The 141,536-nt window shown below is 53.1% G+C and overlaps 1 long non-coding RNA gene across 1 annotated transcript; it reads left to right on the top strand.

The window, feature by feature from the left end:
- Nucleotides 1-42,086: 42,086 nt before the first annotated feature.
- Nucleotides 42,087-117,736, top strand: LOC122108847. The gene is made up of 3 exons (XR_006147637.1): nt 42,087-42,202; nt 73,251-73,339; nt 116,618-117,736. It is a non-coding gene; the product is annotated as an uncharacterized LOC122108847 (long non-coding RNA).
- The last annotated feature ends 23,800 nt before the right edge of the window (nt 117,737-141,536 follow it).

The raw sequence follows: 141,536 nt of genomic DNA, 5'->3' as shown, positions 1-141,536 counted from the left end.
AAGTGTGCTGGCCCTTTTGGTTGTGGCTGCATTGTGGGGGGAGCGGGGGGGGGGGGGGGGAGACTGGAGATGCGCTCTCCCTAAGATTCTTTTATTTTTGGTCGTGGGGCTTGAACTCTGGGCCTGGGCGCTGTCCCTCAGCTCTTCAGATCAAGGCAAGCATTCTACCACTTGAGCCACAGTGCCACTTCCAGTTTTCTAGTGGTTTATTGGAGATAAGAGTTTCACGGACTTTCCTGCCCAGGCTGGCTTTGAACTGTGATCCTTAGATCTCAGTCTCCTGAGTAGCTAGGATGACAGGTGTGAGCCACCGGCACCCGGCTCCCTAAGATTCTTAATTGTACATGTAAATGTTTTTTAGCCTCAGCCTCCCAAGTAGCTGGGACTACAGGTTTGTACCCATTCCTGGAGTGTGTCCTGTCTGCTGGCCTCTTCTAAGCACTAGATCCAGCGTGAAGAGCAGATCCCAGCACTGTGCCATACACATGCCATACACATGGCGCGGGACCCCAACAAGGTACCGGCCTTTGTGTCCTTGCCAGTTGAGAAGGAGGAAGATCATGGCGGTTCTCTTACTTTAGCCTGTGTGTGTGGCGCAGCTCGTACCGTGTTCCTAGAGAATATAAGTGCTCGGTGTGGATTCCAGACCACAGGCAGGGCATCTGCCTGGATTTTAGCTGTAGATGGACAACAAGGGATTGATTTTTAGCATGAGTTGGTTCTGTGTTTTATCTGCAAAACCTAATGACTTTCTCAGGAAGTGATCTTGTGATTGCGACAATTCCTTATCATACACCTAATGAATACAAACTAACCTTCCTTCCTTCCTTCCTTCCTTCCTTCCTTCCTTCCTTCCTTCCTTCCTTCCTTCCTTCCTTCCTTCCTTCCTTCCTTCCTTCCTTGTTGTTACTAAGCTGTTTGCAGTTTATGAGTGGCAAGGGTGGGTTTGGGTAACTAAGCTGGCAAGACCAAGAGCATAGAACTTGGATTTTGGAGTTCTAGAAAATTAGCCAGAGGTGAATCTCAGGGATCCGCTCAGCTTCAAGAATGTTCTGTAGACAGATGTGAGTTCGGGCCCTCACCTTGCTGACAGGCAGGCCACGGTGAGGCTTGGAGGCTTCGGCTGAGCTCCGGGGAGGCACCGTCCCCTTTGGAGCAGGACACCGAAGGTTCCCCCGGTGACGTCCGCTGACATGTGTGGCTCCACACGGAGAAAGTGTGTGCGATTGAGGAAGCTAAGGGAGCCCTGACCCTGTCATCAGACAGCCCCGAGGCCTGGAATCTTCCCTTCCGTGGCTCCGTCGTCGTCGTCTCTGTGGGCTCCTAACGTGTCCAGCACCACATGCACCACGCCTGAAGGCAGACCAGCGTTGAGGGCCAGAGCGGGGGTTGAGACCTGGGCGGGCGATGTGTCAGCAGCCTGGGGTAGAGGCAGCAGAGGAGGACGTAGCCACTTTTGAGTAATTTGCAAATATGGGAGAAGGACAGGAAGTTTGAGGCCAGACGCAGGTGAGAATGGATGCGGTCAGGAGCCCAGAGTCAGGTAGAAAGCTGGGCGGGAGGAGAAGGGAGAGGAGCTCCCGGTGCTTGGGCGTGTTCCCAGAGAGCAGTCGTCTCTTGGCTTGCCCCATTAGATGAGCGCGCGCCGTCAGCTGGGTGCTCATGTCATCACATCTGGGTGAAAGCAAGAGGAAGCATGTGGGAAGATGTTTGCATAGTCCTTTTATTAACATTTACATGAGTTAATGAGCATGCAAACAGATCTGATGAAGTCTCTTCAGTTGTAAAACAACAAAGTGGGGTGAAAAGGGGAAAGCCGGCGCCCGCGCGAGTCAGCTCTGACGGGGGCTGGAAGCAGGACAGGTGTCCTGAGCTGCCGCGGTCCCTCCTCCCAGGCCGTCACGTCTGCCCTGGCCTGGGATGGATGGCAGCCCTGCTGCTGAGCCCTGGCCGCTCCTCTGGCTGACCGGCAGCTGCGACACGCTGCCCTGCCCTGCCCTGCCCTGCACACGGTGTCCAGACCTTTGGCCTGAATCGGATGGGCCTTCCTCTGCCTCCTTCTCCCCAGAGAACATGCGTGTATCTGCAGTATCTGCTCAGACTCCCTTCAACTTCCCTCTCACCGCCTCATGACCCCCGCTGGCCTTCGGCCCCTAGATGCCACTTCCCTTGACATTTCCCCCTTCCTGAGGGTGGAGTTTATGCCGGGGGGCCTCCCACCGGGCCCCTGCGCTGCGCGGCTTGCTGGACACTTTCTGTAAGCTCTTTCATCAAAGGGATTATGGTAGTCCCAGGAAGGGGATTCTGTCACAGATGTGGTAGGAGGAGAGGTATCTGGGCTGGAAACAATTTGTTTCAGGAATCTGCTAGGTACATGAAGCAAGTGGTTCTCAAGTACAGTGTAGGACAAGTAGCCCCTCGGCCCTCATCTCAGCAGGGTGAGGGGCTCACACTTGAACTCCCAGCTACTCAGGAGGCTAAGATCAGGAAGATAAAAGATCTAGGACAACCTGGACAAAAAGTCTGTGAGACTATCCCAAACAATCGCTGGGTGTTGCAATGTGCACCTGAATACCAGCTATGCAGGAAGCATAAAATAGGAGGATCGCTGTCCAGACCAGTCTGGACAGAAAGCAAAAAAGTAAGACCCTACTTGGAAAGTAACAAAAGTAAGGGGACTAGAGGAGTAGCTCAAGTAGTAGAGTGCCTGTCTAGCAAGTATGAGACCGTAAGTTCAAACTCCAGTTGGGAAAGAAAAAAAGAGAAAGAGAGAAAGAAAGAAAAAGAAAGAGAAAAAGAAAGGAAAATGGAAGGAGGAGGAAAGAAGGAAGGAGGCTGGAAGAAAGCCAGCAAGCCAGCACAGGCCAGTTCTCAGGCCAGCTTGGTCTGCTGAGTCAGCTCCTCTGGGCTGACCCGACAGTCCCCAGGAGCTGTGGGGCCTGGATGGAAAGGGGCTTCTCCTGCTCACTCAGACTGTGTCATGGGCACACCAGAGCCACTGGGGTGACCTTGGGTCCCGAGGGCATGCTGGGAGGAAGAAGAATGTGTCACTCACCGCTTAGAACCACATGCCAGCAAATCCTTGGGGCTCAGCTGGGTCTTGGTGGGGGTGGGAGGCGCAGTGGAAGCCAGGACCTGATTGGTGGAGGCGGCTCAGGGTATGGGACAGTTACCAGGCAGGGACATTTAAGTTGTCTTATCCATGGGCTTATACATACTGTCACTGAAGAAGCGGCTCTGGAAGCCACGTGCTCTGTTTTTAGGATTTGTTGAGAAGCTAGTCTGGAACGGTGAATGACAGGGGTGGTCACACTGTGTGAGGAGGGCAGCCCTCTGCCTGGGGTGGGCACAGGCCAGGGGCACGGTGCTGGTCCTCCCCTTCCTTAGAAGGAAGAGATGCTTAGCCCTGGGGAGGGAGGACCCTGGGCAGCCGCCCCCAGGCCCACCCTGCTTCAAGGGCTGCCAGTGCTGAGGCAGGGCTTGCAGGAAGCCCTGGCGCCACCTACTGGAGGCTTTCTCAGAATTTGGGCGTGTCGCTCTTCCTCCTCCTCCTCCTGCTCCTCCTGTTCCTCCTGCTCCTCCTCTCCTCCTCCTCCCTCCTCCCTCCTCCCTCCTCCTCCTCCTCCTCCTCCTCCTCTTCCTCCTGCTCCTTCTGCTCCTCCTCTCCTCCTCCTCCCTCCTCTCTCCTCCCTCCTCTCTCCTCCCTCCTCCCTCCTCCTCCTCCTCCTCCTCCTGCTCCTTCTGCTCCTCCTCTCCTCCTCCTCCCTCCTCTCTCCTCCCTCCTTTCTCCTCCCTCCTCCTCCTCCTCCTCCTCCTCCTCCTCCTCCTCCTCCTCCTCCATTTGCCTAAGTCTAGAGCAAGGGGGAAAATTATACTTGGGATCTTCTCTTTCTAAGACTGTGAGCTCCTAAGAGCCCAGAGTCAATGCTGTACAGCAGACACACACAGAGCACGTGCACCATCCCTAACAAACTTGCACACACACTGCTCCAACACGTGCACACATGCCACTCCAACACCGACGCACATGCATCATCCCCAAACATGCGCAATGCACCACCCCAAGACACACGCACTGCCCCAAGACACATGCACACATACCCCAACATGTGCACACACACCCAACACATGTGCACATGTACCATCCCTGACACGCATGCACTACCTCATCACACATGCACACGTACCAACACACACACTTCCCTAACACACATGCACCCCGACACACGTGCACATGCACCCCAACACACACACTGCCCCGACACATGCATATGCACCCCAAGACACATGCACACACCCCAACATGTGTGCACATGTACCATCCTGACACATATGCACTGCCCCAACACACATGCACATGTATCCCAACATGTGCACTGACCCAATACACATGTGTATGCACCACCCCCAGCACACGTGCACACGCACCACCCCAACACAGGTGCCGGAGTCCCAGGGCGTGTAGGCCATGTGCCAGGACTAGGAAAAGGACGTCGTTTACTCTCCAAAGTGTGACCTCTGTGATTAATAGACAGTGGAGCCCGGTGTCGGTGCTCACGCCTGTAATCCTGCCTGCTCAGGAGGCTGAGGTCTGAGGCACTTGGGTTGAAGCCAGCACAGTGAGACAAATCCATGGGACTCTTATCTCCAATTAACCAGCCCAAATCTGGAAGTAGAGAGCTGTGGCTCAAGGGGTAGAGCACCAGCTTTGAGCAAAAGAGTGTGTGTATGTGTGAACCTCAATTCTCCCAGGCAAACGTGGAAGATGGTCCTTGGACTAGGAAGGGTTCTGCTTCTGTATTTCCGTGGAGCACTGTGTCATGCAGGGAGGGGAAAGGGCAGACCCAGGCTTGTGCTTTGTTGCCTTAGTCCACCGTGGTCTGTAAACCACAGGAAGTAGCACTTAACTTTTTCCCTTTGGCTTGAGACTTGCCCGTTTCCCCCGGCCGGATGTAAGGGGTAGCTGGGTGGGGTTGGAGCACCGCAGGATTGTGGGAATGAGCTGTGGAATTGCTTCTGCCATAGCATTGCCTTTGGACATCTTTTTTTTGCTGGTCTCAATTTTGAATGTTACTGCTGCCATTGCAAAAGGGAGGGAGGGAGGAACGCTTGCCTTTTCGTTACTTTTCATGTCCTTCCTTGAGAAATCTCCTCCCAGAGAATGCTCCATGATGGCCTGGAAGGTGGGATCATCATGAACACAGATCTGTATTTTCAGAGCTAGGCGGGGATCGGTGGGGAAATGGAGACTCTGCCTTAGGAAGGAAGTCTCGGCGGAGTCCCACTATAGCTCTTCCTCTCCCTTGTGAGCTGCCCTGCCAAGCCTGCTGGCTGCCCCTACCCCCCCACCCCCAGCTTTGGAGGGAGCAGCACCTCCTTCCTCCTCCCTGTGCTTTCGTTTCTTCCCCTGGCTGAGTTAATGACCCCTTTGAAAGAAGATTAAGGAAACAGAGGTTGTTTGAGAGAAGGATCGGGGTGATGGGCGGATGCTGTCTGGTGGTTTGCAGGGTTCGGGGAGGGCCTGGCCTGTGCAGGTCCTTTTCTGCTCAGCCCTCAACCCCTGGAGCAAGTGTTTGTTAGGAGCCATTGTCAAAGCTTTGGTCCCTATTGCCTGAAGAAAACAGCAGGTCTTGAGGGTCCTGGAACCCAGCCTCTTTCTGGAAGGGTATGCTCAAGCCATTATTCTGTTTACTGAAGAGGCATTGGAGGACAGACAGACAGACAGACGACAGACAGCGCATCCCGCATGCACAGAGCATCCGGATGTCTCGCGGTGTGGGGGAGTGGGTGAGGATACCAGGTTCATCTCTCCACTGTGCGCTGACTGAAAGAGTACACAAGAGCCAGAAGAGCAAGAAGAGAAGTGAACAGCGCCTCCAGGCCCGGGCGCAGGCAGAGAGTTAGCGTCACTGCCACACTGAATGGGGGAAGGAGAGTGTTGGTGGTAAGCGAACACCCGAGTGTCCACGATGGGCTAGAGGTGTCCTCGCGTTCATTCAGCTTGAGCACCAGTGTCGTGGCAGCTACTAGAAAAGAGGCGCCTTTGTGGATGGGGTAGACCATGGAAAAGTACTCTGCAACTCAGTGGGTGAGTTCCCAGATGCTCACGCCTGGGTTCTGAGAAGCCCAGAATGGGGACTTAGCCCACTCTGAGGTTCCTGGGCTTCCTGGGCCCGGGCCCCGGCAGGATTATGATTGAGAGTTGGGCTTGAAGGGCCCAGGCAGACGCCCCTGACGGCGCTCCATCCCCCGGGCCGCTGGTGAGGCCGCTTCTGCCTGGCCATCAGAGTGCGGAGCGAAGGGTTCACGTGGAGAGGAAGTGTAGGGCACGGGGCGGGGTGGGGGGGGATCTTCCTGGGGGTGGAGACCTGGCTGCGCCCACAGACATGGAGGAGGGGACCTTGGACCAGGTCCTGCAGGAGTTGAGATTACGGAGTGGACCCTCCGCAGGGCTGTTTAAGGTGCTCTAGGAGAAAAGGAAAATCCTGGCCAGACCATTAGGGCGAAGGCCCCTCCACAGAGGTCCTCGCCCCGCACCGTGGCCCTGTGTGGCTCTGGCCGCCGGTCCCTGGACCTCCCGTCACCACGGCCGTGTGCAGATGTGCCGGCTCAGCTGTCACTCGGGTGTCACACTGTGGCTGGTGACCATTGCTGATTGGGCTCCCGGCGTACACCAGAACAGACAGGCCGAGCGGGACACACGGAGGGCTTCTGCTGGCCGCGTGGCACCTCTGATTGGGTCTGGGGACGGATGTGGCCCGCGGGCGGGCCAGTGGTCTTGAGCATCATGTAGCTCTCTCCCCTGCAGGACGCCCCAGGCAGGGCCCCCTGGGGACCCCTCCGGTCTAGCAGGAGCTCTGCGCCCCGTTGCCTCTCCCTCTGCGCCCCGTTCCTGACTCATTCTTTGAGGCTGTGGAGGAAAAAGGACAGTCCAGCGGCTGCAACTCTCGCACATTGCTGTTGAGCTCTGGGGGGGGGGGGGGGGCAGGGTCTGGGGGGGTGTGCGCACCCACAGGGGCTGGTGTGGGAAGGAAGGCATTTCCAGGGCCTCGGCCTGCTCCAGCGCTGGTCCCAGTGGAGACTGGAGGCTCAGGGCGATGGAGGCGCGTCGTAGGGCGCTGGGGCAGCTTTCCTGATCCAGGGCGCCATAGAAACTGACCTTCTGTCCTGTCCCTTCTGTGATTTCTGTCTAATTCTCTCCATCCAGCCACGCAGGCTGCAGTGGAGTCTCTTTCAGGGTCAGGAAGGGAAGCCAGCCTTTTCTCTGAGCTCTTCCTTTAATTTCCGCTCCAGTGGGCCTCAGTGGCTTTGAACACCCGGGCTCTGGCCGGCTGGCGTTAGCCGGTGCCTCTGAAAGCGTCCACCAGCTGCGGGGCCAGCCACGGCTGCTGGGGTCCCCAGAGAGCGGCGACTAGCAGACGCGCCCTCTGTGTTCTCCGGCGTGTCAGCGCAGCTCTTTCCTGAGGTGGCCTGGGGGTCTCCTGATTGTACCTTCAGACCTGCGGCATCCAGACGATTCACTCCAGAAACGCACACGTGGAATGTTCCGATGTGGAAATAAAGGCAAGAATGCAGGGTCTGCACGAAGGCTTCCCTCTCCTTAATTTCCCCAGAAATGAAGACAAAACATATATTACAAAATGAAAAAAAGAAAAAAATGTTCTTCAGTTATAGAGGGTAAAACCACAGCGTCGGTAGGAAAGCAACAGAAGTGGAGGTCATCGTGCTCAGGGAGACAAGCCAAGCGCAGAGATGAATATCACTTTGGTCATCTGCAGACTCTAGAGTTAAAATATGTGACAGGATTCTCAAAAGGAGACTGGATGGGAGGGACCAACAGGCATGGGAATGGGGGAAGGAAGAGGTGCATGAAAATAGCATCTTGAAGATTACTACAAAGCGTTAAAAGGCTGGGATGAGGTCGGGGAATAGTAATACAGAGGGTGAATTTGATCAAGGGGCATTTGTGCATGCATGCAGATATCATGCTTCCACCCTATGGCCAATTAATTTATGTGAATAAATGTTTTAAAATTTAGCCAGGCATCAGTGGCTCATGCTGGTAATCCTAGCTACTCAGGAGGCTGAGATCTGAAGATCGCAGTTCAAAGCCAGCCTGGTCAGAAAAGTCTGTGAGACTCTTATCTCTAATAAAGCACTCAGAAAACTGGAAGTGGTGCTGTGACTCACATGGTAAAGCATTCGCCTCGACCCGAAGAGCAGAGGGACAGCGCCCAGGCCCAGAGTTCAAGCCCCACGACCAAAAAAAAAAGTTTTAAAACTCAAAAACAGAGTGAACAACAAGCATATTAGTACCCATAGCTAGCTGTGAACACAGAAAGTTGCATTGTAATGGTGACAGTAATTCAGAGGCAAAAGGAGAAACCTATATATGATCATGTTTTTATGCATATATAATTTAATGCATATACTTTACATCTAATCGATATATGCATGTACCATGTATATATATATATATATGCATATACACATACATACACACTATACATAGTGTCACCTGGCAGGTTAATACCGCCCTCTTCTCAATTTTCTTTCTGTAGGAGACCTAATCTAGTTTGTTGGCAGATTTCTGGTACGTACATGGCATTGTAAACCACAGCTCTCATAGTGTGCATTAGGCACCTGGACTAATTTATCCTACAGAACTTCAGCTTTGCGCCTTTGACCTTTATCTCCCCATGACATCCATAGCTGTTGCAGGCTGTTTCTGTGCGTGTGTGTGTTCCCATCTTCATTAGAAATCTGGCCTTTTGCTCATTATGTATTTTTGCATGGGGTTGATTTCTTACATGGTCTATTAGAGCCTGGTTTACCTTGACCAGTGAGTCCTGTGACAGTCCCTCTGTGAGTCCCATTCAGGGCCTTGCTGCTCTCGCTCAGTGCTCACTCAGACCCTGGCCAATGGGTTGCTCTGCTGTGCACTGAGCTACCATCACACTTAGCACACCTGGGCAAAAGGATATGTCTAGTGAGAAACAGATCCACACAGCCACCTCCACCTGGCTTTCCAGGCCTCTCCAGGCCGGGACCCCTTCTCTTCTCTGCTCCGGGAGTCTCTTTCAAGGGACCCCTCAAAGGTGCTCATTGCTGCCAAGCCTTTCTGACCGCTCCCAGGTGGGAACTGACTGCCATCTCCCCTGCTCACCTCCGCCTGCCTGGCCTCCCTGCCTTCCCTGCCCTCCCTGCCCTCCCTGCCCTTCCCAACAGGGGCAGTCCGTGCCGCCTGCTCTATTTACCTGTTTTACCTGCTTTTCTTAGTATGTGGTCAGGGAGCATTCATGGAGTGGAATGGTTGGGCTGGAAATAGCTTGGCTGTAGAGTGCTTACCTAGCATGTGGGAGGCCTTGGATTTGAGCCTAATACTACAAAACAGAAACAGCAAAAAGGGGATTGCTGGTGCTGAGATGGAGATGGATTTCTGGTGCTAATATAACATGCGTTGGGGAGGTCTGTGCGCGGTGTGCGCTTGCCTCCGCTCAGGTGGCCCCGGGGCCGCCCTGGCCTCATCCTGGACCCCGCGTGCCACTTGCAGTTTGGTGGTAGGTCCAGGGAAGAAGGGGAAGGTGGCTGTCACTGGGAGTGCAGGAAGGCTGGAAACGCAGGAAGGCAGAGCAGAAGAATGGAGCGATAATACCGTGGTTAGCACCCAGGCTTCGGGGTGTGCCGCGAGTGTGTGGGGCCAGCTGTGGAGTTTGACTGGACAAAGGAACCAGGAAAGACTTGGATTGTCGAAGACTCGGTGACTGTGGATAGGGAAAGAGCCTGCAAGCAGGGCTGGGAGCGAGCGTGGAGGGGTCGGGGGCTTCTTAAGGCGCTGAAGGCAGAGGATGGTGGTGGTATTGATAGAGAGAAGAAAGTATGGTCAGGTGACACGTTTCCCAAAGGTAGATCTTCAGAGTCAGCTGCACATGGCCTCATCTACACACACACACACACACACACACACACACACACACTGACACTCACTCACACACTCACCTTACCTTTAAAAAATAGGAAGTTAAAATCCATGGAAAGGCTATGAGAGATTCCAGCCAAAGTAACGAGTGCAGTTTTACTGCCTGGGACTATTTAAGGATCAAACAGCGTCTAAGGAGAGGAAAGTGCACAGGTAGAGGAGTATTCATCGGACTCCTGGAACACCAGTGAGCAGTGACTTACAAAGGCCACAAAAGGGAGAAAACAAAAATTCAAATCACGCCTGTAATCCAAGCCACTCAGGAGGCTGTGATCTGAGGGTCTTGGTTTGAAACCAGCCTGGACAGGAAAGTCTGTGAAACTTATCTCCAGTTAACCACCAGAAAATCAGAATTGGTACTGTGGCCCAAAGTGGTAGAGTGCTGACCTTGAGCAGACAAAGCTCAGGGACAGCACCCAGGCCCTGAGGTCAAGCCCCATGACCGACAAAAAACAAACCAAAAAACCCCTAAGAAACTCAAAGCCCAGACACTAGTAAATCAGAATCCAAGTAATGATCCGGGCTTGCATCAAGATTCTGTGTTACAGGACAGCAGAGCACCCAGAGCGTCTCGTAATGGTGAGATACAGCAGCTGCTTCACCGCGCAGTCTGCAGGCCGGGAATTCAGCACAAGCATCTGGGCACCCTGGCTGGGTCATGGTGCTGGCTGAGGATGGGCACCACTCCTTGCCATACCCTCTTGATCCACGGACCCCCATTATCCTGTGCACTCACCCCGAGTTCTTGACTGACATCTGCTTCTAAGAGGGCAAGCAGTGGTTGCCAGACATGGCACAGCTTCACCACGACCCAGCTCTGCTGCCTTAAGGAAGCCTCTTCAGTGAACCGGACGAAGCCGCTCTTCACAGGTGCAGCAAGTGTAGCATTTATTCTTCTCGGCTGTGAGGGGAGTCAGGTGAAGTTACAGCACACAGAATAGAGAAAGATCCCCGTTTCCTTCCCACAAGGGCTCTTAAATGTCAGATCAATGAGATGAAATGATTGTATTGGGGCAGAGCACACACGCTGCTGCTGATGTGCGCTTCCACGAAGCTTCGGCCTCATGGCTGCACTCAGAAGCATCGCGTCCACTGGGGCCAGGTTAAGTAACAGCAACACACTTGTTAGAGAGCAAACTCATTAGCTAGCTGCTCCTCTACCTCACATTCTGTCAGATTTTCTTTCCTCTCCCCTTCCTCCCTCCCTCCCTCTCTCCCTCCCTTCTTTCTTTCCTTCCTTTTTTCTTCCCTCCCTCCCTCTTTCTCTCTTTCTTTCTTTCCTCATTTCTCTCTCTCTTCTTTCTTTCTTTTCTCTCTCTTTTATGTGTGCCAGTACTGGGGCTTGAACTCAGGGCCTCACATTGGATTCTCACTTGGCCTGGCTTTCCTTGCTGGGCTAATGATAAGTTTTGGGCTCTCTCTTTCTCTCTCTCTCCCTCCCTCTCTCCTTCTCTCTCCCTCTCTCTCCTCTCTCTCTTCCTCCCTCTTTCTTTCTCCCTCCCTCCCTTCTTCTATCTCTCTTTCTCTCTCTCTCTGATCACAAGTTCATGTGAGCTAGTTTGGCTCTGCTGTTCGCCTTTAACATTTGAAAATGATCAAATGAAACTTCCTGGTGTGCAGCATCCAGACCTTGGCATTTATGGGGCAACCCTCTGTGGGGACACAAAGGAAGAAGACAGAGGGAGGGAGCCACAGGGCTGGTGGGCTGCGGCCCAGGGCGTGGACTCCTGGCAGGGCCTGGCCTGGCCAAGCTCCCTGGGAGCCGGTGTGGGGGCCATGGCTGGGGGAGAAACAGGCCCAGCTCCTGAGGCAGGACCTTGTGCACAGATGCTGGAATGCTGTGAGATCATTTCCAAGCCTCAATGGGGTGAAAGGGTGGATTTGCCCAAGGGGGGCATACCTATGGGGGTCTTTTCAGGGAGCAGCCCATGACTTCATTACCATGTCAATCTGGGCAGTAAGCACGGATTTAGCACAGCAGTGAGCTGAATGCGGATGGAGTGGATGGATCCCAGAATGAATGGTGAATGGAGAACCGGCTGGAATCTGCCTTCAGCTTTGTCTGGGGGATGAGCAATGTAAAGAGCCCAGCGCTTGTGGGGCAGATGGTGGGAGGTGACCAGGAATCTGCTGGGCTTCTTCACGCTGCCTTTTTTTTTTTTTTAATTCTATCACTTGTAGCATTTCTTTTATATTTGCATACGTACTTCAGCTGCCTATGTGAATTTGCTTTGATTTCCTCACTCCAGAAATGAAAAATTAGCTTTTGGAGGAGTCAGAAGGAAAGACCGTAGTAGCGTGTGTGGTTGTGAGCATTCACATTTTGTGTTGTTAAAAAATTGAAGTTTAAGAGACTCCGTTTTGTGAGCTTTAGAGGTAATTGGGGGAAAAAAAGACATTAAGAAATCGTGGAAAAAGACCATTAAAAGTGTGGCTGGCACACTGAGATGCGCTTTCCGAGTTCTCTGATGTGGGGAATTCACAGCTTCTCGTGAGAGAGTCTGGCGCGTTGAGAAGGGAGCGCGGCCGGCCTGGGCGGGCGGTGGCATCTGAAGAGCAAGCACTGTAAATCAAAGAGCTCTCTGGCATTATCTAGGTTCTTTTCTGCTTTAAAAGTTAGAACAGATGTCACAAGGAAGGACAAAATAGATTTTACCCACGGACAGGGGCTTTTCTTGCCGCGCTTAATAGGAAGCGCCTTGAAATGTTAATGTCCACGGTTTGTGTTGCCTGGGTTTGCATAGAGATGGTGGGAAACAGCTCTGATCCCAACAAAACCTTTTGTTATTAATCAAGAAAATCTGGTCGGCTGAAGCTGCAGAGGGCTAAATGAGCGAGCCCACTGTGGATGGGCAGAAGGGCCGGGAGGATTCCAGTCCTCGGGTGAGCAGAGTAGCTGGGGCCCTGCCAGGGTCCCCTGTCCTCCGCTTTCCCGGCCTCCCTCAGCCTCCATCGGTAAAGGGGCAGGGTTACATCTCTTGCATCGTGTGCTTGGAAAGCCTGTGTTTTCTTTTCCAGCAATTTCAAAGAAGCAGGCTGGGGAACGTCCATTAAAAGCGCGCTAATGAAGTGGTACTAAGAAAGATAAACGCCACAGAATCAAAGCAGAGCGCTTTCTTTTTTCTTTTTTGCCTGGCTAATGGGCTTGATTATGAGATTTTACAGCCCCTTTTATAAACTTGAATTTTATTTTGGGCCGGGGGAACAAGAAATTTCTGTTTGGTTTGAAACATACATGATTGTACCACCAAAATATTCCTCATTTCAAGGCTGGGAGAGCTGGACATTTTATGTCAGGGAGAGGAAGAGGTAAAAATAGCCCCACAAGTGGCAGTGATGAATCAATGCAACCTTAGGGGCTCTTAATTTACAGAAGGGGAAACTGAGGCCCAGAAGTGAAGCACAGCCACCCCTTTGCTGTCCTGGTTGGCATCTAGTTAGGGTCTTGTGTCCTCACCTGGAGCCTCGCTCCTCATAATCCTCAGCCTTGCAGGGCACTTGGTGGCCTCTCTGGCCCCTCCCCCACCAGAGGCCTGTGCACCCCATCCCTTCCCATCACCACAGATATCTCCAGACATTACCAACATCTCTTAAGGGATCAACATTGCCTGTGGTTGATAACCCCGAGCTACCTCAGGGTGAAGGAAAGCACACTTCAAACAAGAGCTCCGGGGATGCAACCTGGCGTGTTGTGTCCACCCACAGCACGTGGGGTACTGTCACCGAGGACCAGGACCAGCTGCATCTTGGATGTTGACACAATATACCAGTACCGGGCCACATCCAGCCAGAGGCAGCATCTACATAGCTCTGTGGCAGCTGACACTCTAATGGTAGAACCAGGCTCGTGCCCATGGCTCACGCCTGAAATCCTAGCTATGCAGGAGGCTGAGATCTGAGAATGGAGATTCAAAGCCAATCCCAGCAGGAACGTCTGTGATACTCTTGTCTCCAATTAAATGCCAAAAAAAACCCCTAGAAGTAGAGCTGTGGTTCCAGTGATAGAACATTAGCCTTGAGTGAAAAAGCAAAGGTGAAAAAGCTAAGCCCAGGTCCTGAGTTCAAGCCCCAGTATCCATGTAAAACTAACCAAAGGAACACCACAATCTCAGGCATTAGGAAAAGAGCCTGCCAGTGTCTGGGAAGCCACAGAATATCCCCGGGGCTGAGATTTCACCTTCAGAGGTGAGCTCCGAGCAGAGAAAAAGGCTCCATTAGAAACTCATTAAAAACAAAGGCAGTGTTGAGGGGAGGGGCTGGCGGGGCTCTCGGGAGGAGGGCCTCTGTGGTCTCTGGAAGGCTAAGGAGATCTTTGTGTTTGCACAAACTGGGGTGCTTATCTTGGATGGGAGTTAACTTACCTGCGGGGCTTCTGCAGAGTACAGACCACTTTTGTATTCCCCCTGGGGCTGAGGACCAGGCCAGGGCTCACTTTCCCAGGTGATGTCTCCTAAGTCTGCATAGAGAAGCTTCCTCCAGGAAAAGGGCAACTTGGAGACAAAACAATCCCGATTATCTTCATAAGAGAGTCTTGTGCAATCTCACTGAGATGCATAGTTCAGGGAGGTTGGAGAAGGTTCCCAATGGAAAAGTGCCTTTTCTGCCTGGGTCTGGTATATATTATGTATCTATCATATGTATATGTATATATATATTGCATACCTTTATTGCATATCTGTAGTTATATACAACATATACTATAGATATACAATATAAAGAGAGTATTGGCTGTATAGAGAAGTAGCGCATACACTATTACATAGTATCATGAATGTGTATTAGTATATATAACTTGTTTTATGTGTACTTCTTTTCCCATAGATGTTTGGAAAAATCAGGAATGACTGGCAAGAATGACAATTGGTCATCTCTGTCGCCATCGTTCTCTAGAACCTTCTTGGCTTCTATAAACTGTTCCACTTCTGAGCTTAGGAGGGCTCCAGGCCCACCCTTCGGTGTGCTCTACATTCTGAGAGGAGGGGCCTTCTGGAACGCTGTGGGTTTGGGAGTGGGGACAGCCGGTCACTGAGGAGCTGGAGGGCTAGGCGTTGGTCCTGGGGTGCAGGGGCTGGCCTTCCTAGTGCATGCCTGGAGGTCCCGGGGCGCCAGGCCTGCACATTCCTAGCAGTGCTCTGGTGATGCAGGGGTGCACTGAACCAAGTGTTCCCAGCACGTGCTATGGAGCCCGCGGCTTGCTGGGAGACCCACTTCCCGGCCCACAGCCAATGGGGTATTTCCACAAATGTCCCCAGTCACACAGTGAAGAGATCTGCTGTTCTTAGTATTGTTATTTGAAGGTGTTTTAATGGTTATCGTGTCGTAGGCCAGGTAATGAGTACATGCCTTTCTTTGGATAATGTCACCCCTTTCTTGGCTTTCCCCAATATCCTCCTCCTGTCCCTGCCTGCATGGTTCACAGGTCATGTTCCACACAGCGGCTACTGAGTAGCACGGCTGCATTTGTTCATCCTTCCTCCCTCCCCTTCTGTGTCCTCCCTGGTGCCCCCCAGACAAAACCCAAACCCAAATCCAATCCAAATGCTCCCACCACCAATAACAACAACCCCACCCCCCCTCTCCGTTCCCGGAATTCATTTAGACCAATAGGAAAGCTGCTATTTTACGCTTCCACCTTTCCACATCTACATAGCAAGGAGAAGCAGCAGCTCCAACAAGGAAAACACTCACAGACAGAATGTGAAGAACTCAACCAGGGTTCCCCCCCCCCCCCCCCCCGCACTCATTCTTGTTGTTGTTGATACTAGGGTTTGAACTCACAGCCTCCTGCTTGCTAAGTGGACCCTCTAATGAGCCATACCCCCGACCCTCCATTGTACTGGTTGTTTTTGAGCTCAGGCCTTGCTTCCTGCATGGCTGGACCACTGGCGCTGGGATCAGAGACTCTCGGCCCAGGTTGACCTGGAGCCAGGATCCTCCCAACTCAGCCTCCCAAGCAGCTAGGATTACAGGTGTGAACCACTGGCACCTCCTAAAGTGAACCAGGAACAACATGAATACTTAGCCAATGAATGATGCCGAACATATGGTAATAAAAACAAAACAGTAAAGAATGATGCGGACATCTCTGGGAGATCTGCCTGGCTCCAGTGCTTTTCACATCTGCCACGTGAAGATGCGGATCCTGTTTCTACTCAGCTTCCTTCCTAACAGTCCGTAGGAGATCTCGAATTTTATGCCACTGGAGACAGAAGGACTGGAGGAGTGGGTTTCGGGAATTGGAGGGAGGAAAACGCAATGGAGATAAAGACCCATCTGTCAGCTTTGTCTCTCCCTGTTGTGCTCAAGAGAGCCTCTGGGCAGAGGGCCCTGGCGGAGGCTGAGAAGATACAGGAGGTGAGAGACCTGAACCACGTTCTCTGTTCAGCTCTGTTTCTCCAGGCATACCTCGGGGCTTCCGAGTGTAATCCGTGAAGAACCTTGTCCCTGATCTCTGCCTTCTTGGGGGTGGAGAGCTGTTCGAGGGCTTTGTGGAAGCTTCCAGGGCTCTGATATGGCTAGCAAATAGCCCCTTGTTGACCGAGCCAAACCCTCCCTCTCAGAAGCGAGGCTGGAGGTCCTTGACCTGTGGGTTCATGCTGAAGACTCGCCTAGCAGAAGAATTCTTAAAAAGTCTCTAATTTGTCTAAGGTAAATAAGGTTGCCTCAGATTGCCTCCTTTATTTCTATTTACCTTGCACAAAATTATGGGAGTTGGAGAGGAATGATAAGAAGGAACACACACAGCTATGGGCTCCCCAGCACAGCTGGGGGGGGCTCTCGGGGTGTCGCCTTGCGACTTGCGATTGATTCCTCTGTTTCCTGCCTCCCCCCATCCCCGCCCCCCCCCCCCACCCCCCGGGCAGCATGCTGGCTGGCTGGCCAGGCTGAGCTGGTGCCTGCAGTCCATGCTGTGCCTTGCTGTGCCTTGAATGAGCTCTCTGGGGCTGCAGCGGCCGGGAAGGGGCAGGGAGCAGGGTTTGCGTACTCCTGTGCTGCACACTGAGGTTCTTCATTGCTTGAAAACAATCACTAGTTTTCCTTTAAAATTGCTGTTTGTTACAAACTAGTTAATGTTGCCAGGCAAAAAACAGAGTCTAGCATAGATTTATAATTTGAGCTGGGATGTTGTCTCTCACTCAGATGTGTTTTCAGGAAAGACAGAGAGACAGACAGAGACGGGGGCGGGGGAGATGTGTGCTGTGAAGTGGGCAGATTCTACCTGTTGTCCTTCATGGCCTCCTGAGAGGGAATGAGAGAGATGCGGCCTTCAGGTCCAGAAAACCTGAGTCTAAGTTCTCTGCTAGTATCGTGGCTGGCGTACTTTGCTAGTGCTGTGGGGAGAGCTGTATCTGCCACGTGCTATGATCAAGTCCTGATGCCAGTCCCTGTAAGTGCGGATTTGGCATGGATGGTTTTGTAGATATTTTCAAGTTAGGATGAGGTCAGCTGGTCCTCATCCAAATGCTGGTCCTCATCAGAAGCAGGGACTTAGAAGGGATGCACCACAAGCCAAGGGATGCTGATGTGTGCCAGCAGGCCTGGATGAGAAGAGGGAGGGTTTCCCCTAGCCAGCAGAGGGGCCCGGCCCTGCCAGCCTTGGTCTTGGATTCCTTGTCACTGGAACTGTGAGGACACAAGTTTCTGGTTTATGTATTTATATATCTACTTATGTGCTGGTATTAGGGCTTGAACTCAGGGCATGGGCACTGTCTCTCAAGGCTAGTGCTTTACCATTTGAGCTATAGCACCACTTGCCTGAGTAAGTTATTGGAGATAAGAGTCTCGTGGACATTTCTTCCTGGGCTGGCTTTGAACCATGATCCTCAGTTCTCAGCCTCCTGAGTAGCTAGGATTATAGGCGTGAGCCCCCAGCATCTGGCTGGTTTCTGTTGTTTTAAGCTACTCAGGTTGTAGTAGTTTGTTACAGCAGTTGCAGGAAACAAATCCACCGAGTATTTCAGGGCTTTGGGGGTGCATGCTTGACCACTTCTGAATGTGGAGGTGTTGGGCTTACATCTGGCTGGGGAGCAGGGCTTGCTCTCTACTACTAGGCAGGAAGTCAAGGATGAGACCTAGGGCTTTCTGGGAAGAGGGCCGGGGTGGGGCAGGGCAGCTGGAGGGAAGGGCAAAGCAGAGGATGGGGATCTGGGAGCCCCTGGAAGTACGCAGATGCTGGAGCCTGAGGCTGAAGGTCTTGCAACCAGAAATCAGAACTGACCTCCGTTCCCACCTACATAGCGGGCACTTTGGCTGGATGAGGATTCACAGGGAAAAGGGCTGGAGGGAGAGGAGCCTGCTCATCAAGTGTAGGTTCAGGTGAAGGAGACACCCCAAAGTGTGTCCAGCCCAGGGAAGAGGCTGGGGAATTTGCTTAGGAAACAGGGTGTTGGGAGGGGAGCGACTGCAGACGTCTGGGCTTGTGTTTCCTGACGCTGCTGTCCAGGAGTCCAGGAGGACTTCCGGCGCTGAGAAGAGCTGGGAACAGAGGTGCTGGAGGGGTACCCAGGAATGCGCACACACCTAAAGCTGTGTGCTAAGTAACCCTGGGAGGGGCTGGGACGTGGCCTAGTGGTAGAGTGCTTGCCTCTGGGTTTGATTCCTCAGTTCCACATATACGGAAAAAGCAAGAAGTGGGCTGTGGCTCACGTAGTAGAGTGCTAGCCTACCTAGCAAAAGAGGCTCAGGGACAGCGTCTAGGCCCTGAGTTCAAGTCCCAGGACTGACAACAACAACATAATAATCCTGGGCAGGGATGCAGTGCCAGCCGGGTGAGTCAGGCCCCGACAGAGGGCCCCGGGCTCTGTGGGCAGCAGTTCCCCTGAATGAAGGGGTTGGTCCCCTCGCAGTGGGAGGGAGAAGTTAATTATTAAACCCTTTGCACACTTGGGGCGGGTTGGGAGCTGGCTGGGGGTCGGGGGTGACCTTGCTCCTCACCCTCCCGCTGGTATGTGACCCCCACAGGAAGAGAGTGGAAAGCTCAGGCCCAGGGCCCTGAACAACAGACGCCAGGGCCGGAAATGAATGAGGCTGATTAGGAAAATCAATTTGGCGTCGGGGGAAGCAAGCCCTCTGGAGAGAATGGTTTGGTCTTCTCTAGGGGGGAAACTGAGGCTCAGTTTACAGTTGGCCCTGTGGCTGGCAAGAGCAGCGGAATCAGGAGTGAGGGGCAGGCACGGGGACCCCACAGCTGCCCGGATCCCGTTCTGCGTGAACCTCTCATTTCTGGAATGTTGCTGTGACACTTGGGGGGCGGTGTGCGAGGGCTGAGCGCTGGGCAGGGATTCCCCCCCCCCCCCGCACCCCCCAGGCTTCTTCTTCGTCCTGAGAGGGCTGAGCTGCTGCCCTGGCCTTGGGTTTTCCTTCTAGGTCTTTCCATGTCTGTCCCTGCAGAGCCTGTTGGTCACCACACTCCGTCAGTCTCCTGCGCTCAGTCCCTCCCTGCCAGGGGGCTTAATCCTGCTTCCCTTCCTGGGAACTGCAGCACCCCGTGCGCAAGGCTTCTCGGCCAAGCCAGGCCTTCCAGCTGCTTCCTGTCTGTGACTTGCGATGCAGGGAAAACGCCACTTCCCAGAAGCAGGGCACACCCGCGTGCTGCCCACCTGCACAAAACAGGATCTTCAGAGACGGCCCGTCCCCGAGGCTGCTGGCAGATCCCCCATGCCAGGGTCCCCGCACCCAGGAACCCCGCAGCACTCGGTGACAAAGACTGGGCTGGTGCCCGGCCACGCCTGTGCAGTGGGGGAGCACCGCTTCCTGTAGAAACGCCAGAGCAGAGAACAAACTCCTGCCACCATCCTGAAGGCGGCCCAGTGAGACTCATTTCCGCCTCTGGCCTCCAGAAATGGAAGACAGATAATAAATGTGTCATTTAGCCCCGGAGTTTATTCTCGTGTGCCGATACTTGGGCTTGACCTCAAGCTCAGTGCTGCACTACTTGAGCCACAGCTCTCCTTCCAGCTTTTTACTGGTTAGCTTGAGATACGAATCTCAAGGACTTTCCTGCCGAGGCTGACTTTGAACCACCATCCTTAGATCTCAGCCAGCACCCAGCCTCCAATTTTGCAATCATTTTCCGGAGCAACAGAAAACAAATACGCAGAAACACTAAAGTGACATCTTTTCTTGGGATGTAGTTTGGGGAATAATTGTTCATATGCTCAGGCCATAGGCACCCGTCCCTAAGGAGTAGCTTGGAAGGTTCTGGAACTTCCCATTGGGCCTGCGGCACAGGTGGCCAGGCCATGCTTGGAGTCACAGGCATCCTTCAGCCCCTCCCAGCTAGCCTGAACCCTCACACAGGTTTCCTCACAGGCCCTGGACAGGGGTTGCAGCTGGGTTCCAGAAGCTTCTCTTGAGCAACGTTGGGGCTGGAGCCTGACTGAATATGAGGCAGACTGAATATGAGGCTAGAGGAGGGAGGCTGTGGCCACTTCTAGAACTTTCCATCAGTTGGCTCAGGCGGTCAGGGACAGGCTGAGTGCAGGTGTCTGAAGCCAGCGGTGCTGGGGGCCTGGTCATGAGGCCCAGTGGGAGTCTCGGAAGGAGAAGGCTTGGGGCTGAGCAGCTGGGGAAGGCTGGGGGTGTGTGGGGAGGGCCTAGGCCTGCGAGCCATGCTGCTTGCCCCCCACTTTCTTCTCTGACCAGCCATGCAGCAGCGTGAGCACCAGGGTCACCATGGTGACTTCTTGGGGGCCTCCGTCCCTCAGCCCAAGGAGCGTGTGGGGTATGCAGGGGGGCTGGGGCTGGTCTGGCCTTGGAAACACGGCGGGTGGCGGGCTCTGTCTCTGCACTGTTCATTCCAGGATTAGCTGGGCAGAGCCATGGCCCTGGGGCCTAGGGAAAGGCGTGAGAACAGCGCAGAGTTCCTGTGTGGGAGGAAACAATGGTGGGGGCTTGACAGGAGACCTTGACGTTCATCGGATGAACGTGGTCCTGTTTAGGCTCAGTCAAAATAGAAGCCGTGTGTGTGTGTGTGTGTGTGTGTGTGTGTGTGTGTGTGTGATAGAGATAGAGACAAACTGTGTATGTGTGTGGGAGAGAGACAGAGATACACACACACACACACAGTTTCTCCATGTGTGTCTGGTTCTGGGGCTTGAACTCAGGGCCTTGTGTTCCGGCTTATCTTTTTCATTCAAGGCTGGTGCTCTGCCACCGAGCCACACTTCCATTTCTGGCTCTTTGCTGGTTAATTGAAGATTAAAAATCTCTTTGAGTTGTCTGTCTGGGCAATTCTCAGATCTCAGCTTCCTGAGTAGCTAGAACTACAGACATGAACCGCCAGTGCTCAGCCAGAATAGAAGCTTTTTAAATTATGTCTTCTTCTTTTCTTTTTTGTTTCATTACTGGGATTTGAACTCAAAGTGGATGATTTGAAAAATGGAGTCAATATCCCATGATAAAGGCTATATTAATAAAAACCCCATTCCTTGAATCCTTCACGATGCAAGAATGTTAATACATAACGAAGGTCTGACGGTAGCTCAGGGTCCTTTCACGTAAAAACTCAATGAACATGTTGAGCCTACACAGAGAGAGTGACCAATTCTGTGTGCACGGCCCGGGTACTGTCACATCCACTGCCTTTGGCTCCTCTAAAATGACTTTTAGGCCACAATAAATGAAACCATAAAATTCACCTAGATTCCAAGACTGTCTCCCAATACATTTTCTGTTGACGAAGTGTTGGTTATGGCCGTCCACGGATGGTTTATTGAACTCTCTGCACGTAGCTGATAATAGCGAGCCGCTGCATGGAGGGCTTGCCGCGCCCTGTCACCCGCTGCGGTATTTGGTCGGCTCTCTCCATCACCGCGTCACTAGGTCGACTCTAACGACCCTTCCTTAGTTAGAGGTGTGGAAACCAGGACAGAAAGGACTGCATCGCTTGCTCACAGCCTCATGAGCCGGTGTGACGGGACCACACGAGCCCCGCCTGAGCCAGACTGGGTTCTCTTACTGTCGTGGCAGGGTCAGGATGTACGTGGCAGGTGCCGGGCGCCCCGAGCAACAGGGAAGAGGTGACACACTTAGATCAGCACAAGCATTCCGTCTGTGGACATTTTCCCAATGAACCCCCTCGACCCAGGTATGAGCTTGGCGCCCAAGGCCCCCCTGGGTAACGCAGGGACCAAGGACAGACTCCTGTGTCCAGGACAGGCCTCCAGAGAGGGTGTCAAACACCGGGATTTAGAGAGCGGAGCAGGAAGGAAGTCAGGAGTTGACAGTTTTCATGAGAACCATGCCGGCTTCTGGATGTTCACACACCTAAAAAGCCAGGACGTGTCGGGCTGGTGCCCATGCATTAACTGGTGCCCTAAAGGCACAGGAGGCGCAGAGGGGGTCCTGGGCCGGACCACGATGAACACCTCTCCCTCCCAAGCAGAAGGCAAGCACGAGCCCGAGGATTGTAAAAAGAAGTGCTAACACCCCAGGCCCTCAATGCACTGGGGCTACAGTTGTGTGGCGGGTGACTGGTCTGGACTGTGTCCAGGCCCGCGTCCTCTCGGCTTCTCTTTCCGGCGTGTTCTCAGAGCACTGAGCGGATTTGGCTTCCAAGAGCAGGCCTGGCCTGATGCTACTTCTAGAAACCTGCTCCCCGGTGCTTTGTCTTGGGTTACCTCCTTCAGCTCGCTCTGAGGCACCCCTCCCGCTTTGTGGGTGCCCCATGCATCTGCAGGCCCCTCCTCGGTTCTGGTCATTTCCACGGCCCCCAGGCCAGGACTCTCCTGAGGTAAAGAGGAAGAGCGTGTGGAGGTGGCCCAAGGACACGAACAGCCTCCAAGGTCACGGAACTTCCCAATCCTGGCATCCCTGGTCTGGCGGTGGCTTTGGAGGGTCCCCAGAGAGCCAGCACAAGACCCGGAGCCCTGTACACCAGAGGCAATGTGTGTGTGTGTGTGTGTGTGTGTGTGTGTGTGTGTGTGTGTGCAAAAATGTAAAGACAGAAATGCCTTTGTGCAGTATATGTGTGTGTGTGTGTGTGTGTGTGTGTGAGCTGTCTTGGGGCTTGAACTCAGGACCTGGGCGCTGTCCCTGAACTTTTGTGCTCAAGGCTGGTGCTCTACCACTTGAGCCACGACTCCACTTCCACCTGTTTTATTTCTTTTGTGATTAGTTGGAGATAAAAACCTCAAGGACTTTCCTGCCCTGGCTGTCTTTGAACCTCAGATCTCGGCCTCCTGAGTAGACTGGATTACAGGCGTGCACCACAGCACCCGGCAGAAATGCCTTTTTAATGGCTGTTGGCAGTCACCAGTCCCAAGGTGGAGCCCGAGGCTCCCATTGTCCCGCACGGGGGCTCTGGGGTCGGGAGTATGGGGTCTGGTGGGCCCGGCCCACAGGGCACGGCTAAGTCTGTGGAGGGAGTCCTCTGAAGGGCAGGATCGGGGTGGCTGCTTCTTCCCTACCAGGCTGGCTGAAGAGCTGCCTCTTCACGGCCTGTCCTTGGCTTGTAGTGTGGCGACAGCCGTGAGGGAGAAGGAAGTGTGCGTGAGCCAGCTCAGGGAAAGCCGCGGGGCTCACCTGCCGCCAGCACCCCCTGTGGCTGGGCTTTGGGGGGAGCATCAGAGGCCTAGGTTCAACTCTCCTGAGCCCTGGCACGCGGAAGGGCCAAGGGTCACAAGTGTTCCTCTTCTGTGGCGGGGTTCAGGGCTCCCCATGGTGAGCGCAGGGAACCCGGCCCTGACCAGGCTTTGGCCTTGAAGCGGGACGGTGTCCTTCGTCAACCCCTCCTGCGTGGCCACAAGCGGACGCAGCTCACCTCGCACCTGCGTCTGCTCAGAACCCGACGAGCCCAGACTTCCCTTTTCTCTTCAAGGTTTATGACCGTTTGGTGAGATGGCTCTGACCATGGCCTGTGTGTTCAGCTGTAGAGTTCAACCACGATTGCCAGACCTTTCTCACACACGCTCACACACGGGCATTCATGGACACACAGACACAAACACACACGTCACGGATACCCATACATGCACAGACACATAGACATGCACACATCCTGACACATACACACAATACAGAAACTCAGACACACACACACACACACACACACACACACACACACACACACACACACACACAGCTCTCATCTGCCCCATCCTTAGGCCACAGCCACACTGCATCTGAGAAGCTTTGCTCCTCCTGCTCGGTGCCAAGGCCCAGCCCAGAGGCCTGGCTGAGGGCTGGGCTGGGCTGGGGAGGTTGGCATTGAGGTGGTCTTCCTCATTTTCTCTTCTGTTTGGTGTGCTGGAGCCCTTGGTGAGCTTTGCTCGGCGTGACACTGCCCCTGACAAGTGCTGGGCTCTCAGCAAGCACCTACGTGTTCCCACAGCACACCGGTGTTCAGGGAGCGTGCGTGGAAGGCAGGGCAGTTGGCCGGGGTGGGTGAGGACACATTACACCACAGACAAGGCTGCTTCCTCGCTTCGCATCTGCTCGGGGCTCCATCATCGCACCCACCGAGCCTCCGGCCATGTGTCCCTCCCCCCGCCTCCCCTCCCCCCTGCCTCCCCTCCCCCTGCCTCCCCTCCCCCCTGCCTCCCCTCCCCCCGCCTCCCCTCCCCCCGCCTCCCCTCCCCCCGCCTCCCCTCCCCCCCGCCTCCCCTCCCCCCTGCCTCCCCTCCCCCCGCCTCCCCTCCCCCCGCCTCCCCTCCCCCCGCCTCCCCTCCCCCCGCCTCCCCTCCCCCCGCCTCCCCTCCCCCTGCCTCCCCTCCCCCTGCCTCCCCTCCTCCTACCTCCCCTCCACCCCTGCCTCTCCCCTCTGCCGCCCATCCAGGCCGCTGTGCTTCCCAGGGCTGGCTCTGGACCTGGAGCACTGCAGCGGGGCTCACTGCTGGGCTCTGAGTGAGGAGAGTGACCCTGTCACTCCGGGTAAGTCCCACCCGGAGTGCGACTGCCCGAAATGCCCGGGGGACAGGACAGGCTGCACATGGGCAGGTGGGCACTGGGGGCAGGTGGGCACGAAGGCCTGCCACACAAGGCTTCCAGGGCTGGTTGCCAGCGGAAGCCCGTGGGGGAGGGGTGGGGGGGTCAGGCACACCCCCCGTGCCAGCCAGCCAGCCCCTCCAGCGCGGTGCCCTCCCCAGACCCCCCTTGCTGCCATCTCTCAGGAGGTCCATGTTGACAATCCTTTTAATGTTCAACTTGCTCCCGCCTCCCTACCCCCTTCACCTTCCTGTGGCCGCCTCTCCGCGTGACCTCTAACCTACTCCGTAACTTATTTGCGCACTAGCCTATCAGGGCGCCTGGGTCCCCGTCTCGCAGGCAGATCCTCAGCCCTATTTGCTCCTGGATGAAAGGAGATATCTCCAGCCCTAAGTTTGACTCTTGGAAACAGGGCCATCCCCTTCCCTTCAGCTCCTAGAAAGGAAAAAAAAAACCCAGGAAAGATTGGAAATAGAACGCAGCTATCGAGAAGGCACGAACGCAGCCCCACGAGGCAAATTCCACGCCTGGGGGGTGGGCGGGGACAGGTGTGTGGCAGCGTGGCAGGCCCTACCATGCTATGGGGTGCCCACCACCGCGGGACGCCAGGCTGCCGTGTGGCGCCACTGAGGCTGTGTGTGCCAAGCACTGGGACATAACCCCCCCCCACTGCCCCCCCCCCCCCCGCCCGGGTGCTTTGATTGACAGCGCCACCCAGACAGACAAAGCCCCGTTCTCTTATTTGTTTTGGTCTTGGTACTGGGCTTGAACTCAGGGCTGGAGCCGGAGCCTTTTCTGCTCAAGGCTAGCATTCTACCGCCAGCGCCGCAGCTCACTCCCAGCTTTTTGGTAGTTTGTTGGAGCTAAGAATCTCATGGACTTTTCTGCTCGGGCTGGCTTCAGACTGGCTCCTCAGATCTCAGCCTCCCAAGAGCTGGGGTCACCCGTGAGGGCCACCAGCGCCGTGCCAGACTCAAAGCCCCATTTTGTGAAACTGAAAATTCAACTGGTTTGGACCCCGTGGAGCACCCCGGGATTCAGCCAAGCAGGCGCAGGCTGGCATTTTCGTGAAATAAGATACACCACAGCAGCTCTAATAGGGGCATCCAGTAAAGATCCAGGGACGTGGGGAGGGGCCCCCAACCCTGACTTGGGAGTCTGAAGAGAGCATGTAGGCTGAGACCTGTGTGTTAGGACTTAGTCCCTTAGAGGTTGAGGGAGGGGGCGGGAAGGGGCTGTGGGAGGCTGTGGGGAGGCGTTTCAGCCTCAGCCTGTGGCAGGGCAGGAGGGCAGCTCCAGTGGGCCTCGTAGGGAGGCAGAATGGAGCTGAGGCCTGGTGGAGAGCGGCGGCATCCTGGAGGTGCGTGGACAGGAAGCGGTGTTTGGGGCGGGGAGCCCGGCGGTGGGGTTTGCACAGGAGGATGGGGAATGTAGGGCCCCGGAGGGGGACGCAGGGCCGCTGGCCGCAGGGTGCGCCGGTGTGCAGTTAGGGACGGCCCAGTGCCAGGGGACAAACTCCGGCGCCGCGTGTGTGTTTAGAACTCGCCGCACGGGGCGGGGGTGGCCTGGGCGGTGTGGGGAGTTGGCCACCTTGGGGGGGCCGAGGAGGGGGCTGGGCAGGCGGGAAGAAGGGCAGGTCCAGGGAGCCCTGGGGTGGCGAGGGTCAGCATTCTAGAAGTCTCTAAGCCTCTGTGGAGCTCTGGTTTCTGCGTGGCACGCCGGCATTCCTTTCACGGCCCCTGGCACCTTGGGCACTGGACACATTCTTTTCTCCCCCTCCAGGGAACGAGCTCGGCCTGCTGGGGTAGGGAAGGGACGGGGGACCGATCCCCCTTGCGGTTAAGTAACCCAGTCACAGCCACTGGCACAGTCAACGCCCGGGCCTCAGTGGTACCTCTGGTGGCTTCCTGGCAGGCAGGTCCTTAGGCCTGGGCCGTGGGCTTTAGTGAGTCCTGGGTTCCCTCTGTTACTTGTGCCCCTGCCCAAGTGATGCACCTCCTTACCTCCTTCTAGAACATACTTCCCGTTAGGGGCCCTGAAATTCCCCGCCCCAGTGATCCCAAGGCCTCAGTGGGTCCCTACCAGAGGCCTCTGTTAGAGTGGACTGTGCTCTGACGGGGTGTCCCCAGGCTGAGGGTAGCCAAGGGGGCGGCTGTGTTTTGGGAGTTGAGGAGGGTCTGGAGCGGGCGGTGAGGAGACCTCTTCCGCACAGGATGGAAGGGGAGGGGGCGGGAGCTCATCTACTGCAGAACTCGGAATCTGAGGGAGGTGACTACAAACCAGGGTCTGGCTGTGAGGGGTTAAGTTGTGTTCGCTGCCCCCCTAAAAGATACAGGGAGGAGATGGCCCTGCATCTCAGCACCTTGGAATGTGACCTAATTTGTAGACAGAGTCTCTGCAGCTGCAATTGGTTAGGAGAAGCTTCCAGGACGGGCAGGAGGGGCTTTGAGCCGCACTTCGTTACTAGCACACAGATGCATCTTTTAAAAACGCACTTTTTAAATAAAGTTCATTATTTTGGTTTAATTTTTTTAATTTTAATTTGTGTGTGTGTGTGTGTGTGTGTGTGTGTGTGTGTGTGCTGGTTCTGGGGCTTGAATTCAGGGCTTGGCGGGCTGTCTGAGAATTTGATTTTTGCTCATGGGTAGCACACTACACTTGAGCCACAGCTCAAAAACATCTTGTGTGTGTGTGTGTGTGTGTGTGTTAATTGGAGATAAGAATCTCACAGATGGCCTGAGAGTGTGGCTTAGTGGTAGAGGGCTTGCATAGCATGCATGAAGCCCTGGGTTCGATTCCTCAGTACCACATACACAGCTGTAAGTGGTGCTGTGGCTCAAGTGGTAGAGTGCTAACCTTGAGCAATAGAAGCTCAGGGACAGTGTCCAGGCTGCAAGTTCAAGCCCTAGGACTGGCAAAAAAACCCAAAAAACAAAACCCACAAACTTTCCTGCTCGGGCTGGTTTTGAACTGTGATACTTAGATTTCATCCTCCTGAGCAGCCAGGATTGCAAGTGTGAGCACTGGTGCCTGGCTTTCCAGTTTCACTTATTTATTTAGAATCAGGGCACATGGGCTTCTTTTGTTGTTCTATTCAGGTCTTACAATGTGGGGTGCCCTACTTACCAGCCCCTCTCCACCCCACCCCTCCCCCCAGCTCCCAGCATTTATCACAGGATCTTCTTGTGCGGGCTCCCTGTGGCCCCTTAGCTGTCCTGTCCAGTAGGATGCTCGGGTACTGGGATTTGAACTCAGAGTCGCCAGCTTGCGACCCTGCAAGGCACTCTACTGCCTGAGCCATACCTCCAGTCCCTTTTATCCACTGGCTGGTTTTTTTTTTTTTTTTTTTTGTTGGTTGTGGGGCCTGAACTCTGGACCTGGGCGCTACTGTCCCTCAGCTCTTCAGTTCAAGGCTAGTGCTCTACCACTTGAGCCACAGCGCCACTTCCAGCTTTTTTTTTCCTGCTTATGTGGTGCTGAGGAATTGAACCCGGGGCTTCATGCATGCAAGGCAAGCACTCTACCACTAGCCACCTTCCCAGCCCCTACACTGGCTGTTTTGAGATAGACTTTTGCATTTTGTCTCACCGTGTGTTTGGACCAAGATCCTCATAGTTGACACTTCCTCCTGGGATCACAGGTGTGTACCACTGCACCAGACTATTAAATTTTTTTTATCAGTACACAAATTTCTTTAATTTGCAAGATATGTTTATACTTTGACATCTAGGAACATACATATATAAATATGTTTCTAGAACATGATTGTGATAATGTGATGGGAGGGAGGGAAAGAGGAAGATGGAGAACAAATAATACTGACACATGTGTCTCTGTATGGAGATGGTATAAAAAAAAACTAACCCCAAACTGTTTACCGATAGAAGGTTGGGGAGACAAAGAGAGCCGCGGTGGTTTAATCTGAATAACACATAATGTGTGTGCGGTGACACTTCTCTGGGCAATGAATGATAGCAAAGCCAGACAAGCTGTCTTGGGAGTTTTGTGCCAGCGGGAGGAGGGCGAATGAGGGGGATTAGAATCCAAGTACTTTACATGTGTGTATGAAAGCAGAACCATGACACCTGCTACAATTGTTTTAAAGGGGAGCACGGATGGGTGAGGGAAAGTGATGGGGTGAGTTTGATGGGAGTATATTGTTTGTGAGCATGCAGATATCATAACGAAAGCCCCTTGCTGGGATTACAGGCACGAGCCAGACACTCAGCTATCACAGAGATGTTCTTTACTCACACCGTTCAATATGGCTGCTACTGGCTACGTAGAACTGCCGAGTTCTGGCGGTCAAGAACTTGTGGTCTAGAAACTGGAGTTTAAAACTTAATAATAATAAGAAAAAAGTGACTGGGGTTGATCTCTTGTACAAAATAAGGCGAGGCTTTTTCTCTGGCTGGAGTAGAGGATGAGTGGAGACGCTCTCGCCCGCCATCTTCCCCTGCGTCAGTCCCATCTCCGCTGTAGTTCCAGCAGGATCTCAGAACTAAGCCAGCGGTAGTGAGCGTAGGAGAGCGCGAGGAGGAGCAGGTCACACACAGAGGGTGCGGGGGCATCAGGAGAGCAGGTGTGTGTGTGTGTGTGCGTGTGTGCGCGTGTGCGTGCGTAGTATCTGGTGTGTGTGTGCATGCGTGTGTGTGTACGTGTGTGTGCGTGTGTGTGAGCGCGTGCGTGTGCGTGTGTGTGCGCGCATGCGTATGCGTGCATGTGTGCGTGTGTGTGTGCGTGTGCGTGTGTGTAAGTGTGTGTGTGTTCTCACAGAACCTGAGAAAATCACACCTTCGCCTGGACCAAAAAATCTGTCTGTGCCATTCCAGTCACCACTCCCTAACTGGTGGGCTGGCAGGCCGTATGCCGGCCAAGTGGCTAGCGGGAGAGCGTCTCCTCCGTCTCCTCCACCTCAGCACACACCCCTGGCTAGTGGATGCGCAATAATGCCTAGCCTGAAGAAGCGAAGGCACCGGTTTCCAAGCAAGGAGCACAGGGTGACGTCGGAGCCCCGAGGGGCAGGGTGAGCATCCTCGGGACCAGAGCAGCACACCTGTGCCATTTGATTTGCCTTTTCTTTTTTTGTTCTAGTACTAGGGTTTCAACTAAGGGCCTGGGCGCTGTTTCTTCACTTCTTTGCCACTTGAACCACAGCTCCACTTCCAGCCTTTTGATGCTTAATTGGAGATTAGAGTCTCATGGACTTTCCTACCAAGGCTGGTCTTGAACTGCAATCCTCAGATCTCAGCCTCCTAAGTAGCTAGGATTACAGGTGTGAGCCACGGACCCCTGCTACCTGTTCATTTTTTAAGAGTCAGGATGATAGTATATAGCCCAGGCTTCCCTAAAACCCTAGGGCTCGAGTGATCCTTCTGCTACTCTGCCATCAGAGCAGCTGGGATGGCAGGCATATGCTACCATGCCCAGCTCCAATGGGTATTTTTTTGTTTTGTTTTGTTTTTTGGCAGTTGTGGGGCTTGAACTCTGGGCCTGGGCGCTTGTCCCTCAGCTCTTCAGCTCAAGGCGAGCGCTCTACCACTTGAGCTACAGCACCACTTCTGGTTTTCTAGTGGTTTATTGGCGATAGGAGTCTCACGGTCTCTCCTGCCCGGGCTGGCTTTGAACCGCGATCTCAGATCTCAGCCTCCTGAGTAGCTAGGATTACAGGCGTGAGCCACCAGCGCCTGGCTCCAATGGGTATTTTAATGTGACTACTTTTCAGAGTCTGACCTTTCTCAAGAGACAGAAGTTTGCCAACTTCACTGTGCTGAAAACTTCCTGCGTCCTGTCCCTTGTGATAGAGGTACTGCTGCCATCTCTATCTAAAACAACAGTTGGGAAACTGAGTCATGGGCGGTGGAGGGACTTGTGCAGCCAGCAGGCAGGCAGGATCCACATCTGTCCATGGGAGCTTCATACCCTGTGCCTTGTCCTACACTGTGTCCTGGTGACACGGTGCCCTCACGTCCTCCTCTGCACCTGGGGAGCGCGGGTCCGAGGAGCACCCCGCAGTGGGTGGAGCACACACAGCAGTGGGGTCTGTCTTCCATCTCTGGGTCGCCCTTACGGCTCCCCCTTACCTTTTCCTTCCTGGTGCATGTCTGCCACCGAAGAAGGAAGCAAATACTGGCATCCTAATGTATGCAAACAAATGAACTTGATCTTATGTCAGCACATGAGTGCCACTCTTCTTAAAGAGCCACGCCGCTGGAACTACTTTGGGTGGCTTCTTTGGGAGCTGCTAGCACACGCAGCTTCGCTGTCCCGTGGAAACCTATCTTTTCTTTCTTCCTCAATATCAGTGTTGGCACAATACCAAAAGCATTGAAGGATGGATTCCCCTAGATACATATGTGCTCATTAAGAGTGTGCTGCCCACTACCTTCCAATTCAGCAAGTGTGTGAAAACACTATTTACTGCACCCGCCCTGCGGGCGCCCCCTCCCCCGCCGCTGTGCACTGAGACAGTGAGAACTACTGCGTTCATGTCCTGGAGCTTTGTCACTCAGCGCCACACACAGGGGGCCGAGACGGTACATGTTTATCTGCTGGCAGACCTGGAGTCTAGGATCAGTGTTGATGGGGTTGCTTTCTTCTGTGGCCTTGGCTTACAGATGGCACCTGCTCTGTGCATCCTAATTTCTTCCTCTCACAAGAACACCGCCAGACGGGATCAGGGCAGCGTTAACAACCTCATTTTAACTCGGATGCCTCTTCACAAGTCCTCTCTCTGAATGCGAGGCACCTGGGGCTAGGACACCAGTGTGATTTAGGGGTGGAGATCAGCCAGTCCCCAGATCCTCCACACACTGAAGCTGCTGCTGCCGTCAGCTCTGCCCAGCGCATCTCGACATTGCCCGGGTCCCTGCTCCTCTAGATGTTAGTTTTCTTTTTATACTTTACCATTTAAAACCCCGAAAGATGGGCAATAGAGGGCTTTTGCGGATCAAGGCTGCTCCTCCATGGTGATCTCCGGCGTGTAGCGTATTAGACCGTAACTCTGTGCAGGTGGAGGTTTCTCTAGTCCCAGTGACATGGACGCTGCTGGAAACAGCTTGAGATCTGGTGTCCTCCAGTCTCCAGTCCCGAGGCTGCAGCTCTACTCTCTTGGAAGGAAGGAAGGAAGGTGTCTGGTGTTTTCTGATGGGAACAAAGGCATTTTCTGTTCAGGGTAATTCTATCTACACACATTCTTAGAGATCAAGGCCAAAACAAACCGTACAGGGAATGAGCGAGCCAGCGGTACTGAGAAAACCCTTCCTGTGCTGCACAGGGAGGCTGGCCTATGACAGGACCCCTCTGGTCACATGGGATGGCCAGCTCCTCACAGGCCCGGGGAGAGGCCGGCAGCCCTGGCTAGACTGAGCAAGGGTGAAGGAGCCTTGTAGGACGCCCTCGGGCTGTTCAGAACCTTCTTGGCATAGTTTCCTTCAGCAGGGCGTCCAGGGTGACACACAGTGCGTGTGTGTCCGTGCGGTCCTTTGGCAGGGGGCGAAGGGGACAGAAAGCAGGTTCGGGTTTCGCAGCAGGACCCAGGCTGCTCCTCAGCAGGCGCCACCTTGAGTGGCTTGTTCACTTTCTTCCCATTTCTTTTCTTTTCTTTTTTGATAAGTCACAAAGCAGGTATCTTGCTTTGTCCATAGTCTTTTTAAAAAAAAATTAATACTTTTTTATTGTGAAAATACCATACAGAGGGGTTACAATTACATGAGCAAGGTAATGAGTACATTTCTCCATTTCTCTTTTCTTTTCTTTTCCTTCCTTCCTTCCTCTCTCCCTCTCTCTCTCTTTCTTTCTTTCTTTGTCTTTCTTTCTTTGTCCTGGGGTTTGAACTCAGGGCCTGGGCACTGTCCCTAAGCCTCTGTACTCAAGGCTAATGCTCTTCCACTTGAGCCACAGCACCGCTTCTGGCTTTTTCTGTTTTGGTGGTACTGAGGAATTGAACCCAGGGCTTCATGCATGCAAGGCAAGCACTCTACCACTGAGCCACCTTCACAGCCCTCTTCCCATGTCTTGAGGCTGAACAGCAGGCTCAGTCCATATATGTGTCTGTAGATCTGAACCCTGAAGATTCTGGTCGTGAGGTACAGTAAGATGGGTGGGTTAGAGTCCCAGGGGCCACAGAGTTCTGTTCTCGGTGGAACTAACCAACCTGTTGCTCTACGTCTGGAATTCTCTTAATCATAGAGAAAGGACCTAAGATCTTTCAGGCTCCAGCGTGGGCCTGAATGGGGGAGGAGGACCTCTTCTGGCAGAGACCTTTCTCCCTTCTCCAGTTGTCTGCCAGAGCATGCAGGCGATTCTGCGTGGCTTCTGCCCAGGGAGACGCAATCGGGGATTTGTTTTTTAACCTTGACCCTCTGCCACACCAGTGGCCATCTTTGCAGGACAAAGGGCAGGTAAACAAGCTCCAAAATGTACACAACCTTTTAATGCTTGACTCGAGCTTCTGCGTGAGTGCAGCAACAAGAGATGGACGGAGCACAATGAGTGCGCTACACTGAGTCCTGGAATGCTGCTTCTTTCCGGAGAGCCGCTGCCTGCGGGTGTTCGGCCATGCTGGGGTCAGGGACCTCCCCGGAACCACCTCGCAGACATGGATGACTCATTGGTCAGGGTGGAGAAGGTGGCCAGCAGAGGAAAGCAGAGCAGAAGAGGCGTCGGCTTGTCTGATTTTGCATCATGTTTGTGATCATTGGTTATTGAACGGTGCCCCCTTCCTATGTTGAAGTCCTCCCCCTGTTTGATGGGGGCAGTATTTGAAGTGTAATGAGGCCACAGGAAGGAGCCCTGGTCTGCTGTGATTAGTGGCATTATGAGAAAGGAAGGGAGACAGAGAGAAGGAAAGGGGGGTGGGGGGGGGGAAGGGGAGAGAGAGACAAAAGGGAAGGAGGGCGGGGACAGCTGAGAGAGGCCGAAGGTGCTGCTAACGCCTAGCAAGTGCAAGGCCTGGGATGCAGACCTTAGCACCACCGACCTGTTTCTTGTTACTGCAGTAATCGTAATTACAAGTTAAACAGGTGTGTCCTATTATATTGCTTTGATATTTTACTTATGATGTTCAGATGCTGAATATATACACTGGTGGATTTTTCCCTGATGCTTTTTTTTTTTTTTTTTTTTGTCAGTCATAGGGCTTGAACTCAGGGTCTAGGCGCTGTCCCTGAGCTTTTTTGCTCAAGGTTAGCTTTCCATCATAAGCCACAGCTCCACTGCCAGTTTTCTGGTGGTTGATTGGAAATAAGAGTCTCATTGGACTTTTCCTGCTCTGGCTGGCTTCAAACTGTGATCCTCAGGTCTCAGCCTCCGGAGTAGCTAGGGTTATAGATGTGAACACCAGCACCTAGCTCCCAATGTTCTGTAAGAAAGCAACTGTGTGTGTGTGGCTGTGTTGGAGTGATGCAGGTCCAGGGACCTCTAAACTATGATGTGCGTTTGCATGGCAAGAGCACTACACGTGTGAGCTGGGGTCGCTCTATCCAGGCCCCATTTTAGCGTTGTTACCACAGAGTGGCAGCGAGCTCATGCTTGTGCCTGTGTCCAGGTGTCACAGTAGAACCTTCTAGCTTCTTACGCCGTGTCTGGAGGTGGACAGCTGACCCGCAGGCTTTTGTAGACCCGCCTTCCACTCTGGGGATTCAGGTCCAAGATGGATAAAGACAAGCCCTGCTGTGGGAAGAGCTCTCGATGGCCGACACTGTTCTGTGAGTCATTTCTCATTGTGCAGGCCTCAGGCAGGCCTGCGCCCAGAGAAGGGAGGGCCTGCCTGGTACTGTGACTGCCTTGGTACCGGAGTCCAGGGCGGGGAAGCCGGGCCCACAGTGCCTGACTGGCAGTGTAGAAGAACGGGGGCTGGGGTTCAAACCCAGCCCTCCCATGTATTGTATGTTCATTGCCTGCCTGCTATATTTACACAGTCTTTGAGTGTTTTATGTTCATCGTACATTGATCATATATTGTGTGTTGTGCACTTGTCGTATATTTGTGTTGTATCTTGCCTCACATGGAAGCAACAGAACTGCTCAGTGGTGGCCCTGTGTCAGAGTTCACTAACGCCAGGCCCACCACTGTGTGTGCAGCTTTGCAATAACAATACTTAGGGACCCCTACACCAACCCTTCCTTTCTACCTATCACACACACACACACATGCCTATTCAGCCTTCCACACAGTGCTGGTACACATTCACACACAAGAAACCATGTAGGCTGGGTGCTGGTGACTCCTGCCCACAATCCTGGATACTCAGGAGGCTGAGATCTGAGAATTGTGATTTGAAGCCAGTCTGGGCAGAAAAGTCTAAGATTAGACTCTTATTTTGAATTAACTACCCCCAAAGCCAGAAGATTTGTAATTGCCCTGAGCTAAAAGCTCAGGAAATAACATTCGGGCATGTCTACATATGGAATCGTATGCTGCCATTTAAGGAAAACATCAGCTCATGGTGAGGAGACACAGCTGGTCTTTGCAGCAAGGCCTGCCTGTCTGTGCAGAAGTGATGTGAGATTTCTGGTCAGAGGACAGGGTGCTGGCTGTGGTGACAGCGGTCCTCTGAGGAGTGGATGGAGTTCCATCCATGGATGGAATCTGATGTTGCACGATCATTTGTGGGGACGGGATGTGGCCACCAAGGGCATGCGTGAGTTTCACTAATCAGAGACCTAACCCCTCAAAGGCCATCGTGAATATCAGATTGGATAACTTAATCAAATCAATCAGCTTTTATTCAGCTCTGATTATGTGCCAGCATTCAGTGAATGGATAAAAACTCGGCTTCACAAATGACTAACCACCATAAATAGTGAGCATAGTGCAACAAATAAACCAAATGAACCAAATAGCTATAAGAACTAGCTTCTGTTCATTGGACAGAGATTCATTGCAAACAAACAACCATTGTTATTAAGGTCATTATTATCACTATCAGTCTGTACTGCCTTACTGCGTACAACTTCCTTCAGATTCTTCTAGAAAGTGGTATGGAGGTAGTCCGAGAGCTGTAATAGATGATATTTAGAATGTTAACGCAAACCTATGATAGTACATGTGTGCACATATACACAGCACACTACAGGGCCATGAAATCTGAGGCTCCCCTTCTCCAGGCCTCTATGATACAACTTCAATTCTTTGTCTCGTCTTTGAGGCGATGCTTAGGTTTGCAGATGCCTATAGATGCTGCAAATAGTTAGATATTCTATTAAACTGCATCTGTTCTGTGCCTCTGGGGTGACAGCACATTATTAGGTGAGACTGGCTTAGTTGCAATTTCTTCATTACCCGTTGGACCTTCCATCTTTCTCTGAGCTGCTTTGGAGGGTAAAACATGGGTCCTAAGGATCCTAGGCGGCTGTGGCTGGTGCCTGTTTCAAAATCATCAGCTGGCAGAGCAACGTGAGTTGGCAGCCATGAGCCCTGCCTCCTGGCTCCCTGGTGGCTTTTCTTTTTGCCACTGCTGGGCCTTGACCTCGGGGGCCTTGTGTTCTCACGTGGGCTTTTCCTGCTCCAGGCTGGCACTCTACGAATTGGCCACATCTCGACCTCTGTCTTTTTGCAAGTCAATTGAAGAAAAGAGTCTCATGGCCTTTTCTTCCCCTGTTAGCTTTGAGCCATGATCCTCAGATCTCAGTTTCCTGAGTGGCTAGGTGTGAGTCACCAGAGCTGGGCCTGACGATTGTTCCTATAAGGGGAGAAGAGAAGAGACCCGACTTAGGCGGAAGTTACACTTCCCCAGCCCTTTGTTGCGCCCCTTTCAGCGCAGCTGGCCCAGGCTCTGTGGCTTGGGTGGGGGTGGGGGCTGGAGGGGCTGCACGGGAGCATTCGGGGGACTGAGATCTGTCTCACTCTTTCCCGTGGCCAGCTGAGGTCATGGCTTCAAGGTAGGGTGCCCGCGGCTGGAGACGGGGCCTGACATGATTGATGGCAGCTGTCTTGTCAGAGTTGAGGTTTTGTGGGCGCCCTCCGCAGGGTGACCTTCACTTCTGTGTCTGAGCAGGGCGACTTCTCAGATGTCAGGCGCTGGAGTTCTCTCGTGGCTGTGTCTCTGTTGCTTTCAGTCAACTTGGGAGTGGAAAGTTCAGACATTTTTAGTGGTTTGAATAACAGCATTAAAAAAGGGATCCTAAAACCGAATGCAAAAGGCCCCAGCTTTCCCAGGCTCTCACAGATCTGTCAGTCAGTCCTGTGTCTCTTTGCTCGGGCCAGTAATGAGTTCAGGTGTCTGCTGCTGAGAAGCTCACCTTTCAGTACTCTGGCCGCCAGGGAGCTCATGCCCCCAGCACGGGCTCTCCCTGGCCCAAGCAGATCCAGAAATTCGCAGTCCTCAAGGATGGCGGGATGTCTTTGTGCCACCTGTAGGCCCTCGTGCCCACCCCTGCCTGCAGGTGTGATTGCTGCTGGACCAGGAGCCACAGCAGGAGCTCAGTCTGCCCTGCAGCACGCCGGCTTCTCATTTCCCAAGCCAGGGTCGGGGCGCCCATCCCATCACCCAGGGCTTGCGCCCTGCTCCAGACACTTTCACTCAAGCCACTTAGCTTTTCTATGACTTCTCTGGCCCATAAAATAAATGAAAAAAATACCCTTTAGTCTCATAGGGTTGTTATTATGAAGAAGAAATGAAATGCTGTCTGAGGTCTATTTATATGGTAGCCCGTCCTGGTCCTGTTCACTCCTGCCGCTCCCTGTGGTCAGCTGTCAGCAGCGTTGCAGACTCGGACCTCACCTAGAAACTCTAGCGCACGGGGCTACTATTACCTCCTTAAAAATCTCCTCTAGAGATGGGCACCAATGGCTCACGCCTGTAATGCTACCTACTCTTGAGGCTGAAATGTGAGGATCATGGTTCAAAGTCATGAAAGTCCATGAGACTCTTAACTACAGTGAATCACTGAACAAGCTGGAAGTGAAGCTATGGCTCAAGTGGTAGAGCACCAGCCTTGAGCAGAAAGAACTCTAAGGACCAGTGCCCAGGCCCTGAGTTTAAGCCTTGGTAACAGAACTCGAGCATGTGTGTGTGTGTGTGTGTGTGTGTGTGTGTGTGTGTGTGTGTGTGTGTGTGTGTGTGTGTGGTGTATGTATGCATGCACATGTGTGTGTGTGTGTGTGCATGCATGCATGCGAGCATGCAAAATACACACACTTCCTTTCCTGTGAGTGTGGGTGTGGGTAGTGGCAGAATGCTTGCCTAGCCAGTGGAAGGCCTTGAGTCCTATAAACTGTTCTATAAAGAGTTTTACTGGATAGATTCACAAACGATACAATTTGTTTATAGTGTGCAGTGCTTGGCTTCTTGGCACATTGCATTATAAATATGCCTGCAGGGATCTGCTTGAAGCCATGTTAGCCTCTTCCAGTGGGATTAGCAGCATGCACAAATTGGGGGTAGCTGGGTGCTGGGCCAGGCCTAGGAGTGGAAGGGGGAAGGATTTTGTCTAGGCCCAGCAGTAACAGGAACAATATAAGCTTAATCCAAAAGAGGTGATTTCAGAGTGCATGGCAGTGGTAGAGCATTTGCTTAGCATCTGAAGACCCTAAGTTCCATCCTTAGCGCTGCAAGGCAAAGTAGAAAGGTCATGTTTGTTGTTGTACTTGGACTTCAAAGTCAGGGCCTCTCGGGGCCTTCCAGTCTTGCTTGGCGTTTTTTACTTAAGGCTGGTGCTTTACCACTTGAGCTGTAGCTCCTCTTCTGGCTTTTTGCTGGTGAACTGAAGAGTCTCTCAGAGTTGTTTGCCTGGGCTGGCTTTGAACGCGATTATCAGATACTTGCCTTGTGGGTGACGAGGATTCCAGGTGTGAGCCCTGGCACCTGGTGAGTGGGGCTTTTTCAATGAGGAGAGGCAGGGCTTTGAGGTGAGGAGAACTTGGGGGTGTGGGGAGTTGCAGTTTGTCCCGGATGGAGCTGGACGGGGAAGCAGCAGGACAGCATACGGTGGTTGGTGGAGGAGGAGGAGGGCTGGGTGGGGTCTTGAGCATGAACTGGGGCTGGGGAGAGGCTATGGGAAGGGAGGGGCAGCAGGTGTGTGTGTGGGGGGGTTGAAGTTTTAGCAGAGATCTGGGGCCTAGAAGAGGAACCTGCTTCGGGCGCCGGCTCTGGGTGTTCAGATGCCCTGTGTTTGTGGTCCGGCTGGAGGTGCTGGTGCAGGTGGCCGGTGAGCCAAGGTTCCTCTTTGCCTCTGGCGTCTGGCAGGGGAATTCAGCAAGGGCTCCAGACTGGAACTCTCAGCTCCACTTCCTCATCTGGGTGGCTGCTCACAGGGGCGTCCTGGGTGAGCCAGGGGTCTGGTTCCTGGGGACCTGGAGTGCAGTGAGACATTCTCACTGAGTCCTCTGTGCCTAGCTGTGTGGGGATCTGCGTCTGATGACACCCCCACCCCAGTCTTCCTTCTTTGCCCCCTGGCCCATACCTGAGCTCACACCAGGCCCCTCTGCCCGGGCTCTGCGTCGTGATGTGGGCTGGTTGCTGCCGTGGAGTGCCCTGTAGTCACAGCGTCTCTGCACTCGTCCCCTGTGAGCTCCTAAGCGCCTGGCTTGCACGGGGAGTCACCAGTGCTCGGGAAGGGGCGCCTTGCCTATGTGGTGCCTGTCTCCTCGTCTGCGCAGAGGCAGAGCCCGAGGCCCGTCCATCAGGCTCGGCTGGGCTACACAGCAGCTTTTCCTTAGCTGGACACAGCCCTTCTCCCACCTGGGGGTCCTAAGCAGATTCTCTCCTCCTAGGGCCAGGATGGTGAGGTCCGCACACCGCAGAGGGGTTCACACACCGCAGGGACCATCTTCAGTCCTCAGGGTGTCCCCACTCCCTCTTACCGCCCGGCTGTGGTGGGTGGCAAGGCCAGGGCCCCAGGCCCTGCTCCTGGGCAGCCCTGGCCTAGGCTCCCTGGTCTTCTGAGCTGCTGGGGCTGTGGCTGTCCTCAGAGCAGGGCCCTGGCGCTGCCCTGGGGCGGGGATGGGCAGCATGTCACCCCTGCCCTCAGCCCTCCATCCCTGGCACGCCTGCAGGAAGAGCCTTGGCACTGCGTGCTCAGCTTTCCCCAGGAAGCCTGTAGGCTGCTATGGATCTTAGTGCCTCAGGACCTTTGGCAGCACCTAGAGCATGCCAGAACTTTCTAGCTCCCCCCTGGGGGTCTGCAGCAGGCCAGGCTGGGGCCCAGAAGGGCACTGTGCCAGGAGACCTCCCCGGCCCGAGCCTCCTCAGCTAGCACCCCTCCGCTCCTCCTTGGTGTGGCCGTCGTTATCTCTGCTGTTCCCCCTCTCACGGGTAATGTTGGGGTGGGGGGTGGCCAAGGGGCTCCTGAAGAGCTCTGGGAATCAGGCCTTTGTCTGACTAAGGCTGCTGTCTCACTGGTGTGCACCCCAAATGCACCCCTGCTGCTGGGCCTTTGTCTACCCATGGAGGCTTTGTGGTCGAGGCTGGGGGAGGCTGGCGGCCAGGAGGCCTGCGCAGCTCCACGGTCTGGGTTCTGGGGCTCACGCATGTCAAGGGGAGGGGTGTTCTTGGATGAACTAGGAGCCAGAAAGAGCTGGCGGCTTCAGGGCCCCTTTGCCGGGGTGGGGTGGGGTACAATGGAGGGGCCCGGCCCAGGCACGTGGATGTTGTTTAAAGAAGTGACATGGAGCGAGAGGTCACGGGGTGTGAGGCCCTCCGACGCCCATCTGCTCGCCCAGTGCCCTCAGTCCCTTCAGCACACCTGGGAAGGAATTCAGAGCTTTACTACAACCCAGCCTGGACCCTCCCGCAGGCTTCCGGTTAGTGCCTAGAGCCTGGCGCTCAGGCACAGCAGTGGAGGGCCTGAGTGAGGGAGCGTGGGGCCCGGGCTCCACGCTGCTCTCGCTGCCCGACCTCTGCCGGTCCCGCTGCCCTCCCAGAGGACCCCAGCCGTGGTGTTATCCGTGCCGGCCTCCAGGGCGGCCTCGCTGTAGAGGCAGTACTGGGGCTTGAACTCACAACCTTAGGCAAGCGTGCTGTCCCTTGACCATTCACCTTTTGTGTTTGTTTTCCAGGTAGGTAAGTTCTTGTGCTTTGGTCTGGGCTGGCCTCCGCTAGCAATCCTTCTATCTCTGCCTCCTGAGTCGCTATGGATTATATGCACGAGCCACCGTTCCTGGCTAGGAGGTAGCTATTTTGATTGCTGTTTGTCCTTGTCTTTCTCTCTGAGGGATGGCCTGGAAAGCTGTGAACTCAGCTGTCCTGAGCTTTGAGTTCCTTGGGAGGAATCGGTGGAGCTGTGGATGGACAGGTGCAGGTGAGCCGAGGCCGGCCAGCGGCTGGCTGTGGCCTGGCCTGTTCTAATTTCTGTCTCTCTGGATAATTTGTAATTGGGCCACTCTTGCAGCCAGCCCGAGGAGCTAAAGACCTTGAGGAACGTCCCCAGCCCTGACTGTAGACGGCTGCTCTTTGAAGTCACCACTTTTCTTTGTGAATCTGCGCTTCCCTCCCGGCGCGCCTCCTCTTCCCGCTTTGATGGCGCCCCTGTAACAAGAGGCTCAGAATTATTAATTCCACTGCACAGCAAGGTGCGGTTTTATTACACAAAAAATATAATTGCTATCTTGAGCAATTATTTTTCTGAAAGCTGAAAGTGTAACCTTTAATTAATATTTCATTGGCAGCCAGGGTGGGTAACTTGAATAGGGCCTAAAAATATTGCCATCCGCAGCCTGGGCAGGGGCCGGGCTGGGGGACTCGGAGGGTGTGCTGCTACCCACCGTCGGCCGCGTTTCTAAAATTACAAGTGCTCCACGCAGACTGGAGGTGTGAGGCTCCCCGAGCCGCGAGACGGGGTGAGCAGCGCCGGTGGCTCACGCCTGTGAGCCCAGCTACTCAGGAGGCTGAGATCTGAGGATGGTGTTTCAAAGCCAGCCTGGGCAGGAAAATCTAGGAGACTCTTACCTTTCAGCTAAAAAGCTGGAAGTGGAGTTGTGGTTCAAGTGGCACACACACACACACACACACACACACACACACACACACACACACACACACACGTGTGAGTCCTGGTACAGGCATCCTAGCTGCCTGTCTGCAATGGCAGAGTCATCTCACCGGCCCAAGAAACAGAATTTGAGCCATGGAGGTTTTGGTGGGACAGTGAGACACTGATCAGAGCCAACCTCTCACGTCACATCCTGAAAGCTCTCTGGGGGCGGGACTTCCTGTGTCACTTCCTGCAAGCTCTCTGGACTTTCCAGGTCACCGGGTGAAGGGCGCAGTGGAAATGCCCTCTTTGATGTTTCTGGAGTAGGCACTTGAGATTCTAAGTGCTGTACCTAGGTGGCCTGGGAACGCCGGCAGGAGGACAGGTGAGCGTCCAGAGGGGTGTCCAGGCCTGGCAGCCCCAACGGGGAGGCCAGCACACCAACCCCTCTAAGCTCTGTGGAAGCCTGGCTGGGTGTCCTGGTCCACCCCCCCCCCCCCCCGGGGCCCTCCCCACAGCCATGGGGGAGGAGCACACACATGGAGGCTCTAACTAGTGAACTCCATAAACACCCCCGGGATTATTTTACAAGTCCAGTTTACTTCAGAGCTGGTGGCTCACGCCTGTAATCCTAGCTTCTCGAGCCTCACCTCTGAGAACTGAGGTTGAAAGCCAGCCGGAGCAGACGTGTCTGTGGGACTCTTATCTCCAAGGAACCAGCAAAAAGCCAGAGGTGGAGAGCTGTGGTTCAAGTGGCAGACAGCTAGCCTTGAGGGGAAAAGCTAAAGGCAGCACCCAGCCCTGAGTTCAAGCCCCAGTACTGGAAAACAAAAACAAAAGCAAGTCTCGCTGCGGGACTGCAGTGACAGTGCATCTGTCTTCCTAGTTTTATTGAGTTTTTCTTGAAAAACGAACGAACAAAAAGTTGAGAACCCTTGGCTGATCTGTTTATTGCTCCGCCACTGATCACAAAGGAGATTTTTAAATGCTCAATTATTCTGAACTGTGCTGGTCTTGGCTGGAGCCCTGACGTAGGTCAGGGGTTCTTCCTCAGGGAGAATGGCCTCTAGAATGTTCTCGGCCACCTCTAGGTGCTCGTAGCCCCAGGATAGGCCGGACAGGCAGGCTGTGTGGGGAGGCTGGAAACAGGGAGGAAGCCGTGTGGGTTTTCTTTTTCCCCCTGAGAGGGAAGAGTGTCCGGGCCACATTTGAGGAAGGAGGCAGCCAGATGGTGTTGAGCAATTGCACACGCTGCTCTGTCTCGTCTGCCCTCTGGGACCTGCTGCAGGGCTCACATCCTTCCCGTTTGATGTTCAAGGAGACAAACTGAGGCCTAGGCGGAATTCAGCCATCGGGAGACATCGGCCAGGAGCCTGGGGGAGACCCATGTGGTCCTCCCCGGCCCCCCCTCCCCGGCAGCTGGCTGGGAGTGGCAGGCTGTGGGGCACATGCGCACTGTCTGTCCCTCACAGTGGGTGACCGTGGAGAGACCCCCGGCCAGTTCTGTAGGAGCTCAAGAATGGCCCCAGAAGAGCTGGAGGAGTCTCCTCATTTTGAAAGTTTCTCCTCATGGTTATTCCTTTCTCAAAGATTGCATTCTACAAGTTTAAGAATATTTCCCCAAATCGCCCCTTGGAGGTGGCCACAGTGAGAACTTAGTGTGTTTCAGACTTTGTTTTTCTGTAAATATGAACCTTGACTGCGATGCATAAAACAATCCCCACCTCGGGGCTGGATGTGTACAAACTGCCACGTAGCTGCCTATTAGCCCCATTACAGCCATGGCTGTAAAACCCAAAGCTGAGAAGTCTGGGACAGGCCCGAGGAGGTTTCCATGGGACAGAGGGCAGAAGACATTTCAGGGAGGTAGCCCGCCCTCACCAGAGGGGGCCAAGGCCGCCGTGGTGCAGGTGTGAGCATCACTCCACACCAGCGTCTAGCGGATGGGACCGCGGTGTGGGACTAATGCCAGCCAGTCCTCTGTCACGCAGCTTCGCGTGGAGGCCGACACCCCGTGGGCAGATCGTTGGACGAGACCCCGGGTTCCTAGTGGCCTGCGGTGACCCAATTTCCATGGCTGATTGCTTTGGGCCAAGGTGCATGGCAGTTGGGGCATCTCCAGGGAGCGCTGGCGGGCGGAGGCTGCTCACAGGCTGTGGTGCTGGGGGGGGGGCAGATGGTCCCCGGCTTCGATCCCCCTCCTGACGTATACCCTGACTACGGCCCACGCCAGCAAAGGGGGTGGCACGGAGGGGCGGAGGGGCAGGGTGTGGCTGTGGTGACCGTAGATTGAACCTTCGAATGATCACGTGGAATCACATTTTTCTATCAGCGGAGACCTAGGTTTGGCAAGGTCATCTGTTTGGAATCACACAGCAAGGTCGTGATTGGGCTGGGGAGGGCGAGTCCCATCTAGGGGGAGACTTGGGGGTCCGCGGGCCCCAGGAAGTGCTGGTGGAGTCAGCGTCATGGTCAGGCCCTGCTCAGGCTTCCTTCCAGCCCAGCTCCCCTCCGTCTGGGCTCACCTCTCCTCTCCTTTCTCTCCCTTCCCTCCGCTCATCCGGCTGCCTTGCTCTCCCCAGTGTCCCCAGTTAGGGCTGAGCAGCTGCGGGCGGCTTGGGGAACCCTCCTGCGTGAGGAGCCTGGTTCGATGAATTCTCTCTGGGTGTCTTGTCCTGGTTGTGTGTGTGGTGTGTATATAATGTAGTATGCATATGTACGTGCATATGAATATGATGTGTACACACACATTTGAGTGTATGTGAGCATGTGTGCCTATAATATAGTACATAGAAATACATGTGTGTGCATCCCTATATGTTGTGTGCGCACATGTGTGTGTATATGTGCACACATATTTGAGTAAAGGTACCCATGTGTATACAAGAGGCGACAGAAATTACCCGCCTCTGGCTGGGGCTGGCCCAGGTTTGGGGGACAGCCCCCCATCTGTCATGGCCCCTTTCTGGCTGGTATCAGCAGGAGCTCTGCCTTCCACTGCAGGCAGAGCCTGGAACTTGGGGTGAGGAGAGCGAAGAACTGGTAAACCACTGTTTTCTTGCCGGCTGTTTGCCCTTATTAGTTCAGGTAGCAATTACCCATTCTGAATATTTGGCAACTAATTAGTTTTTTCCCGGGGAGATGGCAGGATGAAGAATGCTTTGCTCTGACCTGATCTACTTTCTTAACTCCTTGGGGAGGGTTAGGGGAGGGGGGGGGGTGAAGGGCTCACGGTGTGTGTGTGTGTGTGTGTGTGTGTGTGTGTGTGTGTGTGTGTGTGTGAGTGTGAGTGTGTGAGTGTGCATGCTCAGAGCCTGGGACATCCTTTAGCAGGATGCATGTGTTGGGGTGGGGGTGGGGGTGGGGTCCTCAGCTACAAATCTCCAGGCAGATAAAAATAGCCTGCTCCATTTTGGTTTTGTTCTTGCTGCTCCGTGGGCGCAGCTCCTGGCATCCTGCCTGGTAATGTTGGGGTGCTTCAGAGCCACGCGGGCCTGGCCCTTTGCGTGGATTGGCACCGCTTGCGGGAGCTTGTCTGTGGAATTCCCTGGTGTCTAGAACCTGGCCTGGAGGGGCTGCAGGGATGAGAGCTGTGCTGGGGAGACCTAGCCAGACCCCACGATGGGGAAAGAAGAGGACACAGTTCAGGGTTCAGGTGGGAGAAGATTGAGCTTCGCTGTGTATGGAACTGGAGGCAGTTTCTTATGAGCCGTGGAGACCCCTGCTCAACCATTGGCCCTTATATTTGCCTTTTTTTACCCCCCTCTGGAACTTTCTTGCGGGAAGAGCTGTCAGTGTGGTCATCTGGTTCACAGAGGCCTCTCGGGCCAGGGCTCTAGCAGTTGAGAGGGCGGTGTTGTGAGTCAGGCTGCTGCACTGGAGCAGGGGACCTGGACCGCCCGGAGGGCTGGAATCTATTTTGGGGAATGGCAAACGATAACTCAGTCGTGCTGCTCAGCCTTTCCTGGTGGGGGCGCCGTGGAGCTCAGAGTGAGCCCGGGAGGCCCAGGCTCTCCCGCAGGCCTTCCCGCACCCAGGTTCCGGCAGCCACCGGTGCCAGCAGGGATGCAGCCTCCAGTAAACTGGCACAGACTTTATACCCAGCCCAGCACCAGGTCTGAGCCTCAGAAAGGGGCGTGATCTGATGCCCAGGTTCCCAGCGCCTCCCGTGCAGCCATGTTGTCTTCTGTGGCCCTTCTGGCTGTGTCTGTGGCAAGGCTGGCCACCAAAGTTCCCAGCCAGCCGGGTCCCCTCCCCTCAGCCGGTTGCCGGCTCTCTGTAACAGCTGAGGTCAGCTGTGCTGAGATGGTGGTGGGTGGTTGTCTGCACACCACTGTGCCACCCCCCCCCCACCCCTCTGCTTATAATTCAAGGCCAGGGACCAGGCTTCCGGGGTGCCTGGAGTTTACCAGTGCCAGTGCCTGGTGTTCTGCCCTAGGGGACAGCTGGTGGCTGGTGACACGGCCCAGAGACTCAGAGAGACGCGCACACAGATGCAGAGACAGACAGAGACAGAGAGAAGAGAGGAGAGAGGGGAGAGAAAGAGAGGAGAGAGGGGAGAGAGGAGGAGAGAAGGGAGGAGGAGAGGGAGGAGAGAAGAGCGAGCGCCAGAGCCTTGGGCTGAGTCCTGCTCCGCTCTGAGTCCTGCCCTTCCAGTTTCTCATGGCCTTGCGCAAGGTCTGGGGTGCTCTGAGCCCCACTTGCCTTGCGATGCCTGTGTTTTTGGGGTGGGCACGCAGACGCTCAGGGTCCCGGCTGTGGGAGCCGGGGCTGAATTCAGAGAGGGCTTTGTGGGTGCCACCTTGCAGCTTGCAGCCAGGCCAGGCAGGTCTTGGTCTCCTTCGAGTCCCCTAGGAGCTTGTGGGGAGACAGGGTCTTACACAGGGCAGCACCCCTGCTCCCTCCAGGAGCGCAGGTGAAGGCTGGAGGGCTCTGTGAGAACGGGCTGCCCAGCTTGGCTCAGAGTTGACATCAAGGCCGCCCCGGGCTTTTTCCAGGACGCCCACAGGACAGGTTTACACAGTTCCATCAGGCCCGGTCGTGAGTGGCTCTGAGGCTTCAGCCAGCTGTCCTGTGATTCCTGCCACCGGGGCTGAGGCTCGTTCCTTCCAGGCCCCCCCTGGAACCATGCCTGGGAGCCTGAGTGAGCCCGGGTGAGCCCGTGTGAGGCCATGTGCACACAGGCCCTGGACAGGAAGCAAAGACACCAGGTGCAGGCTGTCCGTTAGAGTTTCCATTTACAGTACCTGGGGCTTTGCTCTCCAGCCCCTCCCGCCCTCCCTTCACTACAAACCTGGAGGGAGGAGGGTCTCTGCAGACAGGCCCATCTGGGAAAGGCAAGGTGGGTGCCGGTTGGCTGGCCGCTGACCGCTGGCTACTGGCCGCTGGGGAGAGGCTCGGCTTCTGCTGGTTTGAGATGTTGTTGTTCTTCATGGGGCTCGAACTCAGGGTCTGGGTGCGGTCCCTGAGCTCTTTTTGCTCAAGGCCAGCACTCTAACACTTGGAGCTACGGCTCTACTTCCTGTTTTCTGGTGGTTCATTGGAGCTAAGAGCCTCACAGACTTTCCTGTCCAAGCTGGCTTTGAACTATGAGGATCATAGTTCATCGTCTGATCCTCAGATCTCAGCCTCCTGAGTAGCGAGGATTACAGGGGTGAGCCATCAGTGCCCTGCCTGGCTTGAGAGTTTTGAGAGCAAAGGCAACCTTGGTCATGACCTTGGTCATGAGGCTTTGGGAAACCGAGGTACCTCCAATGTCTTACCTGAACGTGGGGACGGGGACAGGATTAGGAAGTTTCTGGTACATGACGGCTGAAACATGAGCAGCGGCTACTGAGGCAGGCCCTGCAGTCTGCCTGCACGCGCCTCTTGTTCAGTCAGCACCGCACCCTCGCCAACAGGAAGCGTCATGGTTGTTCGTGCCCACGTGGAAATGGATGCACACGGAGAAGCGAAGTCATGTGCCAAGATGTTGTGTTCCAGAGCTCGTGTTGCTCCTTCTCCTCTCCCTCGCCAGCTGCCACTGCCCAGAGCCTCACCCAGCTGTCTGGGACCTCAGCATCCTCGGACCTGCTTGGGAGATCTGGGCAGCCAGCTAGATCCACGTGGTGTTCATGCGTGCGAGGAAGAGCCTCAGTCACCCAGCCAGCCGGCTCTGCCCCCTGCTGCCCGTCTGTGGATGCTGGAGTGGCTGTGGGCACAGGTGCCAGGTGGGTCTGGCTGTCCTGATTGGATCCTAGCAGGGCTGCAGTCCAAGGGGTCCCGTGTGTGGCTTGTTCTCAACTCACCCAAGTACCTGAGCCATGATAGGTGTTTCTCGGGAAATGTTGGTTGAATGCATAGGCAGAGACCACGGAAGGCTTCCTGGAGGAGGTGGTCTTTGTGACTAGAGGCCCCCAGCTCCCAGCAGGAGTCCTGCTTTGGTTAGGAGGCAGTGGGCAGGGCGGGGAGTTGGGCTCAGACACTGGAAAAGCGTAGCCAGGCAGGCAGCTGCCACGCGGCGCCGTGACGGTCTTGCTGTTGTCCACCGGCCTTGTTTGGACGCAGGCTGTGTGTTTGGGTGAGTGAAGTCCTGGAGGGAAGAATTGAGATGGTGTTTGCTCATCAAACATTTACTTAGTCCTGTCCCAGGCCCCACCACAGCCCTGTGAAGGCCATGGTGAGGCTGTGAAAGGTTTCAGGGGCTCCCAGTGGGTCCGGGACTGGGGTGGAGCAGGGAGGGGAAGTGTGAGGTGAAGGCCGGTGCGCAGAGGTGAGAGCCGAGGGGCTGGGCGGCTGGGGCTGCTTGCTGCTCCCGAGCCTTCTAGACATGGACCAGGGCCAGGGCTGGGCCCGGGCGGGACCCGGCGTGGGACAGGGCAGAGGGACCGGCCTCCTCATCGGGTCTGTGCTCTCCAGAGTTCCCAGGGCAAGTCTTGGCTTCTACGCAGAGACCGATTCATAAGAGATGTGTTCGCCGGACCCCAGTGCCCTCCAGTCAGGTGACAACCGGACGGCTGCCAGTTCATGCCATGTCACTGCATATTTCTTTGTGTCCTCCCTGTGGGAGAAAGGACTTCAAATGATTCAGGAGGGTAAAAAAAAGTATAGACAAATTAGCATACATTCAAAGTGCAGTGAAAGCCGGGTGCCAGTGGCTCACGCCTGTAATCCCAGCAACTCCAGACACTGCCGGCGGAAGATCCCAGTTCACTGCCACCCAGGCAGGGACGTCTGTGAGGTGCTGATCTGCAATTAACCACCAAAAAGCTGGAAGTGGAACTCTGGCTCAAGTGGTAGAGGGCTAGCCTTGAGTGGAAAAGCGAAGGGATCGCACGGAGGCCCCGTGCTGGGGAGAAAACATGGGAACATGAGAAAAACAGCACACAGAAGGAAATTTCACAAAGGCAGGAACAGCTCAGCCGTCCAGGCCCTCTCTTCACTGCCAGTGGTTCTGATTTCCAAAGGGGCTTCTGGCTGCTCGGTGGGCTGTGGGGGGCTGGGCTGGGAGCCATCTTGTCCTTCCTCTGCAGAAAGCCTAGAATGTCTGTAGAAGTGCTGGCTGCCCAAACCATGCTTGATTGGTGTAATGACATGCCCTTGTGAGCAGGCCTGTGTGGTCTCATCCTGGGTCACAGGCAGGGTGCACCTGGCCCGCTTCCTGAAGACTGCCAGGGTCTAATGCACCTGCGGCTCACACTAAGCCAAGTCCCCGGCTGGCCACAAAGCCGCTGGGAACTCTGTACCTGGCCTGAGGTCCTCATGCCCAGGACATCAGGGCCCAACTTAGTTCTAAGGTGTGCAACCTGGACTTGAGGAGGGGACGGTGTCTCCCACGAGCCACAGGGGACTGAAAGGGCGTGGGGGGAGAGAGGAAGCAACCACAGGTATCCTTGGTGGAGTACTTAAAGCACTCGCTGGCCGCTCTGGGTGTAGATTGTCTTCCCCCGTGCGGGGTCGATCCCGCAGGCATTGTGCATGCTCCCTGGAACAGATCAGTTTAGAAGTGAATGGAGCTTCCCATGTTGTGAGAGGAAAACAAATCAGCTGTGGCCACAGAAGCCTGGGTCCCTGCGGGGTGGAGGGCGGCTCCTGTGTGTCCGGGACACAGGCTTCTGGGGGGGGGGGAGGGGACCCTGCAGGAAGCTACACCTGAGATCTGTGGTCTGTCACAGCTGATTCTCCCTCCACTGCCTTTCTTTGCTTGGTGACTTTCAATTTTCTTTGGAGCTATTTAAATGCAGTCTCTCTCTCTCTCTCCCTCTCTCTCCCTCTCCCTCCCTCTCTCCTCTCTTTCTCTTTCTCCCTCTCCCCTCTGTCTCCCTCCCTCCTTTCTCTCCCTCCCTCTCTCCCTCTCTCCCTCCCTCCTCTCCCTCCCCCACCTCTCTGTTTGTTGGTACTGGGCCTTGAACTCAGAGCCTGAGCACTCTTCCCTAGCTTTTTCATTCAAGACATAGATCTACTTCTGGCCTTTTGGTAGTTAATTGGAGATAAGAGTCTCATGAACTTTTCTGGCTTTGAACCAAGACCCTTAGACCTCAGCCTCCTGAGTAGCTAGGATGACTGGCTAGGTAGTAATTATTAAACAAAGCCAAAGGGGAGTCTGTGAGCCGCTGTGTGCTGGCGGCTGCCTTGTTAGTGCCGTGAAGTCTGGGTGCCCAGTCCCCTAAATAACTCCTTCAGGATGCGCCAGGGCGGAGTGGGGTTTTCTGTTTGGTGCCCGGCTGGCCAGAGTGGTTCTCTCAGGGGCGACCTTCTTCAGAGCCCATCCCTCCTCTGCCCCCTCTCCTTACCGCCTCCTGCGAGTTTGGGGTTTGGCTGCTATTGCCAGCATGGTCACACGGGATCCAGCGGTGACTCCTTCATTCACAGGGGACACAGCTAGCGCCAGCTCACGGTCCTGTCCTCGTTCACGGGGAGCTGGCAGAGCTGAGCCCTCAGCCTCATGACACTGAACAGACAGGTGGCAGGGTGGCGGTGACGGAGGGAGGTGGGCCCAGGTGACCCTTGGCGAGGACCGGGCAGGCGGTGTCAGTGGGGAGCAGGCGGTGTCAGTGGGGAGAGGGGGTTGGGCTGGCAGGCAATGCTGCCCAGCAGCTCTGGGGCAGCCTGGCTGGCCCGCGGCTGCAGAGGCTCATGGGTAAGAGATACCGTCGAAGGCACAGCCCTGGGTTGGGGTGGTGCGTTCCCAAAGACTGCCTGGTGGGGGTTTGGGCCCCGACAAGCAATCCCTCCCTCCCTTCCTTCTGTGTCTTTTTACCTTCCTCTTCCTCCTGTCTCAAATGTTTGGCTCATTGAGACTGAGGGGCAGCGTTAAACATGGATCCTGGAGAAGTTCTTATTCAGGGTCTTTAGGTGGATACCTGGTAGATGTACTTACTTTCTATTTATTCTTATTTTTGTGGTGCTGGGGTTCAAACTCAAGGCCTTGCACGTGCTAGGCAAGTGCTTTCCCACTGAGCTACATCTCCAGCCCTTGGTCTTATGAGATAGCATCTTAATATGAAATGCAAGCTGGTCTTGAACTTACTGTTCATCCCAGGCTGGCCTCAAACTAGCAATCCTCATGTTTCCCCTCCCAAATGCTGGGATTACAGGTGGGCACCACCATACTCTGTACGCTGTAGGTGCACTTTTCATAGTGAAGATGTATGGCTGAGCCCTGTTCATAACCCCATTTACCTGCAGTTTCTGCTCAAATTCAGTGTTGTAGTAAATCATGGCTTATGCCATGTTCGTCATCTGCCACAAAGTGTGGTTCCTTTCCCCCTGTGCCAGCCAGTATTCTCTACAGGATAGAGCAATAGGAATAGTGTGTGTGTGTGTGTGTGTGTGTGTGTGGTGTGCATGTGTTCATCATGGAGGGATATCCTGGCACATTCAAATATGTAGGATGGGCCTATGGGATGGAGAGAGACCAGGGCTGAAACTCAAGCCCAGAGTCCTGGATCCAAAGGCATGGTGGATCTAGAGGTGGTCTGTTCTATCTAAGCCTTCAGTGTCTTCATAAGGCCTACTTTGTTTTCATGGTAATCTGTTCTACTCTGACTCTACTGGTTCAAATATAAATCTTATCCAGAAATAATACAGAAAATGTTGGACCAAGTATCTGGAGATTAGGGCCCCACATAGAATTAACCACCACATACTGAAAATGATATGTTTCAGTTATCCATAAGAGTCTTTGGTTCTAGAAGGTTTTGATAGGCAAAGTGGGGTTCTAAAGCCTGTGTGTTTACAGAAATGCATACAGCCTCAAGCCCAAGTTTTTCCTTTCTGTCAGCTGGCATGTAGTCTCTATTTTGTGTCCATTTAGACAAGATTAAGACATATACTTTAATAAGCATAAATCCTATTTCAGTCCTCCCTCTTGCAAGATTTTATTCTTTTACAATTAAACTCTTAGCCAGGCACTGGTAGCTCATGCTTGTAATCCTAGCTATGCAAGAGGCTGAGTTCTGAGGCTCACAGTTCAAAAGGCAGCCCAGGCAGGAAAGTCCGTAAGACTTATCTTCATGTAACCACCAGAAAACCAGAAGTGGAACTATTGCTCAAAGTGGTAGAGCAACAGCCTTGAACAAACAGATTCAGGGACAAGGCTCAGGCCCTAAGTTCCAGTCCTACAACTGACCAAAAAAAAAAAAAAAATTAAGCTCTTCCTCTGCCTTTCCTCCCATCCTCACCTTCCTTCCTATCCATCATGTTTATTGGGAATTTAGCATATTTTAGCACTAGGCCAGGCACGGTGGAATCAGGAATGGAGAGGAGATTTCTACCAGCAAGGAGCGTAGGGTCTGGGAGGGTCACAGTGCTGAAGTCTGAAGGTTGAGCCACTGACTTCCTTCTGTCTCCAGGCTTCCCTTAGCAACAGGAGGCACTAACGTGCGGCCTGCAGCACTGGGCCGGCGGTAGTAACCCCACATCTTGTCTTCTGTGCAGAGGCATCTTGTCCTTCTCCTGCAGGTGGGACGGAGGGCCAGTATCACTGACATCCAGCTCAGACCTTCAACAAGGTCTGCGGTGGTCCTGCTCCCCTCAGGCTCAGCCCTGCAAGGACAAAAACTTCCCTGTGGGATTCGAGAGGAAATGATGGCAGTGGCCACTGTGCTTCCTGCTCGAGATGATCTGAGCAAGTGTGAAGGTTGGACGTCTTTCCTGAGCCAGCCAAGCCCTCTCCTCTGGGCCGCTGTAGGCAACTTCTGGGATTCGCTTGCCCCAGTGGGGCCAGCAGCTGCTGCCCGTGCCATCCCGAGGGGTAGGGCAGCCAGCCAAAGCACTCCAGCAGGAGCAGTTATTTGTGAGAACAGTTGGCTCAGCCCCCGAGTCATACCTAGAGACCTCGGTGAGGCAGGGGCCACTTTTGACTGTGGCATGGTCTTCTAGATTGTTCTGCAGGATACTGAGGCCTAGCTTTCTGAGAGAAATGCAGAAGTTTATGTGATGTGTTACTAAGTAGATTTCTCCTCAGAGGTGCTTTCTGTCTCTGAGGTATGGCGGCTGTGAGGTTGTCATGGTGACAGGTCGGCTCTCAGAGGAACCAGTGCTCTAGGTAAGATGGCTCACCTGCAATTTATGGCCACGAAGGAAAGTGTCCTCCGGGAATTTTTAGTGACGGCTCTTCCTCCTTTGGGGCTTGTGCCTCTGAAGCTGATTTTATTTTGTGCGTTGGGTGGTTGGGCGAGATGGGGAAGCCATTCTGTGCATTGAGAGCCCTCTTTATACGCAGCTCGGGACATCCGCAGCCCCATGGCCGCTGCTATGCTGTTTGCCATGGCCAAGTTATGCTCTTTCATTGAGCAATATCTTCTAAGCACACAAGTGCCCAGATGCCCTTCAATGGATGAAAATCGTGACACACACACATATATGCATATGTGTGTGAATTTTACTCATCTGTCAGGAAAAATGATATGTCATTTGCAAGGAAATGGATGGATATGGAACTATTATGCTAAGTGAAGTAAGTCAAGCTCCGAGAGACAAAGGAGACTCTTTCTCACAAGTGTGGGAGTTAGCTCTAAATGATAAATACATATGTGAACATAGGAGAGTCACATGCATACGTACACACATTGTCTAAAGTAAGGTATACGCAGGGAAGAGCCCTGTGGGGTAACTCCTTTGAACAGCTAACTTGCCAACAAAACAAATACTAGGAAGCTGGAACATGTATTATTGGGAGGGGGCTGAGGGGAGGGGCAGACAAGCAGAGAACGGAAGGGTAGGAGAAAGCAATCATAATATTCAATGTACATATGTGTGTGTACTGAGGAGCTAGTGGGGCTGGAGAGGTGGGGAGGAGGAGGCAAGGGGCAATGTTGATCAAGATGCATTGAACTCATAAACTGACAGGTTGTATTGAAACCCCTTTGTACAACTGCTTAAAAAGAACTAAAACAAAGAACTGAAGATGTAGAAACCCAGGCTAGGAGACGAATCTGTGGCTAGCCAGGACTTTATTTCCTAGAGTGAATCTTCATGACATGTCTGCAGGGTACACTGGAGGTCATGTGTAGCAGGCAGAATGGTCAGGACTACAAGGAGCAGGAAGCGAGGAGGGTGTGTCCCGAATGTTCTGGAAAGGGCTGCACATGTCCACGTGAGCTCCTGGACGTACTGTGAAACACAGAGGAGACTCTAGTATGAAATTAATGTGGCTGCTGGCACAGTGGCTCACACCTGCAGTCTTAGCTATGTGGATTGTGGTTCAAAGCCAGCTTGGGGAGGAAAATCTGTGAGAATCTTATCTCTAGTTAGCTACCCAAGAGCCAGAAATGGTGCTGTGGCTCAAAGTGATAGAGCATAAAAGCTTAGGGACAGTGCTCAGGCCCTGAGTTCAAGCCCACGTACACACACACACACACACACACACACACACACACACACACACCCTGTAACACACACACACACACACACACACACACACACACACACACACACACACACACACACACACACACACACACCTGTAACTTGCCATGGTCTCCAGTCCTGCAGGGGCCACTCAGATGTGTGGGGATCTGGGGGGCAGATTTCTCACCCTCCTCACATTGGCACTCGCTTCCCCAGGTGACAAGAAGGCCCAGAAAGTGGGAACATGGGTGCACCTGCAGCAGCCTCCACTCTCTTCCCCAGAGAGACCACACCTGTGGGGCTGCCAGGCCTCCAAGCCCTAACAGACTGCACAAAAGCTCTGCACTAGAGCTATGACTCAGTGCGGTGAGAACTGGGGTCTGAGAGGCAAACCCAAGACATTTCTTTTGTTCCAGAAAATGGATACACATTCATAGCATTCAATTTGGAAAATGAGAGGGGGGACGGGGGGGAACAACCTATCATGCTAGCAATGCCCATCTTTTCTTTTACTATTAGCTTTCTTCTAGTATTAACGTCTTCATTTTATACCTATACATACCCTTGATTTCTTTCCTTTGGCCAAAATTGGGCGAACTCTCTGTGTGACTTTGAGGCCATTTCTTTTTCACTGAGTAATGTCTCCTGAGCACATTTCCTTTGTCACTACCCTTGTGATGTGGCAGCATTTCTGGCTGCCTGTAATTTCAGCCACACGCACTCTCCCTGCGGTGCTCATTTAAGGCTCCCACACTGTGCGTGGCTGATTTCCAGGGGTGACTTCACCCTTGAAGGCGGCAGTTGAGAGGACTTGTGTTAACATGGGTGAGATTTTTATCCTGAAGAAGGTACCCGGGTGTCCCTGCCAGCCCCGGCCGGGCTGGCTGTGCATCAGGCTGGATGGGAGTCCTGATGGTTTTAGACAGGGCCTCTCTGAGCTTTGGGCTGTCCTGTGGACTTCCTTTTCCGCCATCAGTCCTGTTCTCACCCGCCTATCTGAGCTATGTCTGCTGAATTCCTGCTGCACCACCAAGAACACCGCCTCTCCCAGGGCAGCGCCACTCTTGATCATCTGGCCCCAGATTCCAGCTGGCAGACAGGGAGATGCACCTAGGTGGTAGAGCGCCTCTGGAAGTCCCATTGAAGCCCACCCTGGATGTGTCTTCTGTCCCCTTCAGAACCCCGGTGGCACTAATGCCTTTTGGCAGAGGGAAGGAGAGGCTGTTCACCTTGTGATCTGATTCATTTGTTTATTTGAGGTGATATCCTTGGCAATTGTTTCCCACTTATCTTTTTCTTGGCTATTTTTTTCTTTGTAGATACCATGAAGTTTGCAGGAAACTTAACTTCAGTTATGTATAAAAGCTCTATGCGTTACTCCTCCCCATAGTTTCTTATTGATGTCAGAGTTTACTTCCTTTTTATTCCTTCTTTCTTCATAGATATATGTGTATATATCTACACACATATATGTGTGTTCTGTTAGTCCTGGGACTTGAACTCAGAGCCTGGGTACTGTCCTTGAGCTTATTTTGCTCAAGGCCAGTGCCCTACCACTTTGAGCCACAGCTCCATTTCTGGCATTTTGGTAGTTAATCGGAGATCAGAGTTTCACAGATTTTCCTGCCTGAGCTGGCTTTGAATCACCATCCTCAGATCTCAGCCTCCTGAGTCACTAGGATTACAAGTGTGAGCCACTGGCACCTGGCTTCTCTCATTTTGAGAAGTAAACGTCTGTCATTTTAAGAGTCTGGGATGGCACACTATTTTAAAGCCACCTGCCGTGTGAGCAGCAGAACCTATTTCTGAACGGTGTGTGAAAAGAAACTCACCCAGTAGCTAACTAGGAAGCTCCGTGGTGACTAGCATGGGTATCACCTAAAGCCACGGGGAAACAGGATGCTCGCCAGAGGGACTTGAGCTCCAGGCTGACCGGGATGGCAGGTGGTGCTGTGCAGGCCGACAGAGCCCCGCAGCGGGTCTGCTCGAGCTGCGCCCTTGTACTTGGGTGTTGGATTTCTCGCCACTGCCTCTCCAGGTGTGGAGAGGACTACTCCGTTGCACACCATGGCTGCGTTATTGTTCTCTGCACCCACCGTGCAGAGTTGACAGCTGCAGATCACCGGCGCAAGGCTGTGTGTGTGTTGCTGCGAGGGGTGAGGGAGGAGAGGCTGGGGAGAAGGAGTTTCAGGGCCTGCGGAAGGCTGCCTGGCCAGGCGTGGACCGCATAGAAGCAGGTGTCCAGAGGGAAGGGCAATGAGAACCTTTCCACATGGGGGAGGGCCTGGAAGGCTAAGTTCTGGGTGACCCAGACCAGTAGCTAGCTCATGAGGACAGGCGTGCTCAGGAGGGTGCTCAGATGGCTTCTCCCGGGCTGTCTGCTGGCACAGGAGGTCTGGAATTTAAATGACCTTGGAGAGAATGGGCTGTCCCTCACCACGTCCAGCAGTGGAGCACTGGAGGAGTCCAGGGGAGTTTACAGAACATGCAGGGCCCGAGCGTGACCTTGAAGGCCACAGGATCCAGGCGAGGGCAGGAGAAGGGAAAAGCGGGATGGGTGGAAACACAGGGAGGCAGAGGGCGTGTGGGGTGAAGGGACAGTGCGGGCCACAGGAAGACAGTCTGGAGTACCAGACACCAGTCTGGGTGCTGGGCTTGGGGGACGGGGTCTGAGCAGTGACTTGAATGTCTGGACCCAGGCTCCCAGAAGGAGCCTGTGAGGCCTTGGCCGGGACCTCATGGTGGAAACCCCTGGGCAGGTCTTCATTATGAGTGACAAGAGGGAAAGGAAAGATGGATCTGCTGGGGAGTGGGGGATGGACCCAGTCCTCTGGAGAGGGGGTGGAGGGGCGGGGGCGGGGCCAGGCTGCCAGCCTGAAGCCAGCACAGGTCACCTACGCGGGGCCTCTCAGTCAGGCCTGTGCATCGTCCTCAGCACTCAGTCTGTGGGAACTGGCACAGGCTGGAAGGCAAGTTCAGCCTTCTTCAAGGTCACTGTGACCAAGGTTACTTCTTACTGTGTTCTCTCTTAAGAACACAGTCGGGATCCTTGGGCCTCTAGAGACTCCAGGTCAAGAAGCTGGGTGTCTGCCTAGCATCTGTGGGCTTCCGTCTCTTCCTGAGGCTGGCATGGTAAGTGGCCCCTGAACAGTGGCCCCATGTCTTCCTGTCCTGCCCTCCCCTGGCTGTGGTGGGCCTGTGGAGGACCACGGGAAACAATGAGACGTGGCTTCTGTGACAGACCACACGATGGCTGACCTCTGGCTCCCCCAATCGCTTTTGCTGGAGGAAGGCTCCATCCATGTGGGCTTCCCAAGGAGAGGGCCACATGGCCAAGAACTCGGTCTCCACCAGCAGCAGCGGATATGGAAAAAGGCACAGCAGTGTGCCAGGCAGAGAGAGCTGAAAACCGGAGGAAGTGTGTTTTTTTTGTGTTGTTGTTGTTGTTTGGTACCAATCCTGGGGTTTGAACTCAGGGCCTGGGCGCTGTTCATGGCCTTATTTTGCTCAACGCTAGTACTTTACCCCTTGAGCGACAGCTCTGCTTCTGGCTTTTTGGTGGTTCATTGGGGATAAGAGTCTCAAGAACTTTCCTGCCTAGGCTGGCTTCACACTTCAATCCTCAGATCTCAGCCTCCTGAGTAGCTAGGACGACAGGCAGGAGCCGCCGGCACCTGGCAAGAGCAAAGGTTTTGAGGCTGGAATTCGGGAGCCCTGAGCCAGATGTGCCGTGCCGGCTGGGCTTGCTTCCCACTGGGCGTGGCTCACGGGCAGGCTGGCAGCAAGTGGAGAGAGCGGAGATGCTGACCACGAGAGAGGCGCCAGCCGCGGCTCCTCCCCTGGTCCTGCCCTGTGCCCTGAGATTCCAGAGGAAAGTGAGGCCACAGCGCTGCTGGCTTTGGGTCTTATCTGACTGAGTTATGGACAGATGCCCTATCTTGAGAGTTCAAGATGGCTTCCGGAGTCCAACTGACAAGGTCCTTGTAGCCCTTCCCATGGTGGTGGGGCAGCTTGTTCAGCACCATCCATCCATCCAGCATAATTTGCTGAGCATCTACTACATGCCAGAACTCTACAGGATACTGAGGATTGAGTAAACCTGAACGGAGGTCCTGTGTCCGTAGCTCCCAGCATCCAAGGCAGCAGGCATCTGCGGAGGTGTCCAGACTCCCGGGGAGAGCGTGTGGCAGGGACTGAGGGCCTCACGTGCATGCCACAATGTCTGGGAGTGTCTCTGGCATTTGAGGCGGGGAGGGGGACCTTGCCATTCAAGGAGGGTGGCTCACGGCAGGGTTGCATGACTCAAATGGGTTACAGGTCAGAGGTTACAGACTCCAGGGCTACGTGTCAGTCAACTGCGACGTTAAGATCACAGGTCTAGTGAGAGGCCTAGAGGCTGATTAATTGGCCACACAAATAAGTGACTTGTTAAAAATGACATCACCTGCTGTGAAGGCAGGTCCCAGGAGCTTGGGGCAACCACACAAGACCTGTCATGGGTCAGGGGAGGGGAGAGGATGAATGGAACTTTTGGGATGGCGATGGCGTATGTGAGGGCTGAACATGAAATGGGAGTAGAGGAGTGCTCTAAGAGGCGTGGGGCCTCTGAGAACTGAAGGGTCTTCTGGAAGGATGGGGAGGGCAGACGGGTGCAGGTGGAGGTGCAGAGAAGGGTTGTAGGCCGTACTCTGGGCCTCTGAGACGGGGCTTCGCTTGGAGGAGGGTGCACAGGACCAGAGGCATGGATTGGCCGGACACGGGTGGGAGACGTGGGATGGGGCAGGTTCTGGAGAGGAGGGAGGAAGGACACAATAGTAATGGGAGGATGGAGCCACTCTGGAACTTACAGGGGTGGAGACAGGACACCGCGGGAGGCACCGTGGGCTCAGGTTAGGAGAAGGTGAGCTGGAGGTGCTGGACAGACAGTAGGCGCCCGGGGCTAGAGGCGCAGGGCGGGAAAGTTTGGTGGCCATGGCCCTGGAGGCCGTGGGCTCACTGACCCAGGGAGTCTGGCAAGAGAAGCTACGGTACAGTTGCTAGCTGGATAAAGGGTGATAGTCCCGTAACAGACACGTAGAGGAGAGAGAGGCGGAAGGAGAGGCAGGGGACCCAGCTGTCACAGACCCGGGCACTCAGACCTGGAAGTGAAAGTTGGAGCCGAGCCCGAGGCTGCTGGGGTGCCAGGCGCGGTGTGGGCTGGCCTGGGGACGGAATCTCTCTGGGTCCTTGGTGGCTTGGTGGCTTGGTAGGAGCCAGCTTGATGGATGGGTGGAGAGGGAATGGGGCCCGTCAGCTGCCCTGTGATGAGGTGCGTGAGAGGAGGGAGATGAAGAGGAGGAAGATGAAGTAGTTGGAGGAGTCTTAGGGAAATCACGTCTGGGAGGGAGCGTTTCCAACGCTCCGCTAGCTGTGTTCACATTCTTATACACGACATAGGCATCGATTGCTGCCATGAAGTGATTACCGTGTCAGTTAACTTACTTAGTTTTTGGTTGCGGCGACAGAACACCTGATAGAAACCACCGGAAACGAGGAATGATGTCTTTTGGCTCCCAGCCATCGAGATTTCAGTCTGTCCTGGTAGAGAGGGCATGCCAGACTGGAGCAGGCCAGGGCAAGAGAAAGAGGGCATGCCGGCGTCTCCTCACTCCCTTTTATTCTATCTTGGCCCCCAGCCTAGGCGGTGCTCCTCCCGAGGTGATCTACCCACCTTCGTGGAGCCTCGCTGGCTCCTAGAGGGGCGTTACTGATCTCCTGGGCACCTCTAGTCCAATCAAGTTGGCAATTACGCTTAGCCATCCTCCAGAACAGACATTCAATCCCACAGAGCCGTGTTCAGCAACTGGGGCACATGGCGTTGCAGTAGGAGCTTGCTCTGGTGGCCTTCTCAGCTGCTGCCGCTTGGCTGTCCTCTTGGGCTGGCTCTGCTCCTGCCTATAGCTTTCTTCAGCAGCGGCTGTGTGTTTGCCAACACCCTTGGGTCTCGGCTGCAATCTCGGGTTCAGCCTTACAGCTTCTTGCGCTGCCCTCTCAGAGGCTGCCTGCGGGGACCCCGATCCTGCCAGACGCTGAATGGCCTCCCAGGCCTTCCTTTGAAATCTGGGTGGAAGCCTCTTTGACCCTGCAATTCATCATTCTGCATGCCTGCAAAACCAACATAATGCGGTGGAAACCAGGGTCTGCCCCTGCTCAAGGAGTATCCGGGCCTTCTTGAACCATGGCTGCTGTGTTGAAAACACTTGCCTCAGTGGCCTAGGGGAGGAGGGCACCCTGGAGGTCTCTTCTCAAAATAGAGCCTTTAAAATACGTTACAATCTTTACGTCCTTGAGCTTGGGATGGGCAGAATCTAGCCAAGTCCTGGGAAGCAATCAACAAATCTTTCCTATTGTCTTAACGTAAACTGCAGGTTTTTCAAATAAATCCTTCTGCTCTGCTCTTACAGTGCTCATTGCAAACTCAGCTAAAAGCAACCAACAATAACCATACCGTAGCTGGAAAGGTAGACTGCTTTGAAATATCCTCTGCCAAGCTAATTCCTTTAAATTCAGCCTCCCTCTCCCTCGCCCACAAAGTCTTAGGGCACAGACAAAATGCAGACAAGTTCTTTGCCCTTGAAATTCATTTGGGCTCATGATTTCAGAGGTTTTGGTCCCATAATTGGTTCTGCTGTTTCTGGAAGGTGGTGGGAGAGAGAGTGAAAGAGAGAGAAGGTGGGGAGGAAGGAAGTGTGTTTCACTAATCTAGTCATCTCTCAGTTCAACCTGGGTGACAAGAGGAATCATCATGGTCCAGCATGGTAATAAATGCCTACAACCCTAACTTACTGGGAAGAGGGAGGCAGGAGGATTACAAATTCAAGGCAGGCCTGGGGCGGGGGGTGGGTGGTGGGTGGTGGGGGAAGTGTGTGTGTGTGGGGGGTGGGAACTAGTGGAACCTGGATTCAAACCAAAGTGAAAACAAGGAAGTTGGAAAATAAGTCCAGTGAGGGAGTGCTTGCCTGGCACATGCAAAGCCCTGGATCCAATCCCAGGTGCTGAAAAGAAAGAAAGATGAACTCCACTGCTAAGCCAGGTATTACTGTCATCCTCTCTTTACCCATGAGGCTCAGAGTCATCCTGTAACTTAATGGAGACCACATAGCTAGTAAACAGAGTGGAGTATCTTAACCCCCACCCTTTGCCCCACCCTCCTAGGGCTCTGCTGCCTTCCAGTTTAGTGCCAGCCCCTGCTAAGCTGTCTCCTGACCAGCAGCAGGCCTCTGTGTGAAGGGCAGTCTGTTCACCTTGCATGACCTTGGTGCTCACAGCAGTGGACTGTGCTTCCTTCCCGACCCGGCTTTCAGCGATAAAACTGGCATGCACACCCTGGGAACTGGCACTGGTTACAAATCAGAGCCTGCTCCCCAGGAGCTCACCCCACTGCTGAAGTTCAAAGAACACAGGGCAAGGTCAGTGGAAGCCTCCGCTGGAGGTGGGCCTGCTGTCCCGGATGAGTGACCTCAGGCCTCCAGGTTCCCTTCAGCTTCCTTACCTCTGCCCGGTGTTGGCAAGGTCCAGCTCTCACAGGCCATGGTGACCCTGGCCCCGGGGGTCTGGGCTGCAGGAGGGAGTCAGGTGTGCCCACTGGGCCTGTGCATCTGGGTTTCACTGGGCGGGTCTTCCTACCTGCAGGTGCAGCAGCTTCTAGGTCCTTCCTTGCAGGTGCACACAGCAGGCTGCCAGAGGGAGAGCGCTGAGCTCAGATTCTCCCCAGAGTTGAAGGACAAAGAGATTCACGTGGGGAGGGATGGCTGTGGGCTCTCGTGTCCCTGCTTCACAGGGCACTCATAGTGCCAGGTTGCTGTGTCCACTTTATGTTACGGATAGGGAAACTGAGGTACAGAGAGGCAATGACCTGCTCCAAGAGTAGGCAGCTCGGAGAGTCTCTCTGGGGCAGATTCCAGCGGCCCCAGGCCTTGCTCACACCTTCTCCAGGTCCCAGCAGGTCAACCCAGATCCTAAAGTAATAGCTGGTGCTATGTGGTACCCCACCTCTGGCTGTGGGTGAAGAGGCTTTCCCGGCTTCCTGTGGGAGGCTGGTGGAGGTGGCAGCCTCTGCCTCCCTCCCGGCTGTGTCTCAGGGCAGTGACTCTGCCAGGCTCACTGTGGTGGCAGGGAAGGTCCTGAGACTTCAGGATCGTGGGGTTCGCTGTATCCCCCCTCTGCCGAGTTGAGGCTGGGTGCCAAGGCTTTGCCTCTGCCTCTCAGGCCTCACTCCAGCTGGTGCCTGGGCTCTAGTTCCCCACCTCCAGCCTGCGGTGCCCACTCCCACGTGAACCGCCAGTGCCTGCATTTCCCCATTCAGCTGCTGGTGCGTGCTGTGCTATTTTAAGCCCGCGTGGAAGTATTATTTTTTTTATAAGGACCATCTGCTACCGGCCCCAGCCCAGATGATACAGTTGGAGTTTACCCACAGCATCCTCTCCCGCCTTCAGACAGTTCCAGGAACGAGGGTGAGTCAGACCAGCGGAACCCCGTCTTGCTAACCCAAGCGATGGCCTGGACGCCAGCCCTGGGGGGACCACATGCTCTGTGAGGCAGGTGCTTCTGCGGCCTGAGACAGGAAGGGGAGCCTCCCCCACCCCACCCCCACCCCGTGCTTCAGGGGTACCCAAGCCAAACCATCCCAGCTGTGCCCTTCCCCCCTGGAGGGGCAGCAGCCCGGTCACAAGTTCAAGGGCAAACGTTGCAGCTGTCTGTCATGACAGCTTCTCACAAGGGTGCTCTGTTCTAGCCGTCTCCTGAGAAGCCCCGGGGCTGCTTTGGGGTATGGAAAGAGTGAAGGCTTTTAGCCCAGGGGGCTGCTTGGGGTGGTGCCGGGCTGGTGTTCTCCTGGGCGGCTGGGGAGATGTTCTTAAATGCTGATGGGCGCACTAGTGTTTTCCCTAGACGTGGATCAGGCGCTGGCAGCACGGCTCCGCTTTGCTCCCCCTCCCCCTCCCTTCTGTCCTCTTCCCTTCTCCTTGGTGTAAAAAGAGGCCCAAGACAGAGACTGCAGGCTGACCTTGTGTGTGGGATTGGTGCCATCTCAGACCCGAGCCTCAGGTTTGCCCATCTGTAAGATGGGGCCAAGATGGGGCCAGTCGGACCCACCTCCTCGCATGTCTGGGAGCCTTAGAGGACGGGCTCTGTGACGTGGCCAGCTGTGGGTTTCTCACTCTGGGCGGCAGCTGCGCTCTGAGCTGGCGGTGCGCTGCAGGCATGTCTGGAAGTTGGGGGCTGGGAGTTAGTGCCACCATCACCACACGCTTTGTGCTTCTGATCCTTCCCTGCCTTACACTTGGCACTTTGTGCCTTAGGGACCCTTGTTAGAAGATGCATGGGCCATAGTTAACTGGGTGCCCTCCCAGCCTGGCTAGAGTATCACTTCTGGGTCATTATAGCCATGCCTTTTACCCAGGACTCTAGGAGCCCTCACAGGTTAAGGTGTGGCCTGGTGGCTCCACGCTTTGTCCCCACCTTTCTTCTTCCTTCTGTGGCTGTGCCTGCCTGGTGCTGGTGTCTGTCTCCCACCATGAGGTCACTGTATTGGCCCAATCTGTCAGGAGTACCAGTGGGGCCTGACAGTGTGACTTCCTGACCCAAAGGCTATCTGCCCCGGCTCTGTGGAGCCTACAGTTTCTCTGTGGTCAGTTTCTTACCCATTTCCTGCCAGCTGCTACTGCTTCTCCAGTTCAGCTTCGACAGCTCTGGTCATGGGGAAAGGGTGGCCTGCTGATTCACTGGCTCTGGTGGGCAGATGGATACAGGGACTGGGGCATGCCCTGTGGAAAGCACCCTGGGCTGCGGGTGGGGGGACCAGGCCTGGCCCTCAGACCTCCTGGAGTGCTATAGAATAGGCTGAGGGACACTTTCATTGCGAGTGATATCTGGGGTGTGTGTGTGTAAAAGAGAGAAAGAGAGAAGAGATTTTTAAAAAATTGCATTGAAGTCAAACGGTGTCACGTGTTAGGAAGTCAGAACATGACTGCAGGCAGTGTGTGTTAGGAAGTCAGAACATGACTGCAGGCAGTGTGGGCCCCTTTCCTGGGGCGCCCCATGTTCTCTCGGAGGCATTGCAAGGTGTTTTCTGTGCTTCAGATTTGGCTATGTAGTCCCATTTTACATTTTATTTCCTGGCATGGCCAGCAGTAAAGAGGGAGCTTCCTCCCTACCCCCTCTACCAGTGACCCTCCCAACAGGAAGCTCACTTTTATGTCACCAAGCAGAGTTTTGGAGTTGTCCCCAGTGTGGGCCATCATTGGCCAAGGGTCTTTCCCTGTCTAGCACAGTACCCACAGGGGGCTGGACCAGAACAGGCAAGCACAGTGGGAACTTATGCTAATAGGAGACCTCAGGCCACACCCACTGGGAGGGTCCAGGATCTCAGGTAAAGGCAGCAGTCTGCCTTGAACCTAACTCCCAACATGACCTATGCTTTAAATGTCATGGTGAGCATTTGCTAATCTATTGGTGGACCTAGATTATGAAGAAAGAAAGCGATACTTAGAAGCAGAACCACACAGCTCATCCTTCTCATCTGTTCTGTTTTCCTCTTGGGTATCGTCAGGTTTTGTGCAAGACACAAGGGACCGCTTAAGCCCTGAACAGAAAGATCAAGCGAAGGAGGACATTTCCCAGTCCGACATGGGCCTGGCTGCCCCTAAGAGTCCAGCGACATCAGAACAGGGGAAATAGCTGTGATAGAGTCTTTGGGGTTGTAGGTGAGACCCAAACTAGTTCAGCTATGGTGGGATTGAAATGAGATGAGGGACAGACTTGGGAGAGACAGAAGTAGAGAGGGAGGTGTTCAGAATGGCCTTAGCAGACCTGAGGGTTCAGCTTGGCTCTCTGGCTGGCAGGCAGTAAGTGTGGATGAGACTTTAGCCGCTCTGGGTGCCCATTCTCATCTGCAGATGGGTGTATCACAGGGTAACCTTCTACCTTTCCTGTTTAAATGAGATAATCCATTCTCAGCAAGGCCTCTCTCTAAACCCACTAATAACAATGACTGCACTGAAGGAGTTCTGCTGGTGGGTGACATGCACAGGATACTTTACGCACATCACCCTGAACATTCTGTGTAAGATGCATGTAAGATTAGTATTTCAAGCCATGTCATGTTTAGCATTTGTCTGAGAAAACATCTGAATTATCGGTATAGAATTGGATCATTTTCCCAAAGCAATTTCCTTTGGATCAAGAGTAACATTGTAGAAAAATGCTTCATTTTTGTTTTCCTTCTTTAAAAATCAAAAGGCTTAGGATACAAGACAGGATCTGGCTTGAGATGCTTGGGATGGATTGAGGGGCTTTCTCAGGGTGACGGGGGCCGGGGTGTCCTGCTTCTCACAGCGATGCTCAGCTGAGCCAGCACGTGATAAATCTTGGGAGCGGGACCTGAGACCCTGGAGGGCCCTTCCAGGTGTGTGGTGCAAGGACTCCCCTTGCATTCAGCTTCCATGTAAATAGACAGCTGCCTATCATCCATCCCATAGACGGATGGTGGAGTGCTTCAGTCTGGTGGGACAGATGCCTTTGGCCAACAATGATGCAAGCTGTGGGCGGTGCCAGGCTGGCACCTGTATTGGAAGTAAGATCTTGGTGGCAAAATGTCAAACAGGCGCCAGAGTCTCAAGCCTGTCATCCTAGCTACTAAGGAAGCTGAGATTTGAGGATCACGGTTCAAAGCCAGCCCAGCCAGGAAAGTCCATGAGACTCTTAGCTCCAATAAACCACTAGAAAACTGGAAGTGGTGCTGTGTCTCAAGCAGTAGAGTGCTCGCCTTGAGCTGAAGAGCTGAGGGACAGGGCCCAGGCTCAGAGTTCAAGCCCCATGACTGACAAAAAAAAGAAAGTCAAGGGGCTGGGAAGGTGGCTCAGCGGTAGAGCGCTTGCCTTGCATGCCTGAGGCCCTGGGTTTGATTCCTCAGCACCACATAAGCAAAAAGAGAAAAGCCGGAAGTGGTGCTGTGGCTCAAGTGGTAGAGCGCTAGCCTTGAGCTGAAGAGCTGAGGGACAGCGCCCAGGCCCAGAGTTCAGGCCCCACGACCGGACCCAAAAATAAAAAAGAAAGTCAAACAGGGCTAGTGTTAGGTCCCGGAGCCGCTGAGAGCAGGTTTCTTTCTAGTTTCATGTTTGCAAAAAGCCTTTTTCTTACAGAACAATTCACTCTCCGCTGGCTGTGGGAGGAGAGGGCGATGGGGCGCCTAGAAGCACCCAGACATCCATGTGTGGTGGCAGCATTGGCAGGAAAACCTGTGCAGCTGTCACTCGGTGTGTGTGTGTGTGTGTGCGTGTGCGCGTGTGTGTGTTGGTTCAGGTGGGTGCCTGGGTGGTTGGTGCTATTCTGGTATGAGCATCAATGTTCTGGGACTGGAAGCCTACTTCTGTCTCAGGGCCTCATCTCTTAGCTGGGGTAGGATCTAGCCTTTCTGGTTCCACCACAACTCCTGGAGTAGACTGCTTCGCTGGTCAGGATGTGGTGCACCAGCCACGTCCAAGGTTCTGGAGAGTGATTTCGAATTGCCTCCCTAAGGCTTTCTGAGAATTCAGCTGACAGGGACCATCTGTGCCATCTTCTTAGAGCAACAGTCACCCCAGGGAGTCTTTTAGCGCCAGCGCTCTTGGTTTCAAAGTGAGACACCATCATGTCTCTCACAACCCTGGCTGGGTACTCTTGTAACCTATGAGTCAGTTCTGCCCCAGCTCTGCCTTCTGGATCCCTTCCCTCACCTCCCCCAGCTGTGTGTGGCAGTGAGGTGCTGTGTCAGCGGCTTGTCCCCAGTCCCTGGACTTGTGACAGTGCTGTCCCTCTCGCCTGCCCTGCATTCTCCTCTTCATTCTTGGGAACTCAGCTTCGCCATCTTGACATCTGAGCAGCCTCCGGACAGGAGAGCTCTTGGTTCTCTGAGTGTGTGTTTTTCCTTCATCCGGAGGCTGTGTGGTCCCTAGGCTGGGTCTGGCTCACACCTTGCAGGCCACGTGTTACCTGTCTGACTTTGGAAGAGCAGGAGCAGATCCTCCTCTGTCCCGTTCCCCTCCCCAGGGGTCCACATGTGTGAAGCCTGCTGGGTCATTGTTCCTGTGGTGCCTGGGTCTCCTTTTTCCTGTTACAGAAACGAATACTACATGAAAATGACTGGCAATCATGGTGATCTCCTCTGTGTGTGTGTGTGTGTATGTGTGTGTGTGCGCGCGCACATATGTGCGTGCCTGAAGAAATAGGAATTTCAGGACTGGATCATCACCAGGGACAGTGCGCAGGTCCAGAGTTCAAGCCCCATGACTGACCAAAAAAAAAAAAAAAAAGTCAAACAGGGCTAGTCTCAGGTCCCGGAGCCACTGAGCTCTGAGACTTGCCTTTTTTCCTAGACCATGGAGGTCAGAGAAAATACAGTGTGCCCAGGACGCTCAGATCTTTGGGCTGTGAGGGAAGGGACGTCTAGGCTGTGTTCCTGATAGAGGTGCAGTTTCCAGCCGGAAGGAGGCCATCGGTGTGTACCTGTCCACCTGGAGGGACCTGGGATGAGGAATGGCCACAGGACTCTGGGCACTGTGATTCAGATGTTCCTGTTTCTGCCCTGGGCAATCAATGAGATGTACCTCATGTACAACCCTGGAAGAGATGTCACTGAGAAGCAGGCCAGGACAGTGTAGCTATGGACCTCGGGTCCGGTTGGTCTCTGGGACCAGAAGCATTTTCTCCACCGCCCAGCGGCTCATGGCCCTGGGATGCCCACCCCTGCTGGCTCTCGCTGCTGGACGTCCACATCAGGGTGTGGCTCTCCCAGGGCGGCCGTTCTCACAGCTCTCCCAAGACGTCCTCACGATGGGGCAGTGTTCCTCTCATCGTCTCAGTGCAGGGCTTTGCTGCCATCCCACACGGGACCCTTGGCTGGAGGGCAGCAAACCCCGGACCTCTGGATAACTTGGGCTGCCTTGGTGGGCTCTCCCTGGGAAGGTCTTGGAGTTGCAGCTGCTCGGGGGCCTCTGCCCCAGTCATCTCGGAAGGACATGGAGTGTCCAGTGACAAGGCAGTGCCCTGCGTTGGGAGGGAAGAGGCTGGGGGTGGCTAGCTGAGCCTTGGGGGTCCTTCCCTGAAGATCTGGGGCCCCTCGGGAGGTCTCTCTGGCCTAGAACCTCCAGTTGGGGAAGAAGGCAGTGAGCACAGGAGCGGGGACCTGGGTGGAACGGGTCACCGTGCCAGGCTTACACCCGGCTTGCTCTACTTTCCAAAATAGCTAATAAGGAAATTAATTTTGTCACCCAGATGTATTCAGTGAAAACATGTCAGGGAAAGACAATTAACCTCTGCACTGAGAATCCTTCCCAGATTAACCAAGTGCACATTTATAGATGTTGAGAGATGCAATTCAGGAGAGAGCCCAAGTCAGAGCTTTTTCCAGACTGAAGGGGTGGGGGGGGGGGGGGAGAGAGAGAGACAGAGACAGAGACAGCAGAGAGAGATACATGCACACAGACACAGACATGGAGGGAGGGAGGGAGGAAGAATGGAAGGGAAGTGGGGGAGAAGACAGAAGGGAGACAGAGACACACAGAGAGAGAGCGAGCGAGCAGGGCCTTATTGGGGACATGGCTGTCACTTTTACTTATTCAAGGCATTCACTACCCTTGGTTTTGGGTCAGGGTACGTCTTGACAAATGAAACCAAAACCCAGGAAAAGTTAGAACACTAACAAAGGGAATTTTCAATCTTCCCATAACCAGGTGGTCCCTCTGCTTGCTGATTCTGTATGGCTTTCTCCTGGGAACCCCAGGCCAGCAGGAAGTAGCTTGCTGGCCAGAAAGTAGCTTGCTGGCCAGAACAGTCTGGTTGGCTAGATCAATAGCACTGAGAATTCTCGCTTTTGTCTTTCCCTGGGGAGCAAGGAATTCCATCCTGGAAAGCCCTGTCCCTCACTTCTGGCACCTTTGTGGAGACCATGGTGGGGAGACTCTGCTCTGCTTGTGTGGGGCCCGCACAGAAGGCTGAGCCTGGATAGACAAGTTGGAGAAACTTCGTTGGGCAGAGACAGGTGTGGGGGTTGGCGGGTGGGATCTGGTGAGGGAGGGTGGGTGTCAGAGGGTGGGTTTCCCCCCTGGCCCTCTGCAGACTTGGTCCGCCTTGGGGAGCACTGGCTCAGGAAACAAGCCTGACAACTTCTCTGGGGACAGTCAGGTTTGGAGACCCTCAGGGGTCTTCTTTCTGTGTGACTTGGGTGTCAGTCCTGTTCCTGAGTTAGTGGCCGGCAGATGTCCCTGCAGAGCGGGCCCCGGAGCTTTTCTTGAGGGCGCAGTGGCTAGTAGCCAGCAGGCGATGTTGCTCCCGCTTGCTAAAATCCATACCTTTACAATTTCCTTCAACTCCGTGAAGAGCAAGCAGGACCAGAGACAGCCATACTTTTCAACTCCTGTTACATGACCGATTCTGAGAAGTAGGCATCAGGATGCATTCGGTAGGCCCGAGGGAAGTATTGCTGTGTTGAGCCAACAACAGGAAAACAGTGAGACCCTCAGATACTCAGCTTTTGTTCCCAGAAAACACAGGGACAACCCAGGGGTCACAATGCTGGCCAGCCACGGAAGGGAGGAACGAGAGACTAGGAGTCCAGGCCTCCAAGACTTAGCTGGAATTGAGCCTGGGCTCTTGTGTTAGTAACGTGGGGGGATATGGGAGGAACGTGGGGAAATGTCCCCTGTGAGAGGCTGAGAGAATGCCAGCCAGCCACTCATCTCTCGAACACTGCGGGCACAGACAAGAGACGAGGTGACAGAGGGTATCTGGAGAGGAATTTTCTGATGACCAGGCATTTTCTATCTAATCTTCCTAGGCAGATCGACACGTTTGCAGATGGCAGGCAGTGATACACGCACCTATCTTGAGTTCAGTTAGGCCGTTGCTCACTCTGCGTGACAAACCTCTCCCCACTCCCCAGCCAGTAAATAGGGGCACCTTTTCCACTTCTCTGGATCACAAGCTGGCCTGGACTAGGGCCTCCAAGTGCCCAGGGAAGGACCTGAGTGACATCCCATGGACCAGGCCAACTGATGGGGTTGGAGTGCCCTGGATGCAGATGACAGCGGTGTGGTGGGAAGGAGGCCCAGCCTAGGAGAGATGATCTCAGTTCACAGAGGCATGAGGCATGCAGCCCTGTGAGGGTCCCTGGGCCCAGCAGGGCTGGAGGGGCTTGTTCCTGGGATTCTGGTCTGTTCCTCTGGGGCCTTCTCTGTGCCTGGCCCTGAGCTGGGCGGCAGATATGTTCATCTCACCTCCCAAAGGTGGCAGCATGTCTGGTATTGGACTAGCACGAGACCCAGGACATCATTGACTGAGCACCAACTTCCCTCTGTCCCCATGTGCCACCTGCTCTGTTCCCCCCACCCCAGGCTGTGGTCTCAGAAATGGGTGAAGGCTGGAAGCCTTGGAAGGAGTAAGTTCTTTGGAGGGAAGGGGATGATGGGATGGAGGGCCAGGGCTAAGTCGGAATGTGCACAAGGCTGACGTTTTGCTAGGATGGCGCTGGTGGACTGCATCTCCATTGCTCTAAACAGAGCTAAGGAAAGGGGCTCTATCTACAGCATGAAGGCTCTGGCTTAGAGGAAGGAAGAGCCATGGGCCACTGGGGCTCTGACCTGTAAATGCGTTACTGGTGAACAGGGTGTCTGAAGCCTCAAGGATGGGTGGGAGCCACCGTATAGCCTCAACTCCTCTTACAGGATTCGTGATGCTTGGCGGGCAGCCCCTCGCCAGTGGCTGTGTGTACGTCTACAACGTTTTTAATTCAGACGCACTGATGGGGGGCCTGGGCGCATGCGCGCCCACGTGTGACGCTGTCCCGCACCCCAGGCACATGCGCACACATGTGTGACACTGCCCTGCATCCCAGGCACATGCGCACATGTGACACCGCCCCACCCCAGGCGCATGCGCACACGTGTGTGACGCCACCCCCCCCCCCAGGCGCATGCGCACACACGTGTGATTCCGCCCCACACGCAGGTGCATGCCCACACATGACAACGCTCCGTACTCCAGGCGCATGCGCACACACGTGCGATGCCACCCTGCATCCCAGGCGCATGTGCACACGTGTGACGCCCAGGACCGGAAAAGCTTCCGGAAGGCGCTGGCCCTCCTGGAGCCCTCTGCGCCCTTTAACTTCACGCGGCCCAGCAGACGCTCTCTGGGTCTGAGTCAAATTACATGGGAGCTCGAGGGAAAAACAAGGACCCCTCCGCACCGCGCTCTGCCTCCCATCTTTCCGTCCTCGAGAGGCGAAGGCCCAGGGCAGCGGCGGAGGCTGCGGGCGCGGGGCAAGTCCTGGCCAGGGCCGCGAGTCTGTCCAGGAGGCGCCCTGGGGACCTGGGGCCGGGCCGCGGGGAGGGTGCGGGGCGGGCGCGGCCGCTGCCCGCTGGGCGGCGGCGGATGGGCTTCCCCTGCTGCCTCTGGCCGCGCGGCAGGGACCGGGGACGGGCAGCAGGCTGGTGACAGGACAGGGGAAGTGGCGACCTGAAGAACAAGACCCTCACAGGACCTCGCAGCCGGCCCCACTTCCCCGTTCTCCCCGCAGGGTGCCTGGCCTGGCTCCCCTCCCACCCCGCCGGTGCGGTGCGCGCAGGGCGCCCCAGCGCTTCCCCTGCAGACTCCTCCCGACTCCGCTGCTTCTGCCGGTCCCACAGGGGCTGCGGGGCCTGCCCAGGGGTCAGCCGAGCCTGCAGGGGTCACGCACTCCTCAGGACCTTCTCAGTACTTCCTACTTAGACAGCGAGGCCCTGGCGGTCATGTGCGAGGGGGAGCGGGGGGCGGGGAGCCCTCACCCCGTGCTCTGCTGTCCTCATGGGGTCCGGAGGGTGGGGGCTGGGATCCCTCATGGAAGGTTCTAGTCCTTGGTGGTGGAAGGGTTAGCTTGGGGGAGGGACACAGAGGTGACTTCCCGGAGGCTCATCCCTCTGAGGTGTCTGCTTCATGAGCCCAGGGGACAAGCAGCACCTGCAGAGACCCCAACTCCTCAGAGGCACCAGGCCAGGGCTGCTTTCTTCATGCCTCTTGCTGAGATCTGCAGCTGGGACTTGTGTCCACCGGCCTCCGAGTTGTCTCTGGGTCCCTTTCCTTGAGCTATTTATTACCTCAGCCCAAGTGCCAACACACAGGGACTCTGAGGTACACAGCACTGCTCGGTCTCTAGTTAGGGGCATTGAGAAGGAAGCCCCCGCCCAGGACAGGCAGGCGGGAGGCGGGGAGTGAGGCTGGGGTCCTGCCTGCTGACACACCCTCACCCCATGGTCTCTCTTGCTCCCTTCCCCACTTTGGGTTCTCGGAGGTAGATTCCTGGGGGCATAGGCTTTGAGGGTAACTGTCTAAATACACTTGGTAGTGTAGTGAGACAGTATGAGAATAGTAGTGCAAATATCACGTTAGAGACAGCCCGTGTGCCACACACACACACTCGGCTTGGACGGCCGCCTGTCCTCCGCGTGGCAGCTGCCAGGCCCATTGGCCTGAAGTGGGCATTGGAAATGGAGACATCTAACCACTAACCCGCCAGGGCTCTGCTTCTCACCCCAGGCCCTTTTCCTGTACAGCTCCGTAAATCCAACGTTGACCGGGTCCCTTCCTGAGAACACGGGATTTGTCAAGGACCAAACATGTGACGGCTTGAAGCTCTGTGGTGGTAAGGCTGGAGACACTGGCACCCCTCTACGTTTCAGGCTGAGTACATCCCGTCCCCTCCTGCTCTCTGGGGTGGGGCTGTGACACCATGCAGACAGCCCTGCCCTGAGCCCCCACCAGCTCCCACCCCAGCCTGGGGGTTGTGATCTCGGGCCAAGCTCATCATTTCCAGAATCCCAGTTTCTTCCCTTGTAACAATAGCTGCTGGCAGGTTTGTTGGCTCCCTGGGCAGCCATGAAGCACCACAAACGGAGTGCCTGTGACATTCATTGGGTTGGAGTTCTGGAGGCCACAAGTCCAAGTTCAAGGCATCATTGGGGTGATTTTTTTTTTTTTTTTTTGTCGGTCATGGGGCTTGAACTCAGATCTTCAGCTCAAGGTGAGCGCTCTACCACTTGAGCCACAGCGCCACTTCTGGTTTTCTGGTGGTTCATTGGAAATAAGAGTCTCATGGCCTTTCCTGCCTGGGCTGGCTTTGAACTGTGATCCTCAGATCTCAGCCTCCTGAGTAGCTAGAACGACAGGCCTGAGCCACCAGAACCTGGCTAGGTAGGGTGGATTTTTTTTGAGGCTACAGGAAGAGTGGGCGTGGCCTCTGCTGGGTGCTTCTTTGCTTGTAGAAGCATCTTTCTCCTCTCCGTGTGGTCTCCGCTCCGGTGGGGCACAGGACAGATGGCCACAGTGCGGCCTGCTCTTGGCTGGAATGGAGGCTCTGTGGAGGACCATGTCCTGTGGCCAAGAGCCGCCCATACTCCAGACCTCCAGGAGGGTGGAAAAGAGATGAGTGAACTTTCTGAGTTGTCTTTTAGGAAGGAACTACAGTTATTTGAGGCCAGATTGGGAGGTCAGCTTTAAGAAGAGTATTGTGGTTGAGTGTGGTGGTATATGCCTGTAATCTTAGATACGTGGGAGGTGAAAAGTTTGCAAGACCCCATCTCAACTAGTCAAAAGCTGGAGTCAATGGCATGCACCTCCCATCCCAGATATGAGTAAATAGGAAGTATAAGTAGGGGTATGGTCCAAGCTGGTCTGGGCAAAAAGTGAGACCCTATTTGAAAAATAGTGGAAAGGGCTGGAGGTTGGCTCAAATGGTGCAGCACCTGCCTCACAAGTACAAGGCTTTGATTCAAGTCTTAATACTGCAGAGAGGGGGTGGAGAAGCAAGCAACTCTACATATGCCAGATATCCTGGGCCCTTGATACACATTTTTTTCCCCATGGGTGCTCATGGCTCCCCCACAAAGATAAGATTTTTATCATTCCAATTGTACCACCCTGTAAACTGAGACTCAAGGAATGTGGGGTGACTTGTCCCCAAAGCTGAGCTGCCAGTGCCTGGCTGCAGGATCACAGGCCCTGGAGCAACTGGAAGCAGATAGAAGGCCAAGGCAGATGTTTCTGTGTGTTGACACATACGTGTGTGGATGTTTGTGTGTATGCATTGTACATATGAGTGTCTCCACAGCTGTGCACGGATCTCAGGTACATGTGCATGTATATACATGTGCTGCAAATATGTGCAGTTAGTACATGTGTGTGCATGTATCTACGTGGGTGGGCCTACACGTGTGTGCATGTGTGTCCTGACTGTGCTACACGTCATGCTCTGGGTGGAGCAAGGGGACTGTGTTGAGGATCCTGGTCATTGTCCTGTGGGGTAGAGGAGACGGACTTGCAGCAAGCTTCTTGGAGAACTCGCAGTGAGGCATGAAGGAGGCCTGTGAAATGCGCGGCTGAGTGTATGTTTGGACAGCTTCTTGGAGAGTGGGTTGGAGGTCAGGTTTGGGGTGGAGGGCTGAGGGACGGGCTGGGCTGGGAGAAGAGGCCTTGTTAGGAGGCTGTTGTAAAAATCAGGAGAAGGCTGAGGGCAGCTGGTGCTGGCGGCTGGCTGGAGAGGCCATGGGTGTCTGAGATGGAAGAGGTGGAATCTGCGGGCCATAATAGACCAGATTGGGGGGGTCCAGGGGTCAGGGGTCCAGCATGTACTCTGGATTGGTCCCTGACTCATCCTACCCAGGAAGAGAGGCATGGGATGGGGCAAAGGGGCTTTGAATCAGGGTTTTGATACACCAAAGCCCCAATTCTCTGTGTCTTACATCTAAAAGAAAGGAGGGGAGTGGCCCATTGCTGGGGTATTCCAGCCTGATCAGACAGCCTTTTAGAGGAGGCATCTAGAGGGCAGGCAGAGGGCTGACCCATGTGGTCCCACACAGCTCACAGAGCCCAAGTCTGAGGCAGATGCTAAGGTCAGAGGAAAGAGCAGGAGCTAGGACAGGCCTGGAAGCCCTGGCCTTGGCCTTGAATACCCCAGGCTCTCAGAACACACAGGCCCCCAGAGCCCAGGGTGTGAGTGGGGAGTGACCGTGTGCAGGCTCCCCCTCTGCCCATGCTGCCCTCGCCTGTGCTCCCTGACACTACTTCAGAGCTCACATGCTGTCCTGGGGCTCCTGGCATCGCTGCCTGATGCATCCAGCGCTGCCATCTTCCAGCTGATAAGGTATCAGCCCTCTGACTAAGAGATGGCTTCCCTAAGTGCTTCCCTCTGGCCAAGCTAAATATTAATTATCCTCCTTTATTCATGATTATTCATGGATGTCATCACACCACCAAGCAAAATGTCAGAGCAGGGAGACCCGGAAGGCAGTGAGTGGAGCGGTGGGTGGAGTGAGCTGTTCATGCGTGGGAGTCGGGCCTGCTCACTCCCCGGGAGCTTCCGAACAGTGACCATGCCCTGGTGAGGCGAGGTTGGAAGGACGGGAAGTAGTTTGCCCAGCCTGGGCACTCAGGTGACAGATGCTTCTAGAACAAGAGTTGGATGGAATTTGTCCTTGATTGTCCTGAGAGGAGGTTTCTGTTTTTGATGGTTAAGTCAACAGCTACAGGAGCTATAATGTGCCAGGAGTGTGTAAGAGAAAAAGAGAGTGGCACAGGTCAGATGATTAGGCTGTGTGTGTGTGTGTGTGTGTGTGTGTGTAGTTTGGAAGTCTTTGCTGTGTGTGTGTGTGTGTGTGTGTGTGTGTGCATGTGCACATGCATGTGTGTACACGGGTGACTTGGGAGCACATGGCATATTGGTGGTGACCCCGTCCTGATGGGCTCTGGGGAGAGACCTTTATTACATGCCAACAGCTGCAGCGCACTGGTGCTCACTGAGTTTCTGCTTGGTGCTGGGCCGGCTCTGCTTGCTCCCACTCAACCGCCTATGTGCCTGCTCCCTTACTTCGGAGGACAACCTTGGAGGGAGGCGGTGAAGGAGGAAGGAGTCGGAGTGAAGCCTGGAACAGACAGAGCCTAGCCCATCCTTCTAATTACTTCCAAGCAGTGGAGCAGATCTGCAATTATATCATGAGGTCATCTTCATTAGAATGACATAAAATGTCTAATTACATACGGTGACATCTTTTCCATTCTTGTCATAGTTGAAATAGAAAAGCTTCCAGCTCCAGTGGTGAGTTTGGAATTCTTCTCTATCAGGTCTCCCCGTCTCTGTTTCTCTCTCATCCTGGTCACTGGCCTCCAGCAGTGCACAAGCCTGTGTGCCTGCTGGCCGCCCCAGCACCATCTGCTTGTGGAGGGAGAGGTGGGGTGGAGGTCCAGGAGGCTTCCTCTTCCTTATAGGGGCCCAACCTTCATTTTCCTGGATGCAAAACCCATCCCAGGACACCTGCTCTAGATGCCATTGTGGAGTACTGGTTCATTGTCCCCACTGGTTAGAGAAGGAAAAGGCAAGAACTCATTTATAGCAGACAGAGAAAGTTTATTTGAGAGCAAAAGGAAAGCTGGGAAAGGAAAGCCACGAAACAGACTCCAAGGAGCCAGCCCCAAAGCTGGGAGTCCAGTGGAGTCCTCTTGGAGGGCAGTTGTTATAGTTCACGGCTTCTTCCATACCTCCTCCTCCCCTGGGCCTTGCACAGATTGCTTGGTGGCTTGTGTTTGAAGTACCCTGGCTATCTTTCATGGAATGGCAGGAATCTAGGGCATTGTCGGAAGAAGAGACAGTTGAGAGGGAGCTCAGGGCATTGTGGAAGAAGAGACAGTTGAGCAGGAGTCCAGGGCATTGTGGGAAGAAGAGACACTTGAGAAGGAGTCCAGGGCATTATGGGAAGAAGAGACAGTTGAGCAGGAGCCTTGGGCATTGTGGGAGGAAGAGATAGTTGAACAGGAGTCCAGGGCATTGTGGGAAGAGGAAACAGTTGAGCAGGAGCCCAGGGCATTGTGGGAAGAAGAGACACTTGAGAAGGAGTCCAGGGCATTATGGGAAGAAGAGACAGTTGAGCAGGAGCCTTGGGCATTGTGGGAGGAAGAGATAGTTGAACAGGAGTCCAGGGCATTGTGGGAAGAGGAGACAGTTGAGAGGGAGCTCAGGGAATTGTGGAAGAAGAGACAGTTGAGCAGGAGTCCAGGGCATTGTGGGAAGAAGAGACACTTGAGAAGGAGTCCAGGGCATTATGGGAAGAAGAGACAGTTGAGCAGGAGCCTTGGGCATTGTGGGAGGAAGAGATAGTTGAACAGGAGTCCAGGGCATTGTGGGAAGAGGAAACAGTTGAGCAGGAGCCCAGGGCATTGTGGGAAGAAGAGACACTTGAGAAGGAGTCCAGGGCATTATGGGAAGAAGAGACAGTTGAGCAGGAGCCTTGGGCATTGTGGGAGGAAGAGATAGTTGAACAGGAGTCCAGGGCATTGTGGGAAGAGGAGACAGTTGAGAGGGAGCTCAGGGAATTGTGGAAGAAGAGACAGTTGAACGGGAGCCCAGGGCATTGTGGGAAGAAGAGACAGTTGAGAAGGAGCCCAGAGCATTGTGGGAAGAAGAGATAGTTTAGCAGGAGCCCTGGGCATTATGGGAAGAAGAGACAGTTGAGTGGGAGCCCTGGGCATTGTGGGAAGAAGAAACAGTTGAGCGGGAGCCCAGGGCATTGTGGGAAGAAGAGACAGTTGAGCAGGAGTCCAGGGCATTGTGGGAAGAGGAGACAGTTGAGAGGGAGCTCAGGGAATTGTGGAAGAAGAGACAGTTGAACGGGAGCCCAGGGCATTGTGGGAAGAAGAGACAGTTGAGAAGGAGCCCAGAGCATTGTGGGAAGAAGAGATAGTTTAGCAGGAGCCCTGGGCATTATGGGAAGAAGAGACAGTTGAGTGGGAGCCCAGGGCATTATGGGAAGAAGAAACAGTTGAGCGGGAGCCCAGGGCATTGTGGGAAGAAGAGACAGTTGAGCAGGAGCCCAGGGTATTGTGGGCAGAAGAAGCTCCATGTTGTCTGCCACATGTTATGCTCACCATTAAAAAAAGTCCTTTTCCAACTATACCTGGGCCAGCTTCCGCATGGAGGACAGAGATGAGGGCCCTGCCCCTCTAGCCCTCAGTTTCTTCATCTGTGAAATGGAGTGAGCGGTACTGACCTGAGAGAGAAGGTCAAAAACAGGCTGGACCTTAGCAATGGTGCTGCCTGAGGGGATTTTGCTGCTAAAGCCAGGGAATACAATCCCTTCGCACAGGTGGGGTACATGGTCAGTGTGAACGTCCTTGTCCTGCACCACTGGCTGTGGGAGTGCAGCCCCAGCTCCCCAGCCTGAGGGGCACAGAGACGCCCCCAGGTGTCTTGGGGACTCTCAGGACAGAGCTCACCCCTTGTCACCCGGATGGCCTCCCTGGGTTTTCCCCACGCGTGGCCTCTGGCCAGCTGCTCTCTCCCCGAGTGTGACACAGCCCTGCCCTGCGTCCTCGGCTGTGGTGTGAGGGGGAGGGGCGCAGCACTGCTCACTGGCCCCAGGCCCGCCCCCCTTTCCTGCAGGGGCCTGGGGTGGGGGTTCCTTCTCCTCTCTCAGGGCCTTGCATCCCGTCCCCTGTTCTCTTGCGCTTGGACTTGAATCAGAGACAACACTCTACTGGAGAAGCTGCATGTGGGGCACTTGGCCCTTGAGGGCTTCCCCTGAGCCTGGGGGAAACCCTTGGCCCGCCCCACATCTGGAGCACGTCTGTGGCTGATCTCAGAGACAGTCTTCCCCGAGGTGCCCTCCCAGCATACATTTACAGCTATGCTTACAACCCCACGTTTACCAAAAGTGACCTCACTGCTGGCACAACTAGCCAGACTTGTGTAGAATAGAATAAAATGTTCTAGTGGGGAGTTTCTCTTCTCTTCTCCCCCCCACTCTCTCTCTCTCTCTCTCTCTCTATATATATATATATATATATAAAATGAGAACATTTAAAATCATGACAAAAATGCACATACAGTGACCATCATCATCCCTCGTAAGTGTGCAGTTTTCCACAATTTTCAGTCTTTGGTACTTGTCACCGCTCCCTCCCCCCATCCCGTTTCTTCCTGTTTCGTGTGGGCTGGGCCCACAGGCAGTGCTGTGCGCCCCAGCAACACCTCCCAGTTGTCGCTTGGGGCTCTGCCTGAGTCTGATGTGGGCACCAGAATCCTCTCCTTGTCTCTCTGAGTCTCTGACTTGGGGCAGAGTGTCTTCAGACTTTCTGTCTGTATGCTATAAACCACGAAGCTCCCCTTGGGGAGTGAAGAAAATCAGATACAGCAGTCTAGAGGGGCTGGCACCAGTGGCCTGGAAATGGGCCTCTGGCGGTGACCGCCTTGGGGCAGACAGAAGCAGCCGACTGGGCCAAGCAGGAAGTGACCAGGATGGACTCTGTTGGAGCACATTAAAAAAAAACAAGAGTTAGTCCAGCCAGGTGAACTGTGTACTAGGCTGGCCTGCGGCTGAGCGCTGACCTCCTGTGACGAACCATCGATCCAGACTCTCCACTTCCCCTCGGTGCCTTCTCTGCACAGGAAAGTCCCTGCAGGTGTGAGCCAAGCCACACAAAGCAGCTTGGGAGATAGCAGCCCAGGAAAAATAATTCCACCTGTAAACACCTGTGTTAACAAGTGCTATGTTTGTACAGCTATTTTCTCTTTCAAACGCTGTTTGCACACACCTATTCTCTTACCCTGCTCAGGTGTGTCTCTCATGGCATCTGCAGACCTGCTGGCTGAGGGCCAACCTGCCCCCGGAAATGCCTGCGTCCTCTGCTTGGCGACCTGGGGCGGGGGTGTGGGAGGAGCTGGGGCTCTGGCTCAGGAGCAGTCAGGCTGTTGGCTTGGTCTCTTGGACTTTAGCCGGTCCCCTGGAGCGTGAGGTCTGAGGTCTCTGGTGACTTCTGGAAGCCCCTGGGGGGACAGTGACCCCAGCTGGATGAAAGAGGACACCTGCTCTTTTCCATGCCAGCTCAGGCCACTTTGCATTTTCACAGCTAGAGGAAATTTGAACCTCTCCACCAGCTGGTCACAGCAGTGGCTAGACCCACACAGGGGAGTAGGGGACCCCCAGAAATCTAAAATGAACCCTGTGAAGGATGGTGGGGAGGAGAGTCAGTGTGGCTGTTCAGTGCAGCTTTCTAGCAGCCCCTGGAAACCTCTAGAATCCTTCAGGAGCAGCTTGGACTCCTTGGGAGCCTTTTGGACTTTTGTCTGGCTCTGGCTCCTGGTCCCAGAGCATCAGCCAGGATGGTGACAGCCATCGGGCCTAGACCCCGGGGGGCTCATTCACTGGGCCTGCAGTCCAAGGTTGACTCCCCTGGCAGGGGTGGGGAGGGAGAGAGAGAAGAGATCACTGTCTGTGTATTTATATACTAAAAACCTCTTATTTAGAATAGCGGTGCATTTACAGACTAGTTGCAGAAGTAGCAGAGAGTTAGCAGGTGCTGGTGGCTCATGCCTGCAATTCTAGCTAGTCAGGAGGCTGAGATCTGAGGATTGCAGTTCGAAACTAGCCAAGGCAGGAAAGTCTGTGAGATGTTTATCATCAATTAGCCACAAAAAGCTAGACGTGGAGCTATGGCTCCAGTGGCAGAGTGCTAACCTTGAGCGAGAAAAGCTCAGGGATAGCACCCAGGCCTTGAGCTCAAGCCCTTAGACAGGTGAACAAAGAAACACCCAAAAAGGAGAGTGGAGAGGAGAGACACCGCATTGTCAACAGCTTGCAGCACTTAAGTTCACTTCTTTCCATACAGAACCAGCAGCTAGACTTCACAGCTGACTTGGGTTGTAGCATGCTCCTCCAAGTCATCTTTCCATCACAGGGTCCCCTGAGTGTCCCACATCCCATTTGGCTGTCACAGCCCCAGGAGCCTTTGCTGACCTCTAATAGTTTCTCAGACTCTCATTGTCCTTGACAGTTTTGGGGAGCATTTGACCAGACAATTTGGATAGTATTCCTCAATTTGGGCGTATCCAGAATTGTTATGGTTAGATAGAATTTGGGATTTGGACGGGAAGACTGTCGAGGCGAAGAGCTATCTTCGTTCATCCTGAAAAGAGTGTATACTATCAGCATGACCAACACTGTTGTTGGCCTTGGTCATCTGGTTGAGGTCAGAGTCATCAGATTTCTCTGTGGGCAAGTTCTCTTCTGATGGACACCTTTCCATGCGTTCTTAAAGGGCCGGTACTGGGGCACTGCCTCCATCCAAGGGAGATGGAGACTGGAGGCTCCACCTCTGGCGGTGGGTAGGGGGTGGGGTGCCTAGATTATCTGGACTCTTTAAAAGGACCAATAATCTCTTCTCCCCATGTCTTACTTACCCAATCATTCAATTTAATCAGCATGGACTCACAGACGTTTACCTTTACACTTCAGGCTACAGACCAATGCTTCACAGCTTTTTGCTGCTTACACGTCCCCGCGTTGGGAGGCGGGCCCTCTCCCAAGGCTCCGGGTACCCCTGCCATCTCCTGCCTTTCACTTTATGAATACTTCCTTACTTCAGGGGAGGGTGCTTTTACTGAACACCTGCTGAGGGCTGGTTTAGGCACTTGATTTGCATTTTCATTGCTCAATAACTCACGAGGACAGCCCTCCTCTTCCTCTTCCTCACAGGCTCACAGGTTTCACTCTCGTCCTGGCAACAAGTCTCTAGATGGAGAGGGGCAGAGCCAAGGTCATATTCTAATGGGGGCGGGAACGAGACTGCCTCTCCAAAGGAGAGTTGTGGGTCTTTTGCCTGGCATAAGGGAGGCGCTCAAGACAGCGCTAGTCTTCCTGTTCTTGCTACTAAATGATGGATCCGCTTTCTGTCCTGTGCTGATCGGCCTGGATTGGATCAAGTGGTCGTCTCAGACAACCACATTTCCTGATGCTGCTTGCTGGCCCAGGGGGTGGCTGACTGGAGGGGATGGGTCATGAGGGGAGAGGGCAGAGGAGGGAGGAGGCCTCTGAAGACCATGTCCGCTGGCTGCAATCAGCTTTGCAATTCTGCCACTGAGAGAAGATGACTTAAAACAGAGGGTTTTACACTGAAAATGTGGCCTGCCAGGGACACCTTCTCTCATTGCCCATGTTTTGTTGTTTTAGTTTTTAGCACAGGGGATACTGCCTGGCTGGGCATGGACTGGTTATTAGAGCAGCCTGGTCTAATAACCTGGTAGCTATGCTTGCTTCTTTGGTCATAAATCCAGGTCTGGTTTCATTGTTCTTAGATCTGTGTCTCCATCTTGGTACATTCCTCCTCTCTACCCAGAAATGCTATTGGCTAGCTTCTGCCAACAAGTAGGACTTGGTTGGGGTGTGAGGTTGGGTTTCCGGTATGAATTTCTGACATGGTTACAGGTGCTGAAACTAGGGGCTAAATCCTGGCTGTAGGTGGGATGTGGTCGCACATTCTTTTTCCTGCAGGAGCTTGTGTGGGTGAGTTCACCTGAGCAGGAAGGGGGAGGCTTGGGAAGCAGGTGATGCGGCAGGGCTGAGGAAGCTGCTGAGACGAATGATGTGAAAGCCTGACTTTCAGTCCCCAGAACAAGCTGAAGATCATTTGTCTAATGAGGACACAGATTAGGGATCCAAGCCTCTGGCTAAGATAGTAGGTATCTCAGGTTCAGCAGACCAGAGACTGAAGGGAGGAAAATAGGACTCAAAACATGAATACTCAGCTCCAGTCCTCTCAGGACAGCTAAAGGTCTGGTGTGTTACAGACACAGAGGGAGTGAGGGGTAAGAACAAGGTTCAAGGGCAAGGCCATGGCCGCCTCCTGCTATGAATATGCTGTAGGAGCAGCAGCACCTGTACAGCGATGCTTGTTGCAGCTTCATTTGCAGTAGGATGGAATGGACAGCAGCCAATGAAAATGTTCATCAGATTTCTTTAGGCTAAGCACATGGATGGTAGACTACACTGGAGAAAAAAGAATGGCTCATGCGAATTGATATGGAAAGTGTTGCAAAGATACACCGCTGAAGTGAAGACAGCAAACTGCAAACATTGTACACCCATCCCAAGAAAAGCAGACTTGCAGTGACCTATTGCATTGTCTGCTGAGTCAGTTAAAGCAGATTCTCCTGCAGTAACAGAAAATCAACTGGCCCTGGCTAGGAACAGTTCATTCTTTTCTCATGCAGCACTAGGTCTGGTTCTGCTGCTTACAAGGTCTCCAGAGACCCAGTTTCTTTCTCTTCTGCTCAACCTTCTTGAAACATGTTGACTTTTTTTTTGAACCTTTTCGTATTTTTTAACCCCAATGGTTCCAAAAAGGCTGTAAAATCATACCCAAGTTTGAGGAATGGCTAATGTCAGACACAGTTGCCTTTGTTTGTAATCTGGAAAGAAAAAAGTTTCCCAGATGCTACCTGGGTCCCTTGTGTCCTTGCTATGAGCCAATTGCCTGCATGTCTCTTTAGCTAGATTAGAGCCTGTACCTATTTCTAGTCTCAAGGGAGTCTGGAAATGCAAGTATATGGCATTCTAGCCACTCCAGAGTGTTTAGAGAAGAAGAAAGTTTAGAAGAAAATGTTCAGTTGGGCAGCCCTGGGCCCATGTGTGTTGGAAGACATTATCTGGGTATTCTTGACAATAGTTATATTTGGTACATAGGATGTGAGGTCTGAGAAGGGAGAATGGCTTATTATTATTATATAGGCTGGATGCTTTGACTTTTATGTTACCATGTAAGATTCTAGAGTTGCTCATTGGGAGCTGCTACCTCTAGGGCTATGCCAAGGATGGAAGTAGACATTTCCAGCTAAGAAGCAAGAAAGTGCTAAGCAAGAAAGAGCATGTATGATTCTTTGAGTGACACACACACACACACACACACACACACACACACACACACCTGCCAGGTGCTGGTGGCCCACACCTATAATCCTATCTTACTCAGGAGCCTGAGATCTGAGGATTGTTTGAAGCTAGCTCGGGCAGGAAAATCTGTGATACTCTTATCTCCAATTAAATAATAGGAAAAGCTGGAAGTGGTGCTGTGAGTCAAATGGTAGAGTGCTAACCTTGAGCAAAAGTTGCTTAGGGACAGCGCCAGGGCATAGAGTTCTAGTTGTAGGACCGCTAGGAAAAACAAAAACAAAAAACAAAACCCCCACAAAAGCCAAAAAACAAAAACAAACCCAACCCAAAGGTCAAGTAGAGTCAAGGAGCAGTGTGTAGTATGTCATGTGGAGTGAGTTGACTCAGGGGACAGTGCTGGGAAGATCCCCAGCCTCCTGCTTGTAGGGATAAAGGCCATTTATGGACTTCCTGCAGCTGAGCCCTTGAGTGCATGGGCTGCAATCCTGGGCAGTCCAGGCCGAGATGGGGGATGGGTGAGGGGGCCCCCTCCCTACCTTCCAGGTTTGTCTGGGGGCAAACCGGGGCTATGGCTCATTATCCCCTTTGGGTGATATTGAGGGGTGGAGCAGAGAGCTCGGAGAACCCTGTTCCCCCATTTTTTCCCCCCGCATTTACTATCTCTCTTGCTGTCCTGTCTCTCAGAAGGCAGTGTTGAAACCAAGTCTTCAGGAAAGTCCCCTTTGCTTTGCTACTGAGACTGACAGAAGCTTCTAATTCTGCCAACCAGCCAGACACGAGTCTCTGACGACGTAGCAAAGAGCAGAAATGGGAAGCTGTTCTCAAGTCACTGCTTGAACCAGAGGACTGGGATGAAATTGGGAGAGAGCTAAGAGACACGTCATTGTACTTTTGCTGGGGGCGGCGGCCGGGGCGGGGCGGGGGGGGGGGGGGGGAGACGCTTACCTCTGATGGAGCGGGGGAGGGAGTGGGTATTTGTATCCCTGCACGGGTGGTGGTGGTCCATAAAGGAGTGGAGGGCTCGGGTTCTAGTTGGTGTAAAGGAGTGGAGGGCTCGGGTTCTAGTTGGTGTTCGCACACAGGGATTGGCCTGTGGCGACTCTGCGGGAGGGACGTATTCTGGCTGGACTTACCGATTGGTTCTCTTGAGCAGGAGTGGAATGCTCTGGTCTTGTTCTGGTTTGAGAGTTGAGTGGCAGGAATCTGCAGCTCTTCATCAGCCTCAGCTTGAATCTTTAATAATTTCTTCAGTAGAGGGAATTCTTATCACTGTTTCAAATGATTTCAGTGTTGATGCAGTTCCTAACAAAATGTGTTTGATTTGTCCCTATACGTGCAAGAGGAAGGCCAGGCTGGCATAACTTCTGCTCATAACAGAACGCCGGGTAGGATGGAGCTCCGGCACTCCTGCAAGGACTGGACTGGACCATACAATTCAGGGAAGACTTTTATAGAGACTCCTAGGTTTTTAAGGTAGCCCTTCTGGATATTCATGAAACACTCAAATTGGGTAGGTCTGAGAACCTAACAGCTTGCATGCCAGTCCGAGCTTGTTGTGAGGAAAAAGGAAAACCGCTTCTAGGTATGTTAAGGACTTTAATCCAGGAGAGTTGGGACTTTAATCCAGGAGAGTTGTTCTTCTTTATTTTCGTATTGTGTGTATGTGTGTGTGTGTGTGTGTGTGTGTGTGTGTGTGTTCTGATACCTCAATTTGAATCAGGCCTTATACTCTGACTCAGCTGTTTTGCTCATCTATGCCACTTGAGCCGCTTCTCTAGTCCGGCATTTTGTTGTTCACTGGAGAGTCTTGAACACTTTTCTGTGCAGGCTAGCTTCAAACTTGGATCCTTAGATCTCAGTCTCCTAAGTAGCTAGGATTATAGGCATGAGGGCCTGGCAGGGAGTTCTTTACTAAATCAGTAAAAGAGCTACAGGAGCAGCTCTGATTTGTTTCTCTGAAGTAACCCTAGAAGAATCTAGAAGTGGTCATCGGGAGAGCTGCAAACTTGAAGCTATGCCAAGGGCCAACCTAGAAGTTGCCAGTTAAGGAGAATGAAGCATCTAAGCAAGAAGCTACCGCCCAATCTGCTTTTGATGGAGAATGTCCAGGCAGAGCTGCCACTCAGGGCTTAGCTCTAGGTACTCAGGCTCTAGAAGATGGACACTGTGATGTTGCTTCTAAAAAACACTATTTCTGCAGGGTGCTGGTGGCTCACTCTTGTAATCCTAGCTACTTAGGAGGCTGAGATCTGAGGATCGTGGTTTGAAGCCAGACAGGGGAGAAAAGTCCCCATGAGACTCTTAACTCCACAGAAGTGGCGCTGTGGCTCAAGTGGTAGAAGTGGTAGAACTCTAGCCTTGAGCTGAAGAGCTCAAGGATAGTGCCCAGGCCTAGAGTGCAAATACCACAACCGACAACTCCCCCGTTCCCCCCAAATACCCACAGTTTCTATGCTACTGAATTTGCAGTAGTGAGGAACACTGAGAGGAGACAGTCTGTTCACTCCTGGCTTGTAAAAGCATCTCTGGTGCAAGCGACTGGCTGTCGAGAACCCCAGCTAAAGGGAAGCTCTGGAACGCACCTCCCTGATGCTTTCTCCCCACAGGGAAGAGGGCAGGTGATCCATTCCCCAGTCCTGCATATGGCGCCCTGTCTATAGCTGCTACAAGGCAAGGGAAATTCCTCAAGAAGAGTTGGACTAGGAATCAGGCTGCTCTTGGAGAGGGCCCGCGTGCCCTCCCCGTTCTAAAACATGATATGAGGTCAGCTCTGTTGACCTTTGGCATGTGACCTGGGCCAAGCCCCGATGGCCCAGGGTGCGGTGATGAGGTGTGTGGTGAGCTAGAAGTGCCCATGGCTTTTGTCTTAGCTCACACTCCGGAGTCTGAGCTGGGCAGGTCTCAGAAGGACTTCTGTGAAAAGCAGCTGTTGCTTCCTGAGTTTGCCAGGCCTCAAGCACACTCCACAGGGCGACTTTCTGAGAGCTGCTGAGGATCAAAGCGAGCGAAGAGGAAGTGTGGTAAGTGTCTGGAGGATGCTGAGCTCCTAACGCCCAATTCCTCCCTCCCCGCCCCTGCAGAGCCCAGGGAGGCCCGTTCCCCTGGGGAGGGCACGGAGGGAGACCGCAGGGTAAGGGCAGAGCTCCGCTACGAATGCATCTCAGCCCTGTGGTCCTCCGGCTGCCTGCAGCCAGCCGGGCGTCCTGGCTCAGTGGGCAGGGCAGGAAGATGGGCACGGGGAGGGGAGGACATGGCGCTGTTCTGCCTGGGAACTCAGGCCTTCAGCTGAAGGCTGGTAAATGTTTACCAACAGGCACCCCTCCTTCCCAGAATGGCTCTAGTCCACCCTGGTAATGGTAATCTCTAGTGAATTCCACGCACCAGGTCACATAGCAGCCAGCTGCCAGGTCCACAGACTCTCAGTTCTGAGCTCCGTGCACAAGCTATTGTTTTCTAAGAGGTATCTATGTTTCTTCATCTAGAAAAGTGCTATTGGTTTGCAATTAGGAGCACCTGTCTTTAATGGTTATCTTGAGTATAGAATGATGCTAGATTTTATTTATTTATTTTATTTTTTGGTGCTGGTTCTTGGGCTTGAACTCAGGTCCTTACACTTTGGCTTAATCTTTTTTTTTTTTTTTTTTTTTCCATTCAAGGCTAGAGCTCTACCATTTAAGCCATTTCTGGCTTTTTGGTGGTTAACTGGATGGAAAAGTCTCACAGACTTTTCTGCCTGGATTCTCAGATCTCAGCCTCTTGAGAAGCTAGGATTGCAGGCATGAGCCTCTGGTGCCCAGCTCTAGATACTTTTAATCACACACAGTGGGAACAGGTTACTGGCATGTGTCAAAAATCACAGTTACAACAGATACAAGCTGTTACCTCATATCATCTGTATTAAAGTTTGTGGTCTTTGGAAGGGGGTGGGCTTGCTGGGAAGGCGGACTGTGATCAGCACCCTGCCTTGCTTGGTACCCAGGGCCTCCCAGGCAAGTCCTCTGCTGCTAGCTTAGGCAGATGTAAGGGCTTCAGGGTATCCCGCTGTGTCCTTTTACCCTAGGCTGGGTGCAAGCGCCTCCCAGGTCTCCATTCTGCAGCCAGCATCTCCAGGGGTTTCTGTGACCTCAGGTGCTCCCCCTGCAGGGTTGAGGTGGGCAGAGCCAGGAATGAATGTCAGATTCCTGACCTGCTTTTCCGGAGCTCTGCAATATGGCCTGGTTTACTTTCTCTGAATCTTTGTGTGCTTGCTGTCTAGGTTAGTGACATAGACGGTTGCTGTTCATATGTGCGCAGTGAGCTTTCTACTGAGCATCTCCTTTGTGCCAGGTTCTGTTGTAGGTGCAAGAATTAATAGACACCAGCAACCACGAACAACCGTGAGTTACAGAGAGCCCTTGAAGTCCGTTGGGGGAAAAGACCATTTAGTGGACGATGCCCGAGCATGACCAGGCAGGAGGACGTGGGAACAGAAGCTGGTTGGAGCCGTGGGAAAAGGCCCCAGAGGGTTTCCAAAGGCCAGGTGGTCAGGAGGGAGGCTGTGCGTGGGCACGCAGGTGTTTGGCCCTGTCCCAGGGGAACCTGTGAAGCAGCCGGCTGGATCCGAGTCATCTGGAATGCTGTGTGACCCGGATGATTCCGGAGAGGGGCCTCTGCGGCAGATCTTTGAGGAGATAAATGTACGCGCTGGGCTGGACCAGTGCAAGGCCAGGCGCCGTGTGGGTGCCGCCGGGCAGTCGTTCATTGCATCCTTGTGAAACCCGCCGAGGTGGAGCACCATCTTAGGGACCTGGGGCACAGACTGTCCACCAGGCTGCAGCGTCAGAGCTGCCCCAAGGCTGCAGAGGCAGGACATTCAGAGTGGGCGTTCAGGAGCCTGCTCTGGGTCCTCAGCTTCACCTCAGTTCTGCTGTCTCCTCTTGTCTGTCCTTCCTTTCTGTCAGGAGGTGGAAAAACCACAAGCCACAATCCTGAATGGGCCCTTTCTTCCCTTGGGGACACCTGGATGAGGTTGGGGGCCGGAGGAAGCTGGGTGGCAGCAGGTGTAGAATGGCTTCTGTTTGCTTCTTGGTTCTCAAGTGTTTCCTCTGATACCATTCACAGAGAGCTTAGTGGCTGGGCTGGGCGGGACTGCCTTCACCCTACCCCCAGGGTTGGAGGCGTCCAGGAGGAGGAGGAGAAGAAGGAAGCTGAGGAGGAGGAGGGGGGGGGAGGATGCAGGGCAGGAGTCACAGGATGGAGGGAAGGCCACGGTGAGCGGGAGGTGGCAGCCATGCGCGGTATCTGGGCAGGACCCCAGCCCGCTTTGCCTTGAAGGCTTTGGAAAGCCCGCTCCCTCGCTCCACACACGCTTCCTCTGAGACACTGGCTGTGAGGGCGGCCATCCACGACGCAGGGAGGGGATAGCATCTATCAGGACTGAGTGTATTTAGCAGACAGGAAGTGAGCCCCGCGGCTCATCTTTGACTCTGCAGTGGGTGTGTTAGCTCCGCTAGCACCCCTGATCCCAGTCTGGCTACAGTGCCCAGCAAAAGGGAAATACTTTGGGCTGTGCCGGTGCTGTTGACAAGTCCCTTTTTCTCGTGTCTCTCTGTCTCTGTCACCTGTTTCTTTCTATGCTGGGGTTGTCCCAATGTGAATGTCATTTTACCAGGGACTGAGTCATTCTGCTGGATTTTTTTCCCCCTCAGCCATGTCCTACTTAGTAAATGGCTTTTAAGAGTAGGAAAATGCACTGGACTATTTTTAAGTGTTCCTAGCATCAGTGTTGCTAATTCCCAGAACCAACACCAATGGCTTTCCTGGCCTTCGATGTATGCCAGCACTTGGCAACTGCATGAACTTTAGCAAAGTGGACTTGCCGAGTGTCACTGTGATCATCTCTAAAATGGGCTAACCCATCCCCCTTGGGGTAAAGGGTGAAAGGAGAAAAGGGCATGAGCCCGGATGCAGGCATCTGTTGCCCGAGAGGAGTTCAGAAAACCTTTCTTGTTTTCTGATCAAACTTAACCATGCTAAGACCAGCCTCAGGGGACTGACTGATGATATTCCTCTCCCCCCTCCCCCCTGCTGTTTATCTGTTTAAAATCTACTTTTGATTGGACACTGGAGGAATCAAATGGAAACCTGCTCTTAAATTGTCTAACGGGGGAAGTCTTGGCAACTTCTGTTCAGCCAGTGCACGTTGGCCCAACTGCTCGGGTTCATTGGTGTGGGCGTCCAGGGAGGGAGGCGGGCACTGCCCTGGCAGGAGGGCCTCTGTCTAGGGAAAGCGATGCAGAAATGATCATGAGGACAGCAGTAACTGTGTGCAGCTGCGGCGACACCTAGCTCGGGCGAGGGCAGTCCGAGCCTGGCACCTTCCCAAATGTGATCGTTGTTATGGATGGTCAGGGCATATTCCAGGGGCAGTGGTGTTAGAAGTTAGACCAGGCTGGAAATCTGGAATTTTGATGGGTACGCTCAGGGCAGGAGCATTGTCTCAGGATAGACGGGGAGGAACGTGTTACATTCCAAGAAAGAAACGCATCTACGCACAGCACAAACAACAGCTTTCGTCACTCAGTGTCTGCGGAGTGCTGGACGCTGTGCTGAGTGCTCCACGCATACTCACTGAGTCTCTCCCACGGCTCGGCAGGCCTGCTACCATGCGCGTTTACAGAAGGAAATGTGAAGAGGCAGAGGAGTTGGGGTTTGAGCAGCGCTCTGCCTGGCTTGAGGTTGGCGCCGCCTATGATTCCATGTCATTGTCTTCTTCAGGGCCTCCTCCCGGGGCACCCACAGCAGCAACAGGGGCACTGGTGTCTTAGGCTCTTTGATCTCCCTTTTGTTATTATGTCTAAGCAATGCTGTGTGTGTGTGTGTGTGCGCGCACACACCAGTACTGGGCCCTGAGCTCAGAGCCTGGGCATTGTCCCTTAGCCTTTCTGCTCAAGGCTGGTTTCTCTACTGCTTGAGCCAAGATGCCCTTTGGGCCGTTTTGCTGGTTAATTGGAGACAAGAGTCTCATAGACATTCCTATTCCTGGGCTAGCTCTGAAGCTTTGAACTATGATCCTCAGATCTCAGCCTACTGAGTAGCTGGGATTACAGGCGTGAGCCACTGGGCCTGATACATCCGATCAGTTTGAGTTTCAGCTACTCTCCTCTCTCCAAGCTCCTTTTTGGTCATGATTCTGATTTCCATCCTTGTTTCCTCTCTGTCTCTCTTACCTCTCCTCCCCTCCCCCCGCCCCGTCTCTCCCCACCCCTTCCTTTAGATCTCTTCCAGCAGCGCCCTGCTCATCTCTGGGCTGCTCTTCAAGTCTGCCCTCCATTGTCAGCGGAGCTGTCAGATCACAGTGCTATGTCTCTCTCTAGCTCATTTCCCTTTCAGAGCCCCCCCTTCCTGTGCTCCCAGGACAAACCCTCATCTGATGCCAGACAGCACGTGGGAAGCCCTGCCTGGCCCTTCAGCCTCCTTCGGCAGCATCCTCCCTTAAAGAGTGTGTGTGGACCCTGTGCAGGCTGGCTGGTGCCAACCGCCCCATCCATACCCCTGCCCTTGCCCCTCTCTTTGCCTGGCTGATCCCTGCAGGCCTGGCATTTCTTCCAACAACTTTCGGGATGCTCTTCCCCCAGATCCCAGGGAGCACTGTGCACCTCACCCCCCCTCCATCCCAGGGAGCGCTGTGCACCCCCCCTCCATCCCAGGGAGTGCTGTGCACCTCACCCCCCCCATCCCAGGGAGCGCTGTGCACCTCACCCCCCCACCCCATCCCAGGGAGTGCTGTGCACCTCACCCCCCCCATCCCAGGGAGCGTTGTGCACCTCGCCCCATCCCAGGGAGCGCTGTGCACCCCCCCCCTCCATCCCAGGGAGCGCTGTGCAACCCCCCATCCCAGGGAGTGCTGTGCACCTCACCCCCCTCCATCCCAGGGAGCGTTGTGCACCTCGCCCCATCCCAGGGAGCGCTGTGCACCCCCCTCCATCCCAGGGAGCGTTGTGCACCTCGCCCCATCCCAGGGAGCGCTGTGCATCCCCCCTCCATCCCAGGGAGCGCTGTGTACCTCAACTCCCCCCATCCCAGGGAGCGCTGTGCACCCCGCTCCACTTCCTGCCTTGCTTTGACACTTTCTTACCAAGCTGAGATTTCCCAGCCAGTGGAGTCTCTTTCCATCCTTCTTGTCTCTGTCTGTCACATCCCTCACACTTGAAGGCTGTCTGTTGGAGTGAGAGAAAAGGGGATAGGAAATGGGCTGGAGCCCACAGTGTCTCCCACCTGCCCGGCAGCTCAGACGGAAGCCAGGAGCCAGGAAGCAGAGCCAGCAGCCCATTCTCCGTGAAGCCACCAGAGCCTGAGGGCTGTTCGGGACCCAGGAGGGAGAGTAGGGTGTGCAGGCAGGAGTGTGCCTGACTGCTCACCTCCCTACCCGTGCCAGGGGCAAAGGGAGTGGGCGGCAGCCTCGCTCCGCACCCTCCACGGGCTGCTACCTGGGCGGTTTGGCCTATTTCTCATCAGATCACACAGACCCAATTCCCCTGAGGGAACCTGCCTACTACACCGAGGGGGAAGAAGGTGTGGAGGGTTCTTTATGGTCAAGGTCATGTCAAGGTCACAGCCTGGAAGAGAGGGCCCCCAGGGGCCTTCTGGTCTTGCCATCTTCTGCCTGAAGTAGAAGTTGGCCTGAAGATGGTGACGAAGGCCGGAGCAGGAACAGGACTCCACTCTTCCTCTCTTTTCTAGTATGTTCCATGTCTTTTTTTTTTTTTTGTTAGTCCTGGGTCTTGAACTCAGGCCCTGAGCCTTTGTGCTCAAGGCTAGTGCTCTACCACTTGAGCCACAGTGCCACTTTGGGCTTTTTCTACATATGTGGTACTGAGGAATCGAACCCAGGGCTTCATGCATGGTAGGCAAGCACGCTACCACTGAGCCGCCTTCTCAGCCCGTCCATGTTACTCTTTTCACCTTTGATATGTGACAAGCCAAAGGTGGGTGGCAGCCATGGGAGTCTGTCTCCTCTGCTAGGCAGGGAGGGGGTGGAAGTCAGAGACGAGGGTTCCATAGCATAGGGACGTACCCCGAAGACTGTGTCTTGGATTCTGTGACTGTGGATCCTGGAGAGGGACAGGAACCACCCTGGAGTGTGTCTTTCCCCCTAGATCGCTGTCTCCCTGCCCTCTGTCACGGTGGATGTTCCTGCCTGCAAGTGTGCTGTGGCCCCTGAGCCTGGCTGGTGCCAGCTGCACTGGCACATTACAACTCAAATGGAGGCTCTAATCTTACGAAGAAACCATCGTGCATCTCCGCCTCATTGATGTAGAAGCCGAAAGAAGGGGATTTCAGGATTACCTTTGGCACCTCCAAGAAGAGGGCGTGGAGACGGAGCTCTCAGGGAGGAGCTGGGAAGATGATTCCCCCAGGAGAAGCGGGTAGGAAGTGTGGTTCGTGTCTTCTGTGACTGTAACAAAGCGCCACCTGCTAGAACGTTTACCATGCAAGAGATGGATTCCCTCACAGCCCTGGAGGCCCAGTGTCCCAGTATAGATGTGAGTCCAGGTGTGAGTCCAGCCACAGCCCTCTGAGGGAGGCCCTGGGGAAGGGCAGGTCTTGCACGCTCTCCACTTCTGATGGCATGGGGCGCTGCTGGGCTTGTAGATGGTCCTTCCAGCTTTGCCCTCTGACCTAGCCCCTCCCCGCTTCTACCATCTTCCCTGTTTCCTCTGCCAGAATTTCCCCTTTGTAAGAGGATGTCAGTCACAGGGGATTAGGGTCCTCCCAGATGACCCCAGTTGCACGTGATCACCACTGTGAGGATCCCACTTCCAGAGGTCATAGCCAGAGGCACCGGAGGCTAGGACGGCCATGGATCACTTTGGGGGTACACTTCAGGTCCTCCCTGCAGGGAAGTGAGCTGAGAAATGCTGTGCTGTCCCCAGCTTAGGCGGCCTGGGCCCCAGGGGACCTCTGGATGGCAGTGGACTATGCCTGCCAAGGCCAAGGCCATCGGGACTTTGGCTGGACGTCCAGCTCCGCCTGCATGCACCCAGGGACATGCCCTGTGTGCTGCTAAGCCTGCAGTGTCCCTGGAAAAGCCATCACCCTGAGGGCCAGCTGGAGGCTCTTGAGGGAGACTCTGACAAGCGCGTGGAGGAATCGAATTGTATATCCAAAGGAGAAGACCTGGAAGAGAACCTCAGTTGACTGATCATTCCTCTGTGAGGTGTATATATCGCTCAACACATGGTAGCCTGCGCCTTTGTATCATGTATCACACAGTACACACAACCAGCTACATTACCTATTTGTCAGTAGTTAGTTGGCTAATTTCTAGCCGTGCTGGTTCTTGCCAGAATCAGAGGTCAAGTTCGAGTTGGTCACTTTAGCTACTGGTTCACATTTCTCCTGCATTCAGAGAGAGGGTGGAGCCTGTCATGGGGAGGAGGTGTGGGTGAGCCTCAACCTTGGGGGGGGGGGGTCGCACTCGGACTGTGCGTGATGTTGTGCGTGACTGAAGAAGTCCAGATGTGAGCATCTGCGGCCAGCTGGGCTCAGGAGGCCGTGCCTGGCAGAGATGCACCCATAGGACAACGCCGCGTTCCTCGGTGGTGAGCTTTCTCGGGAAGAAAATTTTCTGGGAGGAAGATGTTAGTGCCAAAAGCCACCTGACTAGCAGTCACCAGGGACACGAAGCGATGCACTTTGGCCTTGAGGTGGCTTGGGCATTCAGAGCACGGAGCGGTGGGCCATGGCAGATGGAGGTTTTCCTAGGCTCAGCTCATTGCGCGCCCCATTGTGTTTCAGGGGCACAAGATCCCACGCGACTGCCCAGCAGTGCCCCGGGGAGGAGGCAGGGCTCACAGGGGAGACGGTTGCTCTCCAGCCGGCCTTGGCCTCTAGCCTCTCCAGCACTGTTCTGGGGCAAGGGAAGCTCGTGGAACACTTGACCAGGCCGAGCACTCGGCTGCTGGCATGGCTGGTCTAGACCCCAGCCGTGCCGGTTTGTTGCTGGTGTGGATCTGTGGGCTTCCATGAGCTGTGGGAACAGTGAGGGAGGAGGCTGGAGCCACATGAGACCACCAGCCCTCAGACAGACAGATCTGAATGCTAGTGTGGCTTCAAATAAGTCATTTCCTCCAGAGTCTCCATGTTCTCTTCCTCGAACAGAGCTTCAGCCAGGTATGGGGGGGAGGGGCTCGAACGCAGGGCCTGGGCAATGTCCCATAGCTTTTCCACTCAAGGTTGGTGCTCTACCACAGCTCTGTGACTGGCTTTTTTATTTTTTTGGTGGTTCATTGGAGATAAGAGCCCCGCAGACTTTCCTGTTGGGACGGCTACAGATCCTCAGTTTTCAGCCTTCTGAGTATCCAGGATGACAGGCGTGAGCCACCAGCGCTCAGCTCCAAACCATTATGAGGAATACAGTGTGGTGGTGTGGTACAGTGGCATGGCTTCTGTAAGAGAGCTGACTTGGAGAGAGTTTCACATCCACTGTATGTGCAAAAGACAACTAAATTCCTGTTTACAGGCAAACCTACACCCTCTCAGCCTAACAGTGCCACCGCCGTAAGAGAGGTCTATTTACGCTTGCGGTCTTAGCTGCTCATATGTCTAAAAGCAGCAAAGTACTTCCAGAGTGATTATGCTAATGCACATAAGGAGTTTAACAATTGCACTGGCTGTGCAACCCAGCTATTTCAACTACATTGTGCAAATAAGATGTTATCTTAAATAAGCTCCTGATATAACTCAGTAATCACTATAATGCTTTTTTGGGGGAGAAATTGTGGTGTGATTACTGAATTTAGCCTTTGAGTCTCAAATACAGAACTGTGGAGCACAGACGGACAGCGTGGAGGGGCTGAGCTGTGGGCGTGGGGACAGGACAGGGCTACGCTTGCAGGCGCTTGTGTGGGAGGGGCTGTCAGGTCTGGACGGGCATCGTGTGGGAGATCCTGGGGCTCTGAAGGGTGGTGAGGGAGAGCTCCCAGTGCAGGTAGTGCTTGCCTTATGGAAAGCCTTGTAAAAATGAGGAAAAGGAAGTGTAAAGGCTGCATCCATGCCGGGGACAGCAGGGCAGGAGAGCAGGGAGGCCAGCAGGCCTGGCCGGGCAGGGGAACAGCAAAGCAGCTCCCCGGCTCTCACAGTAGAGCCAGGAAAGGATGAGGAGAACTTTTGGGGCAAAGTTTTGGAGGTTTTGGCTGGGTCCCAAATGGAAGAAGTATTTAATTCTCAAAGGAGAATAGAGTACTTATCCTTGTAGCTCATTAGAGACAAAAGGAAAGTAAAATATCAAGGTAAAAATATCTTCATAGGTTCTGTGTGTTTCTATTTATTCAATATATGTTATAGGTGAATCTACTATATATTTACAAATATATTTTAAAGTCTCATGACCTCTATCTATCCCTGGTTTCTACCTTCTTACTGTTACAATGGTTGGAGGCATTTAGCTTAGAAGCAGGGAAGGAGAGTCCATGTAAGAGAATGCCCCCAAGCAAGCAAACTTCGGCTGGACCAGTTGGCCAAACAGTTTGAAGGTAAACACCAACTGCAAGTTCAAGGTCATGGCCTCAGAGCGGCTTTGCAGTTTTCTCGGAAGTGCAGGTCACGAGGTTTTATGCAGGGAAGAAATGAAGGTTTCTGGTCGCCGTTGGAGAGCCCTGGCTCTTGAGTCAGAATATGTAGGTCAAGGACAGCCGGGAGATCAATTCGCTTCTCCTTGTCTGAGCACCGAGCCCCAGTCCCGAGTCCTGATCCCCGGTGGCCTAGTGGGCCGAGGAAGCGCTTCCTAACCATCGGGCTCTTTGCCCATTTGGAGGCAGCATCAGGACATCTGCCAGAGCAGAGTGGAGAAGGCACTGGAAAAAGAGGAGGTGGGGACACAGGACACGGCTGTGACCTTGCCGTGGCATGCCAAGATGGCGTGTGCAAGGCTGGGAGGGAACCCACAGCCTGATCTCCAACTTAACCCTGACGCAACCCATTTCCCTTGCACAGCCAGCCCTCCCAGCGGTAACGGCAGCCCGAGGTCACAGAGAGATGAGATAATCGGCCTGCATGGATTTCCACACATGGAAGACATCAGATGTCTCTGTGTGGAGCTTAGCCGGTCGCTGTGTACTCGTGACCTGTCTGGGTCAGAGCAGGCAGGAGGTGGGACCTTTGAGATGGGCTCTAGAAAGACTTCCGTGCGTGGGGTCTTGGAATCGGCATGGTCCCTCCAGGGGACACTCCCGTGTCCTCTTTCCCGTGTCCTCTTTTCTCACCACTGTGGTTCTCTCCTGGATTCCTTCTGAGGGACCGGGGCCTCTTCCATCCCTGGCCATCCCAGAGAGAGGGCAGGGAGGGAGAGAGGGGGAGAGAGAGGAAAAGAGGGAGAGCGAGGGAGAGAAAGGGAGAGCAAGGGAGAGAGGGAGAGAGAGAGAAAGGGAGAGCAAGGGAGAGCGAGAGAGGGAGAAGGATAGGGAGAGAGAGAGAGGGAGAAGAGACAGAAAGAGAAAGTGGGGGGGGAGAGAGAATTCAAGGCCTCACATTGTTGCTTGGCTTTTTAGCTCAAGGCTGGCTTTCTAACACGTGAGCCAGAGCTCCACTTCTGGCTCCTTGCTGGTTAATTGGCGATAGGAGTTTCACTGATTTTCTTATATCCCAGCTGACTGGGAACTGGGATCTCAGATCTCCTCCTCCTGAGTAGGATCACAGTCTCACACCTGTAATCCTGTAACCCCATCCAATGTAAGTACTTGGCTTCTACTAGTATAGTCTTAACCATGGTCAGGAAGCAGCAAGAGAGGAGTGGGAATGTGTGTCACCCTCTGGTTCTCACTGGGATGCTGGGAGGAGGTGGAGAGCTGCTTGTTCTGGAAGGAGGAAGTCTTTGCCCTAGGTCAGGCTGGACCCAGACACCACACACTTCCCGATGTTTGTCCCTGGGAAACAGGGAAAGGAAAACCCAGCTTCTCCTCAGACTCAAAGGCGTCTAGCAGACTGAATCTTCTCAGGCATGGTGGCTGGCTTGGGTCTTGTTCTGCCTTTGCCATCTGATGTGCAAGTGGAGGTTGCTAGAGGCTCATCAAGACACAGAGACGGCAGGGGCTCATCGCACCCAACTCAGCACCCTCATGGTAGGCGCTGCTCTGTCCCAGCCAGGCTGTGGGGCCAGTGGACTCTTACCCTGTCTTGTGCTTGTCCAGTGCGGTGTGCAGAGGGGAGGAAGTGGGTCCAGGGCATCACTGACTTCCTGGAGGGCCCAGGGCTGCCTCAGCAGGGCGGGGGCCCGTCCCAGCTGCGGTCTCCGCGGCGGCGCCCGTGGAGGGGCTGCTCTGGGGTCTTTCTCTGTGAGAGGCTCCGCTGCTCACAGGCCATGAGGAGGGACCTCGCCAGGCAGGGGACCGGCCTTCCCCCACCGACCCAACCCCGTAGACTTGCTCCCAGGAGATGGTCTCAAATGGGCCTCTTGGCTCAGTGAAATAGAAGCGAGAACAGAAAAGGACCAAGCAGCTGCCGAAAGTGACCTGGGTTCAGTAAGTCCAACCAATAAGAGCCTTTGCCAAAGGGGCTCTGACTGTGAAGCCACGTCTGTGGGTCTCGGACCACCGCATGCCTGGGCCACACAGCCAGCGGCATTCACAAAGCTAAGCCTCCGCAGGTGTCCCCGTTGGGGACAATGACCACATTCTAGGACGTGTCAGGCCCAGGGCTTCCTGGTGAAGACGGGACAGGCACCAGAACACCTCCTAGAGCAAAGAGGCAGCACTCGACTACTATCTGAGCATGGTGACTCACACCTGTAATCCTAGCTCCTTAAGGGAGGATCGCTGAGCAAGGCCAGCCAGAGACTCCCATTGTAACCACTGGGAACAGTGGTAGATTATGCAGCAGCCTAAATAGGAGGATTGCATCTAGGCCAGGCCTGTCATAAACATGAGGCTCACTGAGAAAAATAACAGAAGCAAAAAGGTTAGGGGAGTGGTTTAGCAAGTACAAGGCTCTGAGTTCAAACCCTAGTTTGAAATTTAAGTATGTGAAGAGTAAAAGCAGAGAGGAAAACAAGGAGCGATGTACTGTATCTGCAACTAGAAGTTAACTACAATTGCTGCTTAGAGTATTCTACTTTGCTCTATTTTTCCCCCTGCACGTGAGTTTTCTCGCACTGTTCTAATTATCTGCTGATTGTAGGCTTCTGTAGACAAAAACCTAAGGTTTTCTCATTTTCCGTTTTATTCTAGTATCTGTTCAGAGTTTGCATGCAGCTGGCATTCAACAAGAAGGTATTAAATAAATTTGTAGAACAATAGTACACACCCGGTTTTGCATTTGCCTATTCTCATTTGAAGTTACAATGTGTTTTATTTTCTATATAGTTACCCTCTTTCTGGTGTCTTTTAAACAAATGAATAATTTAATCTACTTACTTTCATATACTATTGCCCTAATATTGGGAATTTTGCTGCTTCCTGGGCTATAGTATATTCTCAATAAGTAACAAAGCAATGAACATCTTGTACACGTTAGTTCTCTCATATACCCACCTTCATATTCTGGGTTATTTCTGTGACTTCCCACAAAGTATTTTAGAGGTGAATGTCTAGGATGTAGTTATCTAAAATCCTGTGACTATCTATGGTCCTAAACACTTTTCCCAGGTGAGTGCTCACTTCTACTCCCAGCCATAGACCAAGCAGCTCAGCCAGACAGAATGTGAGGTCTTCAACCCCTGGTCTGAGTGGAGTCCTGGTTTTTCTACCTGTTTTTGTCCTCCCCTCCCTGCCCCCCCCCCCCCCGGGGAAATCCCTTAACTTCCTTGGGCTCAGTTTCTCCATAGGTACAGTGAAAGTGTCAGCGGTAGCCCACAGAACTGTGATGGGAATCTAGTAGGTGAGCTTTGTCACGGTGCTCCAGATGGTCCCACTGTGTGCACTGCTGTCCTACTGTGTGCGATGTGCGTGCTCTGGTAATAGGACTTGCTGTCAAACAGGACTCAGACCCTCAGCACCCTAGGTCTCCTGAGAAAGTATCATTCCCAGGAGTACAGGGGTGTCCCACCTGGGGCTCAGCTAGCACCTGGCGCTCTGAGTCGCTCTTGCCTGGTGTCTTGTTTCTCCATGCAGCTGAAATTGGAGCTGTGGCTCTCCCTCACTCCACTCCCAGTTCGTTCCTCCGCCTGACTAAGTAGTTTACTGAATTGGAACCTGTGGCCCCCAACACACTGCTAAAGGGTAAAGTGAAGGAAGACTTGAAAATGAGCCATAGTTTCTTTGGTTAGATTTGTTGCAGTTCAGACAGTGTGTGAAAACCTCCTCTGTGGAAGAGGAAAAGGAGAACCAGGCATCAGAGCCAACCATGGTCAGAGAAATCCAGAGGCCGCCAGGTAGAGAGCAGACACACCTCTCAGGAGAATCTCTCTCCTCTTTACTTATCCAGTATCTGGGGTGTGTGTGTGTGTGTGTGTGTGTGTGTGTGTGTGTGTGTGTGTGTGTGTGTGTGTGCGTGCTGGTACAAAGTTTGAACCCAGGGCCTTGTGCTCTTTCTTAGCTTGTTAAAAAAGTTTTTATTAAAGGCTGGTGCTCTACCACTTGAACCACACCTCCAGTCCAGCTTTTGTTGGGTAATTGGAGATACAAGTCTCATGGACTTACTTCTCTGTCTAGGCTGTCTTTGAATTAGGATTCTCAGATCTCAGCCTCTAAGTAACTAGGATTATAGGCATGAGCCACCTGGCTCCTACATCTTTGTTATAGGTGTTGGAGCCTATAATCTTGTTTGTCACTAGGAACAGTGGGTTAGAAGATTTGTCTCTGTTTTTAGTGCTTCTGGGCATGGTGGGGGGGGCTGTCTGAGAGAGGGTGGGATGATGCAGTGGTATGGGCTTGATGATACTGAGCACAGAGACCCCACCAGGGTCCAGGTGAGCAGACCAGCCATACAGGGACCATAGCATGAGACACCCTTTAAGACAGGGCCATTTATAGGATTGACCATGGAAGGGGGGAACCTGGCTTCTGAGGCTACGCGTGGACCCCCCAGGGCGGGGCGGGGTGGATGCCACCTGGCTCAAGGCAGGTCCTACAGCTCTGGGTCCTCCTCAAGCTGAGGCCAGCCTGGAGGCCCAAAGCTCAAGGAGACCTCTCTCACAGCTTGCCTGACCCAAGACGTTTCAGAGAGCCAGCCTCCTGGCTCTGCGAAGACATGTGGTATCTCTTAATTTCCAGAAGGAAGCTGGTGCTGCACGAATGCATTCTCCTCTATCTCCTCTGACTCTTGGGATGGAAGCAAACATTGTGAAGTGGGCGGAGGGTCTGGTCCTGGGTGCTCTCCGGTGAGAAGTGAGGAAATGGGCTGCCTGGCTGGGCTACCTGGCGGGGCCTGTCCTGGCCGTCGCGGGGCCCTCCTGCCTTTTCTTTCTTCTGTTCCTGACACTATGTCTTGCACATTTGACATTCTGTAAAAATGTGGTAGCCCATCGTTTGCACATGCTTTAAAGAAAAAAAGATATCAAGAGCTACAATAGATTGAGTGCTAGCCTGTGAGGGTGCACGGTGTTTATTTTCCATAAGAAGCCCGTAAGTGAGAACTTTCTAGCTTACCCTAACTGGCCTTTGCATATATGAGGATCCTGAGCTTCCACAGAGCTGGTAGAGCGGCCCTGAAATCGCTGCCAGGTGATTCACTCAAAGCCACAGACCTGCCAGGTGCCGGTGGCTCACAGCTGTCATCCTAGCTACTCAGGAGGCTGAGATCTGAGGATGGTGGTTCAAAGCCAGCTCGGGGGAAGGAAAGTTCATGAAACTCTTATCTCCAATGAACCAGCAGAAAACCAGAAGTGGACCCAGGGCTTAAAGTGGTAGAATGCTAACTAGTCTTGAGCAAAGAAAATGCTCAAGGACAGTGCCTGGGCCCTGAGTTCAAGCCTCCTGACTGAAAATTAAGCCGTAGACTCCGAACCACTGGTCTGCGTCTCTCGGTGGAAGGAGAAGGCATCGCGGTATAACTTGTTGATCCATGGCCTTGCTGGCTTGCTGATAGAAAGGACAGGCAGATGGAGCGACCGGTGGTGGGATGAGGGGGCGGTCCCCTGTCCCCCTCCAGCTGGGGCTGCTGCTGCATAGCGGCAGGGATGCACTGTTGTGGAATTTATGACGACCAGAAAGTCAAAGATGGAACCGATCCAGGCAAGGCAGCCGGCAGGAGCTCCTGCTCCATGCCCCCATCTTGCCGCGTGCCTGCGTGTGTTGGATGCACGCAGCCCGGTTCCCTTACAGCCATGTCTGAGCTCAGGTCACCACGGGGCGCTGGCGGCCACCCTCAGGGCTACTTGCCAGTGTGTCCTCCCTGCGTCCCCAGTATCCTTTCCGACTCCTAGGCTTCCTCTCCCAGACCCTCTGCTGGCAGCAAATCCTAGTAGTCCTCACTTCTTGGGGGGACTTAGCTGATGTTTCTTGCTTCATGCTTTGTGTTCTGTGTGTTTCTGTTGGAAGACTTTGTTTCATTTTAGGGACTGGTGAAGCAAGAGTCTCCTGGCAGCAGCGATGTTGGGGACACGTCTCCTCTCCAAAGACCCCACTAATGGTGTTGACACTCACTTGTCAGTCATGTGCCATTTACTATTTCTTTCAAGAAGTGCAGGTTTAGCATATGCCTGTAATCCCAGCTGTGGAGGAGGAGGAGGAAAAGGAGGAGGAGGAGAAGGAGGAGGAGGAGGAAGAGGAGGAGGAGAAGGAGGAGGAGGAGGAGGAGGAGGAGGAGGAGGAGGCGGCGGCGGCGGCAGTGGCAAGAGAATCACAGTTTACAGCTGGTCCTAAGGAAAAAAAAAAAAGCAAAATCTGATCTGAAAAAGCATTAGAAGCATGACTTAAGACAGTCTAGCAAGGGTGAGGCTCAGAGTTCAAACCTTCATACTGCCCTAACCCCCCAAACCAGCTAGCATCGTTGAGGTCCAAGCACAGAAGTAAATGATTGTTTTTCAGATGTTCCTGTAAGTAACAATCTGCTCCATTCTTGCCCAGACTTAAACAAAAAAACACAGTACTCGTCCTGAGGGATGGGTAGATGGTGCCCGTGTCTACACATTGAAGGCTGATCCTAAAAAAGGGCTTAAAATAGTTGTTTGTGGATTAAGATTTGGGCTGAAGTTGGGGCCGAAAATACTGCCCCAATACAGATGTAAATAAGCACTGTGAGATTTATGAAAGTCAGGCGGTTAAAAGCCAACATGCTTCTCACTGGGCAGAGAGTGTGGTCAACGGTAATAATAGCCGTGGAGTTAGGCAAAGGGGCAACGGTTTCGAGACCAGCTCCGCTCTGCCTCCCGCAGCCGTGGGGGATGGGGTTGTCTTTGTGGGCCCAGGCCCAGAGAAGTAACGCAGCATGTGACTCACGGTGCGGGATGAAGAGAGGGCATGTGGATGTCCCTGTGTCGGCTGGCAAGGGAGAAGAGCTCAACAGGCGGTGCCCTGTCCCTAACGATGAGCACAAGCACAGAAGACATTTCAGAACAAAACGCAGGACCAAGCAAACAGAGGAGATTCTGGCTTTGGGGATTTCCAGAGGCGGCGGCGCGGAGTCTGCTGGGTGAGCCAGGCCTTTCACAGTGAGTGGGAAAGTTGCCCTCCAGGGAGGGGGCCGCCCCCGAGGCCATCTGCCCCCTTCTGATAAGGAGCTCGCTGTGCGGAGCACAGACTAGAAGAAAGCCCATCCAAGTCAGACAGAGGCCTGAAGGTGTGGCGGCGGCAGGGTGTTTCCTGCAGGGTGGGGTGTCTTTGGAGAACTTGGCGTGCTCTGGGAGCCTTGGTGTGTGCACCCTTCAATCACAGTTGATGCCAGAGGACAAAGCCCAGATCCTTTCCAGGGGCCATTGCTTTCTACTTGGAGAGGAAGACAGGGCTGCCTGCAGAGGTGAGAGCCCCTGGAGATCACTAGGGCAGAGCCGTGCTCAGGAAGAGCGCCATGATGACTTCGCGCTAGGGATGCTGGGAAATGCGGGGAAGTGGGTGTGCCCTGTGGCCTCCAGCAGTGACAGGAGGTGGACACCTGGAGTTGTATGGGTCTGAGACCCGGCAGGATGGCCTGCAGGGAGGAGGAGCTGGGCTGGGGGGGCTCAAGCCAGGAGGGCCAAGGGGCCAGCAACAGCCGTCTCTGCTGTGGTGAGGGAGGGTGTGAGTCAGACGTGTCGGGTCTGGTTGTGCGGGGCCTTGTCTGGCGGTCTTCTCTCCACTGGGAAGACTCCTTGGTTGTAGGGTTGGTGTCTCAGTCTTAGCTTCTTGCAGTATCTGGGTGGCAGGGGCTTAGCATCAGCAGCAGTGCCCTTGAACCGGCTGGCATCCCCAAGAGTGGGGTGAGCTTGCGGTAGAAAGTTGGTGGTGGCGGGAGTGGGGGGGTGGGGGGTGGAAGAAAAGGGTGGAAGTGTGGAAAGGGAGTCTGCCGGCGAGGAAGACCAGAGGGCAGGAACTGGAGCTCATGGGGAACACTGACTCAAGGGTTTTCTGTGCGTGGTGAGCTGGCGAGGAATGCGGTCTCCTGGAGTCCCTCCTGCTCTGATTTCCTGACTGTCCTCTGCCTCACAAACCTGGGCTCCTTCTTGTATCCAAGGCCCAGGAGCCGTCTCTGTCTGTGTCCCCAGCCGTGCCCTGCAGCTGGGCACCTCTCCCCTCTAGTTGGCAGCTCAGAAGACCTGGTGGCTGGAAGACAGTCAGGGGCTGGAATCAGCTTCCAGTGACCGCCTCCTCCCTTCCCGGGATGGGCGCGTGATGAGTGGTCCACACCTGCAGGGATCAGCTTCCCTGGAGGGGCCGCATGCTGCGTGAACTCTCCATCGACTCAGGGCTCGCACGCTGATGTTGCTTGCCACACTGGGGCTTGTCTTCCTAAACTCAGCAGGAAGGGAGGGAGCACACCTTGGCCAGCTGTCGTGACTGAAGAGTACAGAGCGCCAGGTGTTGGGAAAGTGAGATGCCCCAGATCCTTCCCCCTCTTTTGCTTTTCCCTCTGCCTCTCCCCATCAGAAACATTCTGCAACCTTCTTCCACCTGAGAGCTGGTGAGCACTTCAGAGCACTCAGGATGAGGTGCGGGTCAGATTGTCGGCTTTATCAGATAGACGTTCATCGAGCCTCTGCTAGGTGACAGGCCCCACCAGGGCAAGTCAGAACTGTAAGGAGCCCATCGAAGACTGAGAGAAATAAGATAATTGACTGTGGGATAGAAGGAAGGCTGAAGGAAGTTCCCCTGAGAGGAAGTACAGGGAAGATGCACGGAGTTCGACTTCTTTGTGGTTGTGACCACAGGAGGAGGCTCTGGGAGGAAGAAGCTACAGATGGATGGATGGGTGGATGGGTGGATGGATGGGTGGATGGGTGGGTGGATGGATGGGTGGATGGGTGGAGGGATGGATGGGTGGATGGATGGGTGGATGGATGGGTGGATGGATGGGTGGAGGGATGGGTGGATGGATGGGTGGATGGATGGGTGGATGGGTGGAGGGATGGGTGGAGGGATGGATGGATGGGTGGATGGGTGGGTGGATGGGTGGATGGGTGGATGGGTGGATGGATGGATGGATGGATGGATGGATGGATGGATGGGTGGATGGGTGGATGGGTGGATGGATGGGTGGATGGGTGGGTGGGTGGATGGATGGGTGGGTGGGTGGATGGGTGGGTGGATGGGTGGGTGGGTGAATGGATGGGTGGGTGGATGGGTGGGTGGATGGATGGGTGGATGGATGGGTGGGTGGGTGGGTGGATGGGTTTTAAGTGTGCAGAGACACAGGGAAGGACATTCTGGCAGTGGTGAGGAGCAGTAAGGGAAGTGCACAGACTGGGTTGGGGGTGGGGGTGTGAGGTCCGAGCTGTGCTCTGAGCAAAGCAGCCCCTGGAAAGTCATGCTGGGTGGTAGGGGCCAAATTGTGTCCGTTCCCTGAGGTCTGTGGCCAGAAGGTGACCCTGGGAGTTTGTCTCAAATCAGCTTCCCCAAGCCCTGCAGCTTCCTTTAAGGACGGGTAGGAACTTGGTTTAGAGAGAGGATTGTGACATGATTGGTTAGGGGAAGTACTTTGTGGGGGTGGAGGGGGTTTTCTTTTACTCCAAAATGGTCGGTGCCCCTAGGAGAGAAAAAGGCACAGAGAATGGAAGAACTTCAGGGTGATGACAGAGTCAGAGATCGAAGCCTGGACATGTCAAAGACTGTGGGCAAACGCCGGGAGCTGGTGGAGGCAGGAAGCTCTGTCTGCGGGCGAGCTTGGAGGGGCACACTGCTGTGTGCAGGGCTTGAACGCAGGGACTGCGCACTGTCCCTTGGCTTTATTATTTTTTTTTTCTCACAGATGGCACTCTACCTCTTGAGCCACAGCACCAAGTCTGGCTTTTTGACAGTTGGCTGGAAGTGAAAGTCTTACTGACTTGCCTGCTCAGGCTGTCTTTGAAAGAGGTCCTCAGATCTCAGCCTCCCAAATAGCTAGGATTGTAGTTGGGAGCCTGGCGTAGTGCTAAATCTTGACTTTGGACGTGTGCCTCTGAACCTATCAGACAAATACTTCTTAAAAAATTAAATTATCTTAGTCGTACAAGGGGCTTTCAACCCAACATGTCAGTTTATGAGTACAAGGTGTCTTTGTTCAGATAATGGTCTTCTGATTGTTAAGCAGTTGTACAAAGGAGTTTAGAATTCCAGCCCATCTTGATCAATGTCACCCCTCTGGTTGGTGGTCTCCCCCACCTCTCCCAATCCCAGCCATTCTCTCACTTTCCCCTGTGGATATGGAATAGTGTGACTCATGTGACTTGTGTTGTCAGCTAGCCAGTTTGTGGTTCTTTGTGAAGGTGGCGCCCACAAATGAATATGGTGCCCCTGTCCCTGCCGCCTCTCCCGACCCTTAGCCTTGCCCGGGCCTGTGTGGGTCCAGGCTACCTCTCAGCTGCCTGCCTTCTTCTAGGGCTTGTATCTGTGGACCATAGGGCCAGGCCACCCAGCGACTCAGGCTGATAAGAAGAAGGGTCGGGCAGTCCCATGCTTGGCTTCCGTGTGTTCCTTTTTGTCTGTTTTTCTAGGAAATGATTCAGGTTTGGGGAAGAAATGCTCCCCACATCGAAGGAGCTGCAGAGGACAGAGTTAAAGCCCCCGGGGGGTCTTCAGAGCGGTGTCAGGCCAGATGGGCAAGGGCCCAGGCGCAGTGTCCGTGGCTGTGGAGAGCGCCATGGACATTGGCTCCCACCGGGAGTGCGCCCCCGTGGGGCGGGGCGGAGCAGTGCACGGCTGGCCTTGTGCATGCTTACGCTCAGGTCGGCACAGGTTCAGAAGAACACACGGAGCAGAGTTGCTGGCATCGGCCCATCGCTGGAGCCTGTTTTAACTCAGCACGGCCAGGGCGCAGGAGGGAGCTACATCATGGAGAGAGAACCCTACCATGGCCTCCTGTTCCTCCCCACCCCACCCCGAGTCACCCCCACCCTTCCCATTCCCACCCCCACTCCAGGCTCCTCCACCAGCCTGTTTGCTCAGAAGAGATAGAGGGAAGTGTGGTGAATACAAGGAGAAGGGCTGCCGTGTCCCTCCCGCACACTGAGGGCATTGTTTAAGACAGTGCCACCTCTGAGACAATATTGGTTCTGTAGCGTTGCCAAGATTGCTGAGTTATCAGCCAGCACTGTGCAAACTCAGGCTGCCTTCCGACAGGCGTCAGCGCAGGTGGGCCTTCCGAGGACATGGCCGTGGTGTTTGTGTGCTGGTCCTCGCTTGGGCCCCATCTGTCAGCCGCAGACACCACCCCTCAGCTGCCCATCCAGGCAGAGGAGAATTTCTTCCACAGGCTGGCAGGGAAATCCTGCCTGCTTCGCCTTCCCCCGCCTTGAAGGAATAGCGTAGGCAAAGATTTCCAGCAGGCCTGGCCCCGTGGCCCAGGGGCCTTGACGCCCTTGAACCTTCAGCGGTGGGTTCTGAGCTGAGCTGCAGGTAGCCCTTGGCTGGGAAAGCCAGTCTTGGTGCTCATTTCCTTGGATGAAGTCATCTTGGAAAACAAGAATGTTGCAATGTTAGTGCGCTCCACTGGTTTCTGTAGCGTGCGTCTCTCCGTGGATGCAGCTGGGGGACGGGGGAGAGGGGCGGGGGGGGGGGGGGGGGAGCTGTGGATGAGGTTGCTGTCTTATCTGTTAATCTGTTTAGGATTAGAAATGGTTATGTTCAAGTTGTTGAGTATGCGTAAGGAGCTCAAAACTCATCTAGACGCTAGATTATCATAAAAAATGAGCATAGGTAGAAATTAGTAAAATGTGCTGGACCCTTTACGTAACTTAATACAAATAGTACACAAAGGACCATAATTTGAATAGGATGTTCAGTAGATTCAACCTTCCCTACTCACCTTTAAGATTTTGATATGTAACTTTTAAAGTCACGGGTTTATTGTTGAGGGGAAAGGAATGGACACAGAGTTGGAGCAGTGAACTGGGAAGTCTGGATCTGTTGAGACCTTTCTGCTTTTGATTTACTGTGCAGCTTTAGCCAGAGCAATGCGCCTCTCTGAGCTCCTAGTTCCCCTGTCACAGAGAAATATTTCTGGTCAGCTGTCCTCTAGGAGGTAAGGTAACTGAGCTGTCCTTGAGAGGAGGAATAGGAGAGGGGCTCAGAGACTGGATGAATGGGTGGGTGCTGGTGGGGAGACCTGGCTCCCATGTATTCCCCAGGCTGCTGATTCTGGGTGGATGTTTGTCTTCTGTGACTCCATGCTGACTTGGCTGTTACTCAAAACTATTGAAAGCAAATATTAATTCAAGCTAATGGCACATAAGCAACCCCAAGGCCACTTAACCTGAACAAAGAATCACCAGATAGCAAAATGCTGCCCCCCTCCCCCCCCCATTTGCTCCCATGGTTGGCTCCTAAATTCCCAACTTGGAGCAGCAGGAACGTGTTCAGGATGTCAGTGTGTTCAGGACGTCAGTGGCTGGATCTCTGGGTGGCTCAGTAACCATGCTAGATCTGGGCTGAGACTCTTCGTCACTGATACGGTGCTTGTTAGAGAAACCAGAACTAAATTTATAGTTGGCGTGCGTGGGGCCAATTTACATGTTGGACTGCTAAAGCTAGCTGAGAACTAAGGAAATGTGTTTGAAGCCAAAATTGGCTTTGTGGGTCCAGCTCTCTTAGCTCGCAGCACCTGCCTCCAATCAAACTGTCCAATTACAGGAAACAATTGTTGTCTTGCTTTCTGGAAAGGGAAGAAATTCATCCAGGAAAGGACTGATTTCTAAATGTTTCTTTTATTTTTTTTCTCCCTTGGAAAGAGAAAGAGAGAGAGAGAAAAATAGAAGGTCAGAGAGGAACAACAAACCTCAAGCATGAACCATGTTCTGGAAGAGAAAGTGTCTTCTTTACCGAATGCCATCTTTCAGATTTCAAAACCCAGGACGTTGCTGTCCTCATACAGTGGTGGTTTTGACCACAGACACCTGATGTGTAATTACCTCTTCTAATAACGTTATTAGCCATTCAGAAGAGAATGGCTTTTAACATGCAAGGCAGTAATTAAAGGCTGTGAATTTCACAGGTGAAATCTTGCAGAAAGTAAGAGTTTGAAGTCAAAGAATTTAGCCATCCACCTCTGCTTAATTATACATTCGTCTCCAAATAAAATCTTGGATTTGAAACAATAAAACCAGTCAATGATACTATTTATCTTTTGAGTCCAAGTCTCTTTTCTTTAAGTTCTAATTTGACTTGCTGCTCCTCAGTTCTCTGAAATAGTTAAAATTGTAGCATGGAAGCAGAAAGGAATAGAAACCACTGGTCACAGGTTACATGGCATTTGGCATAGTGAGCATGGGAATAATTCTAGACATGCTTTCCTGGGCTGAGAGACAGTTTAATGGTACTGGCAAACATTTTTTATTTTGGGTCTGGTCATGGGGCCTGAACTCTGGGCCTGGGCACTGCCCCTCAGCTCTTCAGCTCAAGGCAAGCGCTCTACCACTGAGCCACCTTCCCAGCCCCCTAGCAAACTTTTATTTGATGTGTTTCTAATGTTCCCCAAGTTTTTCTCTTCAGAGAGAAAAACAAAGTTAGGTTTGGTAGTTCACAGCTACCCAGCAGACAGCGCCGATCATAAGAATCATACTTGGAGACCCTCCTGGGCAAAAAGTTAGCAACAAGACCCTAGCTCAATCAGTAAATCAGGCATAGTGGTGTGTGTCTGTGGCCACAGTCACCTAGGAGGTGTCGGTAGAAGGATTTGGGTCTGAGGTTGACCTCTGGCAAACAGTCAAGCTCCTACTTGAAAAATACCTAAAGCCAAATAAGGGGAAGGGGTGTGGATCAAGTAGCAGAGCACTTGCCTAGCAAGCATAAAATTCTAAAATTTTAGTATCACCAAAAGGAAGGAAGGAAGAAGGTAATGAATGACTGCTCACGATTTTATAATTAAAATATCTAACTCGTGGAGACTATGTATGGACACTTCATTCTGCCCCTTGGAATGTCTTTCAGATTTCTAAGACTCACTACAAAAGTGTGCATGGACAGCATTGATGTTTCTTTTCTATTTGGAACTCGGTGAGGTTATTTCTTTATTTAATTTTACTATTAGGTAGGTGTGCAAATGGATTTCAGTTCCATAAGTCAGGTGATGAGTACAATACATCTTCCATTATTCTCCTAATTACCCCTTCCAACCCTACCCTCAAGCTGTGGAGTTCAATTTTTACACTATGTACACGGAGTATAAGCGCTGCATTTGCCTCCCCTTCCTCCCTCCATTCCTGTTCAGTGAGGTTGTTAAGGTTTGGATCAGAAAGGAACTGTGAAGGCTAACATGGCAAAGGTTTGGTTGACAGTTGCTGGGGTTTCTGGGAAATGACCTCTCCTTTCGGGCTCTGACCTCACCAACAGATCAATCCTGACAGACTTGTAATTACATGACATTTTCGGAAGTAGTGCAGAGTTGGAGGTCGGACCTAGTTGGAGAAAGTAGGTTGCTGGGAGCATATCCTTGAGGACTGAATCCTGCCCTGGCCCCTTCCTGTATTCCTTTCTCTACTTCCTGTATTCCTTTCTCTACTTCCTGCATTCCTTTCTCTACTTCCTGCATTCCTTTATCTCTCTACTTCTGTCTGCCATGAAGGGAATCCCATGAAGTTTAGCTTCACAGGCCCAGAAGCATGGAGCCAAGAGACCATGGATAGAACCCTCTAAACCACAAGCCATGATAAATCTTTTCTCCCATAAGTTGTTTTTGTAGGTTTTTTGGTCACAGTTACCCCAAAATAACATGTTACTTAAGGGAAATTAGGGAACATTAAGTGCCTAGGACAGCTCTCCGCTGGCTCTTTTCCTCTTTTCTTTTCCTCTTTTCCTCTGTCTCTCTGTCTCTGTCTCTCTCTTCTGCCCTGCCCTGCCCTGCCCTGCCCTGCCGGGCCATCTGCCTTACAATGTGGTTCTTAGTGACTCTGGACTCGCTGGGGAGCAGCCTGCTTGTTCTCCATTGGCTCGAAGTGGATGTGTAGGTGATTTGGGCTTGGTAAAAGTGCATGACCCCTCCTCCAGCCCTTCCCTCATTCTCAGGCATTCTCCGAGAGGGTGGAGACCCTCACGCATGTCTCTGATGTCACCTACGGCCTGCTGTACTCAAATCCAGTGGCCATACCCTCCTCCTATCTGGAGGTGGTGCTACTAATTGGAAGGCTCTGTTTATTTTCATCATGTTCTAGTCCAGTGGCTTCTTGAACAGCAGTTACAAAACTTGATGTCTGTGAGCCTAGCAACCTCACCGTGCTGGTCAGCATGCTAGTTGGTGCCTACATGTGGCAATTCAAATGCAACTTCCTGAAGATGGAAAAAAAAACCAACATTCACATATGTCAAGTGCACATTAGCAGATGTGCTTATGGCTCTTCTATTGGACAGTTCAGAATGGCAGATCATTCTAGAATATATTGCAGAAGACTCTTGGGCGGCATCGCCCAGGCCTTTCCTCTGGCACCCTCCTTGTGTGTGACCAGCATGGCCACTCACGCAGCTGTTGAAGCCCGTCACTGAGGGCTGGGTATGTCTAGCAGTGGTCAATGAGAGACTCTAGCACTAGATGGCCTGAGGTGGCGTTTTCAAGCTCTGTGGTCTGAACTGCTTTGTATCTCAGTTTCTCCACCTGCAGAACATGTATAGACAGTTTCTACATCGAGGAGCTATGAAGGTAAAGCAACACGCACATCTGGTTCCCAGCAGAGCACACAGCAGACTTCATGTGAGGGCCTCGATCATTCTGGACCATGATGGAACCCAGCTTCTCCCTCCTCTTTTGTATCCTTGGCTGGGCAAGTCTTTGTCCCTCTGACCAATCTCCCAGCGTGGCCTGGGCCCCGCCCTCCCCTTGATGTACGGCTCCCTCAGGGCCTGGGTGGGAGCCGGGGTTGGAGCCAGGGTAGCAGCAGAAGGCCACTCAGCTGAGCTGCCAGTGCCCAGCACACATGGTGCCGCGTGAACGGCCCACGGTGCTTTATTCATGAAACACTGAATTTCCGACCCTGGAAATCAGTCATTTCGTGGTGAGATGGTGACTCAGGGATGGCTGTGGGCCTGGGGGCTTTCCAGCAACCTAGTTAGATGAAACCACAGGGCCACCTTCCCGGCCCACGGTGACCTACTTCTCAATTCCTGTAGTCTCAACATCCAGTGCGCAGGATTCTTTGAGGCTAGCCGAGCTTACCTTGGGGACTTGCTGAGACACGGGAATTGAAAGGCAGGTAATGGACTTGGGCCTTGAGAAACGGGGTGGGTGGTGGCCCGTGGCTCCCATGGTGGGAGCTGGGTACAGGAAGGGGGCTCCGAGGACCCCTGCTGCGTGGCTCCAAGTGCCTCTCTCTCCCCAGGAATGGGACACGAGGCTGACCCGCCACACTTGTCTGAGGCTGTCTGGACCCTCCTACCCTTGCTGGGCTACTTTCCCAATGACGGTGACGAAGGTTGAACAGTTTCTCACTCAGATCCTCATTTTGCTTTTAAGAGTGAAGTGAAAATTGAACTTCTGAGTCCCTCCTAATGGAGCTCCCCGGAGGCAGGCTGCTCCTGGGCTGCCGGCAGGGCCAGGATGGATGAGCCGCCAGCAGAGGCCCCCCCATTCCGGTCGTCGCGGGGTGTGTTTGATATCGGACCTGCCTGGCACCCAAGGGAAGCAGATACCCCAGCTGCCAAGTTCTTCTCCCTTTGTGTCTTGCCCAGTTCCACTCATCATGAGCACTGCTTTTTCTGCCAATCCCCGCTCCCTTCCCACAGGGGCAATGGCCCAGACCTCCAGCCCTGAGCCTCCCTGGCTCTCCATCCTAGGCAGAAAAGTCCACTCATGTATCAGATCCCACTGGTTCAGAAGCCCCTGGAGGTCTGGCAGCCCCCTGGTCGTTGCTGTCGGAAAGGACAGAGAGTCTGGTACGAACTAATGATTTGGCAAGTATGAAAGAGGCCATGCCAGGCAGCGGCTCCACCCTGCACCAAAGGGATGGTGCCGGGGAGGCCCAGGCCCCAGCCTCCCAGGGGCTCTACGAGTTGTAATGGGCTGCAGGAATAGGACAAATCTGAACAGCGTGGTCTGGGATCGACTCCCTCAGCTTTCCCTGCTGGGGAAGTGGCGGGCTCTCCTAGGCGAGGTCAGTGGCTTCCAGAGCCCACGTGCAAAGCACCAAGGCTGATATGTCCCAGTAGGTTGTCACCTTGTGATGGCAAATGCTCTGTGGACATCTGGTTTAGATGCATGTGAGAGTTGAAGCCAGCCAGGACCTGGCTAGAGTAGGTTACCACATACTTGTATCTGAGAATTTCTTGACTTCACCAAATCTCAGCTGACTCATTGTTAAAATGGGTTTAATAAAATTTCCACATTTTATTCAGTAATTTTCCCCCTAACTAAGGAAACAACCTGTTCGTTGACAGATGGATACATAAGGAAAATGTGGTATGTACATATAATGGACTGTTATTCAGCCTATATAAAGAAGGTAATTCTGTAATATATGATCATATGGATAGCTTTAACATCATTAAGAAAAACAAGCCGGTCACAGAAGACAAATGCAGCAGTATTTCACCATATGGGGCATCTAAAGCAGTCAGACATGTGGAGTCCAAGTGTGGGATGGTAGTTGGTTAGGAGGCAGAGAGAGAGGGGTGGGGGATGAGCTATTGATCAACGGGCAGAAAATTTCACTTGAGCAAAGAGAATAATACCTGGCGAGCTGTGTATGGCATTGATGGTCAACAGTAATTTAACGTACAGGCGGACCTTTGTTTAGTATTCTCATTAAGTGTTCTTACACCCGCATGAGGAAAAAACCACATTGTAGAGGAGCAAGCATTAAAATGTTTAGATAAGTAAGTACTTGACAGTAAGTAGCTGTTATTATTGGATTGTTGGAGACTAGGTGGAGGCCAGAGGGCATCCATTGACTGATGTTTATATGGAGGTAAAAACAATTAGATGACTATATATGAATTTTGGCTATGGAATATTGGTTATTTTGCCTTCTTTATTTTATGCCAGCATGAGCAGTTGAACTCAGAGCCTAGGCACTCTTAAGTTAATGCTTTACCACTGGAGCCACAGCTACACTTCTGGCTCTTTGGTGGTTAATGGAAGATAAGAGTCTCACTGACTTTGTTGCCCAGGCTGATGCTCAGGTCTTAGCATCCTGAGTGGTTAGGATTACATGTGCTAGCCACCTGACTTGTTTGGACTTTAACTCATGTTGTTAAGCCTCACACTTTGGAGAAAAGCTGCGTCCTTATTTCTGACCTTCATGAATTGAAATGTTGATTAGACTCTGTCTGTGTTATAGAACTCCAGATTTGTAAGCTTACAATGCATTGACAACGTGGAAAAGCCGTTTCCTTTGCTAATTTCTGTTACTCAGCCCACAAGTTTCTTAAACAATTGTGTTTTTAGGCAAGTGCACGTTAAAGCACGTTCTTAGTTTTGCTAAAGTCATGTTGTGTCCTTGCCTCCACACTCACAGGCTTGCCAGGCCTCTTGCGAACCCTCAGCCCGTGGGGAGGTGTAGGATCTGAAGCGGAGAGTGAGGAGAGCCCAATGGGACAACCAGCCCCTCCCTCCCACAGAGGAAGACACAGAAATAACTAAATGCTAAAAAACATTTCAGGGAAAACTCACCAAAACTGACTTTAGTCTTCAGTTGGCTCAGGACAGGTTGGCTGGAGCTGAGGGATAACATGAGCCCCCGCTTCTCCTCCCAGCCCCAAGCCGGGTCCCCGGGGGACATCTTCCTCCTCAGCCGAGCCCTCTGTCCAGGGCGCCGCTGACCTCCTCTCCTCCATAGCAGGTGTCCCCCCTCCCCCCTCTCCCCAGGCCTCCAATCCTGCAGCGCTGGGACGCCTGGCCTTCCAGTGGCCTTCCTCCACGGGCCCCAGTCTGGAAGCAGACCCGCTGCCCAGAGGGTACCCCACGCATTCATGGAACAGTCTGTGGCCCTTCTTCCCCGTGGAGCAAGAAGGCATGGCTAGTTGGAGAGGTTGCTCTCTGGTCCCCTCCCTAACTCCCTGTGTGTCCATACAAAATACCCCGGGACTCTCTTCATTACAGCTGCTCCTTTTGTGTATGTTTGGGGAAGTGTATGCGGCTATTTACACCTCAGACCTGTGGCCCAAATGCCCTGCTGCCGCTATGAATCTAAACCAAGCTGACCCAGTAGCTGACCGAGAGACACAACATGAGGAGGTGATACCGATCCATAGCCTTGAAATGCTCGCACCTCTCCCTCAGCACCTAACGCCCAGATGCTTATTCCCAGGAAATTGATAGTCTCATAAAAGTCTATGCTCAGGGACTCTCATTTTTAAAATTTATCTCATCAGGTGCCAGTGGCTCACACCTGCAATCCTAGCTACTCAGGAGGCTGAGATCTGAGGATCGAGGTTCAAAGCCAGCCCCAGGCCAGAAAGTCCCTGAGACCCTTCTCTCTGCAAAAAGCCAGGAGTAGACCTGTGGCTCAGGTGGTACAGAACCAGCCTTGCGCAAAAAAAACCTACAAAAAACAAAACAAAAAAAACAACTTTGGAGAATGCCCAAGGCCCAAGATCAAACCCCAGTACACCCCCATACACTTTCTCTCTCTCTCTCTCTCTCTCTCTCTCTCTCTCTCTCATGCACGCACACACACAAAAATATTTCTCTCATTCATATAGACATAAAATTGGAAATGAACAAACTTATTGTCCTAATAGAAAACATTTTTTTGTGTTTATGTGCAGAAAATATTTCAAAGCCACTAAAATTGGACCAAGCAACTCACATTAAAATCATCTGGAAGAGTGGTTTGTAACCTAGGAAATCATGAATGCTGTAATACTGGGCTTCAATATTAGAGGTAAAGTTGTAATACTGTAATTTCAATAGGTAAAAGTATAAACATGGATATCATGGTAGGTGTCCAGAGAGAGAGTCAGTGGGAAAGTGAATCATGTGATCACGTGTCACATAAAGTTAAATAAGTGTGTGAGTACATGAAGTGTGTGCGCGCACACACATGTGTACACACATGCACCAGTCCACCTCATGAAGGAATCAAGATTATTTTCAACACTCACTTGTCAGAGTCTTGAGTAATTTATGGACACACTTGGAACCCTTACTTAGCCAGTACCATGTTGGCTGTGAGAACCAAGAGAGGAAGCGCAGCCTCTCTGCGCGGACACTTTCTCATCGCAGCAGATGTGGAGGAGGCTGCCGGGCAGGTCCTCCATACCTACCTTCTCCCAGCCATGGGGCCAAGCTGTGTCCCTCTTTATGGAACACAGTCTAAGCAGGCTCGAGGGGCAGAGAAGTCAATAAACAGTTGCAAATTGAATCTCACTTTCCACAACAAGAGAACAAAAACCCTGGGAGGAAAGCTATCATCATCATCATCATCATCATCATCATCATCATCATCATCATCATCATCATCATCATTGCTATCCTCATCATCCTGCAATGGATAAAGGAAAATGCCCGGAGGTGTTTACCTGATGTGGTCCACAACTGCCTTTTGCCTCTGATTCCTACTGGACTCAAACGCTCAGAAGATGCCAGGTGCACACCAGGAGGTGCCAGGTGCCCTTTTCAGGAGTGGAGTCCTGCTGCTGTTCGGTGGCCTGGCTGGAGAGGAGGACATATGGGTGATGGGCCATCCTGGCTGTGGGGTTCAGGACAATCCTACCCGGGGACCCCCAGGGCCATGTGGGCACGAGCGGCACAGCACAAGGCCAAGTGCAAATTGTTTTAAAATATGAGAACGAGCTCTGTTCAGGTGCTGCCAAAGAGCTCTCCATTTCAGCCCAGAGTGATTCTGTGCGCGTTTTCTACGATCATCCAATAAAGAGGCAACTGTTCATGGAGTCGTTAAGCTGCGCTTTTTGGAGAGTCTGTCGGGGGAAGCAGGCCACAAATTTAACCTGATTTGCTAAACGGATTTTAGTGCTTTTGTCAAAGCCACATCAAACTTTCAAATCTGCAGACTCCCCCACACCCCTCCACTGTGAAATTATTTCCCTGAGCCCTTGGAGTCAATGTGAGTTTGTGGCTATTCAAAAAGCTGGAGTATACCCAGGGTTACTGTGTGGCTCCTGACCTCAAAGATAACATGAAGTATAGAATTCCCATAGGAACTCAGGTGGTGTGGGGTGTGGGGTGTGGGAACCATGGGGGTCAGGGGTTCAGGAGAGGGGGTCACCTACCACCCAGCGAGCACCCCTTCTGTTCAGTGCTGATCTGTGTTCGGCCTGTGCAGTTGGGTGGCGCTCCACGCTGGAAGGTTCCGTGCTTGGCTTCACGCTCTGGAGCTGTTGTTGGGAAGATCATGGTGCGATTGTGAACGCAGCACTTCACATCTTCATTTTGCGCCAAGAGTTTCCTTTCCTTCTGGACACGGTCAGGCCAGACCTCCCAGGCTCCCTGGCAACTGCAGTGGCTGAGTCTCACAGAAGGAACGGGCGTGCATTTACTCCATGCAGGATCCTTACACATCCGTGCATGCACACAGATCTACATATATAACACACATACACACATAACACACACACACACACACACAGCTGTGCGGTGTCTCAATTGTGCACTTTCACTACAGCTGCTGTACCCACCCCAATGCCGCTCCTCCGGCAGCTTCAGGGAGATACAGTCCAGGGCAGAGCCCCTGCTTTTCTCTTCGGTGAGCTGAGTGTGGCTTTGGAAGCCATGTGTTGAGGTGCGGGCTTCTCCGCACCTGTGTGTTCCTGAGCTCCCTGCCTGTGCCCCGGTCCCTTGGAACGGCCCCCGACTCTCACAGGGACAGCACACAGTCACAGCTTGTGTTCCGCAGCCTCACGTTCTACTCTGTGCTCCCCATTTTGTCAAGGAAATAAAGCTTTCTAGAGAACTAGCTCCAAAGCTGTGTCCTCTGAGGCAGAACTGGGTGAGAGACGGCCCCTCTCCCCTGGAAACGCTGGGAGTAGGGAACCAGATTGTCAGGACCGTGGTAGACTGATTGTGTCTCTCACTAGGGTTGGACTCATGGCTGCTTAGACTGCAGCTGGATTCTTCCAGCAGGAACTCAGGGAGAGCCCCATGTAGTGCACAACTATAGGCCCAAGGACTTGGGAGGCTGTGCCAGGAGGATTGGGAGTTTGAGGCCAGTCTTGGCAAAGGTAACAGCCAGATTCTGTCTCAAAAAATCAAAGGTCTAGCTAGGTGCCCGTGGCTTATGCCAGTAATCCTAGCTACTCAGGAGGCTGAGATCTGACCATGGCAGTTCAAAGCCAGCCCGGCCAGGAAAGTCTGTGAGACTGTTATCTCCAATAAACTACTCACAGAACCAGAGGTGGTTCCAGCTGTGGCTGGAGTGGTAGCGCACTCGCCTTGAGCCAAGAGAAGCTAAGGGACAGTGCTCAGGCCTAGAGTTCAAGCCCCAGGACTGGCAAAAATACAAATAAAAAGTAAAAATAAAAGGGCTGAAAGTGTAGCTCAAGTAGCAGAACACTTGCTTAGTATGTGTGAAGCCCTGATTCAGTCCCCAGTACCACAGAAAGGAGGAGGAAGAGGAGAAGAAGGAAACGAGAAGAAAAGACAGTAGGTCAGTAACGAATAGTGTGTCTCACAATTTGCAAAGCAGTTTTGGGTAGTGGGGTTGTTTGAGGTGATAGGCAGGGGAGAAAAGCTGGAGGGACTCCAGACCCTCTTCTGGAAGGGCAAGGAAGGAGGTTTGAGTCTGGAAACCTTTTGGATACAAAGAAATCTCAGATCAAGGTGATACCAGGGCAGCTCTCGTCTGCAGTGATGCTGGCTCACACTTGCTCTCTTGCCGGTCCAGTCCCCGTGACTCTGTCTCTCCATGGTGGAGGCCGGTGGGGGTGGCTGATGGTCTGCCTGCTCCCCCAGACCACTAACAGGCGCGCTTGACCCTCGCTCCAGTGCTCTCCCTGCCAGGTCCCGTCACCTGCTTCTCATAACCTGTGTGCCTTCGCCCTGTTCCTTCTGTGCCTGCCCGTGACACGGGGACCTTTTGCTCTCCTGTGTGTGTCTTTGGAGTAGTGTATGTCTTCAGTGCTGTCTGGTAGAAATGGAGCGGTGCTGTCTGGTAGAAATCTAACTTAAGTTATCTAGCAGCCATTTTTTTTTTTTTTTTTGTAATGGGGCTTGAACCCAGGGCTCATGCTCTCCTTTAGCTTTCTTTGTTAAGGGTGTTCTTCCATGTGAGCCGGCACAGCTCTACTTTTGCTTGTTGCTGGCTAACTGGAGATGAGAGTCGCATGGACTTTCTTCCAGGCTAGCTTAAGCACGATCTCCAGGAATAGCCAGGATTGTAGGTGTGAGTCTCCAGCACCTGTCACCATTTCTAAGAAGATTTTTTTAAAAAGTTAAGAGTTGGGCTGGGAAGGTGGCTCAGTGGTAGAGCGCTTGCCTTGCATGCCTGAGGCCCTGGGTTCGATTCCTCAGCACCACATAAGCAAAAAGAAAAAAGCCAGAAGTGGCGCTGTGGCTCAAGTGGTAGAGCGCTAGCCTTGAACTGAAGAGCTGAGGGACAGCACCCAGGCCTGAGTTCAGGCCCCACAACCGGACCCCCCCCCCAAAAAAAAAAGTTAAGAGCTATATTTTAGTCCGTTTAATATATTGAACATAAAATTTCAACATGTGATCAGAACACCCACCATATGATGTCTTATGCTCTTTGTATGAAACCTTTGAGATCAGGTGTGCATTTTATACTCGGCATATCTCAACACAGACGGACATTTTCAGGGACGTAGCCACATGGTGGAGAGTACTGTGTTAGAGTACAGGGTTCCAGAGGAGCCATCTGCCCTTCATCCTCAGTGTCTGCAGAGGAGGAGGCCCCAAATACTAAGTACCTAAGTACTTCCTGAATGAATGGATGGATGAATGAGTGAATTCACCCACACCAATAAGAACGAATGGGTCTTTTTTACGCAGAAGTGGGTGGAGGTGGGCCTTGGAGGTCTGGAGCAGTGTGTGTGGATGCCGGGAACACTGGCTTCCACCCCCCTTGCCTTGGGTGTGGCTGTGTTCGCAGTGACCCAGATGGAGTCACTCAGCCTCTTCTGTGCAGAGACAGCGGTGGCTCGAGGCGCAGATTCAAGGAGCTGGGTGGCGCAGAGCTTGGAGTAACTGGGGCGGGGCTCTGGTCGTGTAAGGGGCATCTGTGATTATGTTGAGCTAGATGCCGGATCACAGGAGGACTTGGAGTTTTGCAGTAGCGCTGCAGTTGGGTGATGTGTGCCGTGCTCTGTTTGTCTACCCCCCACCCCCACCCCCTGTTTGGGGAACTATCCTGAGTGATCTCAAAGCAGTACCTGATTGGTTTTTTTGGGGGGAGGGGGACGGTTCGGTCATGGTTGGGGAAAGTCTGCCCCAGCCTCAGGGCTCAGAAAGCAAGGGCCTGTGCCCAGCAAGGCAGCCCCTGCCCTGGAGGCTCTGATGCGTCCTGGTCCCTCCAGAGCCTGGGGCTGGCTCTCTCCAGATAGAGGCTGGCCCTCACCCCTGCTGGGCCCCTCCTTGCCCCCCCCCTCCCCGGGACACCCCCTGACCAATTCCTCTAAATTCACTGACTGGAAGCACAATTGTCAGCAATAGAACTCAAGCATTCCATGATCATGTAACCTAGTCCTGGAGACAAACCGTGAACAAAATGAACCAGAGGCCTCGTGGTGCGGAGCAAAGCAAAGCTAACCTAATGAAAAGCTGCTTTGTGGTATCAGGCAGGAAACGAAACAGCTATAAGTGGCAAACATTCTCCAGCATCGAATGCGCCACTCATCTTGGCATTCTTTCCCCTTTGTCCCCTTTAAGGAGAGGAGGAGGGTCCAGGAGTAGCTCGGACAGGACGGGAGAAGAACTGGGGGCCAGCTGTCCTTCAGAGCCTGGGTCACCGCCTGATCCTTGCAGGAGGCTCGTGCGTGTAGAAGCGCCGACGCAGGGCAGATTCTGCCGGACTCTCATTGATTCTTTTTTTGGAACCACTGGACAAATGTTTGCTCCAATCTGTCACCACTGGAAGAACCATACATGTGAAAAATTTCCATATTAGCTTGTAAATCCACTTAACAGGGGGTGGAGAAACCCCATTCCCTCCTGGGTAGCGTTTTACGTCCCTTGCCGAATGCATTGTTTCTGATTTTCACCAAAAGTCGTTTCTTACAAAGAAGATAAAATCCCAGAGAAACATATTGGCTGTCTTTTTCCTGAAGGAAAAAAATGACACCTACTTATTGGGTGCCAAACCACGAGAAATGGAAAAGGAAGCCAGAAATGCGCAGCACTGATAGACTCTAGCTTAGCTGCACTTTTGAAGATGTATTTATAGATGTCAAACAGGATATGGCATCTGTGGTGGCTGATGTGTGGCTCAGTAGACACACCTTAATGGATTAAAACACAGAAATCCATTTGACGATCTTTAAAGAAATAGGTAGTTGGGTTTTTTTTCTTTTTCTTTTAAAAATAGCAGTTGATCAATCCGTAATAGAAGTGGTGCTAGGGAGACTCATGTTGATTTGTATCAAAGAGTTGAGTTAACGTGGAATAGTATCTTCCTTAAAAGTTGTGTGCCAGTAACTCACGTTTGTATTCCTAGCTTCCAAGGAGGCTGAGATCAGAAGATTGAGGTTTGAAGACAGGTAGAGTAGAAAACACCAAGAGACTCCATCTCCAAAATAGCAAAAAGCTGAAATGGAACATGGCTCAAGTGGTAGAGCACCAGCTGAGCAAGCAAGCTCAGAGAGAGTATAAGAACTTTTCCCACATCTTTTTCATTCGCATTTGCACTGCCCTGCAGTGTTGGACAGGAGGCATCGTAAGGCATCAAGAAGTCAAAGACTCGCCTCTAGCTGTGGCTAGAACTCACATTTCTGAATATCCAGTGTCTCTTTCTCCACCCAGTGAAGCCTCACCTCTCTCCTGGCCTTGACCTTCAAGGTGAGGAATAGGCTCCCTCCAGGGCACACCTCACAATTATTCTTAGTGCCTGCCCTCCTGTAGCTCCCCCAAGGCCTGCTGAGTAATGGCTTAATCAATGCTGGGTGAATGAATGAAGTGCAGATCTGCTCCTTGGTGTGAGAGTTATGAATTCAGTTTATTGTTGGCGTCCTTCATGGGATATTCCCAGTCTTGCTTCCTGACATTCCCCTTTCTCACTAACGTGAGTAATGAGGCCAGACTTCTCTCTTTGCACAAGGTGAGCCTTACTTCTAAAGCCATTTTCAGGAGTCTTTTGAGCGCCTGGAAATGGCTTCTACATCCCTGGAGAGAGTTCCAGGTGAGGGGCTGGCAAATGTCGGCGCCCGCCAGAAGCACTTGCCCTTGATGCAGAATGAAAAGGGCATTGTGTCCTCCTCTTTTAGCTTCAACGCTTGGCATTGTCTTTTGTCTGGCAGGGAACTCTGGGAAAGCTCCGGTCCCCTCCCCTCGCCCCGCTCCTGTAGCCGCCAGATATAGTGTGTGATTTTCCCTCGTTGCCTTTTCCTGTTTAAATGTACTTGAAACAACCTCTTTGAATATGGAAAAAGGCTTCTGCACAGTCCCAACAGCTAGCGGGTGACAGCCGCGACTCTGCTTGGGCTCAGCTGATTTTAGGGAAGTGTTTTCTCAAGTTCTGACAAGAAGTCGCTGCCGTTGGAGCAATGTTAGGAGCTCGGGCCACTTGTGGAGCCAAATAGGAAGTCCTGGGCTCACGTGTCTACAGAGTTTGCTCATAGTCTGCCGGCCTGGGTAACGCTCTTCCTCCTTTCAGTCCATCTTATTATGCATTAGCAGACCTCAGACCTGTGATTCCTCCTTAGATAAAGCCCCAGCCGTTAAGGGGAAGTATTTGTCATGTCAGCTGCACCTGGTTTCAGGAACAATGTCCTCACCTCACAGCCCAGAATGCCACTCCAAAATCACCTTTGTTCAGGGACCTTGGCCGAGGGCAGAGGGCTGGGGGTGTCCTAGGAGGAGCTAGGCTTTGGGGACGGGAGTTCAGGTGACCAGGACTTTGAGGGCTGCCATAGAGATCACTGGAGGAGACCTGCTGGAGGGGGCGGGGTGGAAGCCAGGAGGAAGCCAGCTGCTAACAATGTGTTAGCACCTTGCACACTGCTTGGGCTTTTGCAGGTGGCTCTTTGGGTCCCGATTCTGGAAATCAAGGGGAAGCTAAGCACTGTGACATCCTTTCAGAAATGCTCCAAATCTGTCCGGAAATTCTTTAGGGGTCCTCAGAGTCCAAGGGTGATTTTGTGGGTGAGGGCGAGGGAAAGGAGTCTTGTGTACTGGGTCTGTGGGTACACCTGCACAACGGGTATTCTAAGGAGGCCTGTCGGAGTTTTCTGATTCTAAATCATTCTCGTTTTGAGTCCTCACCAAATTGAACATCTACCGGGTGCCCAGGGCTTCACCCACACCGTCGCCTTTCAATTCCCAGGAGCCTTTATTTGGGTGAATGTTGTTCATTTCAATTTACAGATGAGAAAACAAAGGCCCAAAGAACGGAATGAACCTCTTCAGGTCACAAGGTCCCCTCCCCCATGGTGCCCTCCCAGGGGAGGTGAGGAAGGGCCTTGCTCTGTGCTTTCCCTAATGCCCAGGCACTGCTTCGCGGGCAGCTTCCACAGCCCCTCAGCCATGCCCTGCTCCACCCCTCGCCTCAGCTCATCACTTCACACATCCCCCCCCCCCCCCCACCGCTTCCTTCAGGACTCCCTACCTGGTGACACCTGGCGAGGTGAGAGTTCGGGAAGCTCAGGTGCTGGCCTGATCTATCTGCCTAGGGCCGGTGGAGCTATTTAGCCAATGGATGCTGTGCTTTGGGAAGAGCTTTTGGTCTGGAGTGTGAGGCTCTGGCTCGCAGGGACTCACCTGCTTAGAAGTGGAACTAAGCAAAAGAGGCTCTGTTCTGCCCCACACTGGACATGGGGACACCACAGGGGCCCTGCCTGTAGCACACTGTTCTGTAGGGAACCCCCCTGCAGCTGTCCGTTTCCCAAGCTGGGTGGGCAGCATGGGTCAGAAACCAGCCCTGGAGATGCAGGTGTTGAAACTGCCCGGGAGCCAGCACCGAGAGGAGGGGAAGTGCTCAGAAGGTGCTGGGCCAGCAGGAAGTGGGAGCTGTTTCTAGCGCAGAGGATGTGGCTGAAGACAAGGTATGAGAAATGAAAGCCAAGAAGGGAGAAGCAGTGGGATCTTGAGGTGCCTGGAGGACAGGGAAGTGGCTTTGTTGGCAAAGGTAAGAGAAAACAGCAACTGTGGGCGGGTGTGGGCGCCATTTTCCCTCTGGTTTAGGCTGTGGGGAGGAGGTGTTAGAACCTGCATTGGGCATTTGTAGATGGACGTTCTCAGTCATCTCGCAGAGGAATTTCACAGAGACCATTCTTGGGAGAGAGCTATAACTCATGGAGGCAAAGAATCATGGAATTTAAAGAGGGTTGGCTTACTGATTCGTGCTTGTGTTCACTACTGTAGGCTGAAAGTCCAAGCTTGGGTAGCCTGTCGGACTTTTCTGTTTTTGTTGGTTGTGGGGCTTGAACTCAGGACCTGGGTGCTGTCCCTGAGCTTTTGTGCTCAAGGCTAGCACTCTACCACTTTGGGCCACAGCTCCATTTCCGGTTTCTGGTGGTTCATTGGAGTCTCACAGACATTTCTGCCCAGGCTGACTTTGAACTGTGCTCCTCGATCTCAGCCACACTGAGTAGCTAGGATGACAGGTGTGAGCGCTGGACTTTTCTTTTGAGGCCCTTAGAAACCTGGTGGGTGGCATCACAGAGTGGGCGTGTGCAGGCCACATGTGGTGGGACCAGAAGAAGAGTCGTGGTGAGTGAGGTGGTAAGAGAGGGAGGGAAGAAGGCTGCGGTCCACGCACAGCGGCCTGCTCTTCTGTAAGCAGTCCAGGCCTGGAAGACCTAGTCCACCCCCACCTGTGGGCATTAGTCCCTGGAGAGTGGAGGCCCCAATGACCTCATAGTGGGGGCTCCCTCACCCCTCAGAGGTGTCGTTCTGGGGGCCAAACTGCAAGCATATGGGCCCTGGAGGAGTGAGTGAGGAAGGAATCACATTCAGGCCGTAGTGAAGACCCCAGTGCAGGAGCCCCTGACATAAACAGGAAGCCGGAAGAGGTCAGAAGAAAACGAAGCCTACATGCAACAGATTTAGACATTAAATTCTCAGAAGCATCTATTCATTTTGCATTTGCTGCCTTGCATAGAAGCTTACACACACAGGACTGTATTGCCTTACCGAATAAATGCCCTTGTTTGCAATGTTCATATGAAAACGCATGGCTCATTCTACATTCTACAGGTAGATATCCTTTCCTGCTGAAAAGTCCAAAGCATAAATAACAACAAAGTCCTGGAGAACCAGCCTATAAGATTGCTGCGTTTTCTTCCCTTAGGACAGCCCTGGCACAAACTCCTTAGTGATGAATTTCATGAAATTGCCTAGTATCCCGATACAAGATTGTCACAGTAATCTTAGAGCTTCTGTCTCATTGGAATATGGCTCTTTGCATAGGTTTTTTTTTTTTTGACTATCCTCCAACATTACTTAAAAATTCCCAGAGACCCATGAGCTACTGAAGATGGAAGGGGGCTCAGGGACCATCCAATCCAATTTCTCTCATTTTACAAGTGGAGAATCTGAGATAGAGAGAGCTAACGCTGGCTGTCTCAGGCCGCGCTTTGAGCTGGCAGCAGACTAGGACCAGAACCCTCGTGTCCTAGTTTTCTTTAGAGGGCTCAGTTCATGGGGCATTTCTGTCTCACAGGTACCGGATAAACATCTGATAAACGTTAGAGCAGAAAGAGCTCTGCTGTCCCTCAGGGTCCTGGCAGTGCAGGCAGCCGCCGCTGGCGTCACCCGCACAGATGCCTCCCCTGAAGGAGGGATGGTCAGTGAGAGGGAGGGCTCTGGTTCAGGAGGCACAGGTAGGACCCACTTCCACCTCTGGGACTGGGTCATCAGCACCCCAAGGACTACGAGCACGTCTGGGTTAAGGGGTGGTTCATCTGAGGAATATTAGGGACGCAGAAGCAAGGGGGATTGCATGTCTGTGGGGGAGGGGGGCCTGGAGAAAGGACGCAGGGACTCCAGGTGTCTGTTCAGGAGACCCTGGGTAGGTAGGAGGGTGATCTGCGGGGAAGGATGGCCCTGGCTTCCTGTCCCCCTGCCTGAGTGTGTTCGGACCCGTGGGAGAGGAGGTGTCCGCTGACACGCCCTTGGAGGCACATTTTGGAGCAGGTATTTGGGAAATTCTCCGCGTGGAAGCTGGGCTCTCGCTTTCGGGCTTCCTCACCTCTGAGGCCGGTGCGGTTAGCTGTGAAACCAGCCACCTTGCCTGCTGTGCGCAGATGTTCCCCTTTTCAGCTGGGTTCCAGCTTGGGTTGCAATAACCCTATTTGGGCAGCCGCCCTCCCCCCCACCCCGCACCCCCACCCCCCCCTGCCCACGAGCAGCTCCAGAAAACGGAGTCTCTTTACCTCTGTGACCTCTCTGTCTCCTTGCTGGACAAGTGGATCTTCTATGCGTTTCCAAGAGATGGGAGCTACCTCACGTCAGGTGCTCAATTATAACGTGAATGAGAGGAGCCTCGGCCCCTGCACAGCCTCTGGCTGCAGACTGAGCAGGTTGTGTCTGGAGGATGGAGGGGCTGTCTCTAAGGAGAAGGGACCGCCGGATGCAGCAGAAAGAGAGGCAGGGCACAGACAGGGCGTCGGCCACTGTGGGGACATCTTCCTGGCCTGGGATAGCTCCTTTAGCGCAGTGAACACACCTTGCTAGAAAATCATGTCCTCCTGAGGTGGTGACACGTTTAGCTCAGAAAGAGCCCTTCCTGCTCCGCTGAGTCATCACAAGCTCCTGTTTTTAAATTTTTCTTATTTTTTTAAATTTTTAAATTTTTAATTGTCAAGATGCTGTACAGAGGGGTTACAGTTACATGAGTAAGTCCATTTCCTATTGAGCATTGTTACCCCCTCCTTTGTTTTTCCCCTACTATCCCTTCCCTCCCCTGCTCCCCCCAGAAGTTGTAAAGTTCATTCTCAGCATACTGCCTTGTATGTCTCATTGTTACAATGGTCAACCTGTATCCTTGTTTCAGCATTTTGTTATTTCCCTTCCCCTCCCCAAATTAGAAAAATGTATATACAAGATGCAGGGCACCAGAATCAAATACAGTGAAAATGGGTTATACCATCAGGGAAGAACATACAAAAAAAAAATCACATACTACATTGAATACAATAGCAACAAAGGAAAAAAAAAAAACCCTCTTGTGTCCCTATCTTGGGGGTCATTTTACTTAGCAGCGTCATATATGGGCATATGTACATAGCTTTCGAGCTTTTCTGCTTGTATGATAAGATTATCCTACACGTATACTAGTTATTGCAAATAAGGGAAACCATGGGGCCTATGTTTCTTTGGGTCTGGCTTACTTCACTTAATATAATTTTTCCAAGTCTTTTCACTTCCTGACAAATGGGGTGGTGTCATTCTTTCTGATGGAGGCATAGAATTCCATTTGTGTGTGTGTGTGTGTGTGTGTGTGTGTGTGTGCGTGCGCGCACATATATATATATATATATGTATATATATCATATTTTCTTGATCCATGCATCTACTGAAGGGCATCTGGATTGGTTCCGTAGCTTCACTATGGTGAATAATGCTACAATAACCATAGTTATGTTGGTAGCTTTAGTATGGTTCTTAATCTGACTTCCCAACAAGTTTTGGTTTGCCTACACAAGCAATGTTTGGCCAGAGTGTGTGAATGCAGGTGAACTTGGTGGTCATTCTTTGTAGCACTGGTCTGGGTGTTTTGCTTTCCTGTGGGTTACTTAGCTTGCCAGCATGACCGTCCCCTGCTCAGCCTCTGACCCCCATGTTCAAGGCCCTGGCTCTCCACGCCGCACCACTGCGTTCTTTTTCCTCCCATTGCTGCCTCGGCTCTCACAGACCACACACAGCACGCGAGGGCCAATTCGGCTTTCCAGGAAAGGCCCTGGGTCTTGGCCCAGCTCTTTCCAGCCATATCCTAACTACAGCTTCTTAAGGAGTAGGAACTATGTCCACAGCAGAGCCCAGAGCTGTGCTGGCCCTCAAAAATGATAATGGAAAGAATGAATGAATGAATGATTAAATGCCCACGGCCTTTCACAGAAAAGGCAATAGAAGTCATTGGAGTGAGGTCCAGGTCCTTATCTGAAGTTAGGGAAAGGGACTTAATTAAGGCCCGACTGACAGAAGGCAGACTCTAGAGGTTGTCTAGGATAGGGTGATTGCCAGGTACATGGAATTTCTTTTCAGCTACAGAAAAGTGTTTAGATGTCATGGTGATGGCTGGCCAATGTACTGAACCCTTAGCATTGTATTTTCCAGTGGTGAGCTCTGTGTGTGTGTGTGTGTGTGTGTGTGTGTGTGTGTGTGTGTGTGTGTGTGAATTGACACAATAAAAGGTGTCAAAAAGAGAGTAAAATTGTGCCAACAACTTGTTCTCAGAACAAGCAAAGGTGAAAGACAAAGAGGAAAATGAACAAAGAATAGGATGAGAGACAATTCCCAGAGGGGAAAACCTGAAAAGCCCATCCATGGAGAGAAACTGAAACCCAGCAAAATGCAAATCCTAGCAACGCCCATCAGCTTGACAGGAATCTGCATCCTCCAGTGCCAGTAAGGGGAGAACAGCACAGGTGTCTGTGTGGGAAAGCGGCCGGGCAGGCTTTTCTCCAGAGAACCACGTGGCAATAGCTGGTGCTTGGGGTGGATGCCATACCTTTTGAGACCAAAAGTCCCCTTGTAGGGACACACCCCAGGGAATTTCTCATGGCTGTGTCGGAAGGGTTACAAAAACATTGATGCCATGTTGGCTGTACCAGCAACCACATAGACTGTGCAGGGGGAGAGAGAAATCGCCATGCGATGCACTAGTAGAACACTATGCCATTATTAACTTGTTCTGCACACAGACTGTCTTCATATGGACGAATATCTCAAACCAAATGTCCAGTGAACCAAGATAGCTGCTGAAAGCTGTTCAGGAAAGGTCATTTCTACGTGTCTATTTATTCATTCATTTATTTATTTGTTATTAGGACTAGGGAGTTTGAACTTCAGGGCTTTGCTCTTGCTCAGCTTGTTTGCTCTGCTGACATTCTACCACTTAGCTTAGCTTTTTGTTGATTATTTCAGAGATGGAATTCCATAGACTTTTCTATCTAGGCTAGCCTTGAACTAAGATGCTCAGGATGTCAGCTTTCTGAGTAGCTAGGATAGCAGGGATGAGCTACTGCCATTTGGCTTTATGTAATGTTTATAAATAGGCAAAACAATATTCACTGTGAAGAGGACTCGCCTATCTCTGCATTGTGTGTGTGTATGCCTGCGCGTGCACATGTGGGTGCTTGAACTTGGGGGCTTCATGCTCTTGCCTCTTTTTGTCTTCTTAAGGCTTACACTCTACCATGTGAGCCACACCTCCACTTCTGGCTTTTTGCTACCGGAGGTAAAAATCTCATGAATTTTTCTGCTCAGGCTAGCTTTGAACTGCGATCCTCAGCTCTCAGCCTCCTGAGTAGCTAGAATTACAGGTGTGAGCCACCATTGCCTGGCCTGTATCTTTTTCTTTTCTTTTTCTTTAGTATGTCAAAATACTAATAATGATTAAATTAGTACCAGTGTGCTTAAAAAACTTTGTAATTCAAAAGGTTTTTGAAGCCCTACACGCACCCCGCTGAGTGATTGAAGTTACACTTGCTTCTGTGAATTTTATGTTTAGAAGACAAACGGGACTTCTGTCTGGTCAGACAGTCGTCTCTAGCAGCCTAGAATGGCCCTGTAGGTAGTCGACCAGCCAACACGTGCTACACATGCCCAGGGTGGGCAGCCTCTGTTCTCTGTGCTCCTCATGCCTTGCGCAGTCTGTGGCATATTGTGCCTGTCTCACTGCCACACAAGGCATGTCGTGGAAGGTGAGGCACGGACCGAGGGTTAGAGAGCAGAGTCTGACAGTCTTCAAGCCCGTGGTGGTCAGCCTGTTGGGTCCCAATACGATCCTCAGAAGACGTTTGGCCGCTGTCTAAGGTTTGAGACTAAGTGTGAACGCACAGGTGTGGGAACCCAGGCAGGCCACCCCTCCCTTGGAAGATGCTCTGTGGCCACGTGTGTGGTGACAATCTCTCTGCGGTGTGATCGTGAGAAATCGGGGAGATGAATGCTTCCCCAGAGCCTCCCAGAACGCCAGCCACGCCTTTCCTCAGAAACGCCAGAGGTGCGTGAAGTAGGCGGGAGCGTAGCTTTTTGTTGCATTGCGTGTGGTAGGCTGCCGGGAGAGGCTGAGCTTCACTCGCAGGTGACAGAAAGACCGCTCCCGTGGTGCTGATGCCGTGCTTTTCCTGCCAGGGGCAAGGGGCACCTGATGGTTCAGAAATGAAGGACCAGATCATTTCATCAAGAGCAGGCTGCACATGTGTGCATACGTGTGTGCACGCGTACACGCACGTGCGGGTGCATTCGCACATGTGCACTCATGCGTGGGTCACCAGGGTCATCGTCTCCCTCGATAAGCTAAACAGTTTGATGGCCCCTGTGAGCACGTAGTCAGAGGCGTGAGGCTCGGTCCACAAGCCCGCCCACTACCACATCATTTCTGGTCCAGGGAATGTTCCAGGCACAGGTGCATGCACAAGCTGAAGTCACACAGAAAGACTGCAGTCCTTTGCTTCTGATGATGATTGCTCAGGTTCCTGGGGGAGGCGGGCACTCACTGTCCATTACTGTGGCAGCTGAGCGCCGGGCAGATCAACTGTGGTTGGCCTTTTGAATTTGTGTTTTTGGCCTGTGAATGATGACTGAGAACAGGCCCTATTTAATGCAGGAAGTAGAAAACTGAGTCCAGTTAGTTTAGTGTGGAAGAATATAATATTTTAGAGTAAACAATGTAGGTACTTTTTTTTTTTTTTCCTTCCCTTCGGTGCTAGAACTAGGGCTTGATTTCAAGAGACTGGGTGCTGTCCCTTAGCTTTTTGTGCTCAAAGCTGGTGCTCTACCACTTACGCCACAGCTCCACATCTGGTATTTTGGTGACTAACTGGAGATAAGAGTCTCAGACTTTCCTGACCAGGCTGTCTTGGAACTGTGTTCCACAGATTTCAGCCTCCTGAGTAGCTAAGATTATAGGTATGAATCACCAGCTTCCAGCTTGTACTTTCTTCTGTGTGAGTAATTAAAAACAGTGAAAGCAAAGTTATGTGCATTTATTGAACAGATGAATGAAAGTGTAAAAGAAGAATGCATGGATGGAGAAGAAGGCAGTATGGCCCCACGCTTTTGGGCCTTTTTCTTTGCAATCACTGGGGGTTGAGGCTTTTTCTCATAATGTCTGTAGTGCTAGATGATCACATTGGTTTTACATTGAAATTGGAAATAAGAATGTGAAAGTGTTCATCCCAAGTGTATTAGAAAAAATAACATGGGCAGAGGGCTCATTGTTTGAGAAATGCTGTTGGGAAAATAGTTTCCTTAAATCAGTGCTGGGCTTGAACTCAGGGCCTAAGCACTGTCCTTAGTTTTTTGTTTTTCTTTGTGTGTGTGTGTGTGTGTGTGTGCGTGTGTGTGTATGTGTGTGTGTGTCTGTGTGTGTGTGTGTGTGTGTGTGCGCGTGTGCCAGTCCTGGGGTTTAAACTCAGGGCCGGGACATTTTTCCTGAGCATTTTTGCTCATGATTAGTGCTCTATCACTTGAGCCACAGCTCCACTTCTGGCTTCATCATGGCTAATTGGAAATGAGTCTCCTGGGCTTCCTTGCCTGGGCAGGCGTGTACCTGTGGTCCTCCAGTCCCAGCTTCTTGAGTAGCTGGGATTGCAGGTGTGAGCCACTGGCCCCCACATTTCAAACACTTTTCAGGCTCTTTTTTCTCGGAGCTCTGCCTTTCCTGCTCCTCCCTCTCAGATGGACGTTTCCTTCTCCAGGATCCCATCCACAGCTCAGCTCTGAGTTGTTTTTATTTCTATGGAATGTCTTCCTCCCTGTCCCCCTCCCTGCCCCAGTCCCTCCCGTCTGCTACCCATGAGGAGCCCTGCCAGTCTGGGAACTCAGTGCCCCTCGGCCCTTCCCTTTGTCACACACCCCTCGCCCCCTGCATTTCTCAGAATGCCCACCGCGGTGGACTCTCCCCGCACGCCCCCTACTTTCCTCACACCTGTCCTTCCTGTCTCCCGCTCGCCTGGCTATCTCACGAACACAGACTTTGCCCTTTGCAGTGTCTTCAAAGCTGAGCCTCTCTTTCCACTGCACCCTGCTCCATCTAGTCTGTCTACGGAAGCCCTCAGAGGATCCTGCCTGGCTTCTGAGCCAGCAGAGAAAGCAGTGAGTGAAGATGGAGGCCTTTGTCCCCTATGAGGAGCCCATGGAGGCTGATAATGCTTTGTGTGCAGTACCTGAGTAGCTTGCTCCATTGGCCTCAGTTTAATCTAATGTAAGCAGTTAGTCTCTGCAGCATTCCCTGGACAGGTGTATGCTGGTAGATGGGTCAGTCCAGGTATGACGGCTTGGGCAGGTGTACACGGATGGAGAGTTGTTCGGGTGTGATGACCTGGGCAGGAGACGCGGATGGAGCAGTAGGATGGAGGTTTAGGTATGGCATCTGCTGAGGACTCCTATTCCTCATGAAGAGGTCCACGCCAGAGGGGCGGGCCGGCCGGCGGGTGAGCATGTCACCCTCCCCCCTCTGACGGCTGAGCACACACCTGGTCTCTTGGGCAGGACCCAGGAGCAGAGGGAGACAGTCAGCGGCTCTGCCTACTGCTTCCACTCAGGGAGACCAGAATAACCTACTTGCAAAAGTGGCAAACAGACAGGACAGCCTTGTAATTAAATGCTAATTCGAAGAGCCAGAAGTGACGTGGATTCCCAGGCTGAGCAGATTCAGGAGGGCCGAACCACCGTGGAAGCCTCGTGGGAAAAGAAGGGTAGGATTTGGAAGAGGCGGGGGGGTGGGGGGGTGGGGGGTGGCAGGGTAGGTGCGAGAAACAAACCATTGAAAACATTGCTTTCTTCAGGTCTGCAAGCTTAGCTGTAGTGCTGTGGGTCGGGACCTCTGACTTCATGCTAGGTAACCTCCACTGCGCCCCAAAGTGACGTGAGATTTTATTCAGACTCTAAAACCAGTGGGCCTATTACGCCATTTGCCAAGAATCTCATTTGGACAGTAGGTTGGTAGGATCTCCTTCTTTTGCAAATTAAGGGAGTGATGGGCGAAAGAAGCGTAGTCAGTCAGGACTGGAAGTGGTCCTTGGCCACCTGCTAGGATCTGGCAGGGGGGAGGGGTGTGGAGAAGTTGATGATCTAGAAACAGACATGGTGGACTTGGGGTTCCCTGCCCTGGGGGACACAGCGATGAGCTGCTTGGGTATCGGAAGGTTCCAGTCTGACGATGGCTCTAGGCCATTCTACACTGACTGGGGATTTTTCCTTCTTGGCAAGACTTAAAGGGAAGAATCTTGAGAGTGTGGGAAATAAGGGGCCGCTGTAACAGCTGGAGTGTGGGGAGCAGTGTGGAGAGCAGCACGGGTGGGGAGTGAGGCAAGGGTACCATCGCCCATGGGCGCTGCCGTGCTCGCTGCTTGAGAGAGGCCTTGTGGATTGTGTGAAGAACCCACTAATTTCTTCTAAACGTGTGCAGCTGCAGGGAGTGTGTTTCGTTCTTCACATATGACATAACAGTGACTCAAAACCAGCTTAACTGATAACAACAAAGGCAGAAACTCCATGACAACCTAAGATTAAGACAAAAAATTGATTCAAGAACTTTAAAAAGTCAGAGAGAAAAAAGACAGAGATGGAGGGGATAGTCAGCAATAGCCTGGGTATCCCAGCACCCACCCATCCATCTATCCACCCATCTACCCACCCCCATCCATCCATCCATCCATCCATCCATCCATCCATCCATCCATCCATCCATTCTCCCACTCATTCACCCATCCATTCATCCACCTACCACCCGTCCATCCATCTACCCATCCATCCATCTATCCACATATCTACCCACCCACTCACCTACCTATCCACTCACCCATCTACCCAGCTACCCACTCACCACCCGTCCATCCATCTACCCATCCATCCATCTATCCACATATCTACCCATCCACCCACCTACCTATCCACTCACCCATCCATCCATCCACCATCCACCCAGCTATCCATCCATCCATCCATCCATCCATCAATCAATCCAGTTACCCACCCACCCATCCATCCATCTACCCATCCATCCATCCATCCATTCTCCCACTCATTCACCCATCCATTCATCCACCCACCCATCAACCCACCCACCACCCATCAATGCATCCATCTATCCACATATCTACCCACCTACCTATCCATTCACCCATCTACCCAGCTACCCACTCACCACCCATCCACCCATCCACCCAGCTACCCACCCATCCATCCATCCATCTATCCATCCAGCTGCCTTGGAATGAGTGTTTTGTGTTCAATGAGTGGTGCTATTCTGAGCTACCTGCCCTGGTTAGAGAACAGACTGGTTAGAGGACATCTCTCCTCCTCAGGGTGGGGCCTTCAGGACAAGTAAGGGCAACAGGGACCAAGGGAACCCATAGAGCCCAGGGGATTGAAGAAGGCTTAGGGAGAGTGGCAGTGGAGACATCAGAGGGGTGGGGCCCAGACACATATGGGGCTCAGCCGCAGCGCCGAGGCTTATTTAAACAGAACAGGGCCAAATGAAATGTCATGACATCCTATTTCTGGTAGCTTTGGGGACTCATTTGGGTGAATTTCCCGTTAAGAGCCTGTGTGTGGGGTAGTGTCGTGGCACTAGGGTGAGGAGGACAGGAAAAGGACCAGCATCATCATGAGGGCTGAATAGGAGTCTGAGACCCACTGTGGTGTTGGAGAATTCCAGTCGGACACAATGTACAGTTGTGGCTCAAGGGCAGGCTCTCTGAGCAGAGGTCTGAGTTTGAAAACTGACAGTATTTCAGAGTTCACATTCCATGATTCCAGCTTGCAGAAACAGATCTGGTCACAGACAGACTGAGAAGCTGGCAGCCTGAGGAGCTGGCGTCCTGCCTGGCATCTGTGAGCACGTGAACACTGTAGATGCAGGAACTGCCCTCAGGCCCCTGCCCATATCGTAATGACATGGGCAAGGGAACAAGTCTCCATTCAGTATGAAATATGGCACATGCACAAAAATAACCTGCAAACGCAGAGGTAAATAAAGAGCAAGTCACACCAGCACATGGCTCTGCTAGACTAGCAGCCATCCCACCTGGAGGAATAAAACCTTGGGATGGGTAGGGAAGAGAAAGGAGAGAAAGAGAGAGGGAGGGAGGAGAGGGAGAAGGAAAAGAAGAGGGAGAAAGAGATGGAGAGAGAAAGAGAGGGAGAGGGAGAGAGAGAGAGTAGATGTTGGTATCTCATACCTTTGATCCTAGCGACTCAGGAGGCTGAGACCTGCGGATAGCTATTGAAGCCAGCCTAGGTAGAAAAATCTGTGAGATTCTTTATCTCCAATTAACTTCCCCAAAGCCAGATGTATAGGTGTGGCTTAAGTGGTAGAGCACCAGCCTTGAGCAAAAAACCTAAGTGAGAGTTCAAGGCCCTGAGTTCAAGTCCCAGTACTGACACCAAAAAAAGAAAGGACCCTAGCCGTGCACTGGTGGCTCATGCCTTTAATCCTAGCTACCCAGGAGGCTGAGATCTAAGGATCAAGGTTCAAAGCCAGGCTGGGCAGGAAAGTCTGTGAGACTCTTATCTCCAATAAACCACTCAGAAAACCGGAAGTGGTGCTGTGGCTCAAGTGATAGAGCACTAGCCTTGAACTGAAGAGTTCAGGGACAGCACCCAGGCTCAGAGTTCAAGCCCCATGACAGACAAAACAACAACAACAACAACAAAGGACCCTCCATTCCTCTCCCTTCTCTCTATCCCCCCCCCTCCCCCCCGCCCTGAAAAACCTAACTATGCATGCACACCTCTGGGTATTCAATTGGTTAAGAATTCATTCTCTCAACTGAAAATTAAGGTTTTCAAGTAATACACTAAAAGTCAATAGCAAAAAATGAAAATATGAAATAATTGTGGCCACGGAGGAACCAGGATCCCCAAGTGTTCACACAAATGTTCTTGGAACCCAGCGGAAAATGCAGAGTGTTTTCTTGTGGTGTCGCACAGCACTTAATTTTTCTACTGATTATATAATTATTATTCCATGGTATTTAACGCCTGGAAGATTGAGTTGACTTGTTCAGGGGCAGCCAGTGGGATAGGGGTAAGGCGAGAGCTTAAATGGAATTAAAAACTGATGCCTTGAATCAACAAAGTTACCAGAGAAACAAAAACCCCACCCCCAACCCAACCAACAGAAAAGGGCTGGAAGTCCAGTGGGATCCTGAGTATAGTACAGTAGGCAATAAAGGATAAATATTTCTAGCAAGTCAAAGCCAAGAAGATAAATACCAGGTAGGCCGCACCTGTTTCGCTTATCAACCCCATGAAGATGCTGTGGCTGGCTCCTGTTATCCACGCTTCCCTCCGGCCCGGGCAGGCTCCTGCGCAGTCTCGCAGTCTCTTCTCCGCTGGTGCTTCCCGCCCCTCGGCCTTCCTGGTTCTTTTCACTATATGGATTGACAGCAAGGGCTGGAAGACTGGTCAAACCCGGCTTTTATAGACCGCATGGCACTATATAAGTAAGACTTTACTTCTCAGTGCTTCTTTCTGCTTTCTGAAAGGTCTAAAGAACAAAAATAAACACATACACACACACACAAAGAGGCCTGTCTATTCACATACTTGCATCGCAGTTAATACAGAATAGCTTGATGTGTTTGGTGGTGACCCAGGGCTGTGCAGAGGCTCCGTAGCTCTCCCCGTGCACACAACGTGGCTGCCAGGCACTGAGACAGGATCAGCATGGTGGGTGGGGAGGGGCAGGGCAGGTGCCCAGCTGACTGGCCCTCCTACAAGGCCACGGGTGCAGCCTGAGGCAGCTGCTCCCCCACCCTGGCCAGCAGCCGCTTCCTGCCGGGCCTGGCTGCGCCCAGACCCCAGCTGGTAGACTCCTGTCCTCCTCACTACACTGTGTGCACTAAGCCAGCCCCCACCCGGGGCTTCCACACAGTCCATCAGTTGACAGCCACGATCTAGGGCTCTTTATCAGCTCTGGGGGCTCAGGTTCCTCCTCCCTCTGTCCCCCTCAGCGTCACGATGGGCCTGGTGGAGGCATCCTGCAGTCCACGCAGGTGCTCTGGAGGTGATGGGTGGTACAGAGCCCTGCCGTGGTCTCTGAGAGGCGGGGAGAGGGCTGTCCTGCACCTGCCTCTTTCAGGGAGCCTTTGCAGGGCTGGGCGGGGCCGGGCAGGTGGCTTCGGAGAGCACACGCTTTCATTCTCTTGGTTGCTTCCACCCAGACATCTCATCCTTTGTCACTTCCTGCCCAGAGACCTTTGAGCCACCTTCCCTGTGGTGCGGGGATGCTGAGCTCTAGGAAGGCATGCTTTGTACTCACCTCTGTGGCTCAGCTCTGCTTCAAGATGGAGCAGAAAGGAGGGATGGTCTACCTGTCCTACCACCCCCATTGCCTCTCCTGAAGTACCCAGAATGCCCTGGAGCACCCAGAATGCCCTGGAGTATCAGCCCTACCCACCCCAGGCCTCACCTAATAGCAGGGAGCCATTTCCTTTCGGCCCTCAGCAGAGAGGCCAAGTAGCAAATGCCCTGTGGTGCCTTGACTTCCCGAGGGCAGCCTGTCTTTGTGGGTGGTGGCTACAGAAGCCTCTATGGAGCTGGACAGATTTACATGATGGCTGCTCTTCATTGTACAACAATTACAGAGGCCCCTCGCTAGGGGATTTCTTTCCTTATCTGCAGTCTTTCTAAGAACGCTGCAGAGCAGATCCGGCTTTGCTTGTACAGATAAGAACAGCAAAACTGAAAGAGGTATTTGGTTCATTGTGGACACCAGGGTCCAAAAAAAATCCCTCAAATATTACTGCTGACATCCCAGCCTGGCTGTGTTCTATGCTGGGAAGCTCGGGCGTCTACAATGGCGAGAGACATCATGTGCAGTGCCCTCCTCTCCAGGGCCGACAGTGAGTCTGATTTGGTCTGCAGTGGAGGCTGGCAGCAGGGGGATGGGGAGGTAGGACAGGGAGGTTCTTTTTTTTTTTTTTGGGTCCAGTTGTGGGGCCTGAACTCTGGGCCTGGGCGCTGTCCCTCAACTCTTCAGCTCAAGGCTAGTGCTCTACCACTTGAGCCATAGCACTACTTCCGGCTTTTTTCCTTTTGCTTATGTGGTGCTGAGGAATCGAACCTAGGGCCTCATGCATGCAAGGCAAGCGCTCTACCACTGAGCCACCTTCCCAGCCCCGACAGGGAGGTTCTTGCTCTTGGACAGGCTGAGTCACATCTGAGCTTCTCTCCCATGCCCCTCATCCTCTTGGGCAAGCTGAGCGTTGGTGTATTGCTGCAAGGGAGATAGAATGCGGGCCTTGGGGACAGGGGCTGGAAAGTGACCCTGGCTGACCCGGAACTCACCAGGGAGCCCACACTTGCCTTGAACTTTTATGCCTCCTCCTTCAGCCCTCCAAGTGCCAGGATTACAGGTATGTGCCAAGTCTTCTTTTGGATTTCAGAAGAGCTCCAGGAGCAGAGGAATGTGGCCCTGAGATTAAATAAAGTCACGGAGCCCGGAGAAGCCAGGAGGAGTCAGCTGGCCCAGGGCTCTGTCTGCTCCTCGCACACTGGCCGGTCTAGAGTTGGCCTGTGGAGGAGAGGCCTCCGGAAACCCTGGGCAATTCCCCACCTCTCTGGTGGAGCCCAGGAAAACAGCCCTAATTCCGAGTCTTCAGGTCCAAGAAGGCCAAGTGTTTCACGGTGGACTCAGGATGACAGGCCCAAGCACCCCTCTTCCCACAGGTCCACTCTCATCTGTGCGAAGAAGGAAGCGTGGCACCGAGGTGAGCTGCAGCCATAGCCCAAGGGGTCCCAGCGCTGGGAGTGGGGCCATAACTCGGGCAAGGAGGACGCAGCCGTCCAGGGTGTGGCTAACACCCGAGACAAGGCAACAAGGAGAGCGTTTTTTTGGTGGACACCAAAAATCTGTCCACTACAAGATGGCACGGGGCAGGACCAGAGGCCTAGCAGGGCTGGTCCTGGGAACTCCAGCACCCTGGCACAGTTTCATCTGGGAGGAAATGACGCTGTGAGATGAACCAGCCAGGACAGTGAGCCAGGTATCTCCCGCACTAAATCTCGGCCACCTGGTGTTTTGCCCCGCCCCCAACCCCACCGCCCATCACTCACGTGTGGCTTCCCTTCTTTAGACCTCTGCCTTCTCATTTACAAGCAAAAGAAAAGGTGAACAAGTAACAAGTACAGAAAGGTTTCAATTCAGCAGGTCAGCTTCTGAGGACACCACATCGGGATTACTCCCCCAGCCTTCTCTCCCTTCTCTCCCAACCCCATCCCCACTCTCTCGTTACCTGGCTCCATTTCCGCAGTAATGATACAGTCACGCTGGGTTATTGCTAGCTTTCCTGAGAGTTCTGGTTTTATCAAACCATAAAATTAAACCAGTTCCTTGTTTGTGTCTTTTTTTCTTTAATGCCAGCTTTGGAGCTTGAACTCAGGGTCTTGTACTTTCACTACTGTCAGTTGGTGCTCTACTATTTGAGCCACACTTCCACTTTGGGTTTTTTGCTGGCTCACTGGAGATAAGAGTCTCTTTGATTTGTCTGCCTGGGCTGGCTTTGAACTTTGGTCTTTAGATCTCAGCCTTCTAAGAGCTAGGACCACAAGCATGAGCTGTGTTGCTTACATGGGAAAAGAAAAGCACTGGGGCCTCTCTGCCCCCTGCTTCTGTTCCAGCTACCCACAGTGCCTTCACTTATGTCTTCTACTCTTCCCCTCTGTGCAGACCTGTAGCGTTCACCTCACTGTGTGCACAGGTGACTTTAACCCTTTCTGTGCGGCGTCTGAAGGTGGTGCTTCTCCTAGATTTCTGCCTCTGTCTTCCTGATGCCTGTCTTGATCTTGCTCCTCGGCATTCTGCCTTCTGTCTGAAAACAGGCATTGCTTTATCACAGGCTGAGCTGCTGATGTGCAGAAATCCCCGACCGCCAGTCGCGCGTGCCAAGGGAGCTCCAGGAAGCTCACGGCATCCTTGACCCCGATGATAGCAGTGCAGCCTCACTTCTACTCTGGAAAGAATCCGGGAACCAGCAAGGTCAAAATGGACTCTTTGCTACCTATCTTAGCCCCCAAACAAAAGAAAATAAGAGGATGTGTGCCTGTGGATATTTTATATTATGTATATACAGATACACATACATTCTTTTTTCATTTTATACATATTTATATCCGCATATTTGCATTTGTATGGCCTGATTGTTGAACATGTCTCCTTAGCTCCAGTCGGTGATGGGTTCAGATGGGCGGTAGGTGATACCTACTCATTATGGGCATCTTGCTATACCTGTGTCACCCAGGTGACGGTTCATAGTATAAGCGTTCAGGTGCAAAAGTGACTTTACAGAAGCAGCGGTGGTTTCCTCACGACTGTCGCCTTCCCCGCCCATGCGGCCCGGCACCTTAGTTTTATGCTGTTGGCCGCTCTCAGCTTACCTCTCGGAAAGCATT

The sequence above is a fragment of the Dipodomys spectabilis genome, unplaced genomic scaffold (genome assembly GCF_019054845.1).
Source record: "Dipodomys spectabilis isolate Male_0828 unplaced genomic scaffold, ASM1905484v1 ptg000066l, whole genome shotgun sequence".
NCBI classification, from domain to species: domain Eukaryota; kingdom Metazoa; phylum Chordata; class Mammalia; order Rodentia; family Heteromyidae; genus Dipodomys; species Dipodomys spectabilis.
The sequence above is the reverse complement of the archived record's forward strand: the minus strand, read 5'-3'. Positions and strand labels throughout refer to the sequence as shown.